Below are 144,179 nucleotides of genomic sequence, written 5' to 3' on the forward strand. Positions count from 1 at the left end.
TCGGGAGAATATTTGGATTTCCCTCTAATCTTCTCAAAAAAGGGTCTAAATATAAGGCAAAAAGTAGTGGTGACGCCGGGCAGCCCTGTCTCGTACCTCGCTTTATACTTATGCTCTCGGTATACCCTCTGTTTATCCTTACTTTAGCTGTTGGGTTTAGATATAGTGCTTTAATAGCCTTTATATAGCCTGTGCCTATCCCAAACCAGCCCAAGACTTCCCACAGATATCTCCAGGAGACCCTGTCAAAGGCCTTTTCTGCATCCAAAAAGATAGCCGAGGCAGGGTCTCCTGCAGCACCCGCCGCGTCCAAGATGGTAATCTTTCTCCTTGTATGTTCTGTGGTCCCTTTACCTGGAATAAAGCCATGTTGCGTTGTGTAAACCAGCCCCTCAATTACCCTGCTAAGCCTAAGTGAGAGTGCCTTGGAGTATATTTTTACATCCGCGTTCATAAGTGTGATTGGCCTATATGAGCCAGGATCCAAATGTGTTTTATTCTTTTTCAAGATAACCACAATACTTGCTCCAGCCCATGATAGTGGTATATTTTCCCCCATCTGTGCTTGCCTTAGAATTTCTAACATATCAACCCCCAGCACCTCCCAGAAGGTTTTATAAAATTCTGCTGGAATTTGATCGGGCCCTGCGGCCTTCCCAGGAGGGAGTTTCATTACTGCATTATATATTTCGCCCAGTGTTAATGGCAAGTCCATTGTCTCTTTATCCTCTAACATCAGTTCTTTATGAGGGATTCCTGCCAAGTACTCCTCTATCACCTCCGCCCCAGTTTCCTGGTCTTGTTCATACAATTCTGCATAAAATTCCCTAAACACCTCCCTCACATCCTCCACTTTAGTTACAACATTCCCTCCTTTATTCTTAATTTCTTTGATTTCCCCGGCTGCCAGGTCTTGTCTAATACGGACTGCTAGCAAGTGTCCCACCCTTTCATTAAACTCGTAGCATTTTTCTTTTTTTGCTAAGTAATTACTCGCTGCTTTGTTTGCCAATCTTTCGCCAGACTCTGCTTTTTTTAGTTCTATTTCTAATAGAATCTGCTCGATGGGTGCATGGCTTACGACCGCCTGAATAAGTTGTTGTTCTAACCTCATTAAGTCTTTTAGCCTGTTAGTCATTTCCAGTTTCTCTTTCTTACTCTTATGTAGAGTATATGCCAGTGTTTCCCCCCTTATACCTGCCTTAAATGCGTCCCAAACCATTCCTGTAGTTGCCGTACCTCTATTTACCTCCCAGAATTGTCTGATCCATACCTTCATTCTACTAACATAGTCGGGTTCCTTAAGTAACCTCCTTTCAAATGTCCAGTTATATTCTTTATGACTTGCATTGCAATTTCGGGATATAGAGAGTACCAATGGATTGTGGTCTGAAAGGACCCGGGGTAGCATTTCAATTTTCACTTCTGATACTAAGGGGCTCGAGACTAAGAAATAGTCCAATCTTGCTACACTCTTGTGGGGAGCTGAATAGAACGTACTACCTGACCCTACAGGATTGTATGCAGACCAGACATCTACCAGTGCATTGTTATGCATTAGATTAGCAATAGCCCTTCTTGTTCTTCTCTTCCGATCTCCCGACATCCCCCCTCCCGTCATACCCAACCCTGTCAGACCATTGATATTAAAATCCCCGCAAAAGATTACTGGTTCTGGCCATGAAGCCAATTCTGTATCTAAAAATTCGAATAGTTGAGGTTCATCTTCGTTCGGGCCATAAACAGAGACAATTGTGTATCTGACCCCAGTTGATATTTCTCCCTCTACCATTACCCATCTACCTTCATCGTCTACCTTATTCCTTTTTACTAGTAGAAAACCCTTTTTTGCAAGAATAGCGACTCCCTTTGACTTAACATCTTGCTGTGTATATGCTAAGATTTCATACCCTAGCTGCTCCATAAGGTATTTGTCTTTCCCTCTCACATGTGTCTCCTGGAGACAGATAACATCCAAATTTAATGATCTACACATGGCCGCTACTTTCTGTCTCTTCCCACCATCATTCAGCCCACAAATATTAAATGTAGCAAGTCTTATTGCCATTTGATTTTGAAATATTGGTCTCACAATCACTCTCCTCAAATCTTTTTATTGTTGCCACCTGGTTGTGCCTACAAACCTTCATGCTTTGTGCTGTGCATATCCTTACCTCCTGTCCACCACCTTCCCCGCCCCCCCTCCCTCAACCCCCCTTTTCCCCCCCTCCCCTTACTGACCCCCCCCTGCTACAGGCAAATAGGTCAATCCTGACCTATGTGTGGGTGCTCCCTACTGTAGTGTCGCCTCCTTCTCCTACCCAAATTACTCCCATTAAGATATACCGTGCTCTTAAAGTTTTCATATACTACCTATACTGGCTCCGATTCCCTACTTTTCCTACTTTTCTGATTCTCTGTGATCTCAGCAAGGTATTCACCTGCCTTTACTTCTGAGAAAAACATCCTGGTGCGTCCCCCTGTGATAACTTTTAGCTTAGATGGATACATCAGGTATGCCTCAGAGCCCTGCCGTTGGAACGGGGTGATAAGCTGCCTTAGTTTCCACCTCCTTTCCACCGTTGCATGACAGAAGTCAGGCCTGGTAAAAAAGGTAATTCCTTCCACTGACTTTTTCCTATCTGGTCTTGCTGTCTCCATAATTTCCTGCCTAACCAGAAAGTTACCAAAAAAAACCAGCATTGCTCTAGGTAACTCATTCTGGTTCGCTCCTCTTCCTCCCTTCTGTTTTAGCGGGAATCTGTGCGCCCTCTGTACTTCCAGCTCCCATTGCCACTGTGCCTCTGGGTATGCATCTTTTAATAGTTTAATCATAAACCCCCTTGGGTCCTTCCCTTCCAATCCTTCCTCTAAGCCCAAAAAGCGCAGGTTGTTCCGCCTTTGGCGATTTTCAAAATCTTCCAGTTTCCACTGTAAGTCCTCAATCACTTTTCCTTGCTCTGTTCTTGTGTTCTGCCAGTCCGTTACTTCATCTTCCAGCCTTCCAGTCCTCTCTTCTACTTGCTCCACCCTGCCTTCCACCTCCACATATTTCCTACTCAATTTCCTAATGCTTGCTTGAATTTTCTTAGTATCTTGTCTCGCTCTTCTACTTTCTAAGCGAGCCTCTAAGTGCATTTGTTTCAACATGGAAAACATTCCATCCAAAGTCGCTTGGGGTGGAACTTCAGATGTGTCTTGAGGTGTATTTAAAGGATAGTTCTCGGGTGCATCTCCCGGGTCCTGTTCCTGATACATTTTGGCAGTGCTACCATAATCCCATAGTAGCTTCCTGTTTGTACTTGACGCAGCTCGATCTAAGTCTCTTTCTCGCCTTATCATAGTTCTTCTTCTCTTCTTTTGTGTATCCTTATTCCTATGCTCACTTGCAGGAAATTCCTCTGATTCAGTTCCTGATGAGAGGTCTGTAATACTGCCCTCCTCCTCTGACCCCAACAGAGAGGAGTCTGAGCCCTCAGTCACTGAATAGAATTTTTCTGCCTCCGGAGAACGTACTCTCCTTCCTTTAGCCCCCTTTGTTGTGCGGCTATCTAGGCTTCTCATACTCCCCCAGTTAGACTGAGCCATGTCAATTTTGTCTGTGGGTGTGAGTGCAGTGTTTACTTCCATAAGCGCTTCGAGCATTAGTGCATTATTGTTGTTGCTCGCTTGAGCTGCCAGCTCCTCTAGCTGCCCTTTGCCCGGCTTACCGGTATTACTTGCTGCCACTGCCTCTGTCTCATCATCCTCGGCTCTGTTCCTCTCCTCACCGGCATTCGCAGCGCTCTCCTCTGCCAGCGAGGCTCCCGCGGCTCCCGCCTGATGCGTGTCCGATTGCAGCGCCGGTTGCCTAGCAACCGCCGTACTTGCGTCCTCGCGGTCGGCGAGGACGCTTTCCGCGTTTGCCTTCGCTGCCGGGTCTGCTGTGCTTCCCGTTACCACAATTACAGGCTGATTCCTCCCTGCAAACGCCTCTGTGACTGTGGACTGTCGGAGATCTCTGCTTGGAGCAGGTACAGTGCTATTGAGTTATGCGCTCCGTTGTCTGATTGTGAGCGCCTCTGCTGCTGGGGTTGTAGCGGTTGCCCTTTGCTTCCAGGAGTTCCCGTCCGCGTCTCTTGTGATACTGCTTTGGGGTCGAGCTTAAGATCGAGCTTTTCTTTTTCTTTTGTTGGCTTCTCTCCTCTTTTGGCTTGCATCTTTTGGGCATTAGCTGCAGTAGTAGAAGAGGTTGTAGATACTACGGTTCGCTTATTCAGAGCAGCTTTTGGGATTGCGCCAGTACGCTGCGACATCCTCAGGCCTGCCGTAATACCATATATCAGCGCTCTCCTAAAAAAATCGCCGTAGTGGTATCTCAGGGTTGAGATCAGCTTCCGCAGTATCTTAGTTCCAGTGACTTCCTTGATGCCTTCGTTACTGCAAAAAGTTCCTCGGGAATTCAGCATATTTTACCATCCATCCAACTTCATAACCCATGGGTCCAGGAGAAGGAGTAGGTGCGACTGCTCTCTACAGCAGCATAGCGGCCATCTTGCCTCTCCTCCACCAAAATGTAGTTCAAAAACATTTGCACAAACGTTTGCTTATTTTTCTGCTTATTTTTCTGGTTTCAATACATCAGACCCAGTCTCTTATTATTGTATGTTTGCTCCCACACCAGCAAAGAAAAATATGCTAACAAACACCAAGCTGATATACTCTGCTACATTTATTTTCCAACAGTCTGGACAAGGTTTCGACTTTTGGAAAGACACCATAAACACAAAATCCGCCTGGGGGATAAAAGATTGGCAGTTTCAGGGAACTGAGGCTTTATTTAGAGCCTGCCTCATGCCAGATCAAATCATTTTCCTGAATAAAACAGTGCAACAAACTTCTTGTCTCTAAACAGCGACAATGAAAGATTTGAACACACCTTGCGTCCATGCGTTCTCGTGCTTCGAGAATTGGAAGCACTTAACACGCTTTAGTGAGTATACATTAGACAACATTATACATAATGGTTCTTTTAATTCATCAGACCCCAGCTGGAAGGGATAGCTGGTTTGGCTATGTATACAAATGGGTGTCAATCTAGATTCCTGGGTAACACCGAAGCGTTTAGAAAAAACAAGTTACTTACCTGCACACTGTGGTTCTCCAGTATTGTATACTTTTACAGATTCACATGCTTGAATCTTCCCCGTCGTCATGGGGAGAGTCCCACGGTAATAGTAAAATAGCAGTATAAAACTTTAACATTCAAAATCCCATAACAATTTACTAGCTTTTAGCAACCTATTACCATTGTTACAAAATATCCAAACTGTAGCCAATCAGAGCGCAGGCCATAGAGTTTTTTTCCCTGCAGGACCATCATACATCAGATTTCCAGCATGAGGCAATAAGAGAAGTATGGAAGGTGAACCTGAAAAGGGGAGAAGGGAGGGTGGCATGTGAATCTATAAAAGATATCAATACTGGAAAACCACAGGGTACATGTAAATAACTTTTTTTTTCTTCAGTATTGTATCGATTATAGATGCACATGCTTGAATCAGATTAGCAAGCAGTTCCAAAGGGTCAGAGGCGGCGGGTAAGGTGAACCATCCCACCATGCGACCCAGAAACCAAAAAACGAATGATATTCATAAAGATCATATAATATTAGCTCACAACAATGTATAAATATACTAAACGTAAAAAGAAACACATTCAAAAACATATTTATTGCCTATCACAATCATAGCACACTTACTCAAGAGAAAAACAAATTCTCAGGAGATCATACCATATGCGAATAGACGTCGCAGAGCAACTTGCCCAACTGCTACATCCTCATTCTGCCAGGCGTCCAGGCAGTAATGCTTTGTGAAGGTATGGACATTCGCCCATGTCTCCGCCCGGCAGATATAAAACAAGGACACTCCTGAGAATAGGGGAGAGGAAGCTGCCATCATGCGTGTTGAGTGTGCTGCAACTTTGGAAACCAGGGGCGGCCAGCCTTTTCATGACAAAAAGGATAGTCGATGAGACCCCGCAAGCGATAGACACCCGCGTCAAAGTATGACCCTTTGTAGGGGCAGAGAAGACAATGAGTAACTGAGTAGATTTTTGGAAATTCTTAGGGGCTCATTATGATGGGGGGAGGACTCGGTCCGCCCGCCATTAAAGGGGTGTTTGGGACCGCTCGCCAGATATGCCCGGTCCCACCACTGCTATTACGATACGCCTGCGAGTATGGCGGGCGCATCCTGGGCCTTTATCATTGAGGGCGTTGCTGCTGGCTGCAGCATAGTCCGCTATGATAAAGGTGCATGCACCGCATTTCCCTGCACAGCGTGGCAGGCACCACGTGATGCCTGCCACATGGTGAATATAAATACAGGGGGATACGAGGGGGGCCCACAAAGGGCCCCCAAAGTAATCAGCGGCAGCCTTTCCTTGCCATGGAAAGGCCTCCTACAACACACATCCTAATATTGCGGAACGTGACTGCTAGGCACTGTCACCATACTAGTGGCCCTGCTCCGCCCACCAGGCAATCGGTGCGATCGCCACAGGCGGAAAAGCGGCAGACAGACTTTTCATCTGCCGCGGTACCCACCGCCATCCTAATTTGCCGGTGGGTAAATCACCATGTGATGGTGGAAAGACCTCCACAGCCGGCCCGGCGGTTGTGGTCCTTCCGCCATCAAAATGAGCCCCTTAGTCCTTTGCAAGTAGAATCGAGTGCTCTCTCAGCTGGCAAATTTGGAGCTGAAAAGAAGGAGGGCAAAACCACTGGTTCATTTTAGATAAAATGCAGAAGGTACCTTTGGGAATAAAAGATGGATTGGTGTGAAGAATCACTTTATCTGGAAAGAACTGCAGGTAAGGTTCCCTTGTAGTGAAGGCCTGAATTTCACTAATGTGCCAAGCAGAAGTTAAGGCCAACAAGAAGGCCACTTTCCAGGAGAGGTACTTCAAGTGGCACTTGTGAATTGGATCAAACAGTGATTTCATAATCATAACAGGCCAGTATTTATTTGCCATAGCACTGGAGGATGTCTTACTGGATGGTAGACCCTGAAAAATCCCTCCATGAACCCTTTTAATAGTCTGTTAGACTAAAAAGACAAACAACCAGAACCACGTCTGTATCTGGAGACCGCTACTAAATGCACTTTTATGGATGCATGTGCTAGACCTGCCTTGGCGAGAGATAAGAGATAGGGTAAAACATCCTCAGGCAGCAATGAGAGAGGATCACAAGAATGTGTGACACACCAAATGAAGAATCTTTTCCACTTGGCCGAGAAGCATTTGATCGTAGAAGGAGCTCAGGCTTTCTGTAGTATTGTTTGACAATCTTCGGAAATCGTTAGTTGTCTGAATTATGTGTGATGAGGAGCCAAGCCGAGAAGTGTAGCGAACAAATTTGAAGATGAAGCACTTGACCCTGGTTCATTCACAGAAGATTTCATTTTGGTTGGAACAGAATTGGAGAAAACCTTGATAGGGGATACAGCTCTGTGAACCAGCACTCTCACGCCCATGACATGGCAAAGCTCCTGTTTGATCTTTTGCCGAACCTTTGGAATGAGAGGAAATGGAGGGAATGCATAGGCAAACGTTCCTTACCAAGAACAGTGGAAAGAATTTCCTAGAGACCTGGGCTGAAGAGATCTGCTGGTGTAGAATCTGCATTTTTTGTTGAGTGACGTAGCGAACAGATCCAGCGTTGGAAACCCCCAACAGCAAAAAACCCTGATTCTTGGCAGGAATGCTTGGAGGCCCAGAAAAAACGCTTTCAGTTCCAAGAGGTTTATGTGACACTGTGATTCCTGAGCTGACCACCTTCCGTGGATCAGCAAGTCTTATAGGTGGGCACCCTACCCGTTCATGGAAGAGTCTGATGTCATAACCAACTTTGGCTTTTTCGTGAGGAAAGAGAGACCTTGAGAGAGATTGTCTCTGACTGTCCAGAACCATTTGCTGATGAGGTGCAGTCAGCGCCCTTTCTTTTCAGGCGGAGCCGTATGCGGAGAGGAAGGGTTCTTCGACCTCCTTTGAGCCGCGTGCATAAGGACTGAATCAGTCTGTGAGTGTCCAATCAGGCATGCAGGAGAGTCTTCGGGCGCCTTGTACTTTTTGTCCAACTTCAGCACTACTGCAGGAATAGAAGCTGGGGTCTTCATCAATTTCAGGCCTTCTTGACAGAAGTCTACAATGGGAATGGATCAAGAGGAGCACTGCATAGTAGGCTTAAAATTGTATAAAAAAGCACTCTGTCTGCTTGAAAGGCATAGAAAGGTCAAAGCACCTAAAAGCACATTCTAGGAGATCGTAGAACCCGCTGATATCTGCAGGCAGAGAGTTGGCTGGAGGGGGAGTAGGAGAAGGTGGAGTAGAGCCACAAAGTCGTCCCACTCATCATGGACATCCTGGTCCAACTGCAGCTCACCCGTCCTGTAGCTGCTGGTCGTTGTCATCCTGACCTTGCACAGAAACTTTAACAGGAGGCAGTTCGGTCTTGCTCTTCTGCTGCAGGGGTACAGTCAGCGATACAGGAGTGGGCGGCCTCCTGAATCAGAGGTGGCTTTGGAGCAGAATTCACTTCAGGAAATCTCTTATAATAGTCATTCACCATTAACCGAATATCAGTTACCAATGACAAATGCATATTTATGGAGGGTTCTTGAGCTTGATCTTCCTCTTCCTCATAAGGATAGTGCTACTGAAATGCATCCAAATGTTGCGAACTGGGATGCACCATATCCGAAAAAGAATAGTCCCCTTGTAAATAAGTAGATGGATCATCCATTACTTCTTTTTCCTCCAAGTCCTGGCACTTAACTCTGAGTTGCGAAGGACTGTAAGCAGGACCAAAAGGCCGTCATCTTTAGACTCCTGAAAATTCAGAAGACGTGTAGGTGGTGAAGAAGGAACTCAAAAAATATTGCAGAAGAGAAGGCGCCAGTTTTAAAAGTAGACTGGCTTTTACTCTCGTTGACGGGATCATCGACGAGCTCACCTATGGGGTCGTCGACTGCACAACAGACTGCGGGGGTTGAAGAGCTGTCGATGTGAACAAACTTGCTGGACTGTTGACGGTGAAACCCTCACCGACGGAGATGCCCTAACCGCAGTCAACAATGCTGACACCACCACTGCCGTCGTAGACGCGTCCGCCGTAGTCATCTTGAAAGTTGGCATAGTAGGCGTTGCTGACGAAACCGTCAACGAAACACCTGCTGAAGTAGAGCCAGAGGTCATAGATGGAGATTTCTTCATCGACGGGCCCGCCGGCGAGCGTTTTCTATCAGCTGAAGAATATCTGGAAGGAGTAAGTGGCATCGATGGAGGAGCATAACCCGACCTCTGATGAGAAGAAGAGGAACCAGGCTGGTCTTTCTTTACTCTTTTTTCCTCAATCCTCTCCTTTCTCTGAGATCTTGATGTTTTAGGGTCCTTAAGCAATGAGGAAGAGCCATCTTCTTTTCTCTTCCTAGAGAAGGTATGGGGCTTCTCCTAAGCCCCAGAGTCAGAGTCCTTTGCTGTTTTATTTCTTTGCAGCAAGAGTAGCAGCCTACCCTCACGGTCCTTGAGAGTTTTTAAAGTTAAAGTACAGCAGTACTTGCATTCTCTGGGCTTGTGTTCTGGATATAGACAGTAAAGACACTCCTTATTTCGGTCCTCAGAATGAAGTCTGGACTTTCCACAAGTTTTACTGGGCCTAAACAAAACTTTTTTAGACTCTGACATAATGTAGAAAATAATTACTCACACGCCTGACGAGTACTTCAGAAGAAATATGAAGTGTAGAAATAAGCAGCTAGCTGGAGTTCAAAAGGGAAAATAGTAGAAACAATGTGACTGAGTAGAGCTCAGGGAGACTTCCTAACACACGACGTGCAGTAAAAAATCTGAGGTATGATGGTCCTGCAGGAGAAGGAGACTGCGCTCTGATTGGCTAAAGTTTGGATGTTTTATAACAATGGTAATAGGTTACTAAAACCTAGTGAATTCTTATGAGCTTTTGAATGTTGAAGTTTTATACTGCTAACTTACTGTTACCATGGGACTACCACCATGATGACGGGGAAGATTCAAGCATGTGAATCTATAAAAGATACAATACTGGAGAATTAATAGACCTGATCAGCGATATGTACAAACAGAACACTGTGGATAAGTGATGTTCCTCTCTGAATGAATGAATGAATGAATGAAACCTAATTTATAAAGCGCAAACTTTGCCGAACCTAATCCCTTCTTTGTCCTCCCTAATCCCATCCTCTGTAGTAAAAAGTATTCCCATTTCCCACCCAGTCCCTCCCACATTTACAAATGAAATGTATACCTATAAATGTGGCACCTTCCTGCTCGAAAAAAATCCTACCAGGTGTTTTCCTCTTTATATGTGTGCTGCAAAATGCAGGAAAACATAAAGAGAAAATAACATATTTCTCCTTGTTACACCTCACCTTGGGAGGCATATGGATTTGACAATTCTCCAGGGTTACATCACTTTGTAAATCTGGGGCAGCATCAAATTCCATGGTTGATGCATGGGAAAACCCACTGCAACGCCCATGGAACGCCTACTGGGTACAGAGTAATGTGATTCAGTGATTTGCGCTGCATTGCTTTACTCATGATTTATAAGGCCACTCAAAGCCACACAAGGTGGCTTTGTGTGGCTTCATAAATCTTTATGAGAGCTCTGCGTCACGCATGTGCCACTTTACATGGTGCAAACGTGATGTAGGGCTGTCATAAATAAGCCCCATAGTTTGTGAATTTCAATTTCAAGTACTTTTTGTATTACTACAACATGATGTTCTACAAAGTGCAGTTTGAGAATCAGGCACCATGGGGTTAAGGGTTCATCCCACATGAACATTTCTCATCTTTGTTACATTCATATCTCTTCTCTTATACACATCTGCCATGTTTTCCAGGTCCATGCGCCGTGAGCTTCTCCAGTCTAGGTTTCTCTTTAAATTCTGGGACTTATGATCCCTGTTTAATAATGAAATAAAAAAGACTACGTGTCCCAGAATTCAAAGTAAAAATCTGGATTGGAGCAGCTGGTCATGTATGGATGTGGGAAACCTGGCACGGATGTATGGTCTCAATTATCCAATCTTCAAGTAATGTATTGCTTTTATGTAAAGCTCTGTTCTGCCACTTGGGTGGAATTGCTATATAAAACTCAGCAAATAAAGTTATTGGCTAGATCAGATGGCAGTGATATTTTTAGTGTTGTTCCTCTGTGGACACCCTTATTATATATGATCTTTATTCAACGCTTTAGGTATTTTAAAAAATCAGTATTGTATTATAAACAATTGAAGCACACAATTAAGGGAACAGGTTTTATCATCAGTATCCCATACACAAGATTAATTGTTGAAAATGTTTATAGACACACCCTCTATTCTCTTTTTTCAAACATTGCCACCCCAGAATGGGTAGTCTTCAGTCTGAAGTGCTCTTCTTCCTGAATACATAGCCGCCTGTTGATAACTGCCACAGCGTGTCCTCAGACAATATGGCGGTCAATGACAGGCATATGATTTATGCAACCCCTACAAGTAGCAGCTACTGTGGCTGTTTGCCAAGTACTTTTAAGACCCTGTGGTACTACTGCATGGTCTTTGTTATTACAAACAATAAAATAATACACCTCTTGCGGCATTTTTTATAGCTGGCTGTGTCACACTGAACACAGTTCTAATTTTCGCCGGTGTTTTCTTTCAAAGTGAAGAAATATGACTGATACTTATTTAAAGGGTTTCACATAGTCCAGCATGCTATTTTTATAAGAAATGTATTTTATATCCCTTTAGAATTTTACCCCAGCATTAATCAAACCATGCAAGGCATAAGTACAGCGATATTAACACATAGAAAATGAACACAACACTCTAAAACAAATACAGGTCAATAAAAGACAGTACCACAATATTAATAAGAATGCAAGGATATAACTGTTTGCAGATACAAACAGAAATGTAGAAAACATATTTTTATATTCATGACACAAAGATGGGGATTGTTGGTAGCATAGAGAATCATTGTTAATTGTCAAGTAAGTTACTGTAAAGAATTCTTGCTGTGTGCTGTTTCGCACACATAAACACGCCAAAGTACCAAAGAATAACTTGTATCAGGCATAACTTTATTCCTGCTATTCAACCAACAACTACACATATGATGGGGTGCTCAGGACTCTATGAAGGAATCCTCACTGCTTGAGAACACACTCTTGGAAACGACAACAACTTATGCCAGACCTACTCAAGGAAATACCCCCACTCCATTGTATATATTTCTGTGGTTTTTACCTTGTTGTTGTGTGACATTTCGTTTTTCACTATGTTCACTTGTGTCACGTTATGCACCTTGTCACTCATATGATCACCTGAAACGTTATGATAATTGTTGCAAAAGAAAATAAAAGTAAAGGTTTTTTTTGTTTTTTTTTATATGTACCTACATCTCTAGCTCCCGAGCGTGATTTAATCATACGCTATACTCCTTTAAGGACCTTATCAGGCCACCCCATAACCATTGTTTTTCTAAAATATAGTTAAATACCACCAGCACTAAATATGAGTTATGAATGTGAAGTGTAAATTAAACATAGCACGTGACATATTAATAGCTATAACTATAACACCACCTCCATGTTTCACAAAGCAAAAGAAACCCTGTTAATTAAATGGTGGCATAGTGCCCGATTTAGAGTTTGATGACTAGATACTCAGTCACAAATTTGACTAATATCCAGTCCACTTTATTACAAGTGCCATAGGATATATAAAGCACTCGTAATGATGTGAACTGGATACCTGGTATGTTTGTGAAACTATAGCCCATCCGTCAAACTCTAAATCAGGCCCATAAAGTTTAAAGTTGGCCAGTGGTACAGTAGCACGACCACTCCTTGTTTGAACTTTAGTCGGTACAGAATCAGGATATTCAGACTGCACAGAGAAGAACACCCTCAGGCTGTTCTGAAGAGACGAACCAGAAACCACTGGCCCAGTATTTGATAAAGTAGATGTAGAACCCGAACACTCCACACACACTCCAAACATTGTTGATCTTGGACTCCAGTTTTAGTCTCACTAATTGTATTATTCCCCCTAAACTAGCCCCATCAATTTTATTTTGTGAATCACATTATTTATCATTACTAGACCTTGCTCAAAAGTTATCCATGTAATAGCATATATATTCCAATGCCCTTTCACTTCCACTTTCACTTCCAACGGAACAGTACCTCTAGACACTTTGGTAACCTTTACTGGAGGAGAAAACTAAGATTACTAAGATTCACCTTTCACAACCTTCACAGGTTTTATCATGAGAGCCTAGTCTTCAGGTTTCAGCAAGGCATTTCTGTTACATTTTTACCATCATCAAAATACTTTTTTCACAGCTCCTATCTTTCTTCCACCCTTTCCTTACTTCCAAATTCAAATTGATAGTACATCCTCGCACTCTCTCCTCGATCCAGACAGGATTCAATTTTGAAACAAGAATTCTACCTCTAAATAACAAATATGGTGATAAGCCTGTGGTGCTGTGTGGTGTCGTATTATAACTCCAAACTTTTTCTCTTAAAAGTTGACTTGCTCAACCTGTTAGCCATGGATGTTTGAAAGCCTTCTTTATGAAAACGGTGAGCTCTCTCAACTAAATCATTTGAAGATGAGCTATATAAAGCCTCTCTCATGCGTTTCACATAATACTTAGTCATAAACTTCATAATTTTTGAAGAAGTAAAATGTATCCCATTGTTAGTCACATTAATATTAGGCGTTCCTTCCATGTAAAATATTTGCACCAAAACTCTTTGATGATACTCATAACAGCAGCATTTACAAAAGATAAATATAGCCATTTGGATATATAATCAAATGCAAAAATAAGATTGTTGAGATCTCCCGATAGTAAATTATATGGACCGGCAAAATCCAAATCAACCTTTTCACATAGTCCAACTGGCCAAGGAAAAGGATGCAAAGGACTTATCACAGTTTTCTTTTGAATTGTCCAAAAGACACTCATCACAAATATCAAAAAGAATTCTGACTTGCCCATCAATTTCAGGCCACCAAAAGTACTTCTTTATTTTTCTGGCACTAAAATACCCATATGTTATTCATGTGTGATGTAAATAATCCTAACACGCAAAAAATGAGGAATCACAAATATATCTTAATGTAACATCATGTAGCTAAGAACAATAGTTTCTGGAGCCACCGGAACGTAATTTTTAAAATCAGTGCTCAGTTACTTTTCACATGGCCACCCTTTGGCAACACATTTCTTAACCTGACCTAAAGTTTTATAATTCTTATAAATGTTAAACCACTCTGTTTATGAAATACTTAACTGCCCCATCCAAAAACTCGATACAAAAGGGGATGATGGACGGAGCGTTTGAGCAAATCAATCACTCACCCCCAGTCAACTGATCTGGGTTTAATCCATCACCATCTTTAGCTTACTCGACTACCCCAGTTCAGACATGGCCATATGCAAATCAGTCTGACCCTGTGCCTCATGGGAACAGTCCAGCCCGAACTGCCAAGCCATGTCTTCCCTGGACCGGAAACAAGCATCCTGGGACCGGTTTCGGATTCATAATCCTCATCAGCCAGGCTATCTTGAATCCAGTGGTAGAGTGAGCAAGGGACCCATACTGGGCATACCCTGCCAACTTAGGGTGAACAAAGCGAAACCAAAGGGGATGATGATGGACGGAGCGTTTGATCAAATCAAACACTCACCCCCAGTCAACTGATCTGGGTTTAATCCATCACCATTCTTTAGCTCACTCCACCACCCCAGTTCAGACATGGCCATATGCAAATCAGTTTGACCCTGTGCCTCATGGGAACAGTCCAGCCCGACCTGCCAAGCCATGTCTTCCCTGGAACGGAAACAAGCATCCTGGGACCGGTTACGGATTCATAATCTGCATCAGCCAGGCTATCTTGAATCCAGTGGCAAAGTGAGCAAGGGACCCACATCTGGGCATACCCTGCCAACTTGCGGCGAACAAAGCGATACTAAAGGGGATGATGGACGGAGCGTTTAAGCAAATCAAAGACTCACCCCCAGTCAACTGATGTGGGTTTAAACCATCACCATTCTTTAGCTCACTCAACCACTCCAGTTCAGACATGGCCTTATGCAAATCAGTCTGACCCAGTGCCTCATGGGAACAGTCTAGCCTGAACTGCCAAGCCATGTCTTCCCTGGACAGGAAACAAGCATCCTGGGACCGGTTTCGGATTCATAATCCTCAGCAGCCAGGCTATCTTAAATCCAGTGGTAGAGTGAGCAAGGGACCCACGTCTAAGCATACCCTGCCAACTTGGGGCGAACAAAGCGATACCAAAGGGGATGATGGACAAAGCATTTGAACAAATCAAACACTCACCCCCAGTCAACTGATCTGGGTTTAATCCATCACCATCTTTAGCTCACTCCACCACCCCAGTTCAGACATTACCATATGCAAATCAGTCTGACCCTGCGCCTCATGGGAGCAGTCCAGCCCGAACTGCCAAGCCATGTCTTCCCTGGACGGGAAACAGTGCTATGTGTGCTAGGACCCTCGCTGTTCTAGGCAGACTCTAACAGGAATTACATAGTCTGCTGGGCGGTGTTAATGTGTAACTATGAAAGTTATGACACAATGAATCCAGAGTGTGATAGTACGTTGAAGAATAAAGATGTCTGTTACAGAGCTCTGTATGTGGTGTGTACATTTACAAGCTCCTGGGCTGAGGAAGATGCTGCAACTGGTGATGAGTAGGGGATACATGCCCCAAAGAAACAAGGATGTTCTTCCTGAGAGTCTACAATGGTACAGCAAACTGTGCATGCCACGTGCCCCAAATTGATGCAAAGCAGTCTGCAGTTGGCCTATGTGGAGTAAAAGTCTTGCTTCAACTCATACCCACCCATAGAAGAAGTTGAAGGCCCTGCAGAGGAGCACATTCAAAAAGCCAGCCACAACCTGCTGGTAAGGTTGAAACAAGAGGGACTAAGCTGTGCCATAACACAGAGCAGGGAAACAGTCGGAACCTGCGATCTTAACCAAGTGTGTTCTGACTAGGCAAGCTCAACCACGCTTGCTCTAACCATGCATAAGTCTTAAACCAGGCATGTACGTGGTTAAAGCACTGCGTGGTCTGGCTACTGGAGGCAGCAGGGGTGGAAGCAGGAAGACCTCACCAGGAAGAGAGATGCGTGAGGTAAGTGGGGCTGGGCTGGGTAGTTTTCTGGGCTGGGGGTTGGGAGTAGTTTTCTGGGCTGGGGGGTCAGGGTAGCTTTCTGGGCTTGGGGATCAATAGTAGAGTTCGAGGCTGGGGGGGTCCGTGTAGTTTTATGGGCTGGGGGTCAGGGTAGTTTCCTGGACTGGATGTTTGGGGGTAAGTTTTTGGGATGGGGGGTCAGTTGTTTTTCTGGGCTGGGGGGTCAGGGATAGCTAAACGAGGATTGTGGTAGGAGAAAAAAGTGAAATGGGTGGGGGCAGTAAAAAAAGTGCGTGAGAGACAGCGGAAGAGAGAGGGGACCAGCGTGACATTGAGGATTGTTTGGGAGGATGGGGATCTCCTAGGTATCCATTTCAAAGGTAAATGGTACATGGACAAAGCATTACCGATGGGCTGTTCTATGTCTTGCGCATTATTTGAATGTTTTAGCATGTAACTCCAATGGTTGTTTTCCAAGCACACGTGTCACCACTTGGTAACGCATTACCTGGATGACTTTTACTTTTTTGGTACCTCAGACTCCACGGAGTGCCAGGAAGCCCTGGACAGTTTCAAAGAGGTCATGAGGGAGCTTGGGGTGCCTTTGGCACCAGAAAAGACAATGGACCCCATTACGGCTCTCTCATTTTTGGGTATCGAGCTGGACTCTCAATCAATGGAGGCATGACTTCCGGAGGATAAGAAGCAGCAAATGATTGGGCTGCCAGAGACAATGCTGAACCGAGCCAAGGTCACAGTGAGGGGAATTCAGGTGCTACTGGGGGACCTCAACTTTGCCTGCCGGTTGGTGAGAGTAGGGAGGATATTTTGTAGAAGACTATTTAGGGCACTGACAGGACAGAGACCACCACATCACCATGTCCGCTTGTCGGCTGGAGTAAGGGAAGACTTGAGGATGTGGAAGTTTTTCTTGAAGGATTTTAATGCATTCCCCTGGAAAGGTGGGAGGACATGTTTTGGGATGTTTACATTTTTTCAGATGCCGCAGGCAGCAAAGGTTTTGGCCTCTATTGGGAGGGAAAATAGTGCGTAGAGCAGTGGCCAGCGGAGTGAGGAGGGGGGGTAGGAGCATCATATTTTTAGAGTTGTTTTCCCTTAGTAGTGGCAGTGACATTGTGGGGGGAATAACTGGCACATAGGAAAGTGATTTTCCGGATTGACAATATGGCAGTGGTGGAAATTGTCAACCGACAGTCAGCCAGGGACGAGCAGGTATTGAAGTTGTTGAGGGTGTTTGTCTTGGGCTGTTTGCATTTTGATATGGCATTTAAATCAGTGCATGTGCGAGGTGTGGACAATGACATAGCGGATCCCTTGTCTTGTTCAAAGTGGGGGAGATTCCGTGGGCTAGCCAAGGATGCAGACAGGACTCCGACCCCCTTTCCATGGCAGTTGTGGTACGTAGGTGAGACAGGATGCTACAACTGGTGGTATGATCCCTGGGACACTCCACAAGGAAGGCATACAGTTTAGCTTGGGAGGAATTCCTGCGCTTCGGAGCCCAGTCCACGACAGAGCATAGGCGGGGAGATGTGATACAGTTTATTCTTGACCTGATTGACAAAGGGCTATCTAAGGTGACTATCGCGGGAAAGTTAGCAGGAATTGCTTTTATAGAAAAGCTGCTATGGGGTTATGCTCTATCCGCTGGTGAACTTGGCTCACGGATGTTAGAGGGGTGGGCTAGTGAGGAGGGTCAGGTGGGCCAGTTGAGGCAGCCTTTGTCTTGGAATTTGCTGGGCAGGGTGATTCGGGTTTTGTTCACGGTCTGCTGTGACAGTTTTGAGGCATGCCTTTTTTCTACAGTGATGAAGGTTTTTTTTCAGGGCTTTTCGGGTGTTGGAATTGTTGGGTCAAAATGTAAGGGAGGTATTGAATGGGGAGATGTGGTACAGCATCGGGACATGGTATGTATATGGATACGTAAATCAAAAACAGATCAGCTGGGCACCGGTTACTGGGTGTACCTCCAGGCGGCAGACCCCCGATGACTTGCCCTTGCAGGTGGGAAGCAAGGTGGAGGGAGCTTTCGGGCAGACAGGTTGGGGCAGTATTTGTACACCAAAATGGTTATAAGGTGACAGCGTTTCAGCTATTGACAGTGTTGCGCAAAGCGCTGACGGAGCTGGGTATTGATGGCAAGGGTTTTGGGTCTCATTCTTTTCGGATTGGTGCAGCATCCGAAGCAAATACCAGGGGGTGGGGCGGGGGACATCATGAGGTTGGGAAGATGGACTTCAGATTGCTATCAGCAGTACATTTGCAGCGATGCAGGGGGGGTGTAGCGCGGTTCCTGGTTTTATCCTGCTCATTCAGTTTTTCTTGTCTCAGGCTCGGTGGCTGACCCCCTCGCCAGTGAAATGTCCATATGGATAGTGGGGCATTCATTTGTGAAGTGGGCCCAAGTCCAAGCACGTGCCAGTTATTCTGGAGAGAATTTGGGTTTCAATAAACATTTGTTTAAAGTATCTTGGAGGGGGCAGGGGTGCATGCGCCGGAAGGAGCTTTTGAGGACATTGAATGGTTTGTTGGTGACTGGTAGGTGCCCCACCATTTTGTTGCGCCATCTGGGTGAAAATGATCTGGTCAGGAAAAAAGGGATCATGCTTATGAGAAGCATGAAAAAGGACCTGGCCCTGCTAAAACGTCAGTGGTCTGGGTGCTCGGTCATTTGGACTGAGTTTGTTCTGAGCGGAGTTTGGGGAGGCGCAGTTAACCCAGAAGCAGTGGACAGGGCCAGGAGGAATACTGAATTCAGAAAGTCAATTTTTTCAGGGAGCTTGGTTTACAGAGGATTGCGCATAAGGAGATCAGGTTTGGCACAGTTGGATTTTTCAGGGGTGATGGTGTTCATTTATCACGTTTGGGCATGGACTTATATTTGCTGGAAATCAGAGAGGTTCTGCCTAGGGGGTTGAATGTGCAAAGGCACTAGGCCTGCGTTCCTATTAGGTCGGGGGGGGCAGTAAAAAGGGGAGACAGCATACCCGCCTATGCTCCCTTTTTTCCTGGGTGGCGGGGTTGTAAAAAGTTGGCCAAGAATGGCAGAAGTTTTTAGTTACGTGTTGGAAGTTTGTGAGCGGGGGCAGGGAAAGGGTAGGCAGGTAGGCTAAGCTTAGACTAGATGTTTGGTAGTTACAGTTTCAGAAAGACAGGTAGAGGGTTGGGTTTCATTGGAGGGCAGGATATGTAAATGTAATACTGTGTAATGTGATTGTTATGTAATGTTATTATGTTATCAGTAGGGTGGGGGATTTGATGTGAGGATCGTAGGGGCGGGGGGAAACAAGGGTGCAGTAATAATATGTATAGTGAGGTATTAGTTTGTAAGGCAGTTGCCTAGGTTGGACATTGTTATATGCACCTGTTTCAATAAAGAGGCATTTTACACACATAAAATTGGTCTTGGTGTTGGCTTGTCCCCCTCCCTCCCAAGGTGGGTTTGGGGGGCAGCCAAACACTTTGAGGTATGCCCCGGGCAGATTGGGAGGGGGAGGGAATGGCCGGTGCCGGATATTTTGTTCATTGGGCTACATTGAGAATAGCCCAATTGTAGCCCAAATGAATTCATAGCCCAAAGTATAAGTGGGGAGGTTGCACGCTCCCAGCCTCCATTTTAGGTTTTGTGACCTGGTAGCTGGGAGCATATTAGGAAGCTTAACGTTTTTTGACACTCCCTCCCACCCTATATAGTTTTTTTTGGGCATGTCATTTTGGGGTTTAAGCTATTTTGTTTAGGTCTGGTTTTGTGGAGACAGGTGCATAGGGCTTCGAGGGTTTGTATAATTGTCACTTGAAACAGGTGCAGGTGGGGTTGTAAAAAGTTGGCCAAAATTGGCAGAAGTTTTTAGTTAAGTGTTGGAAGTTTGTGAGCAGGAGCAGGGTTAAGGTAGGCAGGTAGGCTAAATTTAGACTAGATGTTTGGTAGTTACAGTAGCAGAAAGACAGGTAGAGGTTTGGGTTTCATTGGAGGGCAGGATATGTAAATGCAATACTGTGTAATGTGGTTGTTATGTAATGGTATTATGTTATCGGTAGGGTGGGGGATTTGACGTGGGAATCGTTAGGGTAGGGGTAAACAAGGGTTCAGTAATATAATGTATAGTGAGGTTTTGGTTTGTAAGTCAGTTGCCTAGGTTGGACATTGTGATATGCACCTGTTTCAATAAAGCCGGCCTTTTACACACACAACATTGGTCTAGGTGTTGGCTTGTCCCCCTCCCTCCCAAGCACAGGTTCTGTAGCACACTTCCATAGAAAATAATTAAAGTAAGCACTTAAAATAGCATTTAATAGGCAGTAATGTTAAAAATATTTCAAACATATGTGTGTGTGTGTGTAGATGATAGATAGATAGATAGATAGATAGATAGATAGATAGATAGATAGATAGATAGATAGATAGATAGATAGATAGATAGATAGATAGATAGATTCACTGAAACAAACACGGTTGAAGTAGTGTTATAGTTAGGTGAAAATGTCAGTCATAACAGCAAGTTTGAACATAAAAATACATTAAAATTCACAAGTTATAGTTTACTGAGCTAATTGTGACTTGCTTACAAACTCACATATCATATCACTTTTTAATTACTTTACATTTATATTTAATGTAATAATATTTTACATTTTCGTTAAGGATTAATAAACCTTAAAATTTTTACCCATAATTTCCTATAGAAAGATCTCTGCAATGATGATGAAAATCTTCACCTTCTTGTGAAAAGTTACAAGCAGTAACTTTACACGTGTACATCCTTTTCTAGGATGTTCCACTGGGGTAGGGAGACATGTTACGTCTACAGTTACATGCAATGTTATACTCAGCACTGGTGAATAGTAACAAAGTGAAGACTTACAACTAGGTGTAGTAGCAAACATACACGTGAGTAAATCTACACATGTATAGTTAACTTTGTGAATATGCTCTTTAGATTCATTCTCATCCCGTTTTAGAGCATGAGGCGCATCTTCCCTTTAGTAGGTAAATTTGGAAAAACTGGTGCAGGTAGATAATGTAACAGAGGCAAAGATGTCTGGATACTCCAATGGCTTGCTTGAAGGTGCATTGTGTCTACAAATGTACCCTCTGTAACTATGGCTGTAACAGGCAGTTGCTGTCACCAAAGGGGCAACTGTAGAGCCACAAGATGTTGCAGTGCCAGGCAAAAATGATGTGTCATGAGTGGTAGTATTCACATCTCCTCAAGCCTGACTCAGTTTCTATATCTGGACCTGTGAGTGTGTGGCGGAATGCTAGTCATGTGCAGTATGGTATTGTTATGTAAGGCCCAATGGAATCCTAGTGGAATCCAGTGTGTATCCATTGTGATTAAAGTAGATGGTGGAGCATTTCTGTGGCTTGTTGATGGTGTAGTGTATGCAATCAATGACACCTATGGAGATGGAAAACCACATACCTTTTAGAGGTCCCTCAGCACTTTTAGTATCTGCAGTGGTGATCAGGGGAAGATGACAGTGTGCCACATGGGGATTTAATTCATCCATTACTTAACATATTGATGTTTGGGATTCATCAATGGAGTTTCTTACAAGTCTGTTTGGTGACCTAGTTGGATTGTATTGTGGTGCAACTACCAGCATGGATGTTGAAGCTCAGTGATGTTAAGTGCATCTGTGGATGAAGTGTGGTTGGGAAAGCAGTAGCTGAGTCGAGGTTTGAGTAGAAATTAATTAGTAGAGGTAAAAGTTCCTGAGGTTGAATAGACTTGTGTATGTCAAGGAATGATTAGGGCTGTAATCTTTAATTGATTAAGGGTGAAGATGATGGCTATGTGAAAGTGGGTCCATCAACGGTGGTATAGTGATGGGGTATCTGTCAGTGATGATTTGCTATGGGTGATTGTGAGGAGAATAGCAGTCAGTGACTTTGGCTGAGCAGTGGCCTTGAGACCCTTACGGTTCAGTAATCACCTGAATCTCCCTCACTGTGACCTTTATAAGAAACTTGATTGATTGTAGTGTACCAGAAATGTTCAAATACTCCAGAAATTTTCAAATACTCCATGGAAGAAAAAGAAGGGGAAAAAAAAGAAATTGTTTTTTAAAAAAAACGCGTTTTTTGTCTATCCACCCATAAAAAGCAGATTCTTCCCACTACCCCACATTGCACATTTTACTGAGCAAGGGCATCAAATGCAATGAGAGATTCATGTTGAAAATATATACAATAATCTAGGTTGTTTGCCGTGGTTTGCCAGTAATTGACTGGGCAATGATCACTCTGAACAGTTACATTGCTTATGATATGCTCCACGTCATTCTCGTCTCAGTGATGGTTCCATGTAGCGCATAGTGGACTGCCTTCAATGAGATGACCCAAGGCGTTCCCAGCCTAAACCTAATTCACATAGAATATTGACAAGACTTAAGTGGCTACACAATGAGCGTTATACATGAGAAAGTAGCAAGAACAAGGAGTCATGAACACACTTTATGGCTAGCAGCTTCTGTCTGTGCTAGCCGTTTACAACCCTGGCTCCAAACATCCTGCTTACTTTCTGTAGTTTCCACTTCGTGCCTGTCCAAATATGAGTGTATTGAGAGGCAAGGGATGGACAAAAGGGTCAACCCTGTGGTGTCACTTGAGGTGAAAGGGTGCATTGATGTCACTTCCGCCTCCCCTGAGACTTTGGTGAATCGATGTGTACTCAAAAAGCAAGTCAATCTGATTGCACATTTTTATATTTCCTCTTGATTCAATCTTAATGAGATCATTTGAAGCACCGCGAGTCCACCGCTTTTCTATTTCAGTTTTTAATGTGATCATGTCATGCCCTGGAAGGCATAACAAGGGATGCTGCAGCCACCGAGCTCTGGCGTGTACTGTAATCACCGGCTATTCATTAGCACTGCCGGCATCTGTATAGTTTTTCCATTTCACGGTAGATCACAAACAAAGGGCTCAAGAGCCATTTCCTGTCCCTTGCTGAATTCTCTAAAAACAAGATCCATATTTTGTATTTTTAGAACGAGTGGTCTTTATTGAGACACTGAGAACAATCCAATACGAGCCGGAAAGTGCTGATCCCCACTGATCTCAAGGTCTGACTGTAGCACAGAAAATATCATTTTTCAATGTCGTGCATTTCCCGGAACATAAACGTTAATCCAATGATACTGTCAGAGTAAAAGGACAATAACAATATGTCCCGGGTTTGATTATATCGCCTGATAGTATAACAATGAATCCCGCCGACCTAGCCCTGTTTGTGGAGCCCCGGAAGCAGATAATGTACCTATCTCCCCCAGGAAATGTCATCTGGATCTTAGAATTGCAACAGTCGATGTGAACGGAGGCCAGGAGTGATGCAACCAGTACGGGGTCTGATTGTGGATGCAGGAAGGAAGAATAGGCGAAAGCAGTCTCTCTGTCCCATTACCTCCATATTGGTACCACGTGTTTTGGTTCAATATAATGTTCACCTCTGCGAGATGTGGGAATCGCCAGGCCACAACTCTGAATCCCTGCAAGGCCGACTCAGTGTTTCATTCTTCAATAAATCGGGTACCAATAAATTGACTAATAGTAACACCCATTATTTACAACATTCAAAAACAGAAAAAATATCCTGATGCGCTTAATCAAATAAAAAAATTGAGTTACAATTTAAGCTTATCAGGAAATTCAACACATCAGTCACATTTCTGATGTAAATTCCTACGATAAAGTAAACAACTGTTAAGGCTCCTACTAAAAAAAAAATCTTTCTATCTTTATTCGTATTTACAGTTTGAAAAACATCACTTCAGTACCATACCAGGGGTTGTCTTGCAAAGTTAAACACTTGGAACTAATTCAACTTGTATAATTTTTTTTTACTTTTGATGTTTAAAAATGTTTATATTTCTTTATTTCAAGCAGCCTGTAGAGCTATAATACATGTATAGCTGAACATATTACACGTTGTTTTCAGCTAATAACTTAAGCCGAACTTCTGAATCAGTTTTTTCAGAAAACATTGAATATTTGGACTTTTTATGTATCTAAAAATTATGGGTTATTTCGAAATTTCAATTACAATTTCAGGCAGCGTTGGACTGAGGTATGCATTACAATAGGTTAGATCAGACGATGCATGTCAGGGGAACAAAACTAAAAAACACTGCAGATGTAGCAGCAAGGTTTGCTGAAACTATAAAATAAAGCCTGTGATTGAACATGACTCCTATATCTGACATTACATAGACTGTTGAGAGCTGGAAATCTAGTGCAGGAAGAAGGACGCCCACAGCACCTTAGCCATCTGCAGCAGGAGATGACTATGTCCAAATCGTGTATAGACTAAGCTTACTAACTGAGGTACCTTTTCATCAATAAAATAGGTATAGGCGTAGATTAAAATCTCTGCTGGATCATATATGTAGGGTTTTTCCGAATTCACCCACTTTCCCACTAGCATTCCTGGAAAGCTGAACCAGGCGCCTGGGTCATGTGACTTTTGCTACAGACTCCTCATATTCCCGCTCTGCGGAGTTGTGCATTGCATAGAAATCCACACAGGGCAATGCTGCCACCTGAGCAAGTGAATGTTTGATTTTTCTACAACCCCCACCCCCTCCAGCAAATCTGAGGCTGCATCATTCCCCTTTCCAACCTGGAAGAGGAGAAATTCCAGCCTAATGCTGGAGTAAATCTCCAACTACTTCCAGGGTGGAAAGGGACCAGAGAAGAGTTTGTGAATGGCCACAAAAATATAACTTTGGGGCCATTCCCAGACTTCCAAGGCAAACCGTGTTGTGAACCGCCCACTCTGTGTACCTTGAATGGGAATTACGGTTGCACATTTCTTTGCACACAGTACTAAATGCATTTATGCCTACCAGAAATTCATTTCTGATTTCCTGGAAGTCATAAATGGGTATTTTCAGTCACAAACATGCATTTATGACCAAACATTCATATGTGAATAAGGGCACTCACAACCCAAAAATTTATTTTATTTTTTGCGTGGCACCCACACACCACAACCTGAGTAGGAAAACAATCAAGGCATAATTTCAGTGCATATGTCGCCTTCTAGTCTCTTATTGGCAATGTAGTACAAACTATTCACTTGCCCTAAAAACAGAACACTCGAGTGCATCCAATTGATCTACTGGGTATAAAAAAAAGGTAACGTTTTAGAGTTTTGGCTAAAGGTCTAAGAAATCTTGTTGAGCATAGTACAAAACGTGTTAGTCAAAGTACTCAAAATAACTCCCAGACTGCTCACTCAGGGTAGATCACTAGCGATCAGTGGCTCTAATATGTGGTGCTTTGGGAGGCAAGAACTACAAGACCCAGAGGTCCTCGCAGAAATTTGCGGGAGCAAGGAGGTGCCCAGTACCACTAAAGACACTCATTTGTCCTTCATTAGTTTGAATGAATGAATGGTAGATTTATAGAGTGCACAGCTACTCCAATGAGTGTCCCAGCGCTAAAGAAGGAAATCCAATGGTACGCACCCCAAAACCAAGACCATATCGCCCCACAGAGAAGAGCCAACTTTTGTGTGTAAGGAGGAATGTGGTCTCAAGGATGATCTGATGCATTTCGGCTGGGTGCTCCTTTCAGGCTTTGGCAGCACAGAAAGAGAAGTTTTTACCACCAATATGGGCCCGCTTAAAGCGAGGGATAGACAGAAGCAAAGCAGAGGCAGAATTCAGCACTCTGGACGGGAGATACTGGACAAATCTCTTCATCAGATTCCCAGGACTGGGCAGATGCACTGCCCTGTAGACCAGAACCAAGGCTTTAAATAGCATCTGTTTCCTAACAAGCCAGTGAAGGGCTTTCAAAGCAGATGACACAGAAAAGCGCCAAGGCAGATGAAAGCGAGGGCTTGCTGCTGCATTTTGGACCACCTGCAGGCAGTTCAGCAAAGCCTCTGCAACTCCTAAGTAGAAAGTGTTCATGTAATCCAAGCGCAGGGTGATCAGTGCATGGATCACAACTCTCCTAGACTCCAGATGGAGGAGTGGAAAAAATGTCTTCAAAGCGAGGAGCATAGCGGAACATTGGCTCACCACTGTAGAAATCTGCGGCCACATGGGTAGGGCGATGTCCAACTTCACCCCATGGTTTTTAACCACCGAAGATGGAGGGGTTGAGGTCAGCAGCTCAGAAGGCATAGATTCTTTCCACCAGTTTGACAGCTGATCCAAAAGGAAAAAATGTGGTCTTTGTGTTGCATTTGAGTTGAATACCCTGCATTCATTAAAAAACGGTATGCATGCAGTCTGTAAAAGATGCTGCAATTGAGGCAAGGAAACCCTCGAGGGCAAAGAGCAATTGAGAATCATCAGCATCAGAAATTATTTTACCCCCAAAAGGCTCGACTACAGAGGCCAGAGGGGACATGAAAACATTAAAGAGGGTAGGGCTGAACGAGGAGTCCTGAGGCCCCCCGGTTGACTGCCTTGATCCGGCAAATAAAAGGAGTGAGCCAAACTGAGTGGCCTCTAGTATCCGGGAAGGACTTACACTAATCGCAAACAGTGCCCCCCACGCCCACAGTGAACAGCCAGTTCAGGAGGATGGAGTGAGGGACGGTCTCGAAAGCGACCGACAGAACAGAGTAATCAAGGCCGCATTTTTCCCCGAATCTAGTGACCATTTAATTTGGTCAGAGATCTCCAATACTGCCAGATTCTGTACTGTGACAGGAGTGAAAACCTGATTGGCTGGGTTTTATCGGCTTGGCCTGCTGCAGATATTTGGAAAGCTGGGCATTAACCAATTTTTCAATCTATTTAGTGAAGGTCGGAAGAAGAGAGATAGGCCTGTAGTTGCAAACAAAGGTTTCCAAGCGTCCGTCATAACCCTCAAAGAAAGAAGAGGTTAAAGATGGAGTTAATCATAGGATTAATGACATCTGCTTGGGGGGGCATTTGGACAGCCTGACGCCGCCGTGAGGGAAACGGCTCCAGGCAAACTCACCAGCGGACCAGCGGACTACCGGTCCCAGCAGCCCCGGAGAGGGCGTGACACACTTCTCCCCGCGCCCGGAGGCGCCACAAAAGCTCCGAGCGCCGAGAGCTCCTGGGGGGCATTTGGACAGCCTGACGCCGCCGTGAGGGAAACGGCTCCAGGCAAACTCACCAGCGGACCAGCGGACTACCGGTCCCAGCAGCCCCGGAGAGGGCGTGACACACTTCTCCCCGCGCCCGGAGGCGCCACAAAAGCTCCGAGCGCCGAGAGCTCCTGGGGGGCATTTGGACAGCCTGACGCCGCCGTGAGGGAAACGGCTCCAGGCAAACTCACCAGCGGACCAGCGGACTACCGGTCCCAGCAGCCCCGGAGAGGGCGTGACACACTTCTCCCCGCGCCCGGAGGCGCCACAAAAGCTCCGAGCGCCGAGAGCTCCTGGGGGGCATTTGGACAGCCTGACGCCGCCGTGAGGGAAACGGCTCCAGGCAAACTCACCAGCGGACCAGCGGACTACCGGTCCCAGCAGCCCCGGAGAGGGCGTGACACACTTCTCCCCGCGCCCGGAGGCGCCACAAAAGCTCCGAGCGCCGAGAGCTCCTGGGGGGCATTTGGACAGCCTGACGCCGCCGTGAGGGAAACGGCTCCAGGCAAACTCACCAGCGGACCAGCGGACTACCGGTCCCAGCAGCCCCGGAGAGGGCGTGACACACTTCTCCCCGCGCCCGGAGGCGCCACAAAAGCTCCGAGCGCCGAGAGCTCCTGGGGGGCATTTGGACAGCCTGACGCCGCCGTGAGGGAAACGGCTCCAGGCAAACTCACCAGCGGACCAGCGGACTACCGGTCCCAGCAGCCCCGGAGAGGGCGTGACACACTTCTCCCCGCGCCCGGAGGCGCCACAAAAGCTCCGAGCGCCGAGAGCTCCTGGGGGGCATTTGGACAGCCTGACGCCGCCGTGAGGGAAACGGCTCCAGGCAAACTCACCAGCGGACCAGCGGACTACCGGTCCCAGCAGCCCCGGAGAGGGCGTGACACACTTCTCCCCGCGCCCGGAGGCGCCACAAAAGCTCCGAGAGCCTCCCGCCCCGCGGGACGCGCGCGGGCGGCGCCGGGCTGAGCCCGGGCAGAGGGCGGGCCGTCTTAGGCCGTCAGCGGCCGGAGGAGGACGGGACGGGTCCAGTCCCCTAACGTTGCCATCAACATAAGGTATTTGGTAGTCCTCTCCGAGTGACTCTGTGTTTTTGCCAACCATTCTAAAGACTATTGGATCGGGAGAAAACCTGACTGTTACTATCAGCTATTGCTGCTGTTGCTTCACAGACTGTGGGACCACGTATATTTTATTTTAGGCACCAGGTATTTGCTAACTAATAAATTGATTGCTGTAGTTCTTACACTTCGATTTCTGAGGTGACATCAACTACAGTTACTACTTTCCCTTACCTACCGTTAATAAGCATGTCTCCACGGGGAAGTCGCAGCAGAACTGCAGCTGCCGGGGGCAGTAGTAAAGTTAGCAAAACAGGTCCTATTGACAACTTTATAATCAAGGCCAATGATGCCATAAATCAAGGTATATCCCTTTTGGAACGTAGGGTCTCACAAGATCTTGCTCATGCAAGACGCTCTTCCTTGGGACTCATTGCTTCTGCTACTACTCCCATTCAGGTTCTAGCTGTTAATAACAATAGATCCTTACTGAACACGTGTGTTGATGTTTATACCATACCCAATGAAGTAAATCTATCTGCCTCCATTCCCTTGATTGATTCCGATACAGACACTAGCCTAGATTTGGAGAAGACCCCTGACCTACATATGACTCCCTCACCTGAAATTATATCAGCAGAGAATGTTAGGGAAGTAAGGGGCAGACGTGAGGGCGCTATTCAAAAATTACAACATAACCAAAGCGCACCCACGTCAAAAGCCCCTAGGGTCAGTAAACACCAAGGGGAAGAAATTAGCATCAACCCCAACCCCAACTTAAATATAAGCAGGACTGCGGTCACAGCTAACAATCGCCATGAGAATGAGGCTGGGAAAGGAAAAGAAACGGAACACCTGGAAGGGTTAGCAGTAAAAGATGGTAGATTGATCGACCCTACTGAGTTAATGAATGACTATATATTGGCAAAACTGGGTGAACTTCTTGGTATTTATCTATCTCCTATCGAAAGTAGGCTCACCCGGATAGAAAAGCATCTAGCAGAACTAACCAGGCCAACTAAGAGCTTAGCTAAAGTAACCGTTGCAAAAGACACAAGTCAACACACTCAAAATCAAGTAGTGGGTCCCGATTCGAATGTCTCTCAGGTATTATTTACAAATACAGTTAACCCACCCAAACCTGCCCTAGCTCCACCGAAGGGGATAAGTGTCAGCCAACCAACAGCGAAATGTAACAAGGCAGCCCCTGTAATAAGGAAGGATAATATCACGAAACATGTAAATGTCCCTATGATGGGCCAGCCCCCAAATTCTGGAGGTGGTTCCATCCAGGCCCAACCACCACAAAAAACATCTAGACATGTTCCTTCCCGCATTAATTTACCACCTGAATGCGGGGCCTACGTCCTTGTTCTAGTTAATGTATCCAAACTAAGGAAGGACCAAGAAGAAATTCCCACATCTCTTAAAAACAAAACCCTACATTGGTTAATTGCAAATTGCAATTTCCCAATAGAAGGTGCAAGAGAAATTATTAATACTCAGCGGGTGGGCTGGATAGGCCCACTCAGGAAAAAGTTTGAGGGTGACTGTGTCATAATTAATTTTAAAAACCCACAGTGGGCAGAGAAAACACTAGCAAGCGCCCCATCACCCTCAACTCGGGAATTCAATACTACACTCCTTCCCTTAGGGTATTTCTATAGACATTTGATACCCCAGAACCAAGTCATGGAGAGCAATCCCATAACCACCTTTCAAGATTTGAATTTTGGTGCAAGATTCAAATCGCCGCTCTTCTTACAAAATCAGGATTTTGGTCATTTGAATGGCAACAATAATTGGCGGAACCAAATGCCAAACCAGATGCCAATGTTAGTATCCCCTAGTTACCCTCCGCACCATTTTCAATTCCCAAACATGCAGCAAGCTAACTATTATAGAGATAGATCCTATCCTGCCTCTGATCTTCATCTATTCCAACCATCATACGAAGCGAGGTCAACATTTAACATCCCTACCTATAATCGTTTTGACTATTTTTCCAACCTAGATGAACAGGATTGACTGAATATAATGCCAACAAAAGATACCGATAGCCTAACTACAGTTGATATACTAGAGGTTCCGGTTGTACATGCTCAGGCTATGGGTGATACCGAAGAAATCCTGGACCTAATGCCTGTTGACGACAATCAACCTGCAGTTGTTAATATCATTTCTGAAAAAACAGGGAGTAGCTGTATTAGGGTTAGGCCAAGTAACCGTTGCAATACTCATGGGCTAACAATCTTAAGTTGGAATGTTGCAGGATTAGAATCCAAATTATTGGATCCTGCATGGATTAAGATAATTAATGATGCGGATATTGTTATGTTTCAGGAAACATGGGCTGTTGGTAATTTGTATATTGAGGGCTATCACTGCTTTAGTTTAACATCGCCAAAACCATGTTTTGGCCGAGCGGTGGGTGGTCTTTTCATCGGGATCAAGATTCTTGCAGGTGGTACAATGGGAAACCTGCAATACGATGGTCCGGCAAACCCCAACATCCAGATTCTTGAGTATAAATTGAAGTCAAAGACCACAATCTATTTAATAAATTTTTATAACAATGATTTTTATTCTGTACCAAACAAGAATTTTTTGGCATTATCTAATGTTTTAAGAAACCTGGAATGTTCCCTTGCAGTAGACAAAAAGTCATGTATATTAATAGGGGGTGATTTTAACGCAAAATTAGCAGGGAGTGCTGGATCTGTCAATCATGTTTATTTTGACCCAGCAGAGCGTAGGGGTTTTGAACTATCCAAACTACTCACCGAATTTGACTTAGATGACGCTTTGAGTGTAGGACATAATTATGACTCCCATCACGCTCCCACATATATTGGTGGGAACAGTAGCTCCACTATTGATTACGTTTTTATGTCACCACTGTTAATAGATTGCATAGTGGAAACTTCTGTTTTACAAACACCCTTTAGCGATCACAATCCACTGGTTGTAATTTTGGATCTTGCCCCAAGTTCGATTTTCGAAAAATTAAATGGTGCAAGGGACATTACCCCATCAATTGATGGCCTACGGTTAAAATGGAGGGGAGTGAATTGTGAGGCTATTTTAACAAATGTACAATTGCTATTCCCACATTTGATTGACTCTTGTAAAGTTTTAAGTAATAATTATGATCAATTAATTGCTGATTTTGAATCGTTATGTTCAGCCATCAAAAGCCTTTTGTCTGTTCCACTACCCATAGAAGGTAAAGAGCCAAGATGGTTCGATTCAGCATGTTCCCTGGCAAATAGAGAACTAAGAAAGGCTCTCTCCATGAAACCCAGGTGTAAAACAACCGTTCAGTTAGCTAGGAAACAGTACAAAGCTACAATATCAGAACGGAAGGCTAATTTACTTTCCGACCAATGGGACTCTTTGGTAATCAGCGCAAACTTGGGTGGCAGCGGCCCGTTCTGGTCGTCTGTTAGAAAAACACGGGAAATGGGAAAGAAACTTACCCAAATCAGTTGTAACATTACAAGTGCTGCATGGGAGACCCATTTTTCTAACATCTATGCAGCCCCTAAAGAGGAGTATTCTCCATCTATTTCTGACCAATCAGGTGGTCTATCAATTTTAGAGCATGAAGTTAGAATAGCCATAAAAGAGAGTCTGGGAAATAAAGCTCCCGGACCAGATGGTCTCCCTATTGACATCATTAAACATGATGTTGATTTGTGGACACCCATTTTTCTTAATGTTTTTAACAGTTTACCAAAAACAGCCATGCCAACTACTTGGGCCACCAGTATTATTGTCCCTATTTACAAAAAGGGAGATAGGTCTGATCCAGCGAACTATCGCCCTATCTCCCTTTTGGATAATACTTTGAAAGTATTGGGTCGTATAATTTTTCACAGAATACTGGACTGGGCGAATGACAATGACTTTTTAGACCCATGTCAGATGGGGTTCCGTAGTGGGGTAGGAACAGTGGAGCAATGCCTAAACTTAAAATTGATAATTGACAAATATAGTGTTGCCCGCTCCTCCCCCACTTACCTTGCATTTATGGACCTCTCGTCCGCCTTTGATCTTGTTAATAGATCAAAGCTTTGGTCCATTCTCTCAACTAATGGTCTTGATGACACTCTGGTAAATTTCCTAGCCTATCTCCATACGGACCTGAAAGCACGGGTACGTATCGGGATGGGCGGAGAGGTATCAGGAGCCATTGAGATAGGAAGGGGGGTGAGACAGGGGTGCGTTCTAGCACCCCTGTTGTTCATCATTTATATTAATGGCTTATCCTCCTGTCTGAAAAAAGTTACCACAGATGTCCCATTTGTTTCAGGGAAACCACTTCCAGTACTTTTATATGCAGACGATGCGGTGCTAATGGCCCGCACTCCTAATGCCCTTCGTCTGCTTGTACATAGTTTTGTTAAGTTCATGGAGGATCTGGATTTAAAGGTCAATTTTAAAAAATCTTTTATTATGTCCTGTGGCCCTGGCAAAAAGAAACTTAATACCATCCAGTTAGGCACAGATAAATTGATATCTGTCACTAAATTCCCATATTTAGGGTTGGTTTTCGCTGCGAACGGCTCGTGGAGTGGGCATATGGCCCACGCCACGAGCAAGTTCTCGAAAGCCAACAACTCTGTTCTAAGTCTCCCGCGCCCAAAGAAAATAGGTGCCACTAGGGCTATTTTAAAGATTTTTAAATTACAGTGCGCACCTGTTGCCACGTATGGAGCGGAGGTATGGGGATCAAGAAACAGTCCATGCATCCAAAGTGAGGAGAACCGCTTCTGCAGGAAAGTGTTGGGTGTACCAATCTCCTCATCAACCTTTATCTGTCATAGTGAACTAAATACTCCATATATTAGTGATTTTATTAGAGCAAGACCGGCACTCTTTTGGATCAGAATCTGGCAGAATGAAGCTGCTGCTCTTACTCAGAATATTATAAAGGACTGTCTAAGTAGCGACCATGGAATGAGAATTCCATGGTTGTCTGAAGTTTTAAAATCTTTGAATGAAGTTGGCAGAGGAACTTTGTTTAATGATCCCACAACTATAGAACTGCAGGACAAAGTTCAGGTCAAGAACGCACTATATGCACTTTACAACAATGAAAGACTCAGAAGCGAATTACAAAAATCAACTGTAACGAAATATATAGGCAATGGTTTGTGTGGACCGACTCTGCCGCCCTATCTCTCGCTGCCTATGACTAGCTGGGAGAGATCATTGTTGTTTCGTTTAAGGGCAGGAACAGTAAAATTTATGTTGTCATTTCCACTAGGACATTGTCATAGCGTTGATTCTACCTCATGTCCCTGTGATGGTGTGAGCACTCAGGATGATTTGCACTTTTTATTTTTCTGTAAATTTTATTCTGTGTACATCAAATGGTTTTTAACTCCGTATTTTAAAAAATCCAGACCACTGACCCTTCAAGACTCATATAACATGTTAATTGCCTTGGATAGTGATGAACTGACTTTTCGCGTCAGTTCTTTTTTAAGACTGGCTATACGAGCACGCAAAACGATGGAAAACCCATGAGTATGATAAATCAGCTTTGTTAACATTACTATGGAAATTAGCATATTGTTTTTAAAACACATTGTATTGTCACCTCATAAAAGGGTATGTTATATGTATATTGATTTTTAATTACTATCTGTATGTTTAATTACTTTATGTTTGTTGATGAATTATGTTTGGTACTTTTATGAATTTTAAGGAATTCGAATAAAGGTCTTTTGAACTTTTGACATCTGCTTCCACAACTAACATGGTCGGGGGACAGGCATTCAGAGGGGAGCCTGATTTACCTTTCAAAATGTCATCCTTAGATTGTTTCAATGTAATAGGCATGAACTGGATAAGCCTGTTACTTTGGCTTTCCAGATCTCTTGCAAATCAGGCAGTGATCTGTGAATATCGGTGGTATTTTTGTTAAAAAGAACATTGCTAGCCCATTGCATAATTCTTGGAATGGGGCAAATATCCAAAGGCACGACTCCAGAGACACTATGGATTAAACAATCTGAAAGATGATGTGGGAGCTATGCTCAGCAGAATGAACTTTTTCAGCAAAATACAAACTTTGAGCCTGTTTAACATGATATGCTCTAAGAGCAGATTTGTAGTTGATTTCACTGTCAGTTGAGTAGCTCTTGTGCCAAAATGTCCAGCTTTATGCATGATTTACGTTCTACTGCCAAAGAAGCAGAGAACCAATGTGCCGGGAGTCTGCCCTTTCTCTTCTTAAGCTCTTGTAGGGAAGCCAGCATGTCCACTGCCCCCACTAACCAAAAATTGACAACCTTCACATTTTGGTCGACATTATTAGTCAGAGAGGACAAGTATTAGCAAGGCGATCCACCCAGTCAGGGCTTTTCACCTTCTTCCAAGCCCGAAAAGTGGTGTGGTCCAACGTCCTGCCCTGCTGGCAGGGTTTATCTACTTTCCAGTTAAAAAAGATTAAATAGTGGTCAGACCAAAGGGCTGGCTCGGGAGTACAGGTTGACAGAAAACAGTTAGAAAAAATCAAATCAATATTGTTACCTGTCGAGTGAGTGGGCGCCATAACCAATTGAGGTAGATATGAAGAAAACATATGCTCGATAAGCATAGAAGCCGATTGGTCCTAGGGGTCATCAAGATTAAAATTCCCCAGCAAAGTAAAGTTGGCCCATTGCAATAAGAAAGGAGCCAGGGCTTCTTCTATGGATCCGATAAAATACCCAGCCGGGCTCGAGGGACGATAAATCAGTGGCCCCAAAAAAGAGGTTTGGGCTGATAGCACAAGGTGAAAGCCTAAACTCTCTGCCTCCTGGAGATCGACAAGCTCAAGGGTGGAGTATATCAAAGGATAATCAAATGCTATTGCCACACCCCACCCTCACCCCGTTTATGACTTCTTTTGCAGTTGACCAATGAATACCCCTCAGGAATAGCCAGAGCAATATACGGAGAAGAGGGCTCTTTCACCTATGTCACTGTCATGAAAAGCACATCTAGCCTACCACTACTGAGTAGGTCAAAGATATGCCGGGTGTGCTTTTGAAGGGAGCGAACATTATTAAGGAGGGCAGACAGTTCAGTTCCTAATTTATCCCTTCCTGGTAAGTTGTTCAGTGACCCTAATTTGGGCTCAAGAAAGGGAGCTGAGGTCATGCAGTCCAGAGAAAATTCAAAATGGCATGGTGGACAGGAAGCGCTTCCAGAGTCGGACTCCAAGTCCAGCATAATATGGCAAGTAATGCATGGACAAAGAGCATTCATTTCCCTACTGGAGTAGCAGATACGCACCTCAGACAGCATGGCTGGTGCTTATCACGTTCCGGCCGGACGTTGACGGGCACAGCCGGACTTGCCTTAGGAGCATCAGCGGCACACTCGCTGCACGCATCCACGCCACGGTGTTGCCTATACGCACCAGTGGCATCGGAAAACCACTGCCTACTGCTAGGCCACTAGATGGTAGCCACAACCAAAATTGGTGCCTCTAGTTGGCTCCAGGAAATAGAAATGGCAGCCCATGATAGTGGCCAACACAATTCAATCCCCATATTCCTTCCTTAATAACACCAATAAAATGCAAAAAGGCTCGTCAGGAAGAAGTATTTTAAAACCAAGAATTTTTCAAACAGAATTTGTAAAATATTTGTGGCAAAATTTGCTGAACTGCATGGGTTAAAAGAGAACAAAGGTGCGTACCAGAAACGCATCTGCACCACAGTGCTGCTTAAATGCACCCGCTGCATTGGAAAACCACCACCGACTGCCGGGCGATTACAGTTCAGCTTCAACCCAAAATGGCACCTCTAGTCTGCTCAGGAAACTAGAAACAGCTATTTTTGGTTCCAAGATACTTTCCTGTATGGAATAAGAAGGGGAAGATGGGTGGCTGTAAGATGAAATAATGATGTGTTTCTGTATGCAACCTTCATTGTCCTAGATTTAAATTGGTGCATCTCATAATGCAGGAAATGTAATTGATGAAGAGATGTAGGGGCAATGCTTCAGTTACTTACTGAGATTACTCTGAGCTCTGAGTCCTCCTCCCTAGTTTCAGTTCTTTGCTTCTCTCACTCACACCCATTATATTCCAGTCCACCTGGTTAAGGTTGCATCTTTTTTGGCTTGGCATCCACAAGACGAGTGAGGGAGGAAGGACCTACTATTCACGGCGGTGACTGGTGAATGGTGTCTGTAGAGGCATGGTTACTTCATAATATAAGGAACTAAAGCGACGGAGGAGGACGCAGAGTAACGCAATTATCGATAAGTAACCAATGCATTCCCCAGAAGGCTGGGTCCCCCTAGACACTGCTCTTTGTCACTCATATAATGAATCTGCCCCTCAAACTTGGTTACATTTTCTGCTTTTTTGCCAACTCGGTGATGCAGCGAGCGCAAGGTAAATAGTTGTATTTATTTATTTACTTACTTTACTCCTGGCTGTCGCACATCTGACTCCACTACCCCCCACCCTGCTCCTCCACCGCCCGCCCCACCACCACGCAGCGCTCCCTCTACGCGCCGCCTCTGCGGATTACATGTCTGTAACACTGTGTCGGTCTGTATTCTTGCACTCTGCTGTTACATACTGCAACCAACTCTATGCTATTTTAACTTTTTATGAGGTCTGCATTTTCACGTGCATACGTATAACATTTTGATCTTAAGATTTTGATCATGGTGTCTCTTAGGTTTTTTTTAACCTTTTATGAATGCATGTTCCACTTTGCTATTATGTATTTTAATGTATTACTGAAGGTCTATCTAAGTGTGTGTCTTTTTAGCTGAATATAGTTATTATTTATGCGGCGCTTTCTTCCTTCACAACTCCCAAACCAACACAAATTCACCCCAAACCCTGACTGCTCAATGTCACACACGTTTCCTTTAAGTACTGTAAAGCAGCTGCCTGAACTGGTAGGATTCTATGTGAATTTCTGTATGGCCTCACATTATAAATACCTGAAAATAATGCACATTTGTGTTGTTTTGAAAACGCAACCACGTGTTCAGTGTACTCTCTGTACTCCATGTCCCATCCTCCTCGCAGTCACACCCTAGTTTCAGTACAAAGCTTTCCTATATGTTGCATCTAATGTCTGATATGCTCCTGCTACAAAATAAAAGTTTTAACTAGGAGCTGCTGCTAAAATAAAATATAAAATAAAAGTTATTTTATAATGATTTACTGGTGGATAAATACAAATAAAAGTTTTAACTAGGAGCTGCTGCTGCTGCTAAAATAAAATATAAAATAAAAGTCATTTTATAATGATTTACTGGTGGATAAATAAAAATAAAAGTTTTAACTAGGAGCTGCTGCTGCTGCTAAAATAAAATATAAAATAAAAGTTATTTTATAATGATTTACTGTTGGATTCTTTGTTGTCTGTGAGGAAGGTTGCACTTGTTCTGTGACAAAAGACAGCCGTGTGTGTCTATCCAGGCCTCCAAACGAAGGCCTATGTAAACATTACTGCTAGAATAACATACATAAAGATTTTAAAAAATTTACCTAATCATGATTTTCTGCTTCCATTCATCATAAGATGGAGTGAATACAAGAGGCAATAAACCGAGAGTTGACAATATTGTTTCTAAAATAACAATATTTTCTGTTCCTCAGGTTCAAAGAAAAACGGATTTCATGATGGTAGGCATTTGTTTTGTTCAAGAGAGAGCCAATACTGATGCTGGCTATCTCGATCGAGGTCTCCCGAGGCTTTTAAGAATGGTTTCAGGCATATAAAGATTAATGAAATGTTCAGAAATTTATTTTGATTTTCTGCAATATGCTACCTAACAGTTTTCTGTTATGTTATATGACCTTTCTGCCTCGCTTGTGTTTTGCTATTGATTTTAATTACTCAGTTTAATTTACCCGCATGCCACCACAAAGCTGTTTACTCCAACTTGCCAAAATGTTGTCGTAGCCTCCCACGGGAAAGCAAAATGAGAAAACTGTATGTTTTAGAGTTACATGCTAGTCATTAAAATGAACTTAATGGTTTCCCTTTATATAAATGTCACTGCGCCTGCACATAGCAACTAAAGAGGTAAAGTGACATTAGAAAAATACCGCGCCAGCCTAGACTCCTGCACAATGGAGAGGCACATGTGTAAAAGAAAATACAATTTGTGTTTGGGTGTAATGGCAAAAATAAATCACATATATTAGATGAACAAGGTTTCGTTTTTAAACAATGCAAACAGCAGGAAGGTGCTCAAATATGTTTCCAAAAGGCACATTAAACAGGAACAGCAAAGATTATTTACTACATTGTCAAGACATCATATTAGCCAAGTGCTACTGCTAAGTGCCAGTTTTCAGAGAAGGGAAGTAAATTCTGAAGCAAAAATGTATTGAGATAAACTGTACTGCGAAGAACCCTTTCCCACTGAAGCAAAATAGTTTAATTCCACCAAATTTCGGGGGCAGGGATGGTGATAGGAGGGGGTTGTTTCTCATTGACTTGTCTGCAATGTGCGGGATCTCGGCATGTTATTAATAAGTCCAATGGTGGATCAGAATCTTAGCTTTGCAGTTCAGTAGCTCTAATAATTTCTCTAACTTTGGAGTTAATGGCTTAGAATTGTGCATACTGCACCCTTTAGTGGATGGGTCTCATATACCTGATCACGTGCTCAATTGAGCAACAATTTGTGCAGTGTTCTATTAATGTGGGTCTTTTCCCAGATCAATCTAAGTTGAGAAATGATTCAGGGAACCAATTCAACATATACAATATCTGGAACACATCTGTCTTTGGAAGAGAGAGTGCTTTCTCTTCACTAATAATACCCAGGCAGTTATGGGGTTGGCATTATTCTCATGACCCTCCTATCAGGGAGCACCGTTAGTATTACCATAAATCTAAGCACCATCTTACAAATACAGCAAACCTTGTTATGTTATGATACAATTTTCTTAGAGTGCGCTAATACCTTGATTAGGATGCCCTGGCACTCGGCATAAAGAGAGGCTCGCATTAACGTTGCTGAACTGGAAGGAGCACATTAAATGGGAAAACGGTGTATAAACCTGATTACCAGCACTACTGGTCCAGCATCTGGAAGGATTGCGGTAGAAAGAGTGACCAGGCTCGCCTTTCCTTGGTAGTATACACACTACCACACCAAACAAAGCATACTGTTAGGAAAATAACAAAGAAAACGCGGATGACGATACATCGGTCGTTGTTTAAGGTAAGAACGATGTAAGGGAAGATGCCCTTGAATGTCGAAAACTTGGCTACTGGGAGCCAATGAAGAGAAGTCAAATGTTGAGGGCTCAGAAGAATGAACAAACAGCCCCAAAACTGAGCTAGATGGCAGAAATCTGGATAAAATGGAAGCATTGATTGAGGTACATCCGAAGTTCCAGATATAAGGAGGTTAAGTAGTCCAGGAAAGAAGAAATAATCACCTGAACAACTGATGGCCTGCAAGTTGCTGCAAGAAGAGGGCAGAATGGGAACGGCTCCCCTGCTAAGGCAGAGGAGTGCTGCCCCACTGCTTTTCAGCACTACAAAAAAGGAAAAATAAAATGATAATAACGCAAGGCTATTATCATTTTATTTTTATGTGCTGAGGCAGTTTTGTGGGGTGGGACTAGGCGGGGCAGCCTAGGGAGGAGTGGAGGCACTCTCTAAGTGCCCATGACTGTTGGCCCAGCTGTCTTGGGCCGGCCAAACAGTCATGCACACTTTGCATGTTCTCCACCCAGGTTGCACTACAGCCTAGGTGGAGAACATGCCCAGGCTCCCATTCACTGTCTGAGTGCCGAGCCAGGGCGCTCAGAACAATCACAATACTGCATTGCAGCTTTGTGATTGGCTTAGTCACACAGAAGCCAGGAATAGGACGGAAACGATGGAGAAGAGGTGGCTGCCAGCCGGCTGGCAGGTAAGTGATTAGGTCGAGCATTCGAGGCCTCTTGTATATACTTTAGTATATACTTATATGTGTATGTACTTTGTGGGCTCTGGAGATCAGCCCTAGGAATTGTCTACTTCCGCTTAGGGACTTTTTTTCTGTTCAACTGCCTCTATTTCACTTTCTTGATAGAAAACGACCAGCAGAGGCCAGTAAAATACCACTCTCTAGATTCCAGTCCATAGAAATGGTCTTCCACGAGCACCTGTAGACAATAATATTTTTTTCAAATCTTGTATTTTGAATTTGAATTTATAATGTGCAACAGCTACCCTAAAAGGGTTTTCAGTGATATGACCACCGAAGGCCCTGATTTTATATCAAAAACGGAGCTTTGGACTGTACCATTTCCCCCTGAAAGGCAATACTTCTCTCCATGTGTTCCCATACCTGGTGTGTCATGCTTACTTTCCCGCCATGTTAAAGAACAGTAGATGTTTCAGCACCCAGGCTAATGTGCTGCATAGCTAAATACAAATAAGGTCCCAAAGGCGAGACCAATTGCATTGCAAATGCTTGTTTTTTTAACTTCTCAATTCCCCCTTCCCCATCTCACCACTGCTTCCCAAAAGCAGCCGCCACTGGGGCCGACCTTGTGGAGAGCATTCAGAAAATAGGAACTGTTAGTGGAAACCATGTTACTTTAATCTACAAAAATGAGTTCACTAGCAAATATAATGTCTATATTGCAGACTTAAAAGGAAGGAATAGAAGGGTCACCCCGCTCTGCAGGCCACCATGCCAAAATCCAGATTGAAGGAGGTGCCCCGAAAATTAAGCTTTTGGTTGTTCCACTGTACAATTGAGCAAATTGGAGCTCATCCAATGAGCTACTTTTTAAGATAGACTTGAAATTTGGATTGGGTTTGTCCAAGATCTTTCTTGAGTGGCACAAAGTATTCAGTGTCGTTGACATAAAGCAATAGGGAGAAACCATAAGATCTGATCAAGGTAGCAAGCAGAATTAATAGAGTGGGGCTAAATAAAGACCCTGAAGGGACCTCACACAGCAGTAGTTTGGAGGACTGGAATGAAGGTAACCACACTGCATGACATCAGTTCATAAGAATAGATTTAATCCAAGCAAGGGCCATGGGCGCAAAACAGGCCGCTGCACCCCTTTGTCAAAAGTTGACATTCGACCGTGACGGGCCTCCCATTCAGGCCAAGGCCTATGAATATCTCTGAGATTAATTGGTCTTAAGTACCCCCTCATCCCATTCTTGTGGAGGGGTTACATCTATGCCTGCTGTGCTCCTGGCAAGAGCCTGTTCCTGAAAGCTCAGATAGTGATGGCCAAAGCTGAGCTTCATGAATGCTGTGTGCCAGGCGGCACTAAGATTCAGAATGTGGTCGATTTCCCATTACAGAGCCATGCTTTTCACCTGAGGGGCAATGTGGCCTTTATCGTGTTGACTGCCTGTCTGTGTCTTCTGTTTTCCTTTACAACACATGTCTGGTATTTGAACCCATACCCAATTAGCACCCAGTGCAGAGTTTGGAGAGACATCAAGAGGCAAGAAGTATAAGGCGTGCTTGAGGTGTCATACAGGACTGTTCGACAGAGCATTGACATGAAGATCCTTGATCCACGAGAATATTGAGGACAGAATATCGAGGGACAAAATATCGAAAGGTAAGCATATATAGGGAAGCATAGATTTACTATTCGTAATTCCACATGCCCATGCCTTGAAGACGTAAGTACCTCATAGGTGCAAATATGTGGAGTTAGGTAAAGAAAATCCAGACTTACTTGTCTGTTGAAATTTTTTTCCTTATATATATATATATATATATATATATATATATATATATATATATATATATATATATATATATATATATATATATATATATATATATATATATATATATATATATATATATATATATATATATATATATATTTATTTTTATTTTTTTAGTTGAACAAAAGCTTTATTTTTCCATATTTTGACCTCTATATTTAGTGCACCTGACATTCGGACTTTAAAAGTTAGTATGTACACCCCACAGAGTCATCCAGTCATCCAACGCATGCATGGTTTGTTATGGCTGGAGTGGGGTCTTTGCCTCATGGTCTTATCTCTAGCCAAGTAAAATGCCACCACTAGTTGTATTGTAGGCCTGTGGCCAGCACTGATCTAGAGCTCCATAGTCCATGTTGTGCATGAGAAGACCACTCCTTCTGCTTGGGTGGAGTGTTCTATGTTTGTATCAGGACCACGTACCAGTTGCTGCATGGACTTGCACAAAACTACCATTGAGGTAGGGGCCCATTCTGATTCTAGGTAAGAAAAAGTATATCAAGTCCCAAACTGGGCTTTCTCTCTAGATTCTATCATGTGTGTTAAAGGTAGTTTGTTTCCCTCCAGCACTCAGGACGAGTCAAAACCACTCAGCGCGGCAAGCTTCACACATCATTCACACTCCATGGGCTCTACAAATTAGAGCTAAGAAGCGCCCACCAGGAGTCTAATTAACATTTATTACATGTTCTCTGACTAATAGAATTAGTGTTGAAAACAGATCATTATCCACCTGTATTGCTGACCCACAGCATGCAGAGAAGTTCTAGGATGTTTAGAGAATAAATTATGTTTGATTTGTGTTTGGGCAATGAAGTCTGTAGATTTATGCTTCCGATTACAGAGCCTGTTTGGGTACATTTATAAACCACTGGTTCTGACTGTACACTAAGCTCGCTATGGCTTTCACACCAGGGAGACAACAAATGATGGCAGTGGAGGCCACAATGGTGGAGTCATTAGCTGTGGGTGACAGCGCTAGCCTTACACCTCACTACCCATCTTCCACAAACCATTGGTGTTATTCTTTTCAAAAGCCTATTTCCTTACATTCTGCATGGCTTCCCCTTCTGCAGCATGGAAATCGATTTTGTGCACCAAAGGTTTGTTGCCAGCTTGCCCACACATCTCTGAATCCTCCTCTGAGACAGTAGTCTTGGCAGGTCCACTCTGTCACAGTAGATGAACAACATCTATGGTGCCCTGCACCACCCGACCTGCTCTACACCCCTGTGGGAGCAGGAAGGCTGGGACAGCCAGAGACCATTTCTGCAGAGACCTACAGGTCGGCAGAGGAGGGTAGGTCTTGGCTAAAATACAGTGCGGTCCACTTTCTCTCCCCGCAGCCAGACACACACAGAGCCACACACACACCCAGAGCCACACACACACACCCATAGCCACACACACAACTTTCTCTCCCCGCAGCCAGACACACACAGAGCCACACACACACCCAGAGCCACACACACACACCCATAGCCGCACACACACCCAGAGCCACACACACACCCAGAGCCACACATACACCCAAAGCCACACACACACCCAGAGCCACATACACACCCAGATCCACATACACACACAGGAGAGCAAGCACAGCGAGGGGGCAGATAAGCAAGCACAGCGAGGGGGCAGGAAAGCAAGCACAGCCATGGGGCAGGGAAGAAAGCACAGCCAGGGGGCAGGGAAGCAAGCACAGCCAGGGGGCAGGGGAGCAAACACAGGCAGGGGAAAAAGCACAGCCAGGGGGCAGGGAAGCAAGCACAGCCAGGGGGCAGGGAAGCAAACACAGCCAGGGGCCAGGGAAGCAAGCACAGCGAGGGGGCAGGGAAGCAAGCACAGCGAGGGGGCAGGGAAGCAAGCACAGCGAGGGGGCAGGGGAGCAAGCACAGCGAGGGGGTAGGGCAGCAAGCACAGCCAGGGGAGCAAGCACAGCCAGGGGAGCAAGCACAGCCAGGGGGCAGGAAAGCAAGCACAGCCAGGGGGCAGGTGGGAAGCAAGCACAGCCAGGGGACAGGGAAGCAAGCACAGCCAGGGGGCAGGGGAGCAAGCACAGCCAAGGGGCAGGGAAGCAAGCACAGCCAGGGGGCAGGGAACAAGCACAGCCAGGGGGCAGGAGAGCAAGCACAGCCAGGGGGCAGGGAAGCAAGCACAGCCAGGGAGCAGGGAAGCAAGCACAGCCAGAGCTGCAAACTTTAGAACTAAGTTAGAATCCCAGCTTCGGCTCAAACACCTGGGCTTCCGGACAAATCATGTAATCTACATATGCCAGTTCACCCTACTTAAAACATGCAAAAAGTTACCCAATTTTCAGAGATGTAGCCATCTGTGCTGTGACTTACAGCTCGTTCATAAATGCCCAGTGAGATTCATGCAAAGAGAGAGTCTATTATTTCCCTGTTTAGCATTCGCCTGACAAGGCGACTAGGGGCCCGATGTAGGTAAATCTCATTTACCGACTCTAGAATACTGAATTTTACTGATTCGGTATTCTAGATTTGGTAAATGAGATGTAGGAAATAATTCAGTAATTTTTACCGAATCGGTATGATTTGGTAATTACTGAATCGATTCAGTAAAATTACCGAATTGTCAAGGGGGACAGGGTGTCACTTTGACACCCTGTAGCACCCCTGATTCTGGCTTGTGTGCCATGTGACACACATAAATGCCCTTAGGGCATGTATGTGTGCCACATGTGACACACATACATGCCCTCAGGGCATGTATGTGTGCCACATGGCACAGGTGTACATGCACAGATGTGCATGTACACTGGAATTTGTTATTTACCCGAAATATTATTTTGTGGTAAATAACAAATTCTTAAGGGCTTGTGGCACTGTTTTCAGTGGCACCTACATCTAGATTTACCGATTCGGTAAATTTACTGAATCGGTAATTTACAGAATCGGTAAATTTACTGATTCGGTAAATTTACCGAATCAGTAATTTTTAAGCCCCCTACATCTTGAACTCCAAATACCGGTCAGTAACGGCCAAAATCGGTCGTTACCGACCGGTATTTGGCCACCTACATCTGGCCCCTAGGTGTTTTATGTCTTGGGTAAACAGAACAGTATTTCGTGCAGCACTCACCCCCAGTGATGAGGAAAGACGACAACCACCAGAGCGTATACTGTCATGGCAGAGGGCAAAGGTAACCAAGACGGCTTTTTGAGCTTGATGTTGGGGCATTCTAGCACCGCAAACGGGATTTGGTAAAGCGACTCCATACCGCTCAATTCAAGAGACTCACAGAACCGGGAACATGAAAGAAGCATTGGTGCCACGTACCAGCACACACACCCCTGCCTCTGATAGAGAGAGAAAAGAGACTACATTTCGCTATGCGAACAACTGGGCCCCCTTAATACCGAAAGATTTCGCCTTTGCGGACGCACGTTTACCACCAAAATAACGTAAAACATGCCTTTTTATTTATAGAAACAAAACACGAATATTACGTATCTCTTTTATGAGTTTCTTGATTAAAACATAAATAATATTGTCTGCCAGCAAATCAGTATTCAAAATTCTACAACACAGTCTAGAACATTTTGAACGTAATAACAATAAACAATCACAAAAACGACAAAAACAAGAGATCGTTCGCTGACCTTCAATAGGCGACCCACGAACACTGGTTATTCTAAGATGGCCGGTGCGCTCGCTTCATGCTAGTGGCCGCCTAGGAGCAAATCGGCTTTGTTAACTGCAGCCTCAGCCATACCAGCAATCAATCATCCGTAGGTTTACTGTACTCACTCTCTTTGCGTGGAATGTGTTAATGGTGCCACTCTATACGCTTGCCTGTTTGGTTAACACCCAAATTGAGAGTGCGGTGTGATTACTATGGGTTGTGTCTCCAGTCGAGTGTTCACTGCAGGAGCATGCATTAGAGAACATTTAAATATGAGGCACCATGATATTTGTTGGTAATGCACGAAATAATAGAGTAGGACAATAAAAGCAAACAGGAACCAAGGATTAACACACAGCGACAGTAAGAAACAAGAAAAAAATAAAAACTTACCTGGAATGGCAGCGGGGCTGTTCCTAACAACAACAACAACAACAAAAATGGCTGCCGCAAAGGTCCGAAATTTTCGGTATCAGGGGCGTGTTTTTTGTTGAGTGACGGATGACGTCACAGATAGAAAGAACGCAAAAAACCTGCCCCCGAATCCAAAAAAGACGGGGCTTGAACCGAGTGACGCCCCTCTCCTTCCGTTTAGGAAGCCAGCCAATGGAGAAGAGGGGTGGGTTCCAAGCCCCCTCTAAGAAACATAACATCTCGGGCTCCGCCCACTGCTACGCAGTGCGATGGTCCTCGACCTAAAAAGGAATAAATAACACCAAGGAGGCAACAACACCAAGAAGAGGGTGGGTGGGAACGGAAAGAAGCGTCAGGCACGAAGGAAAGTGGGAGGGGGGAATTAAATATTACCTCAATCACAGAGCGAGCAGCGGACGGACGCTCATTAAGTGGAATCAATTTTGAGTTTGACGCATGCTCCAGGAGGTGACGGCTTAGCCTGGCCTGGCCAATGAAGAAGCACCAAAAAAGAGTGACTAAGAAGCCCATGAATGGTAAGCAATGGGTGGGCTGCAAGCCCCTTGTTATACACCATAGTCTCAGAAGAGAGTGTGCATATGCAAGCAGCACCGGTGCTGTTGCAGGCTCGACCCAAAATATAAGGGGGCAAGATGAGAATACCTGGCCTCTCCTAATTGGCTTGCAACAACATAGGCAACATGTTGTGCCAGCCATAACTGAACGTGGGGACATGGCCCTCATTGAAGTGCATTGGAGTGAATTCCAGAAAGGAGCAAATATAAATGGTGATATCAGATTTAATATAAATTAATTGTTGGAGGTACTAACTGTCATGCCTTCTAAGCTGATTTTACACTGTAAAAAATGCTGATGCTCTGCTGGGATTTGATGAACTAATTTGAACGAAAACTGGAGTGCTTGGATTCTGTATTCATGATAATCATGTGGCACATGTGAAGACATCTTGACGGAATCAAAGCTGTACAACTGAAAGCATTTTCTTTAGAAACAAACTAAATGTTGGGGTTCTTTTTTGCATACAAATTAGGGTTAGTGATATGGAAAGCTAAAATAAAGACACATTTTCTGTGAGTTATCAAATGTTTTCCTGATCCATTTCTGTAAAACGTACTGACATGCAGACTGAAACGTACTCTCAACACCAGCACTAGTATGTCAGGCAACTGCTTAGTAATCAGCTGTAGTTTCCCACAGTGGTCTAATGAACAACTAATGCACTAGCATTCTGTATTTAAGACAAAGGTGTGGCACATCGGAAGCCATCCAAGTGCTTCCTATGGGTTCCTCCGTTGCATGTCAAATTGCTTTTGTGCCGGAAGGGGCACCTTCCTGCACCAAAAAAATCCCCCAAGGCTTTTATCTCTTTCTATTTGTGCTGCAGAATGCAGCAAACATAGAAAGATGAGAAACTAGGAGAAATAAACATATGTCTCTGCTAGTTCACTCCCTCATGTTCAACTGCAGCTTTTCCAGAAAGTTCAAATCAACAGCCAGACTGCTAAGTTTTGGTATTTCTGAAAAAGTGGGGCTCATCTGAATTCCATCTTGATGGAATCAAAGCTGTAAAACTAAAAGCATTTCCTACAGGGGTCAGTGCAGTAAACAAATAAGTAGGCAGTTTGTTTAGTGCGCTAGGAAGCTAACATTAGGTCACATTATCTAAGAGTTCTTAAATGACATCTCACCTATTTCAGTAAAATATTCTGACATGCAGAGTCAAAAGTACTTACCAAAACAGATTACGAAGATATCTGAGAACTCAAGACATGGGTGATGTAATATGAGAGGTTATAAGCAGGGCATGGAGGGGGCACAAGTTATAGTTAGCTCACTGGGTGTTTGAACAAAATACCAGGGAAAAAATATTGTGTCAAGAATATCAAGGACAAAAATATTGTGAAGATAAGTTGCTATGGGTAAGTAAAGTTTTACTATAGGTAACTCCACATACATGCACTTTGACAATATATATATGTTCACGGTACCTAGAGGTGGAGTCAAGAATAGTAAATCTATACTTACCTCATTGCACTCACTTTCTTGATATTTTGGTCCTCAAACTTTTTTACATAATATTCTGTCCACAAAATATTTGTTTATTTGATATTCTGTGACAAAACCGCTCACTGAACTATGAATCTCGAATTTCAGTGGGTTGTTTTTTGTTTTTCAAACGTTGGTGTTTATCTCATTTCAACACCAAACTATAACGTAATTTTAACCATTGTAATTTTTAGAGAATTTCTATGGCTTTTCTTCTTACCATACCTAACTATAACCTTGCTTTAACCTTTGGACATCTCCCCCGCTGAGAATAATTTTTGGTTGTGCGCAGCAGGGGTTTGGAATCAGATTCTACGCCCAACCAACTGCAGGCAGCAACCCCCGCTGCCGTGTGCAGCAGGTTGCTGCTGCTGACCTTTGCCCAGCCGAGAAGTCACCCAGCCACCCAACGATCGTAGAGAGCTGACTTGTGCAACTCTTCACAACAAGATGGAGGTAAAACTATTGGTGGAAAACAATAATTATCTTTGATTCAAAGTAATCCCCTTTAGAGATTAGATTGTGAACCTCTATCTTAACTACAGTGTAGGAGAGTGGGGTCTTCTTCTTATAGTTACCGCCACTTTTTTGCTGATGTATTACTGTTTTCAACTTAGACTGACAGCTGCTTTCTCCTCTAAATTGATTTCACATACTTTAGGTATACTCCAGATTGGATACTGGGGTACCCTTATCAGTCCCTAGTATATGGTACACCATGTACCCAGGGCATAGTTACCCCAGAGGCCTCCCAGGGGATGCAGCATGTATTATGCCACACCTGAGAGACCATTCAACTCGATACCACAGGTCTGCTATTGCAGCCTGTGTACGGTGGTGCATGCACCCCTTACTTAGATATAGGTTACCTATATCTATTCTAATCACTGCACATATAAACCTATCAGTCATCCCTATAGCAGGCCTTATCAATCCTGAAGGCAGAGTGCTGGGTTGTGTGAGAGGGTGCCCCTGAATGAGCAGAGCCCCTGTGCAGCCTTCGGAATCTATTCCCCGGGGTTGTCTGTGATGCAGCCAAACCATAAATACTTAAGTGCAATTTCAAAAGTGCTTTATTCGAGTATTACTCATAAAAGCAGACATACAAACATATAATAAAAAGCAATTACATTTACAAAGTCATTTAGACGCAAGCACATAGCACAATTAAAAAAACTATAACTCATCATAGATACAGGTGCAAAGTTCATTACTTTTAAGAATACCAAAAAATGATAATCACAGTGACAATAAATCCTTAAACTTTCATACATTAAAATGTCATACCGATGATACATTAAATGAGCGTTTACAGAGAATAGACATTAGTCTAGCAGTCTCTGATCAGCTAAATAAACATTTACAGAGAATAAACATTAGTCTAGCAGTCTCTGAACTATTAATAAGCAGTTACAGAGAATAGACAAGTGTCTAGCAGTCTCTGATCAACTAGGCAGTGAGTAATTAACCTACCAGCAATCTTTGCCTTATAACCCACGCCCATCCCAAGTACTTTGCGGTGGCAATTATGATCCAATTTACAGAAGTGGATTTTACAATACGCAGCGCTACCATGCTACTTTTTGTGCCTAAGTTCCTGCACATAGGAGCCAACCAAGCTCGCCTTGGTGCAGAATATACTGGGCAAGAAAACAAAAAATGACCAAGAGTTTCATTTCCTACCCCACAGACTGGACAAATTGCTGCACCCCCTGATTTCCACTTAGATGTTAAATTACGGAGGGGGAGGGAACCTACCCTCAATTGGAAGAGCAGTTTTCTGTCCATGGGGTTCGATATGTAATCCCAGTACATTTCATAAATAGGGTACATCTTGACTTCTAGGAAACTGGTGGTCATAGACCCACTGGTAGTACTGAGCATACTCCTATTAACTACATATTCCCAAAAAATGTTTTTTAAGGTAGACTTAGTGGGAAATGAAGCCCCAGCTGGATCGGTCCATAAAGCATTTAGTCCTAATTCAAACAATGCAATCTTTAATGTTTTAAACCATCTGATTTTATTATAACGGTCAGCTTTAATAACATCTATGAACCCGTCCGCGTAGTGGGAGAGCTCTGGCGTAGTCCAGAGCCTACGCCAGTATAAAATCGGGCGTAGATTTGCCATTTCCAAAATTTCTCTCCTACCTAGCTCATAACGCAGGGGCAATAGCGGACTGCTCTGTGGGGTACCTGTCAGTGACCTTAAGAATTTATTTTCTGATGTTTGGAGTTCCTGGAGATTTTCATGCCCCCATAGCTCCGCACCGTACAAAGCAGACCCAATTGCTTTTGCCTCATATATTATCAAGGGTGGTTTAAAAGGTTTAGTCAGCGATTTCCTATGTTCCTTGATAATAGTGCCAGCTAATTGCTTGTGCCTTAATGTAGCAATATTGAGATGTTGCTGCCACTTATTGTCATTAGAGATAAGGATCCCCAGGTAAGTAAAGGATTTTACAACTTCCAGAATGCGACCACTCATGGAAATTTTTTATTTAAAATTTCTGTGTGGATTAAAAACCATGAGTTTTGTTTTGGACGCGTTCACCTCCAGTCCATGATCTACACAGAACTCATCAAATATTGCCAATGCTTTTTGCAGACCACTTGGGGTTTTGGATAAAATTAAGGTATCATCGGCGAACATTAAAATAGGAACTTTTTCACCTGCAAGAAAGGGAGCATCCACTGCCCGAGATTGCATGCGGGAAACAATACCATTAATAAAAAGGGTGAACAAAGTAGGGGCCATTGAGCACCCTTGCCGAACCCCGCGCTCAACGGGGAAGTCGGCGGTGTCATTTCCATACCCACCCCATCGAATTTTGGCATAATTGCCCTCATGCAATCGCATAATTAAAGTCAACAAGTCCCCAGGGACCCCTAGTGTCTCAAGCACTTCCCACAGTTTTGCCCTTGGTACCAGGTTGAAGGCAGCCCGCAGATCAACGAATGCTGCATACAGGCTGCCTCCGCCTAGCACCACGGTCCTCCACTGGATCAGTTGGAAACGAAAGACTTGATCCACAGTGCTGGTTGCCCTGCGAAATCCAGCCTGGAAGGGAGATAGAATGTTGTTATCATCGGCCCAATCGAGCAACCTATTAACGATTACTAGCCCCACTATTTTTTGAATAGTATCTATTAAACTAATAGGGCGGTAATTACAGGGCTGAGCGCGATCTCCTTTTTTGTATACCGGGATGATTACAGCACCCGCCAGGTTACTGGGATATCTGCACCTCTGGTGATATAGTTTATTAGCAGATGGATGTGTTTGCACCATCTTACAGTATCATTCAAAAAAACATCTGCTGGAACCCCATCAATGCCAGGGGCGCGACCACTTTGAACAGTTTTAACCCCTTCCATGCTGATGACAGAACGGTTCCGTCATCAGCTACGGGTGAGCTGTGCTGATGACGGAACCGTTCCGTCATGAGCCCGTTAGAACCTTAGAACCCTCAGCACAGCGCGAAAATTCGCACTGTGCTGAAGGGGTTAAGGGCAGTCAGTATTTCGCTCTGCATGAAAATGTCATCGTCTGCTAGTGAAAAAGGCAAGCATCTACTGTCTACTGTCTGATCTCTGGAAGCGTACTGTTCACTAAAGAATTTAACCCAGGCGTCCTGGGGGACATTGTTAGTACTAGCCTCTTCTAGCCTATCATGTCCCCATTTGACTATATGCCAGAATAACCTAGAATGATTTTGGTCGCTTGCACTTTTTAGCTTGTTCCAGTGGGCTTCATCCCAATCTTTTTTCGCTTTGGCTATGCACTGCTTATATTGCTTCCTGGCTGATCTAATAGCCTCCAGGTTTTTATTCTTAATTGCATCTCCCAAGGAGGTTCTTGCCACCCTACAGTCGTGATTGTACCATTTAGCGGCTCTGTAGGCACAGATCCTCTTTTTATTTACCGGTTTTAAAAAGTGGCATTTGATTTCATTAAAGAGATCTTCATGGACCTTGGTAATAATGTTTTGGCTAGGAGGATGCCCAGCCTCACCCTCAAGGGCCATTATAGCCTTATCAGTTGCCATGCTTATTTTTTCTAAAACCAGCAGATCTGTTCTAACGCTTGTCCACCTCAACCTGCGTAAGTCATTAGTTGGCACAATCAACGGGGGTAAGGATTCAGCACAAATACTAGGAGCAATAGCATCAGACAGCCACCATTTATGGAGAACACATAGAGGATTGTGATCACTCTCGAGCCTTTCCATAACAACCATATCAGTAACAGATGACCATAGGGGCATACTACATATGACATAGTCAATGCGGCTCTTATTTCTCCCATTGTTAAAAGTCATGGCTGGTACTCTGTCTGACTTAGTCCGACCATTCAAAGCCCTTAACCCATGTTCAAGGCACATAGCATTTAAACCTAGAATATCCTCGGTCCAGCGAGTTATTGGGGTTGTATCGAGTGCGGGGATGTCCCAAATCTTATCTTCCTCCGCACCTAAAAAAGCCTCACCAGTGTCTAGCGGTTCAAAAGTGCGGTTTAGGTCGCCTGCTAGTATAATGTTATTCCCAGAAGAGTGAATGTCTAGGAATATATACAGAGACGAAAGGACCACTGATTTTCCTGCACTTCCACCTCTAGCGAATATATTATAAATGTCAATGGAGGTGGATAAGTCCCTCGTAAGTCTAATGAGCTGAATGTCTTTTTGATGGAGCTCCAGATTTTTCACTACGATCTTTAGGGACTGGCGGACCCATATGGTGAGTCCCCCCATCAGACGCCCTTTGGGGCCCTTAGTAGCCGGAACATAAAAATTCAAATACCCCAGAGCAAAAACGGGATCACAGGCCCATGTTTCTTGAAAAATACAGACATCATACTGGCTGACAAACCCAAACCATTCTCCACAGTCCATTTTGGAACAAAGCCCAGCAACATTCCAAGACAATAGGTTCCCGGTAGCATATACCGTAATTGATTCAGAACTGTGATCAGACCCATTCAACATTGCATCATCATTAACATTATCATTTACATTTGCAGAAAATAGTCCTACTGTGGCATCAGGATTACGTGTCTCATTTTGTGTACCTGTAGAACGACTGTTCTCCCCTATTATACAAGCAGCCGGAGAGATTTGCAACAGAGGCATGCATTTCATTGTTTGTCAGTCACAAGCATCTAGGTTGGAGAGGGCAGAAAATCTGTTTTCCAGTCCTAGACCCCACTCAGCGGTGCCAAAATTCTTACTGCCCCCTTTGGTTACAACGTTCCATTTTGTTCTTAAGGTGCTTGAATTGGGGCCTCTGCCTTTCCGGGGATAGAAAAAGTCTAAAGTCAGTGGAACAATAGAAGTAGATCGTCTCTGTGGAGGGAAGATATTAGGCAAGATGTTTGGTAAAACCTCAGGGTCAGAAAAATTGAGCACGACGCAATCTCCCTTGAACTTTTTTTCCCTGTTCCCAATCCACTCAACCCTTCTAGCATTTACCAGTTCTTCAGATAATTGCTGCTTGCCCCAAGGAGATATGACCATGTTGTTAGTTAGCCATGATAAGGATTTATTCAGAAGTGATGATGTTGATTCAGCTTCGCCAGAAGCTAGTGGGGGTACATTTGCTAGTACTAGAACTAGTGGCGAGGCTTCCACTACAAGCTCGAATGACCCTTTCGAAGTATTAGGTTCACCATTAAGAGGGGCAGAGGGTACCGCACCAAAGGTGTTATCAGGTGGATTTATCAGTGAAGCCGTTGGAAGGTTTGGTACAACAGCAGGAATCAGTCCGTTGGATTTGCTCGATTGAATTTCACTCACCAATGGCTGAACACTAGACGTGATGACTTCTGGGAGTTTTCCCACCTCCCCCAGGGTTTTTCCAAGTAAACCTTCCAGTTTGCTTACCTCGGCAGATAATTTATCTGCTTTCAGGTTCTTCTCATATTGGGTCCAGGCTTGGATTCCACCGGACACTTTTCATCTTCCCAGCAGCAGCACTTCTTTGAGTCACGCCATTGAAAACTACGAAGGTTTCCGACACCATTTGACCCCTATGCAGCCGGTTCCACTGGGATAGGTAACATGGGTACTTTGGTACTCACAACGGTGCTGGCCTTAGAACCTTCTATGTTCTATGTTCCAAAGGGTTTGCTTGAAGTCCTCTCCGAAGTGTCTTTAAACTATAATTTTCCAACAGCGATGTTCCCATAGAATTGTACGTAGCTCGAGTCTGTGTTCTCACACTGCACCCATCCTCTATGGGTCCCCTGTGTCACTACTTTGGGTGGTTCCTTGGGTCCCAGCGATTCTCCGTGCTCTAGGCACTTTGTCTAGTCAAGTCGTTGTTGTTATACCACTTTCTTAGTATATGGTTTGGTCTCACCATGGAGCCCACTGTGTATTGTGCTATTAACTGTTGTTCTATTGATTAAGTATCGTGTGCCTTGTGCTCTATTCATGTATAGAGGTTAGTAGAGAGTGTTTAGTAATAAATACCTATATTTTATATATCTCTTGTGTGGTTCTCCTTTCATTTGGTTATTCAGGAGGTTCTATTCTGGTAAAACAAGCTGCTGTACATTCCTTCGAGACTTAGCCTGAAGGCTGTCCTCCATAGCTACCACTAGGATAGCTTTCTATAAAGGTTGGCTTTGACCTAAACATCAATGAGGGTCATTTGGACTGGTGCAAGGTGCCCACTTTAATTAGAGGAAAGCATATACCAGGCCAACTTCTCACATACAGTGTCTATTTAAGACCTCACAAACAGCAACAATTGCAGAACCTTCTTACTTCTGTATTTTTTGTTGCAGTTTTATATAATGTGAACTTTATCCATGGGTGTTAGAGTGCTTTACATGAATACCAGTTTACATCACACAAGCTCAGATTATTTTTGTTAGGCTTGGGGAGATTAAATAATGTGCCCAGAATGTCAGGATGTTGAGCCAAAACTGGGACTCGAACCTGGTTCCCCATATCCAAATTTGCCATTTTTGGTTGGTAGATTCAGAAAAGGGGGTGGTGATGAACAGAGTGTCTGAATTAAGCAGACCACTCTTACCCAGTCCAAAGATCAGGGCTTGATCCATCACCGTTTTTCAGCTCACTGCACCATCCCAGCTCAGAACTTGGCTATATGCAAATTAGTCTGACCCTGGCCCAGTGCATCATGGGAACAGGGCAGACCAAACTACCAAGCCAATTCTTATACTGGGAAGGAAACAAGCTACCGGGGACCGGTTTCTGGCATTTCCAGGGTGCAAACAAAAATCATATATTAAAGGGTTTATAACCATTAGTTTTCATGTGTAAAATAAATGTTATTATTGCAATATTCAGTGCTTGAGACATTAAACAGTGTTTTGCTCATATGACTTTCACTCCAATGTGGTAATAAATTACAGTGCCTTTCTACTGTAGAAAATAAAGTATGAATGGGTCTTTGGTCTAAATAACAAATGCTATTTTCATTGTCATGCATATAAAGACAGACAGACAGACAGATAGATAGATATATAGATAGATAGATAGATAGATAGATAGATAGATAGATAGATAGATAGATAGATAGATAGATAGATAGATAGATAGATAGATAGATAGATAGATAGATTCTACTAATCGTCTCCTGAGATGAGTCTTCGACTGTTCCCTCATTTCTACCCAAAGTGTCTCAGGGGCATATTTACAAGGGCTTTATCTCTGCTTTTTTGGCTTAAAAAGCAAAAAAAAGCTGAGATAAAACTATCACCCTATTTACAATAGGGTGCTAACATGCATAATCGCATGTTAGCACCCTTTTTTCCCAATGCCTCCCTTTGCATCTCTAATGAGATGCAAATGGGGCGTCACTAGGCATACAACGGATGGACAACCTTGCAAATATTGGTGATGTTCAAATCGCGATATTTACATGACATGACTTAGCACAAGTTAGTTTTTGGAGAAGACCGCTGTTTTCTCCAAAAACTAAAGTCTGCTAAAATGCAAACTTACCTATCCCTAACATTGGGGTGGATTATCCTGATATGACCCTTTGGGTCGTATCAGCAAGGTTATCGCCGTTTTGCCTGGAACATCGCTGGAAAACCAGCGGTGTTCCCTGCAAAACGGCGATAACCTCGCTATCTCTAGAATTGGTATCACCCTGGAGTAATGCGTTGTTAATAACGCGCTACCAGGCGGTGAATTCCAGAAATAGTCTGCGATAATAAAATTATTGCTAAGCATGGCCAGCGATAATTATCGCTGGCTGTTGTTAACATGCCCCTCAGTTGTTTAAGTTACCCCCACTTTCTATTAGTACTTTTAACGCTGACTGCTCAGAACCCTGAGCTTTCTCCCTGTAGGTGGCCACATTGTTTTCTATATCAATCAACCTATCTAGCAAACATGGTCTGACACCAATAACGTTTACTTTTGGTCTGTATCTTTGCTATAACCTTGCTTCCTCCATATGCAGAACGTCTTATCTGTGCAGATGTCTCTTAGATTTAATCTCTGTTTCTCCTGTAGGAAATTATGTTTAGCCAGATTAAGGAGAAATACTAGAAAAGCAAGGTTAAAGTCAGTTGTTGAATAAAATGCTCCCAGCTATGTTTCACTTCCAGAAATTGCCTGGTCTTTCTAAGCTACTATTTCACTATTTTCATTCAATCTTTTTATACTCAAATTTAAATAAGGAAACTGGCCAAAAAACTGGTCACTCCAAAATAAATGAGGTTGAGGTTGATAACTGAGAGCTTCGCTTTCTCTTTTCCCGCTCATTCAGTCTGAGGCGCCGCCGTCTCACATCACACGAGCAGGCTTCAGGACATAACCATGCTGACCTTGTGTGATTGTATTCCTCGAGGCAAAGAATGGAGTAAAAGGGGTACTTTCATAATAAATTGTAAAGGTGAAGAAACTCACTTATCACGTTAGCTTTTTTGGGGGGGGCTGCTATATCATAGCCAGGCTAATGGCCGCTTGCTGCCCAGCCGAGAACCCGTTTAATGAGTGCGGCTGCTGCGTCACGGCTGCGTAACTGGCGAGCGCGTGGCGCGACCTCCCATAGGCAGGTGCAGGTGGCTCTGCGCGTGCAGCTCGTTTAACCCAGCTGAGTAATGTCGGTTCAGGAGGGGAGAGAGCGAGACCGAGAGTGAGAGAGAGAGAGAGGCTCCTGTCTTCAAACTTTCAATCTGCCTCCATTATCTGTGATCAAGGTGTAACCACGGGGGAGTGGAATTACTGGCAGGCCCAGGACAAGTGAAGAGGCAGTGAATGTATAAGACATATTAATCATCTTTGCCTGCGCTTCCCTGGCACCAGCCTGGGCCTCCGACTCCCTGGCGCCAGGCAAATGGATTCTCTGTCCCCATAGGTACGAGTGAGAGCCTTTCAAGGGGCAAGTCATCAGAATAATAATTACTGACACTGCTGAGATCAGCCCTAACTTTCCAGAAGGGAACTGCAAGGCATGATGGGAGTGAGATATTTTCGTCTGGCCTTTAATGTCAGTGTTTACAGCATTTGGCTCCGGGAACCTTACAATTACGTTTAAATAAATGCTTGGTTCTGTGTCTGCAAAAATGAGGGAATTTGCCTCAGCAGCCGCGGTGGAAACGCATAAATAAAAAGCAAAGTGTTTTTTTATTCACTAATGCTGTGGACAAAGAGGTATTTTACAGATACACATTTTGGTTGCGAATTAAAAGATGCTGATAGAAGCAAACGGATGAAAATGAACGAGGATGACTTTCTGTTGAGGGACACAAGAAGCCCACTGTGTGCGTTTTTTAGCATCTCATGCAGGACAATTTAAGAATTTGTACCACAATTTCCATTTTGCACACAACTGCTATCTAGTCGTAATATATAGGACCATATTTGGTGCTTGTATGCATGGTGCTTATGCTCAGATATTTATGTACAGCAAACCTAGCTGGGAGTTTGGTTAAATACGGCTGGGGGTGGATGGTGTTATGGTGACCATGTACATTAACCAAGGATTTAAGGCTCACATACTTTTATTGATTGACAAAGAATCACGCTGCAAGTCAAGTCAAGGGCCAGAATTCTAGCCCATGCACCCAGGTTCCAAGGTCTACAGCTTGTTGACCAGATCTCATATCCCTTGGACCTGGTGGCAGTCAAGAACCACACAAGGCAGCTGCCTAAGATGTTCTCAATATTGCACTGACCGTGGGTCCTGAGGGCGGCAGACACCTGCACTGGCCTCTTAAACTCCCCCTCCAGCAGTTTATAGCATGACATTTATGCAACTACGCGCCTGATTCAAAGTGCGGAGTATGGTATTTACTCCTTCAGGACAACAGGATAAAATACTCTGTCGCACTGATGGATTACCCATAATGCTGGCCTGATGGCATCGCTTAGCATTTGGCAGGAACGGCCGTCACAGCAGATCCTGTAAATGTGCTAACAGTTTCATGGACGGTTCCATCAAACATGACAAGTTTTAACAACTTTTTTAAAAACCAAATCCTAAAGTGGGATTTTGGTTTAAAAAAATCAAAAAGCGGGGAGGAGCCAAGATGGCGCTCAAGACGGACGCGTAGTCCCTCGGCTCCGAGGACCATCACCTCCTTCGTGACTATCCTGCCGGTGATCCTGAACCGAGACGGCGCACCGCGGAAGCAGGCGGGCTCCGACGACCTGTGCCGAACTTCTGAGGCTCGCGCTGCATCGCAAGTGGGCGAACTGTCCGACCGCAGTTTGCGGCCTGTAGCAGCTCTGAGACCGGGACCTCGAGTGGATGTCGAGGCCGGCTGCCCGGCGCACAACATCGGATTTCATCGACTGCTGTGACCCGGGTGGAACTTTTTGTCGCGAAACGGCCAAGCCTGCACCATTTGCCCCGCTGGACCACAGGTACAGATGTGAGTGTGCCTGCTGGTTTTGGTAGTTTAAATCGCTCGTCTGTACGAGCCCGGACTGTCGGCGGCCCAGTGACTGCCTGTGTACTTCCCCGCTAATGGCGGGCGACTCCCGGTCTCCCCGCTCCCTTGCCATCGGATGGGGCGGCATCTCTAAGAGACAACGTTCATGGCCATATCTCGGCTCTGCTTGCCGTTCCTTGCCACCAAGGGAACTTATGCCCCTTTGTGCTTAGCCTGGCCTGATTTGTAGCGTCTCTATTAAAGACTGTGGAGGGTGTGTTGGATTGCAGCATTGAGATGCCCATGGCGCAGTGTGATCGCGGATGTGCGGAGTGGCGGGCCTTGCCTGGAAAGGACAATGGAGGCGTTCGGGGCTATGGTGCTTTATTGGCAGCAGTTGTTTCCCTTCACCATGATGTGGTGTATTCAGCTCGAGCTCTGGCCAGCAAGGTGGACGACATAGTGGGTGCACTGGGATGCTTCAAAATGGCTGACTCGTGGATTCTCAGTGACTCTCCTTCCTCCATGTCCGCCGGCAACAAAATGGCTGCTTCGTGTGATGGCGATGGTTCTGACACCCCCAGCCCCGAGATGATTCACGCTGTAGGTGATGTCTGCCCGGGGCGGCGTGTAATCAGCGATTCGCGTCCGCAACAGGAGTGCTCTTCCCATGTTCTGCCCCCGCTCCCCGGGGTCCGCTCCGGAACGGGCTGAACACTGAGACTTTCTTCCCTGGTCCGGCTACGCCTTACAACATGGGAACTGTGTGTTTTGTGTCCTTCCTGGGATCACTGGATCTGCTTGTACCTGAAGCCATTCAATACTTGTCCCACGCTGGCTCCTTTGATTTACTGTTCACGTTTTCCTGGGGTGCCATGGTCCGCAGGGGTGGAAAAGTGAAAATGGGTCAAGGATGAACGCTTCTTCTCATGGACTGGAGGTTTCTTTGTTGCTGACCTGGGCGTGTGGATGGTGGGCTGCTGCCTTTGATCGAGCGGTGTGCTGATTTTGTGCTTCCAAATTGCTTTGATAGTACTGTTCGACATTACCGGACTTTGTATCTTGGTGCTATTACCGGACTTGCGGGAGGGTGAAGCCGAGGGACGGGTGATGGGCTCCTCCCCGCCTTTCTTTATTTACTGGGAGTTATAGATTAGGATTCTTTTCTTACTCTCTATATTTCGGGACTTCTTATATGGGGCGACAGGCACACTGCTAGGGGGGGGGGGGGGGGGGGTTAGGCCGTAGCCAGCTGCAGGGGTGCAGGGTGGGGGGTGGATGGGGGGGTTTTGTTTTTTTTCTTTTTTGTTCTATGGGCCTTTTATTCTTTTTCATTTTTCTCCTTTCTGGGCGTAGACGTTTCTCTTATTTGTGGTAAGCAGCGATTCTGGCATTTTATTATATTGTGTATTTGTCTATCCTGATTTTACGTGGCCGGAATTAACTTGTTGTTCTGCAATATCCTGATCCTGTCTATCCTTCAGAAAAAACTTTAAAAATTAGACCTCAGTGCCTCTGTAATGGATCCTTTACGCATTCCTGTGTCACAATGTACTGTATCTGTGAGCCCTCGGGCTCCTTGTTGGGATGTATGTGCGTATTTCTATCAATAAAGGTCTTCAAAAAAAAAAAAAATCAAAAACAAATGACCTTCACACCATAAGTGTTGTCTCCTATGGTGTGAGGGTCAGTGTTTTTTGTACTGTCCCTCACCACCAGGTTTAAACTTGCGGTAATAAACAGCAAACAAAATTATAACACCATCCACTCTAAATTGGGCAGCCAGTGTTATATGTGAACCTCTGATGAGCCATCTTAAGAGTATGTCAGCGTTAGAGCTAGAGTAGACTTAAGGTCTGCCATCCAGTAAATCAGGCAAGCAGACCAAGGATTTGCCCAGCGTACTCAGTCGCAGTTGTGACAAGGTATCCTCTCTGTCAAACTCTAAATCCGGCTCTTTATCTGAACTATCGAGGAGACAGAATTATTAAACTTTTGTATATGTTCCCACAGGTTGAACACCTGTTTTTGAACCTAATAATTCTGTTTCTTAGTAAATATTGCTTTCTAATTTGCTCAGTTGTTGCCTGCATCCAGGCCGATTACTCTAGATTTTTGATCCCCTCTAGTTAATCCTTATTTGTCTTTAGATTGTCTGCTAATACATACCCTTGGCACCACTTGTAGTTTACTTTCATTTTTTTCTTAGGTATGTTGTAGAAATAATTCTCCACATTATTTATGTTTCAAGTAAACTGTATTTTTATTTGATTTTTCCCATATTCCCTTAGCCATTTTCATTTTATTACACCACTTAATGATATATATATATATATATATATATTCTGGAAGGATCTAGAATGGTATGCATAATCTTTGTAAACTGCACATCGACTATGACTTTGGTGGACTGTTTCTGCATCAGGAAAAAGACACATACATCGGTCCCCGATCTGCTTAACATAGTCACTGCTTACATGAATAATATGCTAAAGTACATGCTGGACTATGGGGCGACCTCATTTAGACAAAAAATCGGGGTCAAGCCTGGATGTCCTTATGTTAAGTATTGTCTGAAACTTTGTAGGATGATCCTGAGGAAGGATATGAATAAACAATAATCAACAGAGCTCCCTCGTGACCTTTAAATTATTCTCTCAGGGCACAACCTCTGATTCACAGGGTAACAACACGTCACAATGTTTTTACTTTTTTTACATTATTTGTTATTTAAATTATTTCATCTTTTCATTTGATTTCTTTCTTTCGTATTACAACATTTTAAAAATAATTATTTTCTATTTTCTCATTTGAAGAAGGATTTGTTTTCATCTAAACATTTGTTCCTAAACACAATTCTACAAATACAACATATTAATAACTCATATCCCAGGTAGAGAACACCCTATTCACAACCATTCATTCACACTCATTCCCCCACACCACTTAAATTACGCAAACTCACAAAACAATCTAATTTCTCTCTTTATCTGTTGTCCAACATGAACCCAGATGGGTGAGGTTTTACAAGGATTTGGCAAGACCCGTAAATTTCTTTGTGTTTTCACAGCAGGGGGGGTTAAAGAACTAATGCTCTTGATCGCTTCAGGAAAATTAGATTGCCTGCCCAATATGTGAACAATAGGAACAGGACTGCATCAAGTATTGCGGCCTTCTCCTGTATGTATTTCTAGCCGTGCCACAAGTTGGTGGATTTTGCTGCTCCGGTCAATTGCTCTTTGGGAGTATTGTCCAAAACGCAAGTCCACTGCACCCATCTAACAGTAAAGGTCCTGCGCTGACAAAGAAGTGTGCTGGCACACTTCTAAAATGCAATGCAAGATTACTTGCACATCTGGGAACAACAGATTGAGCCTCCTTAGTAACGTGGATAAGCAGTCAATGCATGTCTCATGGGAACTGATGTGAAGGTAACATTGGAAACAGTATGACATCACTCTTACATTACCAATAAAAATGTATTGTCAGCTCAGGCCTCTTGCACTGAAAAGGGAAAAACATTTGAATGACACCTTACAATTGTTACACAGTAAAACGTCAATCAAATGATGAAAGCCACAAGACTCTAAAGTCAAACATTATTAAGCTGAATCCTTTCAAATTTCAATGTTTAAAGCTAATGTGATGATTCTGATCACTGTCCTGTTTATAATGTTCACCAAAACATATACTGACCTCGATTATTTCTTAGGAAACAAAGAACCAGTATTATCCTATGATATTTACGGTACCATAGCTTTGCAGCTGTCCAGGGTGCTGAAATAATTTTATGTATCAGTCGGTGAAGGTACCACGGGAGTGCTATGAAAACAGTGAGTTTTCAGGTGCATCTGGGGAACTGACCTCTGATGTTCCTATCAAAGATTTTAGTTGTACTGTAAGGCGAAACATTCAATAAACAAATAAAAAATAAAATAAATAAAAAATATGACTATTTCATGAACAATCACAAGTGCATTTTGTGCTTGATTCATTTTCTGTGAGTAAATACTTTAGTGTTTATACTCCTGATTTCAAGTACGTAAACGCCACAAATGTGCATCTTAAAACCGTAGTGAGCCTTATGCTCAAAGTAAGCTGTTGCCATTTATTTATATTTATTTATTTGCAGGTTTGTAAAGCGCTGTGAATAAACTCCCGTAGGAGTATCTCCGCGCTGGTGACACCTGGTAGAGAAACTGAGAGGAAGCCACAGGGTTAGAAATTGTGTCAGAAGAACTATTGAGATCCAACAGGATAGATATTAAAATGAGCTAAACAGAAAGGTTTTCAGGCATTTTCTGAATTTAAGGTGATTCCGACATTATCTTAAAGAGAGCGGGAGAGAGTTCCAGAGGTTGGGACCTACCACGGACAAAGCCCTACCCCCTAACCTAGATTTGGTTATCTTAGGAATGCTTAACAACAGCTGTTCACTGGACCTGAGGGTACGGGTAGGAGCGTATGGAACAAATTTATTGGCCAGATACTCTGGTCCCAATTCATTAAGGCCTTTATGGATAATACAGCAAGTCTTAAACTTCACTTGTTGCTGTATTGGCAACCAGTGTAGTTTATGCAGTAAGGGTTTAGAAGGGGACCTGGGAGGTGCATTAAGCACCAACCTAGCTGCTGTATTTTGTACCACCTGCAGGCGGTCCAGAACCTCTTTGTTAGCTCCTGCCAGGAGACCATTGCAATAATCAAGACGGCTGATAACAAGAGCCTGAACCAAGGTTTTCCTGTAGGAGTCAGGGAGGAAAGGAAAAATCCTACGGAGGAGACCTATTACGTGGAAACATGATCCTACAGTAGTGATGACATGATGTTTCATGGTCAGCTCCGGTTCCAATCTGACTCCCAGATTCTTGATTATTGTTTTGGGCTCAGGGACTGGGCTTAAATCAAGAGGCCACCAGTCAGGAGACCATTGGACCTTCGCTTCCCCGAAAAGCATCACCTCCGTTTTTCCAACATTGCATTGGAGGAAATTGGAGGACATCCACCTTGCAACTGCCTTCATCCCATCGGAGAAAGATTGTATTATCTCCGGTGTAAGATGTTTAAAAGGGAAGAGCAGCTGCGTATCATCAGCGTAAGACACTGGATGGAATCCAAAAGCTCTGGTTACATCTGCCAAGGGGGCCACATACGTGTTGAATAGGGTCGGGCTCAGACATGAACCTTGCGGGACCCCCTTGGTGGCCTTGAGGTTAGGTATGCTCCACCACTCTGTCTTGACCGTACCACGAATACATTTTAATGTAGTAAGTGTCAAATTCGAATAGAAATTATTCAAATATATTTAAAGTAATTAACCAAAAGCTGTAATTAATGAATTTACTCATAATTCACTAATTTAAATAACACTCACTACAATCCATTTAATATGTAAAAAAAAGAAGACTTTAGTTACTCATTGTGTTTCTTTTCAACAGCACAAAGATAAGAAGGGTAAATCATATTGATACATTAATACCCAAATGAAAACATCTATAACTTAGTTCTTAAAGGTTTCTGTAGAGTTACTTGGATTACAATAAATTCTGGTACCTATATCTCAGGATCTACACATCGGGCCCGATTCACAGAACTAACTTAAGACAAAATCCTAAACTTACTACTTTTGGTATTCACAGAAGTTAGGATTTTGTCTTAAGTTTGTCTTAAGACAGACTTAAGACAGACTTATGTTAGGATTTTGTCTTAAGTCTATCTTAAGTCTGTCTTAAGACAAACTTAAGACAAAATCCTAACTTCTGTGAATACCAAAAGTAGTAAGTTTAGGATTTTGTCTTAAGTTAGTTCTGTGAATCGGGCCCATCATGCTCAAAAATGTCAAACTCTTTGTGGACTATGATGGGCAACGGGCATCCAACTGAACAGGTTTGGCAGCCAAGACCTGAAAACATATCTTGAACAGTATCTTGCACACGTAAGGGTTTATTTATGAGAGGCTTGCGCTGCCAGAGCGTCACTTTTTTTGGTTGGTGCTCCAGTGACGCACGCCTCTCAATTATATCTCTGAGATTTGGAGTAAGACAAAGCAGCACAAGTCGCTGCGTTGCCTTACTCTGCATCAAGGAGGCGTTCCATGGGCGTTGCGGGGGGTGTTCCCACACAACACCTATGGATTTTGAGCTGCCCAGATTTAGTTAACCACATAAATCTGGGACAGCGCTAAACCCTACGCCTCCCCAGAGCAGGTGTAGTGGATAGAAATATTTGTATTTCTTCTTGGTCTCGGTGTTTTATCTTTTCATGTGTGCTGCATTCTGCAGCACACATGGAAAGAGGAAAACGCATCTCAGGATTGTTTTTGTGCAGGAAGGTGTCCCTTCCAGCACAAAACAATCCTGCCTGCAACTGAGGCAGCCATGCACTATGGTGCAAGGGTGCCTACGTTGACGCTAGGCAGCAAATTGTGCGCCAGCACAGAGGGGAAGACAGAAATGCACCATATTTCATCTATACTGTGCATTTCTGCCCTGTCACATTGGCGTGTGGCAGCACAGCAAGAAGACTAGTTGCACTGCCCTACGGCAATTCCGCATAAATGAGGCCGAAACCTTTAAATGGCAAATTGCGTAACAGGACAATGGGTTAGGGGCTCATGTGGATAGCTAGGGCATGATAGGTGCTATCAGAACTAGGTCAATGTCATTTAGTCAAGCAGGGAGAAATCTTTGCAGAGGAAAAAGATGGAAAAAGGGCCCTTAAGGTCCTCTCTAGTAAGCTGTGTATTTGTCTAGCTTTTAGTGACTCAGTGCTAAATATAACAGGCAAGGCAAAGTGGCAGGACAACTTAGAGTCCCTCCGGGATACTTCTCAGGCTAAAGAGTTAATGAAGGACTCTTGATCATGCAAACTGAAGCAGAGCTTAGCATGTTTAAGGATGGGCAAACTGGGGTAACACTAGAGAGATAAAAGCAAACACTGGTATAAAATGACACTTGTCGGAGAGAAACATTGCTCTGCTTCCATTGACATGGGCCTGTGCATGATGTATATCTGTTAAGAGACGAAGAGGTCTCTGGGTACTCCCCGTTTAGCAATGAGGGGCTCCTCCATCTCGGTATATGCTCCAAAGACTGGAAACAATGAGCAGGAGGAAGGGATCCAGGCAGAGTTCATGCATACTTCCAGCCTTGAGGACAAGCCAGCTCTGACACAAAGACACCAACAGGTTAATGTTAATAAAATGTATTGGGCACATGAATACCAGGAGGTTTCTCAGTGCTAGGACTGCGGTTAGCCCAGGAAGGAGCATCTAGTTCTGAAATCGCCACGTTCTTAGCCCATTTCTAAAGGAGGCAAGAGAGCTTGCATTTCTGAGATTCATTGGAAGCGTGTTCCATAGTTTTGCTGTGCCATACGAGAGGCTTAGGCCTCCCCAGCTTGAGGTCCGGATCCTCTGAACTTTCATAAGTCTGGCGCCAGTTTAACGTAGTTGTCTGGCCGGTTCGTACCAGGAGAAGAGGTTTCTAAGAAATATTGGACCAGTGTTGTTCAGGGCCTTGTATACTAGGCATAACGACTTGAATGTAATACTCTGCGCCATGGGAAGCCAGTGGAGTGTTTGAATTTCCTTAGCTACTGATTTGTGCTTATGGGCATTCAGTAGAAGCCTAGCAGCTGCTTTTTTGGTATTGTTTCTGCATATTCAGGTAGAGTCTATTGCAGTAGTCTAGTTTTGACTTTATTAGTGTAGTTATAACTGTCCTTCTAGAGTCTATGGGGATTTAAGGTAGAATCTTATTCAGTTTGTTAATCAGAAAATGGGAAGTGAACACAATAGCATTGGTCTGCTGAGATAAGATTAGTTTGTTACCAATCAGCACACAGGTGCACATATTTTTTGCTCAGATTACGTTCCACATGCTTGATGTATCCTCAGCACATATTTCCAGTTTGTGGCTGTTGACAGCAGCACCATGCCCATCACTGTCACTGCATATTTGAAGTTTTAAACTGCAGCTGATTAGGTTGACCTTGGTTTCACAGCCTGCTCCTGCTCCAAAGAAGGAGAGGGTGTTGAAGAACAGTCCAGGCTTTTCCTGCCACCAACCTGCATTCAATGTCATCTGTTGAATGTCACCAAACGTGGTTGCCAATTTGGGAGGGCTCTCCAGCCGGAACTGCATGGATCTCATGCATACAGTCTCTGGAGAGGTAGAATTATAGACGAAATGGTGGGTGGGGGTGTTCCTAGAGTTTTCCTGTGAGCAGCATTCATGCATCTTTGGGTTTATATTACATCAAAGGATGCTCTTTAGCATCTGAACGGTAAACCAGAGAGGGGGCTCAAAAAGTGATCAATCAATCAATCAATCAATGAACTTGTAAAGGGCACTACTTACCCGTGATGGTCTCAAGGCGCTGAGGGAGGGGGGTGCTACTGCTTGAAGAGCAAGGTCTTGAGGAGCCTACTGAAGGTGAGCAGATCTTGGGTCTGTCGCAGATGGAGCGGGACGGTGTTCCAGGTTTTGGCTGCGAGGAAGGAGAAGGATCTGCCGCCAGAGGTTGTTTGTTGGATGCGCGGGACGGTGGCCAGGGCAAGGCTGGCGGAGCGGAGCTGGCGGGCAGGGGTGTGGAAGTTGAGTCTGTTGTTCAGGTAGGCTGATCTGGTTTTGTGGAGTGCTTTGTGTGCATGGGTGAGGAGCTGGAAGGGGATCCTCTTGTTGACGGGGGGCCAGTGCAGGTCTCTCAGGAGGGAGGTGATACGGTTGCGGCGGGAAACGTTAAGGATCAGTCGGGCGGAGGCGTTTTGGATGCGTTGTAGTCGTTGCAGGAGTTTAACCGGGATTCCTGCGTAGAGTGCGTTGCCGTAGTCCAGCCTGCTGCTGACGAGGGCTTGGGTCACCGTTCTTCTGGTTTCGGGTGGGATTCACTTGTAGATCCTGCAAAGCATGCAGAGGGTGTTGTAGCAGGAGGAGGAGATGGCGTTGACCTGCTTTGACATGGAGAGGGAGGAGTTGAGGATGAATCCTAGGTTGTGTGTGTGGTCTGTGGGTGTTGGAGCTGCTCCCAGTGTGGTCGGCCACCAGGAGTCGTCCCACGCAGAGGGGGTGGGTCCAAGGATGAATACTTCTGTCTTGTCCGAGTTCAGTTTCAGGTGGCTGTTCCTCATCCATTCGGCAACGGCCTTCATTCCCTCGCAGAGGTTGGTTTTGGCGGTGTGCGGGTCCTTGGTGAGGAAGAGGATGATCTGGGTGTCGTCAGCGTAGGAGATGATGTTCAGGTTGTGCTTGCAGGCCACTTGTGTGAGGGGGGCCATGTAGACATTGAACAGAGTTGGGCTGAGGGATGAGCCCTGGGGTACGCCGCAGATGATGTCGGTGGCTTTGGATTGGAAGGGTGGGAGGGGGACTCGCTAGGTTCTGCCGGAGAGTAAGGACGCGGTCCAGTCCAGGGCCTTCTTTTGGATTCCGGCTTCCTGGAGGCGTGTTCTTAGTGTGCGGTGGCAGACTGTGTCGAAGGCGGCTGATAGGTCCAAGAGGATGAGGGCTGACGTTTCGCCGTTGTCTAGTTTGCACCTGATGTTTTCTGTGGCGGCGATGAGGGCTGTCTGATGCTGTGGTTTCATCTGAATCCGGACTGGGAAGGGCCGAGGATGTTGTTGTCCTCGAGGTGGCCTGTCAGTTGTATGTTGGTGATTTTCTCGATAACCTTTGCGGGAATGGGAGCAGAGAGATGGGCCGGAAGTTCTTGAGGACTTTGGGGTCCGCGTTGGGGATCCATTGGTTGGTGTATCCCCCTTCTCCCCATTGGGTACGGGGCGCTCACCCTGCCGCGACAGGTACTTCAGTGGTTTTGAGGTATGGGGTGGGGGTTTGTTGGGGGGAATTGTTGTTGAGTACGAGTCACACTTCCGCAAGGGGTTCACTACATTTTATGTGCACGTTTGCTCGGCCCGCCGCCCGTGCGGTGGTCCTGTCCATTCCCTGATGGCTGGTCGCTCTGAAGATGATCAGGTGCCCCCGGGTACCCTTCGTATTTTCAGTTGGAACGTGCGCGGGGTCTTAGATAAAAATCAAAAGGGGGGTGGTTTTGCACCAGGCAAAGAGGGCTAGAGCTGAAGTTCTTTTGCTGCAAGAAACCCACCAACTGGGTACAAAGGCCCTGTGTTTGCATTTTTATGGATACCAGCAAGTTTTTCACGCCGGCTTCGCAAGAGGTTCTAGGGGGGTGGCCATTCTAGTGCATCGTAGAATCCCATACGTTCACTCCAAACAGTGGGCTGACACGCAGGGTTGATACCTGTTTATCCGGGGCATGGTCAGGGAGGATTCTTTGGTACTGGGTTGTGTCTACGCCCCACCCCCCCAACAGGGGTCCCTGGTTGAGAAATTGTTTACTGATGGGCAGACATACCCAATGCGCTGTCATTGGGGGGAGGGGACTGGAACGTGCACATAAAATGTATTGAACCCCTTGCGGAAGTGTGACTCATACCCAACAACAATCCCCCCCAACAAACCCCACCCCATACCTCAAAACCACTGAAGTACCTGTCGCGGCAGGGTGAGCACCCCCTCCCCAATGGGGAGAAGGGGGCTACCCCAACCAATGGATCCCCAACTTACAGCCTATAACCTCTGGGCCCATCCCCAACCAGCATCTAACAGGTGGGAATTCAGCCCACATTGAGACTCCCCTGACCAAAGGAATGTAAAGCGTCCACCCAAGCAGCTAGAAAAGTACAGCAGCACCACTTGAATAACACAGTTCAGCGTTCCTAGGTCTTCTGGCCTACAGCAGAGCTTCCGCGGTAGGAGGCCCAGCGCAACTTGGAGCGTCTCCAAGACCTGGATCTTCTATTACCCCCTCTCAGCAGTCCCTGCAGTCCCTTGGGCGCGACCTCACTCGTCTAGGAATCCGACTCCCGCCCCGGCGGCGTATGTACTCTCACTCGAACTGTTTCTTCCATTCATCTGAAGACGTCCTCTGGTGTGTCAAAGAAGTGAGTGTGGGAGCGGAACACTACCCGCAGGCGAGCCGGGAACAAGAGGGCATAGGGCAGCTTAAGATCTCGCAGACGGGCCTTCGCGGCTGTAAATGATTGGGGTTGGTCCGCATGTAATCCGGAAATATTAGAATTTGGGTATTCTCATAGAGCTGGGGTTCCTTGGCCCGGGCATATTTCAGTATGACGTAGCGGTCGAGATAGTTTAAGAGTTTGGCTATCACCGGCCGTGGATGGGCCCCCATCGGGGGTTTCTGGATCAGTGCTCTATCAGCCCACTCCACCACGAAGCACTGGGGCATGGCCTCCGGCGGGGAGCCGACTCTCTAGCCACTGGGTAAGAAATCGTTCCATGTTACCATCTTCGCATCCCTCCGGAAAGCCCACAAATCTCAGGTTGTTCCGCCAGGCCTGTCCTTCGGCATCCTCAACCCGGAGGGCCAGGCCCTTCTGAATGTTCTCCATATTTGCTACCTTTTTTTTCAGGGTTTCAAAATCGTCCTCCACTCCTGAGATGTGGGTCTCCGCTTCCGTGATGCGGGCCACTGCATTCCGCAGGTCTTGTTGCAGTAGCTGAACGTCCGAGCCCACCGCTGCGATCCTAGCGTCCAACATGTCCCTGGCTTTAGTTATCGCAGCCATCAGTACTGCATTGTCTGGGATGGCCTCCTGCTGGGCCCCAGAAGCCCTGGCCACTGCTCCCAGGCCAGTGAACTTGTCTATGAGCCCCTGTTTAGTCGAGCCCCCGCTGCCCTTGTCCCTCGTCATGTCTACCCTCTGCGGTCGGCCCAGAGGCACACACAAGGCCCAACCAGACGTACCCCCTTCCACGCAGACACAGACCTATCATTCCTGGCCTGAGCTATTTCCGGATGGGCGGCGCCCCCAGCCAAGGGAACACAAGCCACCTCAGTGACCCGTGTCAATGGCTGTGTAATCTGTTGCAGGCAACATTCCGCAGTCAGTGGTCTGATCGACCGCCGACCAAGGGAGGGAAAGGGGGGCGGCGGCGGGCGGGCCCAGCAATGGTACCCCGTACCTCACCCCACACGGCTCAATTGAGCCACCAATCCCCCCAACAGCTCCCAATATGGGGAAGGGCACTGCCACCTCCAATCGCCGCCTCCACCTGCCATCGCGGCACCAGACACCAAGGGGAGATCCCGCCAACCAGAGGGGTACAGCACCCCCCCGGGGGCTCCCGCCGCCAGCCGCACCGCCAAGTCAACAAGTGGAATGGGCAACAGCCTCCTCCGGGGTAGATGTCCAGTCAGGATCTTCCACAGTGGCCCACAGAGGCAGCCACAAAGTCCGTGCCAATTTTGCAACCTGCAGGTCCCATCCACCCCGCACACGCAGCCTGGCTATTCGCTAATGCGTTCGTGCATACAACCAGTGGGGGCCCTCCCCTACGGCAGCCCCAGGCCGCACAAATCACCTCGCTGCCACCGGGATCCCCACTGATGCTGCAGGCGAATGTCAAGCGGGGGATGGGGAAAGCCACGTCGACGACAGGCCTCACCACTCCACACTACACGGCTTGATACTGCTGCCAAGCTGCCCAGGTCACCCAGGCATGGGGGGAAGCACCACAATGTTCCACCATCGGCCGCTGCCACCTCAGAGTCACAGGTCTCCAGGGGGCACCCCAACGGCCCAGCAGGATTGGGCGCAGATACCCGCTCCGGCCTCTCCTCACCTGCACCGCTGATGTCGGCCGCCGCGTCCCCTCCTCTGCTCCTGGCACAGGGTCCCCAGCCTCAGCCACACACCAGCCCACCGTCTCCACCTCACCGCGCTGCCGGACTCCCTGCGATAGCCAGCAGCCGCCCGCAGACGATCGTGGCAGCTTCTCGCCTCTGGCTCCCCAGGCACGATCTCGCTGCTCCACCGCAGTGCTGCAGGCCCCACTCCACCTGGGCCCCACCCGCTCGGCTCGCCAGTGCTGCAGGTGCCTCAAAGTCACACTGAGTGTCCCCAGGAGCTTGTTGGACTGCTGTGTTGTCCCCAATATGTCTGGTAAGTCAGGGGAGCAAGGATATATAAATGATATTTAGCGGGCTGGACGGAGTTCGCTCAGCAAACGTCCACCATGATGGCTCGCCAAGCCACGCCCCTAAATTGTTTAATTTTAAATCCTCCTCCATAAGTTGCCCTCACCTGCGAGTTGATAATGCGGGGGATCCTCTCTTTTTCTGTCACGGCGGTACCGGGCATTCACAGCCGTGGCGCGGAGGCCGGAGATCGGCGTTGGAGGTGGGGAGAAGCTGCACACGAGAGGAGACGCAGAGACATTGCCTCTTTGTTGCTCTCGTTCATTGGAGGCAGGGTCAGCACCAGTTTCGGTGTACACCCAGGTCTCTGGATTAGGAAATCTTATGAGGTAGACGGTGAGCAGTTGTAGGGGCTCCAGCAACCAGATCTCCAAGAAAGCGCCAGTGACAGTAAGATTGGCTTAATTTAATTTCCTGAAGGTAAGCCAGATTTAAAAATCTTATCTTGGAGAGAGAGCTTTGTTGAAAACTCCCCCCTGCCTTGTCAAGTGAGAGTGTTTTTAATCGAAGTGTGGCTCACCGGTTAGAGGAGGCAGACCTGGACGCAGACGTCAGACCCGGGACCAGGGTTCAATCTCCGACACGGCAGGGTCTTGAGTTCAAAATGTCCACGGACTCGATAACTCTCGCCTCGGTGCCTACTCGAGTCATGTGTTCACACTCTGCAACTCTGGGCAATAGCTTGCTTAATCTCCACTACGGCCCCACCGCGATGGGATTCCTGGCTTTCACCTTGGGGATGCCCAGAAGGGGTTATCTCGCAGGGATAAGCCAGGACGGGTTCCCAAAGCAAGCGCCTTGAGACCTTACGGTGAAGGGCGCTATATAAGAACGTATGATTTACAATTTTTAATTCAAAAGGGAAAGACACCTCTCTATTGTATGGAGAAGAATGACAGAGATAAAGTGGATATTTCTCCCTCTAAAATAAGTAGGTACACCCTGCGAGCCAGGGCAGCCCACCTATCTTCTAAGACAGCTATCACTCAGTCAGTTTTGTCTTCTCGAGCCTCCCCCCATCTCTGAAGTCAGAACATTAATTAAACAACGTAGGCAGAGTGGGATTTCTACCGACAGTGGGACTACTGCTAAGGCGAAAGTGGCTAATAAAGGCGAAGGAGGAGACAGGGAGAATAAAACACTCTCTTTAAAAACGAAAATCACTCTGAAAATCACTCCATCATTAAAAACATATTATCAAGTCATGTCCCTGTCTACGTCCACATCCATGGCTCTGGTGTGCCCAACTACTAAGGTATCAGCTTTATCCGCAGGGAAACTACAAGCAGTGTCATTCAGCCCAGCCCGGTGGAAAATGAACATCAGGATCCCTCTGCTGGTAGCGTAGGCAAGTCAATGGATAAAATTTTGGGAGCTTTGGCTCAAGCATCAACTCCGGTAGTGGTGGTAACCGATCCTAAACTCTCATCTCGAGTGCCCGAAACTGACTCTGTGGTCCACCCTACGGTGAATCTTTCTAATAGATAATCCGTCTTGGGAGTACAAGAGGAGCTGAAGGAGGCACAGGGGCTGGAAGTCCAGCAAAGGGTCCACCAAAGTATAAACACTCCTGTCCCCGAGGAGCGTATTGTTTCAGTTTACAACACACATTCATTAGCTGATATACTTCTGGCTATGAAAGAAGAGATGACCAGCAGGTTTATAGTTTCGGAGATGAATCAAGCAGAGTTAGCTAGCAGGTTTTCTGTATCTGACGCAAATCAGGCTGCTATTCGATCATCATGTTGGGTGTTGGTACCGAAACTAGAAGAAGTTACCCTGAGGACCGATGCAATTGAGTCTGAAATTCCTAAACTAAAAGAAGCAATCCAAATGACTTCTGCTGATCTGGTAAAGTTATCAACTCAAAATAAGGAACTAAAGGATGACCTCGAGCGATTGGAAAATCACTCTAGGAAAAACAATCTGAAGTTTCTAAATATCCCGGAAGCTCTCGAGGGGACGGACATTAAGGGGTTTGTGATGTCCTTACTAAAAGGGAGCCATTTTTTGTAGCAGGGAAGCAGTTTTGAAAGCACCAGTTGTAGAGTTACTTGTATATACAGAGGTTTCCAGGCAACAGTCAAAATGATAAGATAACTCTGGTAATTAATGTACCATATAGGAGGGCTGCTCTGACAAAATTTGCAAGGGCTACTTAGTTTTCCAGTCTGGCCCTGGGTATCCATGTGAATGAGGGAATGTTCGTAGAGCAAACATATCAATCAAGAGCAAGGTAACAAGAACGAATGCAGGGGTCTTCAAACTCAGGGCCAGTCACAAGGGGCCTTCATGTGATCCCAGGTCCAAAATAAGCATTATGCTGAAAACAGTCCTTTGATTTCAGTGGAAAAAATATTAGCGGCAGTAAGCCGCTCTGTAATGGGCCATCGCTAACATCTATTGTCACTATATACTGGATGGGAGAAGGTGCCAAAAGGGAAGGGACTCTAAATATTCTTCAAAACCCCCACCTCCATTTCTAATAATCACACTGTGGATACTATTACAAGTTAGTAAGGCCTGCCTGACCACAATAGTATGGTTGGCGATCATGCATTTGATTGCATTTTTAAAAAAGAACAGAGCTGAACTGCAATGTTTAAATAAGTCTAGGCATATTTAAATGAGGCCAGTTGAATAGAATTGTTAAAAATGTTGATGGGGGGCGTGATTATTTTTTTCAGTGGGTGTGCGTGGCATTAAAAAGTTTGCAGACCCCTGAGTTTATGTCACCCTATCTGCTTCATTTTTTGGCTTACACTGCAGAGCCAGGGATATTTATTGAAATTACCCACATGTGCATTTAATTACTGTCTGGGCAAAGCTTCACCTTGTGAGTACAGTATACCACCTTAAAAATGCAATCACCAACAAAAAGCTAACCAGTTAACCTTTGCAAATTGTCTCAGTATGCACTGACCCACAAAGTTAATTTGTTCAGTATCTTTTGATCTTTTTCAGCTAAAATTAATATTTTTTTAGGCGAAATCTGTAAATTAGGCTGCAGATGGTGGATTATGTGATGAATATACTACTATGCAGAACATGCTACAGCTGCACAATCACATAATTCCAGTAGCCTTATAAACACTGACCTTTGCTGAAAATAAGAGCACTGTGGACTGATGCATGCTGACAAATCGTTGACAGTGCTGGGTCTGTATTCAGACTTAACACACTCCAGATGCATTCTTATCTCACATTTCTGTCCATTAGCAGTATACCGACCCTGTAACCAGATGAGACCTCCTTGGAAAGTAAATTAGCTCTGTGATACAATGATCTTGCTCTGTGAGCTAAGGAACCAGTGTATGTTTATAATTTCACATCTCACGAGGATAGGCTGTTCTTTATCCCGGCCCCTGCAAATCAATTGCCCTTCCGAGCAATCCAGCCTAGATGTAATACACATCTCTTGCCACAGGCTCCTGTGGTTTACTCCACAGGAAGCATTCTGTCTGCTTTGTTTTCTGCAAGTGCAGAGGCAGAAAAAGAACATGTCAGCCTCTACAATCAAACACCAAAAGGAATGATTGTGAAACCCTGTTTTTTGTGCTTTCGACAAGGAGAAGGCAAGTAGATTCATGTATTGGAGCAAGAAGGCAACTTAAATGAAAGAATGTCAGCTTTTTGGATCATCCATCAACTCGATTGTCTCATTTCTTTCTTAGTCCACATGGTTATTATTGGCTACACTGCTCTATCTTTGTAAAATACTTCCCCCCTCGACCATTTATTATCAAATATTCACGAAACGCAGCAAGCCACATTGCTGCGCTGCACTGCGTGAAAGGGAGAGGACAGGAATGTGCCGTATTTAACATTATAAAAGCATTCATACTCTCTGCCTGCGCTGGCGCACAAGCTGTTGCCTAGCGCCAACGCAGGCACCCTTGCACCATGGTGCAAGGGTGCCTGTGTTGTAGGCAGTACAGTTTTCTGGGGTTCTTCCCTCTTTTTACGTGCGCTGCACAATGCAGTACAAAAAAACGAAGAGAAATAAATATAGTTCTCCGCATTATGCCTCCCCTAGGGAAGCTTAACATTTTGATGCATTTCCAGGCAAACCACTCATGCTAAATCTGGGAATGTGCCAAAATCCATAGATGGATGGGGGGAAACTCCCACGCTCCACCCATGGAACGTCTCCCTGGGGCAGAGTAACGCAAGGTAGCAGCTTGTGTTGCGTTATGTTACTCCATATTTACCAAGACACGCATGGCCATGGACGGTGGCCTTGCATGGCTTGGTAAATGTCATTCTAGGTTTTGCATAGCCCCTGCACGCCTTTGCTTTGTATGAGGGTGACACAAACTATGATAAATATGGCATGTAGTGTATTGTTGCTTGAATTTGCCGGAATGGGATGAGGTATTTACCACAATCAATATATTCTGATACACATGGAGCGGTAGTTACCTGGTGCAGTAAATAGCTCATATTCCAAGTTGACACAAAAACTGGGGAAATACATGTGACAATTTTTTCCATATCAGTATCTTCACATGCATATTTCTGCAAATATCAGTTTTCACATATTTATTATTATTTATTTATAAGTTTTGTATAGCGCTAGCTGGACCCGAGGGTATCAGAGCGCTTCACAGCAGGTACAATTATGCGCCTTACTGGTGTAGGCAGAATCCACAGCTTGTAAACTTACGAGCATTGCATACAAAATTACCATACAGTTCTTGTGGTCAAACAGGAGGGTCGCGGCTGAGAGGTTTGAAACAGAGGAGTTTGTTTGCTGATAGCGAGAGGGGTGTTTATCAAGTAGGGCGAGGTGTGGATGAGGACCCGGGTGATTATAATTCTGAGACAACTGTTCTTTCGACCACAAGGTTGTGGTGTGTTGTCGAACTTTATCAAAGTGTCATGTGTTCTTCCGGTTAAGTTCAGGTGCGCTCTAGGAAGGGGTCTTTTAGTAAGGTTTTGAATTTCGGGAAATAGGTGGTCGTTCTAATGTGGGGGGGATGGAGTTCCAGATCTTGGGTGTGTTTCCTGCAAATGATTTACTGGTGGTTTTGCGTTTCCGAGATTTCAATGGAATGAGAAGGAGCGTGTTGGTGCTTCTGAGATTCCTGGACTGGCCGGCCCCTTTGAGTTTAGCGGCCAGGTTTTCTGGTTTGCCTGTATGAAGGGCTTTGTGCGTAAGACATGCTGTTCGGAAGTTGGCTCATTGTTCAATTGGGAGCCATTTCAGCTCCTTGAATGCAGGAGAAATGTGATTGAATTTCTTGGTTCCTGTGACCATTCTAGCTGCGGCATTGAGGGTGGTTTTTGGGGAGCCTAGGTGAGATTTGGCTGATCCGGTTAGGGCTGCTATTCCATAGTCAATTCTGGAGAGCACCAGTGCTTGGGTGGCCTGCTGAAGGTCTTTCAGAGAAAGGAAGGGTTTTATTTTGTAAAGAAGTTTCAAATTGAGAAATGCGCTTTTGGTGGATCTAGAGATGTGTTTTTTCATGTCTAGTTTAGGGTCTAGGGCAGGGGTCTTCAATCTGTGGGGCGCGACCCCCAGGGGGGTCGTGGTGTCATAGATAGGGGGTCGCGCATTCCCAGTTGCACTTCTGCATGGAAGTGAAATACAAAACACTTCTTCATTTTCACGCACGCCTTTCCCCAATGCTGTCTTTGAAAGTCCTCAGCTGTGCCCTCGCTGTAATCTGTTGCCGAACTCTGACCTCCGCTTTGGCTTGAGGAAAGCACACATAGGCTGTCCCGGGCTCTGGGGTGAGGTGGAGTTGCAGGGGGAGGAAGGGGGGAGGCAGTCAGACTCGCACCTGCGTCATCGGAAAGACCAATCTTTTAAAATAAAAAGGTTTTTTCGAAGACAAAATGTGCTAATCTTATCAAAAGCTAAGGACCAGACCCCAGAGGTAAATGCACTATGTGCGAACGGAAACAGTTCTGTGTACTTGCTTCCCTGTTAGTGTGTATGCAGGGCCAGAGACGCAACTAGAGTCAAGTTTCAGGAGGGGGGCTAATGAAACCTTCGAGGGGGGTAATTCTTTTAGCAATTGGTAGATTGAAGATGTAGGGGCTCTAGAAGGGGTGAAAGAAGTGAACAACAAAGCCTCGTTAACATGTAAAATGGTCTTTTAAAGACCTGTGAAGTACTCGGGTGAGAATGCAGTGAGACGGCAAAAACTGTCTGTGTGTGTGTCCGGGAAGCTGTCCCAGACCGGGCTGACACACGAGGGTGAGGGCGAGCTGAAGCCCTTTGAGCCAAATGGGCGTTGCGCACCTGTGCAGGGAATTTACGGTTATTAATTACCATAATCAACTCAGTTCTCCCCGACAACTGCCTACACACCTTAAAACCCCACTGTGCACTGTCGTGGCATCTACCAAGCCAGTTACATTTGGTAAATAGCACGAGTTTCATTTACTGATGTTTGTTATTCAACTTATATTGCAATGTTATCCCACATGCTTTTCAATCTGACACTTCCATCTGAGCTTTATAGTTCCCAGGGTAGGCAATCACACTCCCACCTGTGCCACCGGAAAGAACAATCTTTTCAAACAAAAAAGGGTCTTTTAACACAAAACTAGCCATTCTTAACAGAACTCAGTCATGTGTTATCATTGAGTATTCAACATATGAAAAAGCGGGGAATCCAACCAGAGGCAACACATGTGTGCTATTGGTGTGCCTTTTACTTTCTTCCCAAGGCAGGGTTGTGTCAGTGCGGCTGTGGTAAAGGCTGCAGGTGCTCTTTCCCCTTTAGAAACGGCACTGCCATCATGCAGCTGACAGAAGGGCAGTGTGCTTGGTTGGGCCAGAGGAGGGTTTGAAGGGGAAAACACTGTAGGGATGAAGGGGAAGAGCCTGGACTGACAAGGCACTGTCTGTGTGTGATTATTAGGTATTGAAAGACAGGGCCGGACATACTTTACCTGACGGGAGATGGGGGTATGTGAGGCCGATTGGGAGCCAAGGAGAGAGGTGTGGAGGCTAGAGGTGAGAGGCGTGATGCAGGTATGAGAGGGGACTGGAGAGAAGGGGTGGATGATGTGAGAGAAATGAGGAGAGGCAAGGTGAGAGATGTGGGTGGGGTGAGAGGGAAAGATGTGAGAGGTGAGGAGAGATGAGGGTGAGAGGAGACGGGATGGGAGAAGACAGATGAGATAAGACAGAGGAGAGAAGTGAGGAGGAAAGCAAGGGAGTCAGAGAATTCAATTTCAGAGGTCAGGGATGAAGAGAAATGTGAAGAGGCAAAGGAATTGGTGAAACACAACAGGAGAGGTGTGTGTGAGAGCAAAGTGAAGGCAGAGGGGAGAGCTACCATTAACGGGTGAGAGTAGATAGCTGAGAGGTGATCCATGATGTATAAAGAGAATTTGTTGTGACGTGGGTGAGGGAGAGCAGCAAAAGGGGAATAGAGGGAGTACTGGGGTAGGTGCTGAGGTAACAGGAGAGAGGAACGTCAGTTCAAGAAGGTGTGGAAGAACAAAGGAGAGATGGAAACGATGATTGGCAGGACTGGAGAAGTGTAAGATACAAATAGATAGGACACACATTTGAAGGGAGAGACTTGAGGTGAATGAGAAGTGATAAGGGTTGAGAGGAGACGGGCCAGGGAGGCCATGAGATAAATAGGAGAGACTGTTAGCGAAGAGGGAATTGAAAAAACAGAACAGCGAGAGATGATTAAAGGTGCAGTGAGGTTGAAGGGGGAGAGTTCAGAAGTTATAAAAAGGGGTGAAAGAAAATGTCCTGCAAAGGGAGAGGGGGATAAAGGGGACGGGGTGGGAGGAAAGGTGTGTGTGAACTGCTTAACTCTGCACAAGACCGCCAGGGTGTTAAGGGACCCGTGCTGCTCCCGGCCAGGGCCAGGTGAGCTTCTAATGTGGCAACACTGTAGAGTGGAAAGCCCTTCACAAAGGATGACTAGATATCTTTATGTTGTTTATTGCTGTACTTTGGTTATAAACTGGTACTGATGAGGTGAAATATTTGCTTAGTATTACCCTTTGTAAAAAAAAAATCAAAATAATGAAGCAATACTATCCCAAAATATGCTGCATCACATAGCATTATTTAAATATTCTTACCACACAACTCAATCAACCCTCCTGCATAATTTGGCCCTCCCCTGTCTCATAATTCCAGCAGCCCTGCCTTTAGGGCAGGCTGGCAGTGCCCAAAGGGATGGCCAATCAGGTCGGTGTGGACGTTTTTATTTTTTTGCTGCTTAGTCGCCTGTTGTATGGTCTGGTGAACTGTTTTTACTGTTAATTTCTGTGCTATGACCACAAATATTGTCTGCAGCAAGCACAAATGCATGCAGTTTCCCATTCCTTGCAAAACACTTATACAGCTCGCCCTGTACACGTTTAAAACTGCCACATAATTTGGTCCTCCCTTGCCTTATAATTCCAGTATCCCTGCCAACAGGACAGTCTGGCAGTGCCCAAAGGGGTGGCCAGACAGGTCAGTGTGTGGGCTTTTTGTTGTTGCTTGCTGGCCTGTTTTATGGTCTGGTGGAATCCTTTTTACTGTTGATTTGTCACCCACAAACCTTTGACATGCTAATCACTGTTAAATAATATTTCCCCACTGTAAAAATGATTTTCTGTGGGAACTGGGGGTGTGTATGGTTAACAATAATGAGGAGTACCAAGTTCTAGAAAATTTTGTCAGGAGGGGGTCCTTACGTTTAAAAATGTTTACAGGGGGGTCTCGGCATCCAAAAGTTTGAAGACCTCTGGTCTAGGGTGATACCTAGGGACTTTACTGAGTCCGTTGGCGTGAGGGTGCCATTGAGGGCATCGACGGCTTTAAGCGATTCTTCGATTTGGGGGTTTTCGTCTCTGTTGGAGATGAGTAGAACTTCAATTTTCTCTTGATTAAGTTTAAGGTGGTTCAATGAGAGCCATTGTTGGACCTCTTTGAGCGTGCCATTTGGTTTGTGCATGTCGTCCATGGAGGTGGTTTCCAGATAAAGCTGCGTGTCATCCCCGTAAAGGTGGAAGGGGATGTTGGATGACGGGTAGTGGGTCGGATTCAACGTTTAGGACCGTCATTTCAATGCCTGCTCTTTCTTGAAGGAGTTTGAGGAGCAGGGTATGATCAATGTATCAAACGCGGCCAAAAAGTCTAGGATAATGAGAAGGCAGCATTGGTCTGAGTCAAGTGATTTGTGTAGATTGTCTATGACGTTTAGGATTGCAGTTTCAGTGCTGCATCCCTTTCTGAATCCCGATTGGTGTGGGTCTAGGAGCTTGATGTTCTCCAAGTGTTGGGTTAACTGTTGCAGAACACATCTTTCCAGAACTTTGGATAGGATAGGTAGGTTCGACACAGGTCTAAAGTTGTTCATGTCCTCCGTGTCTAGCCCTGGTTTTTTTAGTAGCGGTGTGACTTGGCCGACCTTAAGGCAGTCAGGGATAGTTCCCGAGCTCAGCGAGCCGTTGATGATCTTGCACCAAATTAGGGCTAGTATTTGTTTCAGGTCTTTTGTTCGTTGGAAGCTGATCTAGGGAGTGGGATGACGGTTTGGCGTTGGTGATCAGAATTACTATCTCTGCTTCCTAAATGGGAGTGAAGACGGACCAGTGAGTGGGTGGGTGCACTGGGGTGCTGACCATCATTGCTGGCGTCTTGGTCTCCCTATGAAAGGAGTGATTTGTGCTGAGAGAGACATCGATCTTGGCGATTTTTTCATTACAAAAGCTAGCAAAGGTGTTGCATTGTTCTTTGGAGGCCACTAACTCAGATCTATTCGGTTTGGATGTTTGGCTTCTGATGATGTTAAATAGTTCTTTGGGTCGGTTTTTTGCATTGTCTAGAGCGGAGCAGAAGAAAGATGTCTTTTTGTTCTTGATGTGCTTATTGTAGTTTCTGCTTGCTGCCTTGAGTTGATCGCAGTGGAGGGAAGAGGGATTGCTCTTCCAGATTCTTTCTAGGGATCTAAGATGTCTTCTTTCATCATTGATGTCAGAGGTGAACTAAGATCTGGCAGGGGCGTTTCTGGGCTTTTTTAGTTTCAAGGGTGCCAGGCGGTCTAAGGTGGACGTCATGTTGGAATGGTAGAGAGAGCTGAGATCTGTGGTTGAGAGGTGCTCTGTCGTGCTCGGGAAGAGCATGCTTAGTTCTTCCTCAAGGTTGGTCCGTGGGGCTTGAGCAGTGTTCCTGACCCATTTGGGAGGAGCTTGTTTTGTGGGTTGAGTTAGGGCTGGTTGGTTGATATGGAAAAGAATAATGTGATGATCTGACCTGCCTACTGGAATGATATAGTCAATAGTGATAGTGTTTCTGTCCGCAATGATTGCGTCCAGTATCGCTCCTCTGTGGTGCGTTTCTTCTGAGCAGTGCTGTATCAGATCATTTTCTAGCATAAGGCTATTGAGAGATTGGATGAGCAGGTTATTTGTTTCATTCCATCTTATATTGAGATCGCCCAGGATTACGTTGTTGGCGTTGTTGAGCGCGCAGTGGGTAATTAAGTCAGAGAGCTGCACTCCAAATTCCTTGGAATTGCCTAGAGGGTGGTACAAGAGATGGCAGAGTATCGATCTGTTTGCGCATGATTTGATGTTGGTTGAGAGGCATTCAAAGGAGCTATACAGGCACGGTGACCTTTTTGTGATAGAGAAGATACTTTTATGAATGATAGCTAAGCCTCCGCCTCTCTGCTTATGTCGGTCTTTGTGGGTTATTGAAAATCCAGGCAGCACCAGTATGTCCATGATGGGGTCGGACAAGGTGTTGAGCCAGGTTTCCGTGATGAAAGCTACATCTAGGTTATGGGAGAGGATAGCTTCTGCTAATTCTGTTGCATGTTTGGAAGCAGATCTGCTGTTTATGAGCATGCATTTGATGAGGGGTTCTTCTTCGGACTTCGACTTGCTGTGTTGGGCTCTGGTTAGGGAGGTTAGGTGTGCCGGGGGTCTCAGGGATTCTAGGGGGGGGATGTTCCCTACCAACTCCTGTAATTACCTGAATCGAGGACTTGGGTGAGGAGTTCAACAAGGGTCCTTTGTTAAGGCAGGTGGAGTCCCTCTCTGTGAAGGCTGTGCGGTGATTTGGTCGGGTTAGCGGGGTGGTCATAAGATGCGGCGAGTGTGATCGCTTCATAAGGGGAAAGGGTGGGTTCCGTTCTTCTCGGTCTGTCCGCTCGCTTCTCTGTCTCTGGTTTTGTGACGGGTGGACGAGATCTGGGGGAGCGGGGTCAAGTTAGGGGGGGCGATTTGTTGGTTCTGGGAAAGGCGGGGGTAGGGGGGCAGCGGCATATGTTTTCCATCCGTAAATTTTACCAATTATAATTTGCCAAAAAGGCAAAATTGTGGGAGGTGAGATATCTACTGCGGGAGTCAGAATTCCTATCTCTGCGCAACAGGTTTTTGTTCAGGGATTAGAATTATATGTTCACTTGCAATAAGTGTCTATGAGTAGGAATGGGAGAAGTGATCCGCGTGCAGGCAAAAATGTTCACTTAGGGGCAGAACTCTGTTTAGGTAGAATATTCCCCTAATTTGTGCAGCTGCTTCATCTTAAAAAACAAGTAGAATGCAGAACTAGTGGGGGAGGGGAGACCACACTGGAGCTGTGATATTGTCTCACACCCAGATGGTAATTCAGAAGGATGTACACATCTGCAAAACTGATCTAATTCTCATTTGCGTAACTATTTACCAAGTGTGCTCTCCTGCAACTAAAGCACCCCCTTTCAAGCTGAAAATGGTTGCCAAACACAGCTACAAAAAGAGTTCATATGAATCTGTGGACAAAAAAACATAGCTGGGATGTGTCACGCTCTACAAATGCTGCCTTACAGCACATGGGATGACTACGCAACGGCCACAACCATTACAGTGACAGACCTTCACGTCCACAAGACCTCTTCATCAGCATACCCATTAAAGTGACGTCATCACCGTGGCATAGCTCTAGTGCCAAAAGTGCTAGGACTGAACTTTGAAGGGTAAATCTGGAAGGCAAATGTCATGGAAGGTCGTGCTAATGGTCCTGCCAAGGAAGACCTTGTGTTCATATGATGGCTGCCTCACGGTGATGTGGTGAGACATATCTCAAAGCACAGATAGCGACAACATTTCATGAGTCCCTGGATTACTGTTTGATATTCATAACAATATATGTTGCACCCATACTGATTGCTCTCAATGCCACAATTCCAGAGGGGCTGAAGAAGACAAATGTGATATTTAATATATTATAGCGAATTGTGAAAACTTTTAGTAGATTTTAACACTGACATTTTTGTGGACACCAGTTTGACTTGGACCAAAACAAGCATTGACATAGTCAATATATATAGCTGTGTTGTATGCTTATTGGTGAGCGTGTGTGTGTGGTGATGTGGATGGGTGAGCAGGCGAATGAGCAGCACCACTGGAATGATATGTCTATGGAGGACCAACTTGTGCAGTAGAGTTCACTAAATTATGTGTCAGGAAAAAGAAGATCATGCGACATAAAGAGGCACCTTTTGTGGCTGTATTAGTTCATTATTTTGTACTTTTAAGACACATTAACACTTTCTGGGCAAAGGTTTCACCTCAAAATGTTTAGGTGGGTGGCTGAAGGCACTGTTGACAGGATGGGGTGATGCAAAACAGCGAAAGTGGTAGCCAGTATCCATGTGCATCCACTGAAATGAATAGAGGTTTTACTTTGAAGCTATAACGTAATTAAGAGGATGCCCCTCCTTTGGTGGACTCATCTGATAGGCTTATACCTCTAAAACGAAGCTGCATACATTAGGAATGAAAGTTATAGTCAACCAATGGCTGATGAATATTTGCTGATTAATTGGTGAATAGCACTTGCAGCAACAAGTGTCTGGCCATTTTTCCTCTCCTTCTTCATAGATCTACACAGACTGTATAAGCTCTTCAGGACAGTTAAAGTTTTCCCTAGCCAGACATAAAGTGGTTGCATTAAATAAAAGAGCAAAGCAACACAGCTGCTGTTTGCTGAACAAAAAATGAATAATTTAGAGTGCTGCGAACTGATGGCGCCAAATTCATCCAATGCAGAAGTCACACAACTCACAAGTTTAATTGTTTCCAACCTTTGTGCAGTTTAAGAAACTTTCAGTGATGGCTGGCACAGAAATGAGATGGTGGGGCAGTGGGTTTGGGGGGGTGAAGAAAAATAATTTACTTACCTCTTCAAGGCCACGTCTCTCTTCTGCTTCTCTTCCCAATGAGTCCTGGAACAGAAGTAGGAAGCACAGGTGCTCCCCTATGCCAATCACGATACTGCTTTCATTATGACAGCAGCATCATGATTTGTCCGAGCGCTGTGGCTTGATGCTCAGATGGGGACAATGAGCCTGTGCATGTTCTTCACCAGGCTGTAAAGCAGCCTGGTGGAGAACATGCATAGTGTGCATGACTGTTTGGCCGGCCCAAGACGGCCAGCCAAACTGTCATGCGCTCTTAGAAAGGGCCCCAACCGCTCCTCCCCCTGCTCTGTAAGCAGCCCAGCCACACCCCCTCACACAAAACTACCTCAGCAGGGAAAAATTAAATGATAATAACATTGTGTAATTATTCATTTAATTTTTATTTTTGCGACTGCTGAAAAGCAGTGAGGCGACGCTCATCCGCCTTAGCAGTGGAGCCGCCGCTGAAAACTTTATAAGGTGGATGGACTGATGTTGTTTGAGAACCATCTCCCACCACTGCGCCTGTAAGACGTTCCTTCTGAACAATTCCTTACCCTATTCTCAACTTATTTTAAGAGTTAGTAAAAAGTTACTGACTCCTGAAACAGATTTAAGTAAATTGCTAAACGCTGTTTTTCAGAGTGTTTGTGATTGAAAAAATGCTTTGAACAATTGGCCCTAAAGTCTTATTTCCTTCGACTTCTGAAATCAAAAGTGATCTTTCAAAATGTTACGTAAAATATGCATCATAGAGTTACTACTTACCTGAAAGCTTGTATATACATTGCACAAAACTTGACAGAAATTCCCTTTGTAACCTGTATGTGGGGTTTAATTTAGCCTTTTGTCCTCTGTCCTAGGTTGCAAACATTCAGACTTAGATCCAGATTTACAAAGGTGCCACACAACTAACCCTGGGTGGAGCTTGAGGAGTTGTACTTGACGAAATTTCACAGTTACTGGAAAACTCAGTGAAATTCAATAGAGTTACGTGGCCTTGCAGAGTTACCTGCACCATACATTGCCCCTCCAGCCCCCACATTCCGTTGAGTAGTAAAGTCTGACCTTACCTGTTCTGCGCCTCCTTCTTGGTGGGTGGGTATGGCAGTGGCGGCTGTCCCTGGCAGTGCGGCCTGGCACCTGCCTCCTAGTCGCCACTGCCTTCCTTCCTGGTTCCTTCCTGCTCCTGCTGCTAGCTGCACCCAGCTTACGCTGCTCCGGCTTGAAGAATTCAATTCACAGGAAGAACTGCATTGCACATGGTGTATTGCATGAAGGCATGCCTGAACCTTCCGTGGGATTTAATTGGATCAGGCATGCCTTCAAGCAATACGCCATGTGCACTGCAGTTCTTCCTGTTAATTGAATACTACAAGTCGGAGCAGCGGAAGCTGAGTGCAGCCAGCAGCCAGGACACCATTTGGGAGGTAGGTAAATACGAGACTCCTGTCCTCTGCACTGGTAAACTCAGCTTTGCTGTGAGTGCGGAGTTCTAAAACTCTGCAAACTCCGCTGGCGGAGCGGAGTTAACTGCCCACCTTTACACACAAATTATGTTTGTGCTGCAGTGCGCCAGGCACACAACTTAGCGCCATAGTGCTAGATAGGGGTGGGTGGAATTTAAGTAATCGCGTTACGCAAATCCCAGGGAAACGGTAAAAAATCTCCGCGAACGCGCTGAAATTCCGTGGACACTCGGAATTGCTCGTTCGCAATGCTTTTTTCCTGTTCACAATTGCTGTTTGCATACTGGGAAACATCTTGCAAACACGCATTTTGAGAACGCGAACAAGCAAAAAATTTTGCGAAGTCGCGGAATGCATAATTTTGGGCAATTTCACGTTCTCTGCGGAACGCAAAATTACCCGAATTCCACTAGCGGAACAGAATTTACCACCCAGGCCTATGCACGCGCTTACCTGAGCCTACTATAGGTTTTGGACAGTAAGGGTACCCTTCCTGTACAAAATACTATGGCTTGACAAGTTTTAAGCCTTTATCTACTTTTTATTTGTGCTGTAAAGTGCAGCACACATTCAAAGTCGGAAAAGAGCATCAAAGTTTATAATGCAATCTGATCCAACCTTGCAATCTGATCCAGCCTTCATTCTGAGACAACAAACAGAAATGTTGGGAATTGCACAAGTGAGACAATCCACAAAGCTAGGAGTTCATCTAATTGACAGACAGGTGCCATACATAACATAACCATAACATAATGTACTATGACATACTATGATGGTATATGATAACATTATGTACGAAAGTAGATTATTATTTAGGGGGTACAGTTGCCTACCACAAGGAATACTTACACTAGCCTGTGAGGGTGAATCCCAAAGTCACTAAAATAACCTGAGTTCAACCCACTGGTAGCTATGGCACAGAGAAACAAGCATTTACAATGCAATGGTTTTGCCTTTGTTAAAGTTAGAGCAATTAGCATTGCTCTTGACATTATTTTTATTTATGTTTTTTTTAACATAAATAAATGGCATTGTCATTTACAATGCCACTAGCTTTATCTCTCGCAAATGACACACACAAACACACACAGAGCCACCCCACACACACCCCCACACAGAGCCCCCCACACACAGCCACACAGAGCCCCCCACACACACAGCCACACAGAGCCCCCCACACACACAGCCACACAGAGCCCCCCACACACACAGCCACACAGAGCCGCCCACACACACGACTGAAAGTGTGGGAAAGAAAATCAACTTTGAAAAGGTTGGATTTAAAATCGCATTACCAAAATACAGAGTTTGAAGACATCAAATGCATTGTGTTCATTGCGTTTATGCGTGTGAAACCCTGCGTGTGTGCCGACTTATTCATGAAAGGTACTGCGCCTTCTCCGAGACGGTGTACGTTTCCATTCACAACGCCATTCATTCGGGACTCTGCTAAAATGATCAGTTAAATCACTCTCTTCACCCGCCAAGAGCTTTGTTTACCGGTGTGAAGAGTGGCGTTATTTCAATATGTGCCACCTACAGCATGATAGTGTGTAGTTGTGCAGATCACACGTCAAATCCCTGCAGCTGTGGCGTTCTATGGAGGTGAGGATACTGGGCAGTATAGAATGAGACGCAGATTCCGACCAAGCTCACACCGTGAAAGAGCATTATTCTACTCAACCCGATTTGGGGAACTTTCATCCAAAAGTCACCGTCCTCTCGGCACCCGTCTGTTTGTATGTCGCGCGAGCCCCTCTCCTCTCATCAGAGCCTTCGGTACAAAAACACTTTTTATCAGGGGCGGTCTGTTAGACCTCTCTATCCAATACCACCCCACCACCCGGACTTAAAAGTGAAAAAAGTGGCTTTAACTCCAGCTGTCCCACTCACTCCTGAATAAAAAAAAATGCCTGGCAGGTGCGTCTGTATTCTCTCACTCGAAATAAAAAGCAAAGGTCTGAGGGTCGTCTCAGAGCAAGTAACTGGGAAACCTCCCCTTCACCCTACATCACTGCTCAGGGAGGGGCCCGTCCTGCAGTCGGCATTCAACCCCCTGCGGCCACCCCCCGCCTCCCTCTGTCACCGGTTCCGGCTGTTGTACAGGGGTCCCGTCCTGCCCTCGCGTTAAATGTCGCGAGAAGAAAGAAATAAAAGGCATCTGCCAGTGATCGCGCGGCGTTCAGGGCAGCGGGAACTCGAGGCATTCTGGCTGCGCAGGGGGAAAAGGGAGCAACCCATGCCCTCTGCCGTGCGTGGGTTTAGATGACGAAGGTGTGTATTATAGTGACAGTGTTCAATAGGAAAATGAACAAATAAATATCGCTCTAAAAAAACGCATCCAAGTTCCACGAGTGAGCAGCCTATAAATCTGCCGGTGTGCAACAAGTGAGATAAATAAGCCAGCTGTAGTGCCCTTTCCACGTACAGTCGCCCCGCAATTCCCCTACTCCCCAATACAGAAAGTGCCTGCACTGACGTCATAATGTAAGAAGACGACAAGGGAATCCTCACCCCAAAATTCTGCGCACCCACAACGTAGCTATTCCAGCAGCGACTATCCGAGAGACTAATGCTCACCCAGCCGAAGGTGGCCGGAAGCACCCACAGCACTCGGACACGAACCTCCTGCCCCAGAACCCATGAACCCAGAGACTCACAGCCGTGCCCCCCTCCTCGCCCCCGCACTACACCTAGCCACCGAGTACATACACCCAGGGATACCCTGAGGAGGCAAGAAATCTCCGGTGCCTCAGACTTGTCTGTTGTGGGACAACACACCCACACTCAGAGCACCCACCCATGCTGGCCGGTGAACACCCCGCAGACTCCCACCGTCGCGGCACAATCCGCATTCGCCTTCCGTCTCCTGATTTAACCTTCACCTGTCAGTTAAAGTCCGAGGACTCAGGCGCGTGTGGCGGTTGCTTATTTTTCTCAGAACTATAATATAGGTATAATCTGTTTAGAAAACGCTTATTTTCCACTCCACCAAGACGGAGACAGAGGCGACGGTCTTTATTGTGTTGCCTGTTTTCATGTTTCCTTAAGTGTGGGTGTATCTACTTCCGTGGAGTGTGTATCTGCTCTGCCGCAACCTTGGGACGTGTCGCGGCCCTTGTCACCGGCTGGACTCTCATCCGGGCGGGCCCCCGGCGACCCGTCGAGAGCTGCCGGTCGGTGGCTCCAAGTACGGGACCCTGCCACGTGCTGCGCAAGAAGCAGTAGTTCCACGGGAGCTGTCTGTGGTGCTGCAAACTGTGACACTGCGTGAGCAGAGGAGCTCGAAACGACGGGCAGACACGGGCCTGACCTGCTAACACGTGTACATTACGGGAAGTGTGTGTGTGAACGCAGATAGTACCACGGACAAGCCTAATCTGTGAAATGTCAGAACCCAACCGAGTACGCGTTTCTACAACTACACCGTGCATGCCACGCCGGACCAAGCAAATAATCCCTGTGTCCGGAATCACCAAACTGCCAAGGTTTGGAAAAAAATATTAAACAGGAACCGCTTTGTGTGTGGTATATTATTTTACAAGTCGTATCCGATGAGAAAAGGCCCCAATCCCAGCTACAACAATGTTCTATTTAAGCAGCCATTTTAAGCAAACCTGGCCTTGACCCGAGGGCGCTCCTTCCGGGTCACTGATTACCGGGCTCCCGCTTTCAAGCCAACATCTGCGCGGGCTGGTGCGCACAGTAGATGTCTTGTTAGACGGTGACGTTTTCCGTGGTGAGCACAGTGGTGAGAGACCGAGTGCCCTCCCTGGCACCAAGGCACTGCTTAATGCTGGTGACTCACTGTGAGGGGGGCCCTCAAGTAAAGGCCTCTCTCGCGCCGCTCCCCTCCAGGGTGCACCTATCTAAGATGGCTGTATCCGAGGGACTGCCCCGCGCCCCACTTCCGGGCCTGCGGTGGGGACAGAGAGCGGGCGGCCGGTGCTCTGCGTGGCTGGGCGGGGGAAGGGGCGGGGACGGGAGCAAGCAGCGACAGGCTGGGCAGCCCAGACAGAGCGGCAGGTTGGAGAGGCACTTCTCCGGTCTCCCCGCGGGCGCCGCCATAGTGCTTGCCGTCTTCCTCTCCTTCTTCCCCGGGCTGCGGGGGGCGGGCACTTCCGGCCGGCCGCGCTAGGATTGGCCGGCCGGCCAGTCACGGGGCAATGCAATCGGGGAGGAGGAGACTGGAGGCCGGCGACGGAGGAGAAGAGACGCAGTAGTGCCGGCAATGCCGGACCAGACACGGGGGCGTTCCCGGCGTCCCGTGACGTCGGCAAAAGCCAAAGAATGTCGGGAACGCCCCCGTGTCTGGTCCGGCATTGACGGACAGGCCCCTCGTCCAATGGCAAGGCTCCGTTTACGGAGCCAGCCAATCAAGGACGAGGGCCGAACAAAAGCCACACTACAGTTCTCAACAGGATTTCGCCTGCGCGGAAAAGCTGCGCAGAGCGCAGCTTCCGCTAGGCAAAACCTAAAAAGGCTTACCTGATGGAAATGTGTAAACTATTTATGCAGTACCAGAACAGTAATAAAGTAAAAACATCTAACAATAAAAATCCCAAACTAAATTATAAAAAAGAATAAAAAGTAATAAACAAAAGGACACCGAAATGACAAAAATCCAATAAGGGGAACCAGAGACCTGCATTTTTAAACTGTTAAGTAAGAGTAGAGTAAATAGTGTATGGAAGTGGTAGGCCGGGACCTAAGCCCTATTTAAGGCCTACTACAATGGAGTATGACTTGGTTACAGCAAGTGGGTTTGAACCAAGATATTACCTTCTGTCTTTTTTATGGAGCTCAAATTCCTCCAATGGGGTAAGCCCGAGGCTGTATCCGAGAAAGGTGCACCTTTGCCATGAGTTACCCCTGGTGGATTTAGCGGACTTGGAAGTCCAAAACATTTGTAAGTCTCAACTTTTCAGGGTTGCTGAGCAGCTTCTCCTAGTAACATCAAAGGCTCCCAGGACCACAGAGATAGCACTTAGGGGCAGGACTCACTTCAGTAGAGTTCGCCAGCCAGGTCCAGTTGGTACTGGTCAACTAGTGTGGAGGAGTGTGGCTCAATGGTTAGAGCGGCAGACCCTGATGCAGAGTTCTGGCCCGCGCCCAGGGTTCAATTCCCGCCTCGGCGGGTCTGGGCTCAATTTCCTCGGACCTGACAATTCTCGCCTCGGTGCCTATTCTAATCATGGGCCCCACGCTGCAACTCTGGGCAATAGCTTGCTTAATCTCCACACCGGCCCCACCAGCGCTAGGATGCCTGACTTCACCCTGGGGGTGCCCAGGAGTGGACACTTCACAGGGAAAGCCAGGAAGGGTTCCACAGCGGCATGAGTAATAGCGCCAGGACACCGCTTGGTGACAGTGCGCTCTACAAATACCTTGACATTTACATTTTTACATTTTAGTCACTTCAATATAAAGGTGTCTAGCTGCTTTTTCTGTTTTTGTGTCCCTTTAGCTGCACATGAGGTCAGCCAAGTGACACTTGGAGTCAGCGTCTTTGTCTTGGGCACAAGAGGGAGCAGATGCAGTCCTTCATGCCTCCTCTCTGGTTACAGAAAGGAGGGTCCAGTCCTCTTTTGATCTTCTAACACATGATGGCCCAGCACACTTTAAACACAACTTCTAACAGTCTTAGAAAACAGTTCAAAAGGATCTAGTTCCATAGACGAGTCGATGTTCAATTTCAGTTTATTCTTTCTTTTTCATTTTTTAAAAACTTTTGAAAGCATCACTTTTGGAACCGCCAACGCGTTTCGTCCCAACCAGGGACTTCTTCAGGGCTACAAAAGTACATATAAAAAGAGCTATTTACAATTTTGTACACAACAATTTCAAACAGAGTAAAAACACACATCGACTTTTACAGAGTTATCGAGCAAGTCTCTTAATGCTAAAGAATTCCATTCTTTATCGGACACACTTTTTATCATCACATCAAATTGACTCGTCAATGGAACTAGATCCTTTTGAACTGTTTTCTAAGACTGTTACAAGTTGTGTTTAAAGTGTGCTGGACTATCATGTGTTATTAAATTGTTGAAGGTTAGGTTCTTTGAATCAGCTTTTAATTCAAGGGAGTATAGGGAATTGTGCTCCCAGCCCGTTGTTTGCACCTTTTTTTCTTCACTAAAATTTATAGGGACTTTAAGACTAGTGCTGGCAAATTATGCTTTGATTCCCATTTCCTTCTTTTTGCCTCTTTTGATCTTCTCCAGGTCCAGAAAGTGTTCGGAGGTGGGTGTGTGCAGGTGGCACATTTATGCTTGGCACCAGCTCATGGGTGGAGTGACTCCTGGTTCCTCCTTAACCAATGGCGTGAAAGTTCTTAAGGGGAACCCTCCCTACTTTTGAAGCTGTCCTTGTTTGCCCTACTGTAAATGTTCTCTCAGTGCACCTTACTCCTAAAATTCAATATGGAGAAACCGTTTCTCCCTTGTTCAGGAGCTGTGTGCCCTCTCAGAGGTGTGGCCAAGGAAATTACCCTACTCTGCGGCCAATGAAAAATGGTTCTAAGGGTAGCTACCCTGCCACTGGGTTTGGCTCAGCCTGGCTGGGAGGATAAAGAGTTGCTTCCTCCAGGTTTCACCTTATATTTACTTGTGAAAGGAGAGGACTCTTTACAAGTTTTTGAGGTTACTGGTTCCTCCCTAGCTTGTGTACTATTAATGGGAAGAAAAACACCTTCCCACATAAAGTTCATTGTTTCTCCTCCAAGAGCATTTTTTACACCTCATTAAGGCCAGTACTGGCTTGGCAGCTTCAGGCCAGATAATACAAATTAGTTTCCTGGAGCTTTATGAATGGAAAAGGTAACTCGCTGAAAGTTAATTTTCCTAAGTAGTTATTAAATGTCTATATTCACGAGTGGATTGGACCTTAAATGAATATGAGCAATAGTATTTGAATATCTTTTGTAGCTGTTTCATGTCAAAAGTTACAGATTAAAGTTTCTAATATGTACTCTGAAATTTTCAAGGATTCGGCTACAGTCTTGTTAGTGAAAATAGCTTTTAGGGCCTAGTTACTGGAGGCACATACCTCTTTTAATTTCACACATGTTCCACTTATAAATATCTGGCATCCTACCTTGTGGGTAACAATGTGCACTTAGAGGGTGACATTAATTTTAAAAATAGGATTTCCCATATGTTAATAATAAGTACTTTGGCAGGTCTGTACAACAGGATTTATGTTGCTGCAGTCAGGCTATACAGGGTAGGTCTGAAGATCTGTCACTGTAGTGAATGACACAATCTGTGCTACAGTCTACAAGTGTCATATAACTTTCCATGCCATTGGTGTACTTCTGTACCACATACCATGGTATTATAGGAAAGTTAAATATAACAATAAGGGTTCAGCTCATTTTGACATTGTTAAAGGGGAAGCAAGTCCCTTTACTGCTGGTTATCAGGGGTAAAGTGCAGAGAGCTCTAAATTCTGCAAAACAGACAAGACAATAATTAGGGGGCACGCAAAATATGGTCATTTCTTATACATAACATAACTTGCTATACTCTACCTTTTCTCATCATATCTGTCTTACATATGCTCGCCATGCACACTAAGGCCCAGATTTAAATACGCTTTGCATCAGGTTTGCGTTACTTTTTTTTTGCAAACCCAAGGCAAGATGTAATTTAACGGTGGGATTTACAATTCAATGCTAATCGCAATTTGTGTTGAATTGTAACCAAGAGTAATACATAGCTGTGCAATGAGCTGCCTTGTGCTACTTTGCGTTAATGGTGTAGTCCATGTGTGGTGCATGGGTGTTCCCATGCATCCAACCATGGCTTTGGATGCAAAACCCCATCTACTATCAAATGTCGACAGAGATTTGCGCCAAAATCCTGCTCCTCCTTGAGGTAGGCATGATGAGTAGAAATTTCTTAATATCTCCTTGTGCTTCTCTCTTTGCATGTGTGCTGCATTTTACACCATACATACAACATGGGAAACACCTTAATGCATTGTTTTTGTACTGGAAGGGACCCCTTGTGCACAAAAACTTTGCTTACCACAACACATACACCCTTGCAGTGGGAGTCCCTGCATTGAGGCATAACAGCCAAAAGTGCGCTAACAAAGAGAGGAACAAAACAGTGCCACAACTTGGTAAATATGGCGCAGTTCTGCTATTGACAGTTCACACAACGCAGTGCAGCAAATTTCCTTGTTGGGCTGCGATGCATTTTTTTAAAGTAAATCTGGTGTTCTTCTGTGCGTTTTGTCTAATGTACTTCTCTTCACAATGTCCTTTTGCTGCTTTCTATTATATTAGTTACCTTGGCTTTTTAATGTGACAAACAGCATGCAAGTCAGGTTTATAAGGACCTGCCTTTAACAATCAAAGGGATTAAAGGCTCAATCCAGCATGCCAACTGCGGACTACCGAACCATGTATTCAATCCCTTTACCAGTACAGGATCCAGTTCACAAAAATAGTGTCCTATGTGTGAATGATGTTAATGCTCAGAAACAGTTTTGGCTCGACCTACCTGAGCTAGTCCCTGACAAACTACCACATTTCAGTGGGAGAGACAAATAACAATTTAATTCACAAAAATGTATCTGCAAGAAGGACTTTAGAATGAGTCAATTTGCATTTCACCCATGTAATTAGTGGTAAGCAACAGCCACATTGGCGAAAAAGAGAGCATTCTCAATATCATTTTTGAAATTCAGATCAGGAGCCAAAATCAGTCTCATGGGAATGCCTTGAAACCAGCACCGCAGATTATAAGCAAGTCAGCGGAGGAGCGTTGCCCCCACTGCTCACTGAGCAGTTCAAAAAGGAAATAATAACAATGCAATGTTATTTTCATGTTATTTTACCTTGCTGGCTCACTTGGTTGGGGGCGGGCAAGGCTGGGCTGTCCTGTGAGGAGGGAGGAGTGGTGGGCACTTTCCAAGTGTGCATGACGGCTTAGCCAGCCTTCTTGGGTCGGCCACACTGTGGTGCGCACTTAGCATACTCTTCACCAGGCTGTATTGCACAGTGTGGGTGGAGAACATGCGCAGCCGCCTAGTCCCTCTCTGAGCGCCGAACCTTGATGGTCAGACCAATCACAACACTGCAGTTTCACAGCGTTGTGATTAGCTAGGGGATTCTAAGAGCCTGTATGCTCCTGCTGCCGAAGAAGAGAAGATGATGGACTCCGGAGGGGAGGCTGCAGCCAGCCGTACCAAGGTAAATCCGTTTATATTTTTTTTATTCCTTCCCTCCTCTTCCCTCCCCACCACCCCCGTTCGGTAGCAGCCACTACTGAAGCAAGCCAGGCAATAGGAGATGACCACAATGGTACAAATGCATTTATTGAAGAAATAAACTCAGCATTTACCAGAGACTGCCTCCAATACCATATAAAATGCACTGGTATATCTGCTATAACGTAAATCCTAGTGCACATTACAAGAACTACATTAATATGGACACTCCAAGTCAAAAGTAGTTCCAAAAACAAAAAACGGAGGCCCTAAACCGAGCTGTTTTTTAATAGGGACATGGACCTCCGAGGTGACCTATCAATGCTTGTTAATAAACAACTTGGGTAATGTTCTTCCTTATATGCGAAACGTTACCTTTTACGCCTGTTTCATGGGTGTGCAGGACTCTCAAGCTTCCCCGATCCGCACGTGTGTATAAAAGTGCTTTTGAACATGTATCTCAGCTAGGGGTGGGCGGAATTTGATTAATCGCGTTACGCAAATCCTTGCGAAACTGTAAAAAATCTCTGCGAACACGCAGAAATTTCGCAAACACGCGGAATTACTTGTTCGCGATGCTTTTTACTGTTCACAATCGCTGTATGTATGCTCGGGGGAAACTATCTCGCGTGCACGCATTTGAGAACGTGAACAAGCAAACAATTTTATGAAGTCGCAGAAAGCAGAATTTTGGGCAATTTTGAGTTCTCCGCTTAACGCAAAATTACCCAAATTCCACAAATTTCACGAGCGGAACGGAATTTAACGCCCAGGCCTAATCTCAGCTATGTTTCCTCCCACAGCCACCACACTCTCTGCAGACTGCAGACCACCCACCATGTAATACAAATGGTGCTGTATTAGGGAAGCACTGATGATCCAGTAAAAGGGCGCTGAGAGTGGCTGCCACCTGCGTCTCATCCTCCCCTTCCCTCCAACTTCGCAGATACAGACATGTCTTTATTGTTTTTTTAGTGGCGGAGCTGTGTGAAAATTTCCTGGTGTAAATCTGCTGGTTTTACGCAGCTTTTCGTTCAGATTTCATGCGGGAAGGATCAAGAAAGGGCCACTGTGAGCGCCAGGGCACTACAGGTGCATCAGAGGAAGCTGCTCTGTGTTTTGGGACTCTCGCTGGTTTACAGAGACAGAGTGTGCTAATGTGCCCACATTTCATCACACCGAGAGAAGGAGCCATCTAGGACATTGTCGCTAGCGTGTTGTAATAAAATATTAATATTATTATTGTGACATTTTGTTTTTTGTAGCTGTGTTCCGTGTAAAAATAAAACGTAGTCCAGTACATCACAACAGGATTACAGCCTGTCACATAATCCAACAAACTGAAAGGGAACTCCTTCAGTAGTAACACTGCTCTTACAAGTAGAAATCTAACACCAATCACGTGTAACACATGACAATGTAAACAGAGAGATTTAGAACTGAGTGTCTGGATATGTTTTGGATTAAAAGACAACACGTCTGTAACTTTAGTGAGTATTAGCACCGCTCTGGAAAGCCACCTGAAAGTGTTGTGAACTTCTCGAGGTCGTTTGCCTCTCTTTTTGGAACAAACTCCTTTTACTATAATACACCGATTATGTGTATGGTTGGGTACTTCATAACACATATCATTCTTAGGTGGGGGCCATAAGGCCTTGAGAGAGGTGCTACTACATGCCATCCATTCAAACTCTGGTTCTTCACATTTCCAGGCACCTCCCAGTTTTCAGTTACTAGAGAATTTCTGAATTAACTGGGAAAGGCACTGGAACTGAAAGAACTATATGCTGGTGAGGCCTTGTAGGGGCTGTGATGATAAAGCAGTTTTCGTTGGCTGAGGTAAACTGTAGCATACTTGGGGGCATATCATCGAGGAGCAGCGATAAAATTATCGCCGCTTTAGCGTCCGTTTTTCGGGCAAAACGCGGCAATAATTTTCTTGCTTTATTAACAAGGAAACGCTAGCGCATGTTTCCTTGCCTTAGCGCCCGGCTTCTTTCCGCCTAGCCTCGCATCGCTAATGAGAGGCAAGGTAGGCGTGCCATGTAAAACTGCATTGTAAAATATCGCTAACGGGACTTCGTGATATTTACAAGGCTGTCCCGGACATGCGTAGCTATTTAAAAAGGCACGCTAAGCGCAGTTATTGCTGGTGTCTAACTTCTGCAAAATTTCAGACTTGCTTATCTGCATAATGGGAGGTGGATTATATGGCTAAGTCCACATCTCCCTATCAACAAGGATTTCCCTATCGCTGCAGTTTTATCGCTGAATTTCCAGCAATATTACAGCATTTCGCTGCTTTTGCCGGATTTATTATCGCCTCGGTGATACGCGTTGTTAATAATGTGCTAACCGGGTGATAAATTCCAGCGATAGACGTGATAAATAAATAAGCGCTATGCGCACTTTGCGATATTTATCGCCGTCTATTGATAATATGCCCCTTGGTCTCCTACAAGTAGAATGTTGTAGACATCTTAGTTGACTAGGCCCTGGACCTGAGGTTCTCATGATGAATTGTACGGTGAAATTGAGGGCAATAATCAGTTGTGTGAATTTCTTAGGAATAAGACTGCAAATTGTATGCACCCATCAACAGGCTATTATGCGCACTGTTTTCACAGAAGATTTTGAGCAAGAAGAGGTTAGGTCCCTTGATAAATTGTGCAATATGACCAATATTACAAATGCCCTGCAAATCTTGGTTTGGGAGCCCACAGTAGTTTGCGTCTGAAACATGACTATAACTGATATGGAAATTCCTTATCCCCCTCTTTTTTACACGCATGTTTTTTACAAGATAATACCCGATCCATCTTGTTCATGCAAACTAGAAGGGAGATGCTGAATAGTGCTCAGAGTGTTCACTTATTGTATAAGAAAAATGTGCACTGTACAATGGCTCTTCGGACACCCGAAGCAAGGAGGCCTTCAGAGTGTGTAAAAATAAAAAATCACAAGGGAACTCAGCCTTTCCATTTAGGCCCTCAGGATCTAGAACAACATTCCCTTATTTATCAGGAATACCCTCCCGTCCACCCCATTAATGCTGTTCCAATTTTGGAAAGCTCTGAATATTTCATTTTATTGATTTTTATATACAGATACAGAAAGAAAACGACCTAATTCTATGTATTTATTAATGAAAACAAAGAATACATGAAGCAAGTATTTTGATTGGCTCCGTCAATGTGTCATTCACGCCTTTCAGAGTACAAAGTGATACAATGGAAAGTATAAGTAATAATATGTGCCTGTTTAGCTTTTACTGGCACTCAAAAGCAACTTGACACTCAAAAAGCTTGAAACTCAAAAGCAACTGGAGAAAAAACATCAAGCCCTACAAAATATGGCCGCCAGATTGCTTCTGAAAGTTCCCAAATGTGCCCCTATCTCTCAAGCGTTGCAGGGTTACACTGGCTTCCAGTGAATAACAGGATCAAGTTTAAGGCACTCTGTCTGGTCCATAAGGCTCTGCACTGGACCGGACCAGAATATTTTCAGAAAATCTTCTCCTGGTATTCTACCAATCGGATCCTTAGATCTAGCTCAACCAGATTGGCTACTGTTCCCAGAATAAACAAAGCTAGGTGGGGTGGGAGGACATTCGCCTTCGGTGCTGGTAAACTCTGGAACTCATTGGGCCCGATTCACAGAACTAACTTAAGACAAAATCCTAAACTTACTACTTTTGGTATCCACAGAAGTTAGGATTTTGTCTTAAGTGTGTCTTATAACAGACTTAAGACAAAATCCTAACTTAAGTCTGTCTTAAGTCTGTTTTAAGACAAACTTAAGACAAAATCGTAACTTCTGTGAATACCAAAAGTAGTAAGTTTAGGGTTTTGTCTTCAGTTAGTTTTTGTTAATCGGGCCCTTTGCCTCTAACTTTGAGTTCCCAATCCAACTTGCTGCAGTTTAGGAAGCAGCCAAAAACATGGCCCTTCACTGAATCACTCAGGTAAGCCTAGTGATCTTTGTTCTCTACTGACTGCTGGCGACAAGCCGATAGCGCTAAGATATCTTTGGGTAATTGTGCGCTTTATAAAATAAATTGACATTACATTTACAGATGATGTCTGTTCGGAAGACACAAACTATGCTGAAAGGTAATGCGAGCACTGGAGCTCCTGCTTCGAAGTAATATGTCCCCAATCATTCCCAATATACAGAGAAGAGGCCAATCTGAATGTTTTTCCTTGGCCACCTCCGCCAATGAAAGGCATCCAAATAAGCTGAAACTGACATACCTTATTGCAGAAGACATAAATACCAAGCAATATTTAGTGGGTTTTGAGAGTTCACTTGCACCAAATGACGACAATCAGTTCAATTGTTTACCTCTAAATGGACAACACTTCCTACACAGCACACTCCATTTCAACCTGGGTGCAACCGTTGTTGTATTGCATTTTTTCATTAAATGTAATCATGTTAATCCCTTTTTCTAATTTTCTCATTTCTTCCATCACCATAAATCAGCACTAATGTGTCAGATTGTCATAGATCGCTTACACAAATGAACAGATACACCATTATGATTAACACTGGTCCAAAGCTGGTGGTGTATTTCAACTTGTGTACATGACTAACATAGTTGATGTGAAGGTGAGGAATGTGCAGAACTTTTATTCAGATTAAAGGATTGCGCAAAAGTCTAGGCTAAAGTGTGTCCTCCATTTTGTCTGGATTACGCTACTGTTGTATATTTTCCCCTCATCTCTGGTCTTGCATGTAAAATCTCCTGCCAATCGATTTCCAATTAAAATTGGCCACACCACGGACAAAGCATGAATTGTTAGCCACATTTTTTTAGGGATACATTTCCCACCATTGTTAAATGCACATGGTATTCCACATAATAAAATGTATAGATTTTTGGAAATTAAAGTTAGGGTCAAATACACAACCCCAGAATTATAGTTTCACAAATCTTAGTATTTTTCAAAGTTTTAATCATATGCCTCATGGGAACGCCCATGTACAATGGATGGAACCCCGCTTAACTATTTTGTATTCACCCTTCGTTGTAAATAACTCACCAGGTGAGGTACCTACCCCATCTCCACCGACCCACCTGTAAGCAGGGCCATAATATTCTACTAAAGGAGCAGGTGGTCTTTTCGATAGTTTATTATTCTACTATTGATATTTTTGTTGCACCACACCTAACATAACTCAATGTACATTAGCGAACTCAAGAAAAGTCAAATGTGACAACATGTCGTCATCAGGGGCTTCAGGTTAAATATTTTTTGAAACAGGTTAAATATTTTTTGAAACTAGAAAAATCTGAAAATCAAGACACGATTCATTCATTCTGCCTTCAGCCGGGGCAAGTGTCAGACAAAATCATGAATTTTCTGTAATTAATGACAGGCACTAAGCGTCATCCGTAGCACTAAGCGCAGCGCTTGACTCTCAAAGAGAACGGATGCAGGATTAATTGGGTCCAATTTCATGTTATCTGACGCCGCAACTTGCGAGAAATGAGCGCGCCGCCCTCCCTGATGGACGGCCCACTCCAGTAAGCAGAGCTATCGATCGCAAGATTTCACACCGAGGGCCGAGGTGCCTCCGACCTTGGGCTCGACGGACAGCCGGGCTCTGCGCTCATCTGCAGGCGTGCAGGCAATCTCACGGCGCTAATAAGCGAGGATAGCTTTCCGAGGGGAATGCAAAAAGCAGAAAATGTGTGGGAGATGAGGCCTTATGTACTGCGTTTTCAGACCAAGGCACGAGAGAGGTCCTTCAGCACGCCCTCTGCGCCCAGACTCGCTTCCTGCTTCATGCAGATATGCTCGGCAAGTGCTTTCTTTCTGATCAGCCAATTCACTGCCCCGCTCAAAGTGTCCCGGACAGCCAATCGGAAGCGCCGATTGATTTTTCCACTTGGTTTAAGTGACTTTGGACGTTGATTGATGATTCGAAAGAGGAATGCTCGCAAGAAGCTCAGCACCGCCGCTGCGAAGAAACGAGAAACAACCAAAGTAACTGATTCAGAACCACAAAGCTCTTAACATTCAGCTAAATGAAACTGAAGAAGGTATTACCCCTGCCTGCATGAAAAATTTACACATCTTAATTTTTCATAAACAAACAACTTATCCACAATTTGTGACCGCGCTTGCATTCACTGTGTGGGGGTGCAGTGGGTGCCCGACAGGGCCAACAGCGTGGCGACGCTTGCGCAGCCAAATAACGGACACACACACCTCGCTATACTGGTGTGGACCGGAAGTGCTGTGCCACCTCCGTCCCTTTATTTAAAGCCTTCTGGCCACGCCTGGCCAGAAGGTGATACAATTGTGGGTAGTGCTTCCGGGGGCTCAGGCTGAGACCCTCGGAGCACTAGAGCGCTACATCCCTTCCCAACTTGGATTTTGAACCTGAAATAAACTAAACAGTTCAACATGCGAAGTCAGCCAGTCTGTGGTTAGGCCGTGGGTTGGGCCTAAGATTATATTGCCACTTGCCTCTCAAAGGTGTCTGGTTTCGAGAGGGTCCTGGCGATGTCGGAGATACTTCTTCCGCCATGTCCGGAGTCAGGCATGCGCTGGTTGTGGCTGTGTTCCCTTCGTCTTCCCTCGCTGCCGATTGTTCATGGTCGGGGTTTTGTTCCCTCGGTGGTGGTATCTGTTTAAACCATGATATGTTTCGAGTTACTTCCTCTCCGTTTCGGCTGGCTGTGATTGCTGTTCCCCTGGTCTCTTTGATGACCCAGGGTTCTGGTTCAAATGGTGTTTTGAACTTTTCTTCTGGCCTCCTAGTTCGGATTAACACTGTCTCTCCCGGGTTTAGGGTTCTTGTCTGGGCTCTCCTTTTGCGGCTTGCCTTCTCGTTGGTCCTTCTTCTCCGTTCTTGTGTGCCTGCTGGCGAGTATGGTGCAGGGGTCCAATTGTCGGCCATGGGTAACAGGTCTCTCCGGGGTCCAGCCAACATCAAGGCCCATGGTGACTGCATGGTAGTACTGTGTGGTGTGCTCCTGTATTCTCTTAGGAATGCTTGCAGTGCTTCTTCTGGGTCACTCCCTTCTGCTGATAATATTCGCAGCACCTTATTCACTGTCCTCATAAACCTTTCTACTTCGCCATTAGCCTGTGGCCATTGAGGAGTGATTCGGTGGTGTTTTATTCCCAGATTCTACAGAAATTCGTGGAATTCGCTCCCTTGGAACGGGGGTCCATTGTCCGTCTTGATGACGAGCGGGATGCCGAACATTGCGAATGCTTTGCTGAGGATAGGGCGAATGTTCGCGAAGCTGGTTGATACTGCTGTTTCCACTATGGGGTACTTAGTGTAACTGTCAATTAGTACTACTGTGATCTTCCCATCCGGGAAACTCCCAAAGTCCAGACTTAGCCACGCCCACGGCGACGGGGCATGGTCTTCCGTGATTACGGGGGCAGGTACTTCAGGGCTGCTGGTTATTTGGCATGCTCGGCACTCCCGTACAGTGGTGTCAACGCTCTCTTCCAAGTTGGGGAACCATATTTTCTCTCGCATCCTAGCTTTCATCCTGCGGGTGCCTTGGTGTCCCTCGTGTGCTAGGGCGGTCGCCCTCTCTTGTAGAGTCTTGAGGATAACTACTCGGGCTCCTCTCAGTATCAGTCCGTTGTCAGCGCAACTGAGGTCGTTGTGGATTTTCCAGAATTGGTGCAGGCGTGCTTTGTCCGTCACATTCCACCCGCTGACATCCTTCAGGAAGTTTGCCCATGATCCTGAATGTATTGCTTCTTTCGCCCGTTGGATGACTGCATCATTGTCATAGTGGGAAATGATGGTGTCTGCGGTTAAGGCTCGGGGGCACGCTCCAGTTGATATCATGTTGATGAATTCTTCAGTCTGGCTTTCTTGGTCCGCGTTGTGGGGTCCTTCTGCGAAAGGGTGTTGTGACAGAAAGTCTGCCGGGTTTCTCGCCCCAGGTCGATAGACAAGGTCCATTTGATATTGTTGCACTTGGATGGCCCAGCGCTCAATTCTCGGTGGTGGGTGTGGTGCTGTTCCTCGGAACAGAGGGATTAGTGGTTGGTGGTCCGTCACCATTCTGAACGGGTGGCCAGATATGTAAAGGTGGAAGTGGGCGCAGGCCCATTTTACTGCCAAGGCTTCTCTTTCAATTTGCAAGTATCTCGATTCTGTCGCTGTCAAGGCTTTGCTTGCGAATGCTAGTGGGGCCCACACCCCTGGCTCTGCTTCTTGTGAGAGTAGGGCTCCCAGTCCCACTGGGCTAGCATCCACCAGTATTTCTGTGGGTTTCGCAGTGTTGAAGTAGGCCATTGTGGTGCTGTCTAATAGTGCATCCTTGATTTGGTGAAAGGCCTTGTCCTCAGTGTCCGTCCATTTCCACGAACATTCTTTCTTCGTCAGATTTCGTAGAGGCTCCGCGATCGTGGCTAAGTTGGGTATGAACCGTGCACAGTACTGCGCCATCCCTAAGAAACTTCTCACTTCGGATGCGGTTGTGGGTGCTGGGGCGTTCTTGATGGCGTGAGATTTACGTAGGTCCACCTTAACCCCGTCTGAGTCGAATACGTATCCAAAGAATTCGATTGATTTTCTGAAAAACTGGCATTTCTCTTTGTGTAGGGTAACGCCATATTGTGTGAGCCTCTGCAGTGTGGCTCTTAATCTGTGGTGATGCTCCTCACTCGTTTTGGCGTGGATCAGGATGTCGTTGCTTACATTCAATACCCCTTGGAGGCCGGATAATATTTCCTTAATTGTGTTTTGAAAGATCTCAGCAGCGGACGATATGCCGAAATTCAGTCTCTTATACCGCCTTAACCCTAGGTGCGTTGAGAAAGTTGTTATGTAGCGGCTCTCCTCCGCTAGCCTCAGCTGATGGTATCCTGCGTTAAGGTCTAGCTTAGAGAACCATTGGCCCCGTTTAAGTCTGTCAAAATGTCATCTACAGTTGGTGTGAGGTGCCGCTCCCGTCGTATGGCTTTGTATCGCAGATGCGGATTTTGCCTGGCTGGCATGGCTTCTCGGCTATTACCATTGGGGACACCCACGGTGTAGGTCCCGACACCTTCTCAATCACTCCCTGTGCTTCTAGCTGGTTCAGTTCTTTCTCCACTGCTGTGCGCAGATGAAACGGTATCCTTCGGTGTCTTAGTGCCACTGGTTGTATGGCTGGGTCGATGTGTAGTTTGATAGGCGGTCGCTTTATGGTTCCAAGACCTTCAAATAGCGTGGGAAATATTTGCAGGATGTCTTCAGTCTGGAGCGCTTTGACTGCGTTCGCAAACACGATGAGGCGGAGGTCTTCCGCCGTATTGCTTCAGACGAGTAGGTCCGCCTCCTTGTCTATGACATGGAAGGTCGTCATCACTTCATTGTCTTCAGCTTTAACTCGAACCACCATCTTTCCTCGCAGCGGAAGTGGTTCTTGGCTGCCGTAGGTCAGTATTCGTGCTTTTGAGGGGACTAGCTTGGGTCTTGGCTTCAGTAATTTGTAGTGTTGGATGCCCATGACATTTACGGTGGCTCCTGTGTCGATGACGCCGGTCACCGGTGACCCGTCAATCTGTATTTGGCATTTTGGCTGGGGCCTGCGCCGTCTCTTTAGTTCACTTACGAACGACACGTAGTAACATTCATCTTCATCTTGTGTGGATGACTCATCAAATTGTGCTTGTCTCGGTGGTTTGCTGGACCGGGACGATGCTGCGTCGTCTAGTGATAACTGCCACACGGCTCCGATGACTGATTTTCTTCCCGAAGCTCCTCTTCCCCGAAAACCACCTCTGCACACGCTTGCGAAATGGTTGGGTATCCCGCATTTCGAACATGTCTTGCCTCGTGCTGGGCAGCCATCTTGGTTGTGCTCGTCTCTGCCACAGTAGCCGCATGGTGTTCGGCGTGGCGTCCTGGTCGGCCATCTTCCTCTGCTTCCCCGACTGGCGCCACGAACCGCGTCTACCCTTTCTGTCTTCACAGTCGCTCCAACCTCTGCTCGTGGATTCAGGGCTGCTTCCATCGTGGTCGCTCGTGCATCTGATAGCTCGTGAGACCTGGCGAGGATTAGTATTTCTTCGAGTGATATGCGCGGTTGCCTTAGGATTAGCGTTCTCAGGTGCTTGTTGCGACAACCTTGGATGAGTTGCGCGGTTACTTCCTTCTTTTCGTCATCCTCTGTGCACGTGCTTATGAGATCCCTCAGGCGAGCATGAAATGCGTCTATTGTTTCTCCTTCCCTTTGTTTGGACTGGCGGAATTTGAAGCGTTCATAGTGTGGATTTAATTGGGGGTCAAAATGGGCGTTCAGCGCAGCAACTGCTGCGTCATAGTCGGTGTCGGCCCCCGTATCTGGCAGGTGCTTGAACAATTTATATAGCTCTGTGCCTCCAAAATGTAGTAGCAGGGATCTCTTCACTTCGTTGTCCTTCTCCCTCGTGGCGGTGAAATAGTTGTTTAACTGACCTAGCCACACGGCCCACCTGGGCGCTGCTGTGCCCGGGTCTATCAGTTCACTGAAGGGCGGCAACGCTTGGATTTGGGAGTGGACTGACGGTGCTCGAGGTTGGGCCACGGGGACTACTGCTTGTGCATGGGGCCCTGCTCGCTGTGTCGGGTCAGCTGCTTGCTGAGCTCCACCTGTTGCTCCCCCTGTATTTGTAGACATTCTGGTGTTGGACGGGAGTCTATCGCTCTCTCCCTTGATTTTTCACTTGGTTTCTCTCCTTGCTGCACAGGTCGTGCCTGCCTATGCTTGTTGAGGCAGGTGGGTGAGGCACTGGTATTGCAGTTGTCATACAGGGTATCCGAAGTCACCCAGCTGTGCCTCAGTGTACCCCACTTGTTCCACTGCGTCTCAATATCAGTTCAGGTTCGGTTATATAATTTTTTTTCCATGCGCTTGTGCTTGTTTTTTTTTTCTTTCCTTCCACTCTCTATTGGTGTGACTCGCAGCCTTGATGGCCGGTGTTGTTGCTCCCCTTCGCCTGCGGGGTGTCTGCTTGCATTCGGGGGCTCACGTTCATGTGCCCTGAGGCGCCTCTCTTGCTTCGCGCTCTCCCAGAGCCTCCCTCGAGGGCGTCTGCTCCTCACCTTCTGCGCATGCGCGCACTGCCGGACCTGCTGCGGGTCCGTCCTCCTCGGCGCGCTTCCTCGCTTGAGCAGTTCTGCCGCTGCTGTCACCGGTGCCACACGCAGCTCCTTGCATCTGCTGCTTACCGGTATGTGGATTTTTGTCTTGGGTGGCTGGTTTGCTTCGGTCGCCGTCCTCGCTCCGTCCCGGCGCTGCAGCCAGTGTACTTGGGCAATGCGTGATCGGGCAGGTAGCGCTGCCGGCCTGCGCTGCTTGATTTAGGCTGATCCCACCCTCGTCGCCAGTGTGGGGGTGCAGTGTGTGCCCGACAGGGCCAACAGCGTTGCGACGCTTGCGCAGCCAAATAACGGACACACACACCTCGCTATACTGGTGTGGACCGGAAGTGCCGTGCCACCTCCGTCCCTTTATTTAAAGCCTTCTGGCCACGCCTGGCCAGAAGGTGATACAATTGTGGGTAGGGCTTCCGGGGGCTCAGGCTGAGACCCTCGGAGCACTAGAGCGCTACACACTGGAGCATAACAGGCAATGACAATCCCAATAGGTCCGGCTTATGAATAAAAGTGCCTTTTGTGTCATTGATACGTTTCGGCTCACAATAAGCTACTTGAGGGGGCCCCTCTGCAATGTACATAGAGGACTTCTTCGACCCAGGCAGGAGCTCTTAGGGCTGGCGCCCATGCACAATGGCGGAGGGGGCTCACTGGAGCTCAGTGCCCCATTCACCGCCGGGGCTGCGGGCCCAACGTTACACCACTGTACGTCATGCAGTTTGTCACTCATATTTGCGCTCCTGCATCCATTCATCCATCCATTCACAGGCTCATTCATGCATTTGCCCTCTGACACAATCACACAAACACAATAAAACATACAAACTCAACAACACATGCAAGATAGATTAAAAAAGAAAATATGCTGCCATCCAAACTCGGTAGGCATAAGCTTCTAGTAATGGTACTAAGCACAGCAGCAGGTGTTGATCTTGAAGTGGTATTGTACATAGTTTATTGTTGTTTTAAAGTTCCAAATGTCGCAAGGTTTAGAGCCAGCATGTGGGCTATCCTGCGCTATGAACAGCATTCCATATTGGTTGCATGGGCTAGAAGAAGTGGACATATGGGAGGCAGCACACTTCAGATGAAATGAGTGGCAAGCAAATGGCCTGTTAGCACTGCTTGGGGAGCTGTATTATCCTCTTAAGAACACACACACACATAAAAAAAACCTATAAAACACAGTGGCAGTCACCAGAGCTTAGTTATAGTTTGGTCAGACTTTCAATCAATCAATCAATACATTTCTAAAGCGCACTTCCTACCCATGAGGGTCTCACTGTGCCTGGGGGAGGGGAATGCTGCTACTGCTCAAAAAGCCAGGTGTTGAGGAGTCTTCTGAAGGTCAACAGGTCTTGGGTCTGCCGTAGGTGAATGGGGAGGGTGTTCCAGGTCTTTACGACGAGGTGGGAGAACAAGATGCTGCCGGAGGTTGCTCTTCAGATGCGGGGACTGTGGTGAGGGCGAGGTCGGTCATATCTGGTGGGTGGGGGTGTAGAAGCTGAGTCGTCCATTGAGGTGCGCTGGTCTGGTGTTGTGGAGTGCCTTGTGTGCGTGGGTGAGGTGCTTGAAGGTTATCCTCTTGCTGACGGGGAGCCAGTGCAGGTCTCTCAGGTGGGGTGTGATGTGGCTGTAGCGAGGGATGTCGAGAATCAGGCGTGCAGAGGCGTTTTGGATGCATTGAAGCCCTTTCAGGAGTTTGGCCGAGACTCCTGCATAGAGTGTGTTTCCGTAGGCCAGCCTGCTGCTGACAAGGGCCTGGGTGACTGTTCTTCTCGTTTTGGTGGGGATCCACTTTTAGATCTTGCGGAGCATGTAGAGGGTGTTGAAGCAGGAGGAAGAGACGGCATTGACCTGCTTAGTCATGGAGAGGGTGGAGTCGAGGATGATCCCTAGGTTGCGTGCCTGTTTGGTGGATGTTGGAGCTGTTCCCAGTGTGGTCCGCCACCAGGAGTCGTCCCAGGACGAAGGGGTGGTTCAGAGGATGAGGACCTCCGTCTTGTCCGAGTTCAGTTTCAGTCGGCTGTTCCTCATCCATTCTGCGAAGGCCTTCATTCCTTTGTGGAGGTGGGCTTTGGCGGTGTGGGGGTTCTTGGTGAGGGAGAGGATCATTTGGGTGTCATCGGGGTAGGAGATGATGTTGAGATCATGTAGGCGAGCGGTGCCATGTAGATGTTGAACAGCGTTGGGCTGAGGGATGAGCCCTGGGATACGCCGCAGATGATCTTGGTGGCTTTGGAGTGGAAGGGGGGGAGGCGGACACCAGGAGGATGAGGGCCCCGATTTCTCCGTTGTCTAGCAGGGTTCTGATGTCGTCGGTGGGGGCGATAAGGGCAGTTTCGGTGCTGTGGTTGCCGGACTGGGATAGGTCCAGGTTTTTTTTCTCATCGAGGTAGCGGGTCAGTTGTTTATTGACAGTCTTCTCGATAACCTTCGCAGGGAACGGGAGCAGGGAGATGGGCTGGAAGTTCTTGAGGTCTGCCTTGGGTTTCTTGAGTAAGGCGTTGATCTCGGCGTGCTTCCAGCTCTCCGGGAAGGTTTCTGTCTAAAATGAGATGTTGATGGCTTTTTGGAGATAGGGTGCGGTGGCAATGCTGGCTTAGTTGAAGATGTGGTGTGGGCAAGGGTCTGACAGAGATCCGGAGTGGATAGTGTTCATGATCTTGATGGTGTCGTTGTCGTTGAGTTTGGTCCAGGAGAGCAGGCGGTTGGTGCCGGTGGTGGTCGTGGGTATGGGTGTCTCAGTGGTAGTCGGGCGGTTGTGCCGTTGAAGCTGTCGTGGATGTCTGCGATCTTGTGGTTGAAGAAGGTGGCAAGCGAGTCGCACAGGTCTTGCGAAGGTGGGATGTCGGTGGTGTTGGAGCTGAGATTGGAGAGTTCCTTCATGATGTTGAAGAGCTCTTTGCTGTTGTGTGCGTTGTTGTCTAGGCGGTCTTTGAAGGAGGCCCTTTTGGCAGATCTGATGAGGTGATGGTGTCTGCGGGTGGCATTCCTGTGGGCTGCGCATCTGTCCGGTGTTCGTTCACGGAGCCGGTTCTTCTCTAGCTTTCAGCAGTTTTGCTTGGAGGCCTGGAGGTCTTCAGTGAACCAGCTGGCTTTCTTGCTGGTGTGGCTTTTGGAGGGTTTCTTGAGCGGGGCGAGGGTGTTGGCGCAGTCGTTGATCCACTGTCTGAAGTTGCGGGCGGCGATGTCGGGGTCCGTGGGTTCGGTAGGTGGGTTCTGGGCGAGGGCGATGGTTAGCTGGTCTTTGGTGACTTTGCTCCAGCAGCGGCGGGGCATCTGTTTGGTGCGGTGGTGGGTGGTGGGTTTCCGGAAGGTGAAGTGGATGCAGCGATGGTCTGTCCAGTGGAGTTCAGTGGTGTGGCTGAAGGTGACGTGGGAGATTGCGGAGAAGATGGGGTCAAGTGTGTGGCCGACGGAGTGGGTGGGTGTTGTGACGAGTTGTCTGAGTTCGAGGTTGGCAATCAGGGTGGTGGAGTTGGTGTCGTTGTTGTTTGTTTTCGAGGTAGAAGTTCAGGTCCCAGAGGAGGATTTAGTCGGTGGAGGCGAGGGTGTGTGTGCTGACACAGTCGGCGATGGAGTTGCTGAACTGTGGTCTGGGTCCAGGGGGTCTGTAGACAAGAGTTCCTCTGAGGGTGGTGTTGGGGTCAGTTTGGATCTGGAAGTGCAGGTGTACGACGGTGCTGAGGGTGTCGTCGAGACTCTGAGCGTGTTCCTGTGGACAATGGTGATTCCTTCTCCTATTCCGTTGGTGCGGTCCCTGCGGGTGATCTTGTAGCCGTCCGGGATGGCTATGGCGATATCTGGTGCAGAGGAGGGGTACATCCAGGTCTCTGTCAGGAAGGCGACGTCTGGGGAGGTTGAGTCGAGCAGGTCCCAGGGTTCGACGGTGTGTTTGGAGGCAGAGCGGGTGTTGAGAAGGATGCAGCTGAGATGGTTGGGTTATTTCCTGGTCGAAGGGTTTTTGGGCCGGATGCTGGTGAAGTTGTAGTTCCGGCAGGAGAAGGCCCCTTGGGTTTGCTTCGGGGCAGCCAGGAAGTAGGTGCGAGCTCATCCAGCGTTGAGTGAGTGGAGGGAGCTGGAGTTGTAGCGGAAATGGGCGTTGTGGCGTTCGCGAGGGCCACAGGTTCTGGTGCTGGGCGGGGTCCAGGCACGGACGGGCGCAGACGGGCTTGCCTTAGGTGCACCAGCGGCACGCTCGCTGCGCGGCCGTGCAGCGGCCGCCATTAGAAGGGGAGGTGGGAGGGAGGAGGCAGCTGGGAGGGGGGCGGGGATGCAGGGGCGGGAAAGCGGGACCGGAGAGGACAGAGAGGGCAAAAAACGGGCACAACAAGCAGCGGGGGTGAAAGGGGGAGAAAAAAACGAACACACCTAAACAATTAGGGAAACAGGCAACAACAGCAGCAAGACCGGCAAAAGCGGGACCAGCGAAGGACACAGAAGGCAAAAACGGGCACAACAAAGCAGGGGGAAAGAAAGGCGGAGAGAAACAAGCACGAGTAGCAATTTCAGAATCAGGCAACAGCGCCAAAAACAGGCGAAGGATTCAGAAGGCAAAATGGGCACAACAAAGCAGGGGAAATGAAAGGGGGAGACAAAAGAGCACAAGTAATAATCACAGATTCAGGCAACAGCAGCACAAGAACGGGCAAAAGTGAGAGAGCAAACCAAGGGCCTACCACTGGCCACCAGGGATGAGGCGCAGGTGGTAGCCTGCGGGTGGAGGCAGGCCTCGATCTCCCAGCAGCAACTGGGCTATCGCAAGACCTCTGCAACTCCCTCGCCTCATACTTCCACAACAAGATCACGGACATACACAGCAGTTTCAACAACCAACCAACGCACACCACGACCGACCAGCCACCCCCCCCCCACCACCACCCTCCACGCCTGGACCCCGATCAGCACAGAAGACACCATCCGCACGATGAACTCCATCCACTCCGGATCACCAACCGACCCCTGCCCTCACCACGTCTTCAACAAGGCCGACGCTGTCATCGCACCCCACCTGCGAGACATCATCAACACATCCTTCGACACCGCCATCTTCCCCGAAAGCTGGAAACACGCCGAACTCAGCGCTCTACTCAAGAAACCAACAGCAGACCCCACCGACCTCAAGAACTACCGCCCCATCTCGCTTCTCCCGTTTCCAGCCAAAGTCATCGAGAAGACCGTCAACAAGCAGATGGCCGCCTTCCTCGAGACGAACGGATCCCTCGACCCCTCACAGTCCGGCTTCCGAGCCAAACACAGCACCGAGACCGCCCTCATCGCCGCCACCGATGACATCCGAGCCCTGATGGACAATGGAGAAACAGCGGCCCTCATCCTCCTAGACCTCTCCGCGGCATTCGACACGGTCTGCCACCGCACCCTAATACGGCGCCTCAGCAACATCGGAATCCAGGACAAGGCGCTGGAATGGATCATCTCCTTCCTCGACGGAAGAACACAGCGAGTCCGCCTACCACCGTACAAGTCAGAGGCCTCCGAAGTCATCTGCGGCGTCCCCCAAGGATCATCACTGAGCCCCACCCTCTTCAACGTCTACATGAGCCCCCTCGCGGCCATCGTACGCAAACACCACCTCAGCATCATCTCCTACGCCGACGACACCCAGCTGATCCTCTCCCTGACCAACAACCCCGCCGCCGCCAGAGCCAACCTGCACGAAGGGATGAAAGAGGTAGCCGAGTGGATGACGACCAGCCGCCTGAAACTGAACTCGGACAAGACGGAGGTCCTCATCCTGGGCTCTTCACCCTCCGCCTGGGACGACTCCCGGTGGCCTCCCGCCCTGGGCACCGCACCCGAACCGACAGACCATGCACGAAACCTGGGCTTCATCCTGGACTCCTCCCTCTCCATGACCAGGCAAGTCAACAGCGTCTCCTCGGCGTGCTTCAACATCCTACGCATGCTACGGAAGATCTTCTGGTGGATCCCCACAGAGACCAGGAAGACCGTCACCCAGGCCCTCGTCACCAGCCGACTGGACTACGGCAACGCCCTCTACGCCGGGACCACCGCCAAGCTCCAGAAGAGACTCCAGCGGATCCAAAACGCCTCAGCCAGACTCATCCTCAACATCCCACGATCCAGCCACATCTCCGGACATCTGAGAGACCTTCACTGGCTCCCCATCAACAAGAGAATCACCTTCCGCCTCCTCACCCACGCACACAAAGCCCTACACGACCAAGGCCCGAGCTACCTCAACAGCCGAGTCAACTTCTACGCTCCCAAACGCCACCTCCGATCAGCCAACCACGCCCTCGCCGCCGTCCCCCGCATCCGAAGAGCGACTACAGGAGGAAGGTCCTTCTCCTACCTGGCCGCCAAGACCTGGAACTCCCTCCCGTCCGACCTGCGCCTGACCCAAGACCACCTCTCCTTCAGGAAGAAGCTGAAGACCTGGCTGTTCGAGCAGTAGCGGCACCCCCCCTCCCCAGCGCCTTGAGACCCAACGGGTATGTAGCGCGCTTTATAAGTGTCACTGATTGATTGATTGATAGGACACGGGCACAGGCTGGTGGCACTGCGCAGCGTGGGGGTGTGACCTGTCTGGATCAGGGTCAAGGGTCGCTTTCCATTGGAAGAACATATTTTTGTTTTGCTAATAACTTGGGCGATGCTTAACAATTCTACAGAAAACTTTACATAAAAGAGTTCATCCACCTCAGCTCCTTCCAAGAAAGTTCAGGGTGATCTGTCAAGCAAAGGCTGAGAAAAAGGAGAGGTTTTCAAGGTTTTCAGAGTGCAATTTCTTCATGCAGTTTCCATTGGAATTTGTTAACAGCGAGACAGAAGCAATACAGAGAAAACAGCTGAATTACACCAAATTTGGCAGAAAGCAAGAGCTTAACCTAGAAAGCGTGCCTTTTCAGATTTGGTGTACGTATGTTCAGCTGTTTTGGAGAAATCAAGTAAAAAAAAATAGAGATATCAAGACAGTTGCTCCCACAGCAACTGTCTTGTCCTGCAGGACTCCCACAGTGGGAGTCCTGCAGGACCGCAAATATAAAACATAGAGCTTTCTGATTGGTCACAAAGGCTTTCTTTTCCCATTGGTCAGTTTGGTCCTGCGGGACCAAGCAATCTCATTGGCTAGCTGCAACATGAAAGAATATTATGTAGCCATTACTGGACATGGGGACCCGGACATCGTGTCCTGGAACTTAAAAAAAAGTTAAGTAGTAGGGGGCAGGGTAGGTACACTGATGCCTTGGCCCTTATCGGGTGGTCTTAGAGGTAATCACTCCCCAATCCCCGAGGTGCAAAAATACCTATATTTTTTTCCCTGTAATTGACTCTCTGCCTTGCTACCGGCGATTTTGCTGAGTCTGGCTGTGGGTTTTGACACCGACCAACGCTTTCATTGGAGGTGCCAGTTTCTTGCTGCTCCCTGCCCAACTATTGAAACCACCCTACAAACTCCATCTTCCAGGGTGCAACGCGGCCGTGCAACAGCTGCTCCAGGACCCGCTAACGAGGGGGAGGCACCGCTACACCTCAGCGAATAAAGGGCAGCCTCTACCCCGGTAGCGTGGGTCCCTGTAATTGGCTCTCTGCTCTGCTACCGGCGATTTTGCTGAGTCTGGCTGTGGGTTTTGACACCCACCAACGCTTTCATTGGAGGTGCCGGGTTCTTGCTGCTCTCTGCCCAACTATTGAAACCACCCTACAAACTCCATCTTCCAGGGTGCAAGGCGGCCATGCAACAGCTGCTCCAGGACCCGCTTACGAGGGGGCGGCATCACTACACCTCAGCACATAAAGCGCAGCCTTTACCCCCGCAGCGCGGAACGTGCGTGAGACGTGCCGGGCGAAGCGGGCCAAGCCGGGCCCATCTGAGACTGATCGAGGCTGGGCCATTCCCCTGATAAGCTGGGTTAAGTGAGTTTCTATGTTATATGTTTGGGCACTGGGTTATTGTTGTTGAACTCTTGAGTTGTGCAAGGAAGATTTGGAAAGAGTGAAGGCCTGGGTGTATAGTATATAATTCATATCTGTAAGGAGTGTGTTATTCTGATTATCCTAAATAATTACTCATGTACTGTTCACAGACTGAGGGGTGATAGCTATAATCCAGTATGGGGGACAGTACTTCTCCACCGACAAGGCCCAATACTCGTCAGAAAGCCTCTGCACGTACGCCCATTTGGAAACCGACTGCCATTTATAAAATGCTTCGGCTGACAATTGGGGCGGTTTCAAGTGAGATAGAACACAATGAAAGACGGCGCTCTCTTACGCCTATGATCCCAAACGCTCCAATGTCTTTGGAAATTGAACCTATTAATTCCTTTCAAATAGTAAACCTTTCGATTACTCCCAATTTAAGATCCTCACCTGAAAAAGTAATTCCTGAACAACTAAATAAACTTGACACGGGGGGACAATTAGGAAAGGTGGCCAGAGGAAGTAAAAAGCCCTTGAAGGGGGGAAGAAAGTGAATAGCTCTTCGAGCACAGCTCCAAAATTACAGACAGAGTGTTATACCACAGGTGTAAACAGTTTAGCTGGAGCAGAGCTCCCAATGTGGATTTCAAATTTGGCTAAAGAACTTAAAACTCATTTTGAAATCCTTGTATGAACAGAGATAGAGGTTGTAAAGAGCCATATTAAGAGGCTCCCATCATTGGTTGATACATGGGGGAGTAAAATAGTCAGCATTTCTAGTATCCTGGATAATCTCAAAATCCCTGATCAGGCTCCCACTCACCAAAGTAACAACGTGACTGTACCGGCCTCTATTACCATTCCAGCTTTTAAAAACTCAATGGGGCCTAGCCCCTCCTTACAACAAATTGCATATTCAACTGAGTTACAACAGGGGGCAACTAAGGAGGGGAATATTGCCCATGGCCTAATGACAATGCCAACAATGTTAGGACTGCAAGTGAAACATAATCCTTCTAGTAAATGTAGTAGAGACCTCTGGAACAATTGTGAACCCATTAGTAATAGAACAAACTCTAGCCTGACATGTATTGATTTACCCCCGGCATCGACCCCCTATACTGTTATACTATCTGGAGTGCCCGAATTAGAAAAAGGTAGAGGGGAGACCTACTCAGAATTAAAAAACAAAGTCATCTTTTGGTTAAATAAATATAGACCACTTCCACTCACAACACAGTGTGAAATTCTTTTTGCCAGGCGGGTTGGCTGTCTGGCACAGAGGCAGAAAGACATCTCGGGGGATTGTGTCCTGATTTATTTGAGGGACACTAGGGCGGTCCAATATATTTTGAACTGTGACCAATCCAGGGACATTAGCGGCATTCAGACACTCCCTCTGGGTTACTTCTATCCCCCTAGTTCCCTGATAGAAAGAATGGGAAGCGTATATAAGAAATGGGAAAAGAGAGCACAGACTGGTTACTTGCCAAACATGGGTCGGGACTCTGAATCAATCCCACTCTTTAATATTCCAGTCAGTAACAGATATAGCAGTCTAGATCTAATCGACTGACTGGATTTCCCAAGCTATATTAATGGAAGACATACCTACCCAACCAGTTGTGCCTCCAAATTGTGACAGATTTAAGGCCGGGGATCATCTTCTCAGGAAAACCACAGAGGTAGTAGTGGCCCCTGTAAGTATGGGCGCTCAGTTAGAAACATCCGGGGAGGTCATGGGTAATAAGCAGGAATGGGAGAGGTCACCTCGCCAAGTGCTACAGCAGGAGTTTGAATCCCTGCACACACAGATCGATAAAATAAAAGACCTACAGAACACAAGGGTTTTATCTTGGAATATAGCAGGTCTTTCTTCCATGTTGGATCTTCCTGACTGGGGAGAATACATTGACACCCACGAGCTATGTCTCTTCCAAGAGACGTGGTCCACTGTACCACTATATAGGACAGGCTATGCTGCATATTGTACTCCAGCTTTGCAGGGGCCTAGAGGGAGATCTTCGGGGGGACTCTGCATTTGGGTTGGCACCCATTTGGGTTGTACAATTAAAGTCCTTGACACAGAATCTTTGGATATTTTGTGTATTCTCCTTACCTTTGAAGATACAATTAAGTTGGCTGTTATTAATGTATATTCTCGCCCAGTAAGGATGGGGCAAACCTCACAGATCTTAGATTCATTGGCCTTTTTTCTTCTCACTCTACCAGAGTCTGTCCATACAATAGTTGGGGGGGGACTTCTATTGTCATTATGACCTAAATGATAATCTTGCAAGTGAAGAAGATTCTGTGTGGTCAATCCTGGACTGTAATATGTATCCAACAGGGGGGTGGACGCCCCTTGTCCTCCAAATGCACTTACCCTCACCTATTCGTTAAGGGCCTCTAAAGGTCGATTCCCCTCAGACAGCCCGGGAAACCCAACCTTTAACAATCTGTGACAGGCCTCTATAATCGACTATATCCTGGTAGATGTTGAGAATTGGTCTAGAACATGGGTACTCACAAACTTTCTCTGGGGGGCCGCATTCACAGTCTGGTTTGTGGCCGAAGGCTGCACCGGTGGAGGCGGGGTCTGTGGGTGAGGGGGGAGGGGCTAGAGAAAAAAAACTGTGACCATGAAGTTGAACACAGGCCCCTGCAGCGGACGCCTTGATCCACTGAGCCAACAGTCCTGGCATACACACACATCTCTCTCTCTCTCTCTCTCTCTCTCTCTCTCTCTCTCTCTCTCTCTCTCTCTCTCTCTCTCTCTCTCTCTCTCTCTCTCTCTCTCTCTCTCTCTCTTTCTGTCTCTCTGTCTCTCTGTCTCTCTGTCTCTCTGTCTCTCTGTCTCTCTCTCTCTCTCTCTCTCTCTCTGTCTCCCTTCCTCTATCTATCTCTCTCCCTCGCTCCCTCCTACCCTCTGTCTCACTCACTCTGCCTCCCTCTGTCTCTCTCTGTCTCCCTCTATTTCTCTCTCTGTCTCCGTCCCTCTCTTTCCTTCCCTCTCTCTATCTCCCTCTGTCTCCCTCCCTCTCTCTGTCTCCCTCCCTCCCTCTGTCCGTCTCCCTCTGTCTCCCTCCCTCTGTCTTCCTCCCTCTGTCTGTCTCCCTCCCTCTATCTCCCTCCCTCCCTCTGTATGCCTCTCTCCCTCTGTCTGTCTCCCTCCCTTTGTCTCCATCTCTCCCTCTGTCTGTTTCCCTCCCTCCCTCTGTCTCCCTCCCCCTGTCTCCCTCCCCCTGTCTCCCTCCCTCTGTCTCCCTCTCTCCCTCTGTCTTCCTCCCTCTGTCTGTCTGCCTCGCTCCCTCTGTCTCCCTCCCTCTGTCTGTCTCTCTCTGTCTGTCTCCCATTGTCTGTCTCCCTCTGTATGTCTCCCTCTGTCTCCCTCTGTCTGTCACCCTCTGTCTCCCTCTGTCTGTCACCCTCTGTTTCCCTCTCTCCGTTTCCCTCTCTCTCCCTCCCTACATCTCTTTCCCTCCCTCCAGCTGTCTCCCTACCTCTGTCTGTCACCCTCTGTCTCCCTCTCTCTGTCTCCCTCCCTCTGTCTCCCTCCCTCTCTGACTCCCTCTCTGACTCCCTCTCTCTGTCTCCCCCTCTCTGTCTCCCCCTCTCTGTCTCCCCTTCTCTGTCTCCCTCTCCCTCTCTGTCTCCCTCTCCCTCTCTGTCTCCCTCTCTGTCTCCCTCTCTGTCTCCCTCTCTGTCTCCCTCCATCCCCCTCCCTCCCTCTATCTCCCTCCCGCTCTCTGTCTCCCTCCCTCTGTCTCCCTCCCTCTATCCCCCTCCCTCCCTCTGTCTGCCTCTCTCCCTCTGTCTGTCTCCCTCCCTTTGTCTCCATCTCTCCCTCTGTCTGTTTCCCTCCCTCCCTCTGTCTCCCTCCCCCTGTCTCCCTCCCCCTGTCTCCCTCCCTCTGTCTCCCTCTCTCCCTCTGTCTTCCTCCCTCTGTCTGTCTGCCTCGCTCCCTCTGTCTCCCTCCCTCTGTCTGTCTCCCTCTGTCTGTCTCCCATTGTCTGTCTCCCTCTGTATGTCTCCCTCTGTCTCCCTCTGTCTGTCACCCTCTGTCTCCCTCTGTCTGTCACCCTCTGTTTCCCTCTCTCCGTTTCCCTCTCTCTCCCTCCCTACATCTCTTTCCCTCCCTCCAGCTGTCTCCCTCCCTCTGTCTGTCACCCTCTGTCTCCCTCTCTCTGTCTCCCTCCCTCTGTCTCCCTCCCTCTGTCTCCCTCCCTCTGTCTCCCTCCCTCTGTCTCCCTCCCTCTCTGACTCCCTCTCTCTGTCTCCCCCTCTCTGTCTCCCCCTCTCTGTCTCCCCTTCTCTGTCTCCCTCTCCCTCTCTGTCTCCCTCTCCCTCTCTGTCTCCCTCTCTGTCTCCCTCCCTCTATCCCCCTCCCTCCCTCTATCTCCCTCCCGCTCTCTGTCTCCCGCTCTCTGTCTCCCTCCCTCTGTCTCCCTCCCTCTGTCTCCCTCCCTCTGTCTCCCTCACTCTGTCTCCCTCTGTCTGTCTCCCTCTGTCTGTCACCCGCTGTCTCCCTCTCTCTGTCTCCCTTCCTGTCTCCCTTCCTGTCTCCCTCTCTGTCTCCCTCTCTGTCTCCCTCTCTCTGTCTCCCTCTCTCTGTCTCCCTCTCTCTGTCTCCCTCTCTGTCTCCCTCTCTCTGTCTCCCTCTCTTTGTCTCCCTCTCTCTGTCTCCCTCTCTCTGTCTCCCTCTCTCTGTCTCCCTCTCTCTGTCTCCCTCTCTCTGTCTCCCTCTCTCCGTCTCCCTCTCTCCGTCTCCCTCTCTCCGTCTCCCTCGCTCTGTCTCGTTCGCTCTGTCTCGTTCGCTCTGTCTCGTTCGCTCTGTCTCGTTCGCTCTGTCTCGTTCGCTCTGTCTCCCTCACTCTGTCTCCCTCGCTCTGTCTCCCTCTCTCTCTGTCACCCTCTCTCTCTCTCTCTCTGTCTCCCTCTCTCTCTGTCTCTCTCTCTCTCTCTCTGTCTCCCTCTGTATGTCTCCCTCTCGCTGTCTCCCTCTCTTTTAACCCTCTCTCTGTCTCCCTCTCTCTGTCTCCCTCTCTCCTTCTCCCTCTCTATCTCCCTCCCTCCCTCCCTCTGTCTCTCTATCTCCCTCCCTCTCTCTCTATCTCCCTCCCTCTCTCTCTCCCTCCCTCCCTCTATCTCCCTCCCTCCCCCTCTCTCTATCTCCCTCTCTCTCCCTCTCTCTGTCTCCCTCTCTCTTTGTCTCCCTCACTCTGTCTCCCTCACTCTGTCTCTCTCTCTCTCTGTCTCCCTCTCTCTCTGTCTCCCTCACTCTGTCTCCCTCACTCTGTCTCCCTCACTCTGTCTCCCTCACTCTGTCTCCCTCACTCTGTCTCCCTCTCTCTGTCTCCCTCTCTCTCTGTCTCCCTCTCTCTGTCTCCCTCACTCTGTCTCCCTCTCTCTGTCTCCCTCTCTCTGTCTCCCTCTCTTTTAACCCTCTCTCTGTCTCCCTCTCTCTGTCTCCCTCTCTCTGTCTCCCTCTCTCTGTCTCCCTCTCTCTGTCTCCCTCTCTATCTCCCTCCCTCCCTCCCTCTGTCTACCTCCCTCTCTCTGTCTCCCTCCCTCTCTCTGTCTCACTCCTCTGTCTCCCTCCCTCTGTCTCCCTCCCTCTGACAGTCTCCCTCTGTCTCCCTCCCTCTGACAGTCTCCCTCTGTCTGTCTCCCTCTGTCTTTCTCCCTCTGTCTGTCTTCCTCTGTCTTTCTCCCTCTGTCTGTCTTCCTCTGTCTCCCTCTCAGTCTCTCTGTCACTCTGCCTCTATCTGTTTGTTCCTGTCCCTGCCTCTATCTGTCTCTGTCTGTCACCCTCTGTCTCCCTCCCTCTGTCACCCTCTCCGTCTCTCTGTCTCTGCCTGTCTCGGTCTATCTCTGTCTGTCTCCCTCTGTCTGTCTCCCTCTGTCTGTCTCCCTCTGTCTGTCTCCCTCTGTCTGTCTCCCTCTGTCTGTCTCCCTCCCTCTGTCTCCCTCCCTCTGTCTCCCTCCCTCTGTCTCCATCCCTCTGTCTCCGTCCCTCTATCTCCGTTGCTCAGTCTCCGTCCCTCTGTCTCCCTCTCTGTCTCCGTCACTCTGTCTCCCTCTTTGTCTCTCTCTCTCTATCTCCCTCCCTCTCCCTCTATCTCCTGCCCTCCCTCTATCTCCCTCCCTTCCTCTATCTCCCTCCCTCCATCTCCCTCCCTGCCTCTATCTCCCTGCGTCTATCTCCCTCCCTCCCTCTAGCTCCCTCCGTCTCCCTCCCTCTGTCTCCCTCCCTCTGTCTCCCTCCCTCTGTCTCCCTCCCTCTGTCTCCCTGTCTGTCTCTCTCTCTCTGTCTCCCTCCCTCAATCTGTCTCCCTCCCCCTCTCTGTCTCCCTCCGTCTATCTGTCTCCCTCCCTCTATCTCCTTCCCTTCCTCTATCACCCTCCCTACCTCTGTCTCCTTCCCTCCATCTGTGTCCCTCCCTCTGTCGGTCTCCCTTCCTCTGTCTGTCTGTCTCCCTCTGTCTGTCTCCCTCTGTCACCCTTTGTCTCCCTCTGTCTGTCACCCTCTGCCTCTCTCTCTCTGTCTCCCCTCCCTCTCTCTCTTGGTCTCCCTCCCTCTGCCTCCCCTGACTCCCTCCATCTCCCTCTCTCTCTGTCTGTCTCCCTCTGTCTACCTCTCAGTCTCCCTCTCAGTCTCCCTCTCAGTCTCCCTCTCAGTCTCTCTGTCACTGTGCCTCTATCTGTCTGTTCCTGTCCCTGCCTCTATCTGTCTCTGTCTGTCCCTGTCTCTGTCTCCCTCCCTCTGTCTCCCTCTCCGTCTCTCTGTCTCTGCCTGTCTCAGTCAGTCTCTGCCTGTCTCGGTCTGTCTCTGTCTGTCCCTGTCTCTGTCTCTACCTCTATCTTTCTTTGTCTCTATCTCTGTCTGTCTCTGCCTCTATCTGTCTCTGTCAGTCTCTGTTTCAATCTGTCCCTGCCTCTGTCTCTATCTCTGTCTCTCTCTCTGTCTCTCTCTGTTTCCCTCTCTGTTTCCCTCTCTGTCTCACTCTCTCTCTGTTTCTCTCTCTCTGTCACTCTCTCTCTGCTTCTCTGTCTCTGTCTCTCTCTCTATCTCTCTCTCTGTCTCTATCGCTGTCTGTCTCTACCAATATCTGTCTCTGTCTCTGTCTCTATATGTCTTTATCTGTTTCTATCTCCATCTGTTTCACCTCACCCGGCTCTCACCCCCTGCTGCTTTCCGTCACCTCACCCGGCTCTCACTCCCTGCTGCCCTCCGTCACCTCACCCGGCTCTCACTCCCTGCTCCCCTCCATCACCTCACCCAGCTCTCACTCCCTGCTGCCCTCCCACCTCACCCAAGCTCTCACTCCCTGTTGCCCTCCCACCTCACCCGGCTCTCACTCCCTGTTGCCCTCCCACCTCACCCAGGCTCTCACTCCCTGTTGCCCTACCACCTCACCCAGGCTCTCACTCCCTGCTGCCCTCCCACCTCCCCCAGGTGCTCACTCCTTGCTGCCCTCCCACCTCACCGGGCTCTCACTCCCTGCTACCCTCCCACCTCACCCGGCTCTCACTCCCTGTTGCCCTCCCACCTCACCCAGGCTCTCACTCCCTGTTGCCCTCCCACCTCACCGGGCTCTTACTCCCTGCTGCCTTCCCACCTCACCGGGCTCTCACTCCCTGTTGCCCTCCCACCTCACCGGGCTCTCACTCCCTGCTGCCCTCCGCCACCTCACCCGGGCTCTCACTCCCTGCTGACCTCCCACCTCACCCAGCTCTCACTCCCTGCTGCCCTCCCACCTCACCCAGGCTCTCACTCCCTGCTTCCCTCCCACCTCACTGGGCTCTCACTCCCTGCTGCCCTCCCACCTCCTCCGGGTGCTCACTCTCTGTGCCCTCCCACCTTATTATTTATTTATTTTGTTTTAGGTTTTTATAGAGCGCGTAGTCACCCAAGAGTATCCCAGCGCTAAACCTCAAGCTCCTAAAGGTTGAAGGAAGGGGATGTCGACGACTTTAAGGGAAGAGTAGGGTTTTAAGGGACTTCCTGAATCGCAGGAGGTTTGGTTCCGATCTGAGACTCAGGGGGAGCGCGTTCCAATTTTTTGCTGTGTTGACTGAGAAGCGGCGCCTCACCCAGGCTCTCACTTCCTGCTGCACTCCATCACCTCAACCGGTTCTCACTCCCTGCTGCCCTCCATCACCTCACCCGGCTCTCACTCCCTGCTGCTCTCCATCACCTCACCCGGCTCTCACTCCCTGCTGCCCTCCATCACCTCACCCGGCTCTCACTCCCTGCTGCCCTCCATCACCTCACCCGGCTCTCACTCCCTGCTGCCCTCCATCACCTCACCCGGCTCTCACTCCCTGCTGCCCTCCCACCTCACCCAGGCTCTCACTCCCTGCTGCCCTCCCACCTCACTGGGCTCTCACTCCCTGCTGCCATCCCACATCCTCCAGGCGCTCACTCTCTGCTGCCCTCACACCTCACTGGGCTCTCACTCCCTGCTCTGCCCTCCTACCTCACCCGGGCTCTCACTCTCTGTTCTGCCCTCCGACCTCACCCGGGCTCTCACTCTCTGTTCTGCCCTCCGACCTCACCCGGCTCTCACTCTCTGCTCTGCCCTCCCACCTCACCGGGCTCTCACTCCCTTCTCTGCCCTCCCACCTCACCGGGCTCTCACTCCCTGTTGACCTCCCACCGCACTGGGCTCTCACTCCTTGTTGCCCTCCCACCTCACCGGGCTCTCACTCCCTGCTCTGCCCCCCCTCACCCAGGCTCCGACTCCCTGCTGCCCTCCCACTTCACCGGGCTCTCACTCCCTGTTGCCCTCCCACCTCACCGGGCTCTTACTCCCTGCTGCTCTCCCACCTCACCCGGCTCTCACTCCCTGCTGTGACCTCCCACCTCACTGGGCTCTCACTGCTTGTTGCCCTCCCACCTCCCCGGGCTCTCACTCCCTGCTCTGCCCTCCCACCTCACCCGGGCTCTCACTCCCTGCTCTGCCCTCCCACCTCACCAGGCTATCAGTCCCTGCTGCACCCCCTCCTGAGTGTGTCAGCTCCAGCTGACACAGCCTCCCGGGCACACACACAGCAGGACCCCAGTACTTCACAGGTCTTTAAAAGACCAGTTAAATGTCAATGAGGCTTTGTTCACCTCTTCTTAGGCCCCTGCAGCTCTACTCTGACTGTGCCTGAAATCACCCGGCCCCGCCAGAGAATTCTCTCGGATTACGCACTGCTGCAACCGGCGGTGTTTGTTTGCTGATGCTTAAAAAAGAACCGGTACGATGTCTGTAAGGTCAGTGGGCCGCCAAGGCGGGCTTGCCGGGCCGTTGGCGGCCCGCGGGCCGTACTTTGAGTACCTGTGGTCTAGAATCAAGGACTTTGTGGTCCATACTCGATGTGAAAGTGACCACAACCCATTGGTACTTGAGATAGCCTACCCAGAACTCAAGGCAGACCAGGGTTTACTAACATAACCCCCACCTAACCTAATTGCAATAGAGGGGGTAGAAGAGTACGCTGGGGCAGTTTTGCTTATCTAAAGAAAAAATAGCCTCCTTCTATACACAAACTATCCCTTATTTAGAAAATGCTTTCTGTATCTCTGAAGAACACCAAGAACAGGAGTCCTTGTCACTGATAAATACGAATCACCTAGATATGATTTTAAAGTTGGCAGAGTTCTTTTATAACCCTGGTAATTATAATAACCACAATCTTAAACCTAAGCATCCCTGGTTTAATAAAGCATGCAGGGAAGCAAAACGTGCATTAGTACTTGGGGTTAAGAATAAGGACACTTTACGTACCAAAATTGACAGGTCACACTATAAAAACACGATTGCTGAAGCTAAAGCAACCTGGGAGAAAGAAAAATGGGAAGCTATCAAGATAGGTTTGGACTCCCGAACATAAGAGGCTTTTGGATTCTGGTTAAAACTGGCCACTCCAAGGCAACTCAGCCATAGACATAGAACCTAATCTCAGGGAAGAAGTGTGGAGATCACATTTTAAAGTTTTATATTCTATGCCACTATATGAGTCTGGAGCACATGGGCCAGTGTTTATAGATCAAATTCCCCTAAATGAGGACCCACCACCTTGTACAATTCTGGAAGTTACCTTGGCGTTGGGCAAACTACTCCCTAATAAGGCCCCGGGTCTAGACAGAATCCCTGGTGACCTGTTCAGAAATGAACAGGTGGTGTGGGCCCCTTATCTTCAGATACTATTCAATGCTATTATTGAGGGTATGGCACTCCCTTCGACTTGGATTGGTACGGAAATCATTCCAATTTTTAAAAAAGGTTCCCCACTTGACCCAGCAAATCATTGGGCGATAAGCCTAATTGACGTGTCATAAAATATATTTGCACGTGTTCTTTTGGAGAGATTGCAATCTTGGATGGATGAGATGAATATTTTAACTCCGCTACAAGCGGGATTTAGGTCAAAAATCTCGACCATCAATCACATTTTTAGATTGCAGTTAATCCACTGGAAAACAGAAATTTTGGATGGGGGTAGCCTTTACCTAACCTTTGTGGATCTCAAGTCCGCCTTTGATATGGTTCGACAGGCCAGTTATGGGCCCTTCTCCATGACATGGGAGCTCCGGTCTATCTTTGCCAATTATTGAAGCGCCTACACGAAGACACTTATGCGAGGGTAAGATATGGCAAGAAAGGAGAATTGACTGCTCCTTTCCCCGTGGAGAAAGGGGTGAGGCAGGGATGCGTGTTAGTGCCTACCCTCTTTTCCCTCTTTTTAAATGGCTTAACTGAGACCCTCTTGGCAGTAAAGGACATAGACTCCCCAAGGTTAGAACAACGTTAGAGTGGCCTTAATGTTCGCAGACGACACGCTGCTCCTGTCTAAATCACAACTGGGTATGCCTGCATCCCCAAATGTAGGGTAAGTCCCTCATAAGAGTGTCGATATTCGACTATCTGGGTATTACACTCAATGATAAGATGGATTGGGGTACCCAAATTAAGAAGGCCAACATGAAATGAACACAGTCAATGGGTGGTATATTGAAAGTTTACAAAAACTGCACCCAAAAAGTGGTTGGTTCCCCCGGCAAAAATTTATAAAACCCAAGCGAGGGGAGCTTCCTTATATGGCACTGAACTCTGGGGACACTGTTCATCTCATTCCCTGTCGGTTACAGAGAATACTTTTATTAGGCAGTTGCTGGGACTTCCAAGAAGTACGCCTTTAACCCCACTCAGGATGGACTTGGGTATTGGCCCTATTGCCGACATGATTGCCTCTCGTCCCCTCCTTTTCTGGCGCCGCATATGGAGCACACCTGAGTTGGTCACCTACAGGGAGGAATTGAGGGATGTTATGTCCATACGGGGAGCAGCCAACTTACCATGGTTGTCTTATGTTAGGAATGTATGCCATTCTCTGGGGTGGGCAAATATTTGGTCTACTCCTGAAGTAACATGCCCCAGTATTCGGAAAAAGTCCCTAACCCATGCATATAAAGAACATAAATTATCCCTGCTGACCCAGAGTACGAACACTTGCTGCCTGACATCAAGGTTTCTTGATGTCAAGCAGCAGTACAAACTAGAACTGGCCATGGATAGCATCCAACCCTTTATTGCAAAAAAACTATACTTAAAATGTAGGCACGGTACGTTACCGCTCCGTGCGTTTACGAATAGCTGGAAGGGTGCAGCCAAAGCTGACTGCCCTGGTTGCTCTGCCACTGAAGAGACAGAGCTCCATGTAATGCTTTTCTGTCCTGCTTATAGTAGGCCTAGATTGAAGTGGGTCCTCCAACTCTGTAGGAACTTTTCAGGGTACTTAAATATGAAACGCTGCCATTATTTGTAGTTGCAACCTCGAAATTCCTATTTGCAATGTGGTGTATACGTGGAGGTATCTTAAAAGGGAAAGAGCGGGGTTCTAATTAAATACTGTGTGCCCGCTAACTATGTAACTGTCCTATGTTTCAACTAGCATCACTTAGAGAACTGCAACAATATTTTTGTATTTGGAAAAGTAATTGTAATGTTTTTCTTTTACTTTATTTTTTTAACCTAGGGGAAAAATTGGAACTAGTTTTTAACAGTTTTAAAATACCCCAGTAAGGTGTCATGTCTTATTCTGTTGCTTATTCTGTTGCTTATGTATGCCAAATTTGAGGGGGACGGGTAGTCAGCCGGTGAAAGATAATACTATAATAAGAATGTATTTGACTATTCTTTATCATATTCACTGACGTTTTGAACATTCTACTTAACTTCAACACTTATGTAATAATTATTAACCAAATTTTATGAAATGTAATGTAAACTGTGCTTTTATGACTGTACAGCCAAAAGAAAGTTTTTTTTTACTTGTGGGATATGTTGACCGCTCTAGCGGGAGTGTTGCAGAACCCAGCTCGGCATCCGCCAGCGCAACTCTAAGCTCCTGTGGGATCCCACGAGGCTAAAATAATTTTTTTTTAAAACAAGAAGAATGTGGGGTGGTGTTTGTAGACAGTTGGACAACCAAATGATGGACATAGCCGAAGGACATGTGCAGTGTGGAGTTGGCTGCCCGCAGAGATTGAGTATGGTGATAAAATGTTACTTTTCGTTAAAATAACTCAGATATTTACTGAATAAAGCAAAGGTTAACATGACATTGTAGTTAAGTATGGTAATAAGATGTTACTCTACGTTAAAAATCCCCCAAAATTCAATGAAAAAACAATGGTTAAAGTGATGTCACAGAAGGTGTGGTAATAATCTCTAACTCTATATAAAAAAAAACTAAGATTTCACTGGAAAAAATGAAGATTAAAGTGACGCTATTGTTGGGTGAAAATTTCAATCATAACATCACGTTTTAAACACACAAAAAACACTGAAATTCACTAGTTACAGTTTACTGAGCAAACTGTAACTTACACCACTGCCTTGCACTGCTTATGACCTTACAAATCACATTACTCATCCGATGACACTGCCTTATTTACTATTAAGGGGAAGGGGGAATGTGCCCTGTAGTGTCATAAGACTATGTGCGTTAGTTCCCTTGCAGTTTTGGATGGACTTAACAGAGGAACTACGTAACCTGCTGAGAGGTGTTAAGGTGTGGGTATTAATGGTTATGATGTAATGAGAGTGCAGTGTGTGATCATATGCTGAGGAATAAAGAAGTCTTTTACAGAGCTGTCTATGGCGTGTTCATTTGCATGCTCCAGGTTTGGGGAGGACGCTACAGCTGGTGACCAGGGTGGGATACGTTTCCCGAAGAAACAAGACTACTCTCCCTGAGAGTTTGCAGCGATACAGCCAACTGATTGTGGGTGCCTCATGTGCCCTAATAGATGAGAAGCAGTTCAAAGTTGGCATGTGATGTGTTTAGTCAAAGCTCTGCTCCAGCCCAGACACAACCATTGAAGAAGTTAAAGGCCCTGTGGAGGAGTGCATTCGAAAAGCCCTCCAAAATCCATTGTAAGGCTAAAAGAAAAAATACTGTGTCATGCCATAACAGAGCCATTACCCATGTGAAGCAAACGCTAAAGGCAGTGATAACCTGTTTGAAAGTACAAACTTACTTATCAGCACAAACAAGGGAAGTGCCACACCACCTTGAATCAGGTGTGATGACCCAGGCTCAGGTAAGAGTCTGATGCGTGTACAGTGGCATCCAGCGCAACTAAAGCCATTGGAACATTGAATATTTCCAATGGCTGCAGAAGGGAGCGCAAAGTACGATGTAGCTATGTTTCTAAAACCACCACGCCATCCGACACTTCCCAGGGATGACCCAGCCAATTATCGCCCAATCAGCTTGATTGGCTCAACCCAAAAGGTTGTTGGGAGGGTCTTGCTGGAGAGGATCCTGGTATGGGCAGATGAGAACCGAGTCCTCTCCTACTATCAAGCAGGCTTCAGGACCGGAACTGGGACTATTGAACAGTTGTTCAGGCTCCTCCTCCTTCACTGGAAAGTGGTCCAGATAGGCAAGGGCAGTCTGTACCACGCATTTATCGATCTAAAGACTGCCTTTGACCTAGTCCCCCGGGGGCGCCTATGGAAGGTGCTAGCTGAGCAAGGGGTCCCTAGATACATCCTGGACATGCTAGTTCGCCTCCATGAAGGCAACTATGCGCAAGTGAGATGGGGATCTCAAGGGCGGAAAAACAGATAGAATACCAGTGAACAGGGGTGCCCATCAGGGTTGTGTGCTAGCTCCCATCCTTTTCTCTTTGTATGTGAATAGGGTGGTCGAGCACCTGCAGCGTACGCCATCAGATGCTCCAACCCTGGCGGGCGTAAAATTCCAACTCTCCTGTTCGCTGACGATACCCTCCTCATCTCAAAGACCCCGAGGGGCGTGCAGAGCCTCCTGGACAGCTTCCAGTCATTCTGTACCATTAGAGAGCTTGCCATCAACTCTGAGAAAACAAATATCTTGTATTAACCCCTTAATTGCTGCCGTCGGCCAATGGCCGACGGCAGCACTACCTCCGACGGCTCCCCACCCGTGCAAGAAAACACCCGCACGCGGCGGAATTACCGCCGCGGTTAACGGAAATCCCACGAGAAATCTCAGGTCACCGCCTGTACTAAATTCAGTTCCACTACAGAGGGTCAACACATTCGACTACCTGGGTATTCGCATCTTCGATTCCATGCCTTGGAGCTCTCACATTCATAAAATGCTCTTAAACCATAAAAGGGTCACCGGGGCAATACTCAAAGAGCATCGCTCCTCAACAAGCAGACCTATTGCCCCCGCTATTGCCATATACAAGGCCAGAGGAGTAAGCTCGGCTCTCTACGGTGCCGAACTCTGGGGCTTTACTAACCTGGACCAAATTGTGAGATCGGAAAATACATTTTTAAAAGATCTAATTATGCTTTCCCAGAGGACCCTCACTAAGCCTCTACTGCAAGATCTAGGGTGCCACTCAATCAAAGATTTGGCAAGACTTCACCCCCTCTTGCTGTGGGCTCGCCTGTGGTGGACATCAGAATTGTCCAAATATGCAGAGGGGCTAAGCGAAGTAATGAGCATGGATGGGTGGCACAAGATTAAACGGCTAAAAGATCTTAAAACACTCTTGTACGATCTTAACCTTAAAGAGGCATGGGTAAACAGAATTGCTCCACCAAAGGCAGACCTAAAGAAGGTGTATTGGTCCTGGGTTAGCAACAAGGGTCTTCTTAATCCCAGAATAGGTAGGTTGTCTGAGGAGTTTATGCAGTTCAAGCATCTTACCTGCTACGAACCATACCTAGACGTTATACAAAAACAATATGACAGGGTTCTGTACTTTGAGTTTAGGGTAGGTTCATTCCTCACATGAGTACTGACTGCGAAATGGAAGCCCCCTCACCAGACACCAGCTACCTGTCCGCACTGTGAGGATTCCTCTGAGTCAATTGCGCACATCATGTTTGCTTGCCCAGCCTTCAAAGTCCCAAGGGACCGCTGGCTTAGACCGCTTTGTAGAGATCTGGGTACTCACAGTAATTCTTATGCACTGCGCATCTTAAGAACAGATGCACGGGATCTCTATGCTTGCGGGCTAGCCAAATGTTTGAGATGGGCATGGAATATTAGGTTAAGAACACTGAACACCAATCTGTAGACACCTCTCCTTTGATACATGTTTCACGCTCTTTGTATGATACACTCTTTTTAACATGATGATGACGAAGATGAAAAAGTTGTTTTTAAAATTATTGTTTACTTTTGATGAATTTGTTTACCCAACTGAAATGTTTTGGATATATCTATTTATTATCTACTGGTCTGAATTCTGATTTTAATTGTATAGCTTTTTTACTCTGTCCCACAGCTTTTAAGATATCTTTTTATCGAAATAAAGCTATATTGACTGACTGACTGAGAATACTGGTGCTAGATGGAACGCATAGATAAAGACGTTAGATGACTTCATTGATGCACTAAAAGAAGTTTATGATAAAAAAATCATTAAGCATTTAAAGAACATTGCCAGTGATGGAGTAAAAGAAGTGCTGAAGAAAATCTCACAGATTGATGCAATATCGTACTGTCAGATCAAAGAAGCATTAGGATCCAAGTTCAATCCGATGCCAAATGTCGACTATGAAAGGAACATTTTTAACCAAGCGAGACAGCAAGCTGTTAAAACGATTGATGAATTTGTTGAGGGACTCTGTGCTTATCAAACACTTAAAGATTAGTGAATTTAATGATGAGGAAGCCATACACCTTAGAGTCATTGATGGCTGTCTTTCAGACTCTTTCAGAAGAAACATGTTGAGAGAGACGCTCAGTTTAGAGAAAGTACTAATGGCTGCAAAGGCTGATAAAACAGCAGATCAATAAGCTGCTGATATGGAAGCTGGAATAGCAAAAAATGAATCTGCGTTGGCCATGAAATGTGAGCATAAAATAGATGCATGCAAGTTAACATCTTCAAAAAAGAAAAAGTTGTGTTTCCGATGTATGATTTCATTTCCCCAGGAAGTCAAATGTTCGGCCATAGCACAAATGTGTAAAGGTTGCGGGAAAACCCCCCACTTCATAATGGTTTTGCAAAGCGAAAGAGAAACCAAATATGTCACAGCAAGAAGACAAAAAGGACGGCAGAAGGTTCCAAAAGCATTCTCGCCATGGCCAAAAGTCCAAAAAGCAACATCAGTTATGACGAGTAGAAACCAGACAAAGATGATCGTCCATAAGTACATGCATTCTACTGGCCAAGGAATGACAGGCACATCTAGGTTTGACTGCCTGCAAGGAAGAACTAAAGATTACAATAAAGGTCAACGGTTGCCCCATAACTTTTATCATAGATAGTGGTGAGTCGATTAACAATGCACTCGAAAAGTTCAATAATCTGTCTCCACCGATCCTATGCCATGGGTCTCGCTTCTAGTGGTGGTGCCCAAAAAGGACAGTGGAGGTGCCATGCATATCTGTGTTAATATGTGCCAGGCCAAATAAGCCATCAAGAGAGAAAGACATACTGGTCCACACAGCAGGCATGATCGTGCTACTCAATAGGGCCAAAGTGTTCTCCCGCCTGGACCTGAATAAGGGACATCATCAACTTGAGTTGGAAGAGAACTATAGGTACATCACTGCTTTTTTGACTCATGTTAGTTTGGTCAGATAAAAAATGTGGAGTTTTGGAGTGTCATCAGCGGCAGAAATATTTCAGGATGCTGTACATCAAATAATTCAACCTGTCATGCATGCTTTTAATTACAGTAATGACATACTGGTATTTGTGACAATGCAAAAGGGACATGACAAGGCTCTAAAACAAGCATGCCACTTGCTTGCTGATGCAGGTCTCACTCTGAATGCAGCAAAATGTGAGTTTCACAAGAACAAACTTACAATTTTTAGGCACATATTCTCTGATGAGAGAATGACTCCTGACCCTGAAAAAAGCGCAAGCACTGTCAGCTACTTGCTCCCCTTCTTAGTCATGGGCAGTTATTGCTCAAGGTACATTCATGACTTTGCTACTGTGAGTGCCCCGTTGAGAGACTTCACAAAACAAAGTGTCCCTTTCCAGTGGTCTGCTGAATGTGATAAAAGTTTTAAAAGAATGCAACTGAGATGGCCTATTTTGATTCCAAATTACATACTGAGATCACAGTAGATGCCAACCCAGTGTGACTGGGGACAATCCTTGCTCAACATAATGGTCATTCGAATGCTCAGGGATGCATTGTTGCCTATGCCAGTTGAAGCCTGTCTGGCATAGAACCTGCCAATTCTCAGCTGGAGAAGGAGCATTTGTTTTTATTATGAACCTGAGGACATTTTCATCTGCTTCTATAGGAAAAGGTTTCACTATCATTACAGACCACCAAGCACTGTTCACTATTTTTGGAAGCCCAAAAGCCAAGATGCCCCCTTGCACTGAGAGGTGGTGGTTGTGACTACAAGAGTAGGACTAGGCAATTGTACACAAGCGGAGTTAAGATCAGAACCAAGCTGAGTATTTTTCATGAGTACTGTTACATCATCACAGTGTGACATCCGAAACAGCTGAGGGGTACAATAACTTCATTGTGAGGTCCAGCACGGCAGAAGCCCTATTCATTGAACAGATTATTTATGCTACTAATGCCAATAAGAGCATGCTTATCCTCAAAGACGTATCGTCAGCACAATCATGGAGGAAGAACGCTCAAGCTTTTGCTGACTGTTGAATTTCAAAAATTAAAAAAAGTACAGGATGAACTGTCTGTTCCCAGGGAAGGTGTTCTATTGAGAGGCTCAAGAATCATCATACCTGAGAGCCTGAAACAGCAAGCCACTGAACTAGTCATAAAGGATATTGTAGCCACTAAAAGAACCCTAAGAGACTGAGTGTGGTTCCCATGCCTAAATGAGTGGGTTGAAAGGGAACTAAATGAGTGCCATCTTAGCAGCTGCCTTTCTCCCAAAGTGACGCAGCATCTATTGACAATGACTCACATTCCTGCCCATGCTTGAGAAAGAGTTGCAGTTGATTCCTTTGGGCCTGTAGGAACCAACATTTATTTATTTATTTGAAGGTTTTATATAGCACGAACAAGACTCTTGCGAGTGTCAGAGCGCTTTACAAGACATATGTAGAAAGCAAGATATAGCATACAAAGATCTATGTGAAAAAGTTATACAAAGCTCATAATCGTAAAAACTAAGCTAGCGAAAAAACAACCACTATGGCGTGCAAAAACAAAACAAGTAATAAAATACAGTCATAGAGTTCAAGTGAATTTAGCCATGAGGATCGCTTTCACTTCTTTTTTGTAGGAGGCAGAGGAAGGGCTCATTCTTCTTTCACTGGGCAAAGCGTTTCAGATCCTAGGAGCCATACCAGAGAAGGATTGTTTATAGGTTTTTTCTTGGCAAATCGTTGTGGTTTTATTTTATCATTTCATGGTAGTCATTTTATGGTAGTCATTGATGAGTATACAAGCTTTCCTTTAATAGAAAAGTTATCATCAACCACCTATTACAAGGTCATCGAGGGGCTGGATGACATCTTTGAAGCATGAGTATCCCCGCCATTCTTAAATCTAACAATGGTCTGCCGCTCAATAGCAAAGAATTCAAGGAGTTTCAAATCAGACTAAATGTTAAGCATCAAAAGAGTACACCTCTGTGGCCCCAAGCCAATGGTGCTGTGGAACGATTTATGGGTACCCTCAAATGGCTAATTCAACATGCATCAATGGAGGTAATTGAGTTAAACCAAGCCCTAAGTCAAGCCCTCCAGGCTTATCGTTCAACTCCTCACTCCACATCTGGTCTGAGTCCTACCACCTTGCTATTTGGGAGAGCCATTGGAACCAAACTACTGCAGTGGACCTATTCTTGAATGTTCATAAGGTTCGTGTCACAGACACTTCTCGAAAGTGCCCGATGAAAACATATGCCTATCGGCATCGACCAGCTAAGGAAACAGTTTTTGATGAGGTAGACTGGGTCCTGGTCAAGCAGAAATGAAAGCGGAAAACAGACACTCAGTTTTCTGTTCATCCTATGAGAGTTGTAACGTGCAAAGGACACATGGTGATGGCGCGTTGTCTCGGAAAATCCACCACACGGGACTCGTCCCGCTTTAAGCACCTACCTCAACGTTTATCAGTAGCAGCAATCATGAATGAGGCGTTCCCGCCTAACAGTCGAGATCAAGCATCAGAACTTGTACCATCGGTGGACAATCAGAGTGCATCTTGACCATTTCATAGCAATTGATCTGGGCTATTAGTTTGAGCTCCTCAGCGACTTATTGAAGAAATATAATGTGACTGTTGTTTATACTTTTTATTTAGCAAAAGGGGTGATGTAGTGGTATTAGACTATGTGTGCGGGAACCCTTGCGGTTCTGGGCTGACTCAACAGAGGAACTAAGTAAGCTGCTGGTAGGTGTTAAGGTGTGGATATTAACGGTTATGACGTAATGGGAGTACAGTGTGTTTTTGTATGCTGAGGAATAAAGATGTCTATTACAGAGCCCCGTCTGTGGCATGATAATTTGCATGCTCCAGGGCTGGGGAGGACGCTACAAGTTCCTCTTCCCTGAACCTCCAATAGGCCCCTAGGGTCCCATCCGTCGGACTGTATAAAAAATTACGGTGAGGGGGCATGCAGTCTTTTTCCCTGTGCCACTGTGAGGGCTCAAGGACCCCGGGGCACATTAGCAAGAACCCTGCGTAAAATTATCGCCGTTTTATCAGCAGGAAACTGCCGATAAAACAGCGATAATGGGCTTGCTAATGTGCGTTATAGAATTCCAATAGAAGCCCAGGTTAGATGTCCTGCACATCTAACCTGGGCTTCTATTGGAATTCCATAACGATTATTAGCAAGCCCATTATCGCCGTTTTATCTGTAGTTTCCTACCGATAAAATGGCGATAATTTTACGCAGGGTTCCTGCTAATATGCCCCCATTCCCTGGGGCTGTATCTTTAAAATAAGGAGAGGAGGGTGCACAAGCCCCCTCTCCAAAGCCATACGAGGCCCAGGGGACCCCATCTCCCAGGGGCCCGATATGGCTGCAGTGTTCCGGGGAACCCCTCACTCCGCACACTGCTGTCTTCTGCCCTGCAGAATGCGGTCATACTCTTGAGTTAGCTCTGACTTGTGAATTTCAGTGCTTTTGTTTGTTTAAAACAGTATGTTTGAACTAACATTTTCTCCTAACTATAATGTCCCTTTAACTTCTTTTTTTCAGTGAATTTCTAAGGTTTAAAAAAAATAAAAAGTAACATGATATTGTTACAATGGCTAATTATAACATCTCTTTAACCTATGTTATTTTCAGTGAATACACACAAAAACACCCACACCCACACACTCACGTCTCCAAAAAAGAAGTGACTCAAACATATAGACTCGCCAAAGAACAAAAATATATTTCCACTACAACATTTTGGCTTCTGTCTTCCTCAGGTAGTTAAAGAATTCTTACTTAGTGGCTGCTCAGCTGTCCACCTGGTTAGGTCACTTCTTTCTTGAATATGACATTTCTCTGTGACTCATTGTATCCTTTTGGATCCAGATTTTTGTCCTGGCTGGCTGTTGTTTTCTTGTAAACCTTAATTCCTTTATGTTCTAGCCTATTAATAAATATATAATCTTCAAGCAACACTCCTCTTCCAATTCAGGAAGAGAAAGTCAACAGTGATTCTATTTCGAAAGCGGGTTTTATTCAATTAAAGGTTGGTGACACATTTTGGATGTGCACCTATATATACATGTACAAACTATTTGCTAAGCTTCTTGCCTGAAAAAGTGCGGGACTACTCAATCAGGAGGAATATAGATTTTTAAAGAATGACTATCCAACTATACCCGTCATTTATTTTATCCCTAAGGTACACAAAGACATCTTGAAACCTCCAGGAAGACCGATCATTTCGGCTAAACAGAGTTTACTGGAGAATGTGTCCATTTACATTGATTTCTTCCTACAAGAACATGTCAGAGCCTTGCCATCTTTTATACAGGACACCACAGATTTTTTAAAACAGATTTACAACTGTCAGTGGCAGGAGGAGTATCTGTTAAAGACACTGAATATATCCAATCTCTACACCAGTATACACCATAAGGATGGTATTAGGGTGTTAGAACATTTTCTGGGCACTAAGGCTATTGAATTTTACCAGCATAACAAAATGTTGATTAGCCTTACAAAATTCTGATTAGAAAAGAATTTCTTTATGTTCCAACAGCAAGTCTACCAACAGATAAGAGGGGTAGCAATAGGGGCAAGCTTTTCTCCAAGCTACCCTTGCCTCCACATGGGATGGTGGGAGGAAATTATTTTAAAATCTATGTACAAAAATATCCTGGCTGACCATGTGATAAAGTGGATGAGGTATATTGATTACCTTTTCGTGATTTGGCAGGGAAGCAGACAGAGGGCATTGGAATTTGTCACCAGTATCAATAGCAATGATATCAACTTGCATTTTACACAAAATATCAGCAACAGTTCAGTCTGCGTCTTAGATGTTGAGTTCTTTGTTGTCAATGGTCATCTTGAAACTACACTACACCGCAAACAGACTGCGGAAAACACTATCCTACACGCATCGGAACATACTGTTAATACATCAATACAAACAAACCAGGGAGCAAAGTAGAAATGGACTACTATTCATACCATCAAATAGCAAGGGCAAACGAAAAAATAACACACTGCCAGAAACTAGCAATCCTAGGTTATTCCTAACTTACAACAGACAAAAAGATAGTTTATGCAGCATTATAACGAAAATTTGGCATCTAGTGTTAAGTGATCTGGTGGTGGGGGAGCAACTTCCACAGAGACCAACAATAACATTCAGGAAGGCCCCATCTACCAGTGACTTCCTGGTAAGCAGTAGCCCTGAAATAAAATTGGGCACCAGTTGGCTGGCTGTACAAAAAGGATTTATCAGATGTTCCTCCTGCAGGGCGTGTACATTTGGTATAAGCAAAACGTCCTACATCACGCCATTCAAAGCTAAGCCCATTAAAATCCAGAAGCTCCTTACATGCAAAACCGAATTTGCCATCTATGTGCTGGAGTGCTCTTGTGGACTGCGGTACATGGGCAGCACAAAACAGAAGGTCCACAAGAGGATTCTCCAGCACTTAAGGGTCATTACTAACTCGGATCCAACTTATCCGGTGGCCCGCCACTTCAAGGAAATCCACGGCAATGATTTAGATCAATTGAAGTACTATTTCGTGGACTTAGTTCCACAGTTAAGACAAGGTGGCGATAGAGAGGCAATTCTTAGGAGGCTGGAAACTTGGTACATTTTGAATCTAGACCGCAAAAGCCCTCAGGGACTCAACACAACTGAGGACAGGAACACATGGTTTTAGCAATGTCTAGTCATGCGGTTAGATTCCGATTGGTCGGTAACAAATCTGTAATGACAAAATGCGATTTTGCACATGTCTTAATTAACTGCTGCACTCCACAATTCCTGTATATACCTTCCTTCTTCTGGTTTTAGGAAGACAGTTTCTATGAAACCAGCACTTTTTAGCACAACAACATTTTAGATTAATAATGCACTTTATAATATATTGTAAGTTAGCACTTTAGCTACTTTTGCACTTTCAGAAAAATAAGCACCTTAAAAAATGCAGCAGTGGCCCACTTGGGCAGTATCAATACTTTAATATTTTTCACAGGCATGTATCTCTGGCTTGTTTAATCGAACATATCTATAATGCAAATACAGCAAATGAACCTTGACCTAACAGGTTAAACAGCATGCAGATATTACACGGCAACTGCAATACATTGGGTTTTAAGTGCTTTTAAATACATATATTCTTTTATATTGTGTTGTGTGGTATATTTATTGTAGTCTATTTACCAAGCACATTGTAAGTAAGATCATGACCAGCTATACAAACATACAATTTGTCTGCTGCAATGTATCGTGTTATTGGGACTCAAAACGATAGTCTGTTTACCATTTCTGTTATGCACTTGGCACTTTAAATTGGGGAGGATTCATGGACGCGTGATGTGATCAAGGCCTGCAAAGGTCAAAACGCGTCATGGCGGCATAGCGCAAAAATAAAGAAGACATTGCACTAATTAAGTGGAGTTTGTTCCTGTTTTTGGTTCCAGTACAGAGGGACTCATCAAAATAACAAGGATTGATTGTGTGTATATGTATGTATATATATATATATATATATATATATTCAATTAAAAAACCATAGGTTATAGACCATATATAGTTAGGGATTAGCATTTACAAAACCTTATTTTACTCACACAAAACCATTGAAATTCGCATATATAGTTAGTTGCACTAACTATATATCGTGCACCCGCAATCCACTGCTGATGATGTCACATATTACATCATTCATGACATGGTCAGTGACATCACTGATGACATCACTGTTGACAACTCAAATGACATCACTGACAACATCACTGATGACATCATTCATGTGATAATACGATTAACCTCTTCAGACTCTAATAGAACCTTAGATACAATCAGTGTAAACAGACACTCACAGATTGTCACTCATCCATGGAGTTACTCATACATCTAGTCAGTCATGCAAAGAATCAATCACTCCTCCATTTCCTCAACTATACAGTTATACACACCTTACTAATTCAAACATATTCTAACACATATTTACTCTCTTATACAATCCCTGATACAAGTTCACAATGATCCATACAGCCACTCACACATTCACTAGCTCTTAGGCACAGTTATTTATATATGTCAACTCTCACATGTACTGTGTTTTACAAATGTACTTACTTTGACATGTAGCACTGAGATATCCATTCACTCACCAATACACTCATGCACACAGTCAACCGCCCAAACAGCTGTTTCCACATGCACTTTTGAACCCATACATCTAGTGAATCAACTGCTCACACATCTATGCACAGAGTCATACACCTCCCAGCCACCCACACACACACTCAGTCTCCCATACAAATACTTGGGCAACCAATCAATAACCCATATAGTTACTCATATAGCTACTGATCAACACATGCAGCAGTTTACAGAACAACAGACATAATGATGCACAAATTAAGACAGTTTAGTCACTAACCCATGCATTCAGAAACATACAGTCACTGGATGATGTCATCAGTGATGTCATCAGTGATGTCACTGACCATGTCATGAATGATGTAATATGTGACATCATCAGCAGTTGATTGGGGGTGCGCGATATATAGTTAGTGCAACTAACTATATATGCGAATTTCAATGGTTTTGTGTGAGTAAAATAAGGTTTTGTAAATGCTAATCCCTAACTATATATGGTCTATAACCTATGGTTTTTTCAGTGAATTTCAATGGTTTTTTAATAGCAAATATCAAAAGCTGTAAAATATATTATTCTTTTAAATGAAAAATATATTTTATATGTTTTTAATAAAAAAAATGTATGCATCTGCCAAACCGTGACCTCTTAATAGTGCACTGTGGTGGAAATGATTTGGGCACTATGACTGGGGTTGGTCTGGAAATGCTTTTAAAGAACACCTTTCATCAATTGATGACACTTTTTCCCCAAATTTCCTTGGTATATTCCAATATATGCCAAAGACAGACATGGAAGTGGTCCAACCAATTTTTTCCACAATTTGAGAAAGCACGGAAACATGTGAATAAATCTGTTTCTGCTTACATGAGAGACTATGGAATGGGTATAATATACAACAATAACTTGCGTTACAACATTCAAGACATCTACAGAAGAGATGGTGTGCACTTCTCCGATGAAGGGAATAGAATATTCGTCCTTTATTTAAAACTGTGCATTGGAACCTACTTGTAGGTACCTAAATTAGCCACAGAACCCAATAGCTCTTTTCAGAGCTACCCTACCTCTGATCATTCAAAACGTTTATCTTTTTCTAACTGTTTTTTTTTTTCACCAAAGTACGCTCCCCGGTTCGCTTACCGGTGCGCGTACCGGGCGCTCCCCGCGCGAAATTTTCCAATTTTTTATTTTTTATTTTTGCATATATCAGCGTCCTAAGCCTCCCTCAGAAAAACCGAGAGGGTCACAAAGTGTCTACCGTTCCCCCTTCTACCCATTCCGAACATTGTTTGTCCTCCATCTTGTGTCTCAATTCTACCGATACACAAAATGGAGGACTCCTGTAACGCTGCCGGTTCGCGTACCGGGGAGCGCACCGGTAAGCGCTCGATAAAAAAAGGTGGGAAAGTAATTTACAGAAAAACCACTACAGACACTTTCATCAAATATAGAATAGGCCCTACTACATAGCAGTCCCTACCATTTACCCGGATTTGATGGAATTCCATTGAGAAAATTATGCTGTAAGCCTGACTAAATATCCTGAGGTAAATTACCTAACAAAAACACTTATGAAGTGTTAGAATTGACAACCAATTAAAATGCTACTTTCAATATCTTCTATTATTTCATGACATTGGATTGGTTATGTACCTGAATATATATAAAGAAAGAGAGAGAAAAAAAGCCATTTTGACTACTACTTCCTGAAGTACATATCAAGTGCATTTCAACTGAGAACTTAAACTTCTTTTTGAAAGGTAAGATGTTATTTTAAAAACTGAAGTATGTTCTGCACTTTAAGTTAATTAGGAAAACATTTTCTGATAGTTATATCCTATCCCTCTGTAATAGTTATAGAATAAGATAGACTTCTCTGTTTTAGTTATGGATGGAGTTAGGCTTGTCTTGTATAATTAAGAATTTACTTAGGCTTTATCACATACATTTTTTTATATTTCTACTTCCAGTCTGATACCATACACTGCCCAAAGATAAAATCACTGTTTAAAAAAACTAAACTACCTGTCTGTACTTAAACCCAACAGTGCCCTATCTGTACTGATATATTTTTTTAAAATTCAATTTACAGCACAAAAATGGAAGGAGAGCAAAAAAATACCATCGAAATTGTTCTGGAAAGCAACAAAGATACAGAAATTGAACCCAATGACTCTGAATTTTTTGATGAATCACGGGACTTTGAACTTCTGCAATGTGTACAATCAGTAGATTACCTGATTGAAAATGAGAACATTTCTGACAATCAATTATTAGAAGTTCTTTTAAATTTTGAAAACGAATCAGAGAAATAAATGTATATTTAATAATTCAAAAATTGTTTGAGACATTATTCATTTTTATATGTATTTTTTTAAACTAGTACCAAATTGATTATAATGCAAAATCAGACTTTAAAAATACTGTGCAACTTTTTTGTGTTACATAGTAAGTTTGCTCATAGTTACTTCCTTTCTCCCACTATATTATCTCCAATGTGTATTTAACATCTCTTTATCATCTCCTGCCTCCATGGTGTTTCTGCTTTCCTGACAGACTACGCTATGAATTCCATATACCACAATAACTTCTGAAACAACATGCAAGATATCTACAAAGGAAACGGTGTATTTTTATTTTTAGACTCTGCATTGGTACCTACATGTTGGTACTTAAATTTAAAAAAAAAAATACAACAAAAAGAACAATCAATATACATACATTATTTGAACATTCCTTCATCCTATTTTCCCTATATTACGCTTCCCGGACCGCTTCCCGGTGCGCGTACCGAGCGCTCCCCCCGCAAAAAAAACGATAATAAAATTATTTTTTTTTCCCCGCGGGGCCCTTTTAAAGCCCCCTCATCAAACCTAGGGGGTCAGGGAGGATGTACTCTGCCCCCTTATGCTCATTTCCCCCTTTGTTTTTGCCACATCTTGTGTCTCGATCCTACCGAGACACAAGATGGCGGCCGCTCCGGACTGTTTAGAATGTTCACAGTCACCGGGGAGCCAATCCGCTTCTCCTACCGAAGTTCCGTTACGCGTCAGGTACGCGAACCGGGGCGCTAACCGGGACGCTGTCACAGATATATCTGTTTTTTAAAACGTTAATTTCTCAAAATCCACTGGAGCACATATATTGAGACATAGCAAAGGCACGTCGGGCAAACCATATCTACAATTTTGCCAAGTTTCGTGTAAATCCATTCAGCCGTTCGAGCTAAAAGTGATTCCAACCGCCCTATGGAAAAATGAATGGGAAAAACGCGTTTTGGGACCCCCCTTTTTTCTCCGTCCCCCCTTGACGAACCCCCCCCAAATTTTCGGGGGCTGCTCAGAAACAAAATGTGCCATTTTCCTGAAAATTTCAGCCAATTCCGTCCACAAACGCCAAAGTTATTCAACATAGAATTTTCAGAAATCCCATAGGAAAAAAATCCTAACTATATATACCTACTGGCGACCGCCTGTAGGTAATATATATATATATATATATATATATATATATATTAGAACAGTTTTTATCCAAAGGAAGAAAATTGGTCACACCTTGTAAAACTCCTTAAAAAGCTGCTTTATTTAATGGAACAACAAGCGACTTAAAGGCTGAGTCCTGACATGTTTCGTTCCTCCTGGAACTTTCTCAAAGGGTAAGCCTCGCTCGCTGACCTGTTTCACGCAACTCCACAGTTCGATGTTGCAGCATCCATTTCGTTTGCCTCCAGTGGCCTTTATTCAGGAATCACTTCCGTTTCGAAATGCGTTGTGGTACTTGTGGTCGCGCATCAGTTCTAGACCTTTTAAATATGCAGTCCGGTGTTGTTTAAAGGTCTTCCTTCTTTAATTACGTGTCCAACTCGGTGTTATTTTAAATGCTGTTGCTAATTTCGGACACCCATCTGGAAATGCAATTTAAAAGGGCTATTGATTTAAAGACCCTCCAGTGGGTAGAGCGCTTTGCCGCTTTGTGTGATGTGGGCGCTTGTTATTAAAAGTGCTCCTCCGTTGTGGCAGCGAGTTTTCGTGGGTCAATTTGCATTTGAAATTGACATCCTCACCAATGCCGAGATTCAGTCCTCGGTGGCGCCAATCTCCCTATGCGGTTTCCCGTTCAGCAGGCTGGTTCAGGGCGGGAGACTCACGGCGCTCTTGTGGCGGTGCTTGACCTTCGGCAGAACCACGCCGATATGTATTAGAACAGTTTTTCTCCAAAGGAAGAAAATTGGTCACACCTTGTGAAACTCCTTAAAAAGCTGCTTTATTTAATGGAACAACAAGCGACTTAAAGGCTGAGTCCTGACATGTTTCGTTCCTCCTGGAACTTTCTCAAAGGGTAAGCCTCGCTCTCTGACCTGTTTCACGCAACTCCACAGTTCGATGTTGCAGCATCCATTTCGTGGATATATATATATGACGAAGCAAACCCGATATTTCAGTGCTATTGTATGTTTATTGAAAGCCCAGAACCGCCGCCATTACGCGTTTCGATCCTCGTGGGACCTTGATCACATATATATATATATATATATATATATATATAATTAATTTAAGGATTTTTTTAAATGACAAGATCCAGGCAGACAGGCATCCAAAGAGATTCGGAAAAGAACTATTACAGCACATATTTTCTACCGCAACTGTTTGTCAAAGGAGGTAGCCAACACTAAACTCCTTCTTTACAAAGGTGTCCTGTGAGATTTAATGTAACAAAATACCTGACTAGAGGCTTTACCACAGTGCAAAAGCAATCACTCTTAAATGTTTATTGGCTTTAACATATATCTTGCATAGTAAATAAATCAGACCTACTGTCTGTGTCATAATATTTCATAATAAACAGACCAGACCTATGGCATCTGAAATCCTTTTTCCTAGTGAACC

Source organism: Lissotriton vulgaris, chromosome 1_1 (assembly GCF_964263255.1).
Source record: "Lissotriton vulgaris chromosome 1_1, aLisVul1.2, whole genome shotgun sequence".
Lineage (NCBI taxonomy): Eukaryota > Metazoa > Chordata > Amphibia > Caudata > Salamandridae > Lissotriton > Lissotriton vulgaris.